At 37.0% G+C, this 144,179-nt stretch overlaps 1 protein-coding gene across 2 annotated transcripts; it reads left to right on the forward strand.

Moving 5' to 3' along the window:
• Positions 1–18,515: 18,515 nt before the first annotated feature.
• Positions 18,516–116,035, forward strand: MDFIC (MyoD family inhibitor domain containing). Of its 2 annotated transcripts, none has more exons than XM_063606355.1 (5): positions 18,516–18,647; positions 19,713–19,913; positions 39,088–39,210; positions 76,764–77,039; positions 112,992–116,035. In XM_063606355.1, the coding sequence occupies exons 2-5, from the start codon at positions 19,820–19,822 to the stop codon at positions 113,237–113,239; spliced, it is 741 nt and encodes a 246-aa protein (XP_063462425.1). In that variant the 5' UTR covers positions 18,516–18,647; positions 19,713–19,819; the 3' UTR covers positions 113,240–116,035. The 2 variants fall into 2 exon arrangements, with proteins under 2 accessions (XP_063462425.1, XP_054971304.1); XM_055115329.2 differs by lacking the exon at positions 18,516–18,647 and adding an exon at positions 19,292–19,421 and having other exon boundaries at positions 19,716–19,913.
• Positions 116,036–144,179: the final 28,144 nt, after the last annotated feature.

The following is a 144,179-nucleotide window of genomic DNA, read 5'->3' on the forward strand; positions in this document are numbered from 1 at the left end:
CATATAGCAAGAAATTGCATGAGGCCTGTAGTCAATAACTTATGAAAAACTGGCACCTTAGTCCAACTACGCATAAGAAAGCATTATGTCAACAATCTCATAGGTGAGTGTATTAGTCAGGATTCCCTGGAGGGACAGAACTAATAGGATATATATATCCTATTAGTATCTATCTATATATATATCCTATGCTTATATATATATATCCTATATCTATCTCTATATATATCCCCTATATATATATACATAAACTCCCATACATATATATATATATGTATATATGGATTAACTTACACAATCGCAAGTTTCCACAATAGGCTATCTGCAAGCTTGAAGAGCAAGGGGAGCCAGTTTGAGTCTTAAAACGGAAATACTTAGAGTCTGATGTTTCAGGGCATGAAGCATCCAGCATGAGAGAAAGATGTAGGCTGGGAGGCTAGGCCAGTCTAATCTTTTCATATTTCTGCCAGCTTTAAATTCGCTGGCAGCTGATCAGATTGTGCCCACAGGATGAAGGGTGGGTCTGCCTTCCCCAGCCCACTGACTCAAATGTTAATCTCCTTTGGCAACGACCTCAGAGACACACCCTAGGTCAATACTTTGCATACTTTAATCCAATCAAGTTGACATTCAGTATTAACCATCACAAGTCCACCCCTTTCTCTTTCTTTTTCTTTTTTTTTTTTTTGAGATGGTGTCTTGCTCTTGTCACCCAGGTTGGAGTGCAAATGGTGTGATCTTGGCTCACTGCAACCTCTGCCTCCCTGGTTCAAGTAATTCTCCTGCCTCAGCCTCCTGAGTAGCTAGGATTACAGGTGCCAGCCACCACACCCAGCTAATTTTTGTATTTTTAGCAGAGGCAGGGTTTCCCCACGTTGGCCAGGCTGGTCTCGAACTCTTGACCTCAGGTGATCCTTCCGCCTCGGCCTCCCAAAATGCTGGGATTACAAGCATGAGCCACTGTGCCCGGGCAAGTCCACCCCTTTTCAACTTGAACCCATACACATCTCCTGAGATCACATATAATCTTCAAATAAAGACAATAATGTCATAATTATGCCTAACATAATACAACTGTCCTTTGTACAACCAGAAATGGACCAATCCCCAACCCAAATGCTATTACATAAAGTTAACAATATTTAAGTGCTGATATGAAGTCAATAAATCTTATGTCACATGATAAAGGAAAAGAAAATAAAATGAAGATATCTTCTTAGTACAAATGTATACATGGACAAACATATTTTTAACAAAAGAAGGTGGAAATACTCATGACAGTTACAGTCCTCAGTTCTGCCGCTGGTCACGTGGTCATCGTTGGTATTGATGACTACCTTCTTTTACTACCCATTCTGTATTCCCTTTGCCTTTAGCAAGCACCTCAGCAGATCACGTTTTTTTTTTTCCTGGTGGAGTGACCCAAACCTTCAATCCTCAGGGATCTGGACCATTTGTAGTCCTTCCTCGATTGCGCTATTGTAGTTTCCCATTGACCTTAATCACAGGATATGGTAATACTAAGAGATGCCCTAATGGATCTCCTGTATTCCATGTGTACTCTTCCTTACCTCCGTTGTGGAGTAGTAGACTGATTTCATCTTGATAGTCCGGGTCAATCACCCCAGCCAACACTGTAACTCCCTTCTTAGTCTGTTGACTTAAACGTAGGAGGAGCCCAAAGTGTCCGGGTGGCCATCTTAACTTCCAGTTTAATGAAATCGTTGTTGTGTCTCTTGGTGGCAGCGTTCCTCCCTCTGGAGCTTAGACCTCTAGGCCAGCAGAACGTAATGTTGTGGGAATAGAAAGCAAAAATTTTGCTAGTGGATCACTAGGGACGATGGTGAGTGGTTCCACTTCCACTTCCACTCCTTAATTCCTAGATCCATTAATCCTGGCTATGAGAGAAACAGTACCATATATTGGATGCTGATTCAGAGCATACACGGCCTTCTGGAGAACTTTGCCCCAGCCCTGCAAAGTATTGTCACCTAGTTGGCATTATAATTGTGATTTCAAAAGGTCTTTCCTCTGTTCTACCAATCCAGCTGCTTCAGGATGATGGGGAACATGGTAAGACCAGTGAATTCCATAAGCATGAGCCCACTGCTGCACTTCTTTAGCCATAAAATGAGTGCCTTGGTCAGAGCCAGTGCTGTGTGGAATACCATGACTGTGGATAAGACATTCCATGAGTCCATGGATGGTAGTCTTGGCAGAAGCATTGCATTCAGGATAGGCAAACCCACATCCAGCGTAGTAAGTGTCTATTCAAGTGAGGACAAACTTCTGCCCTTTCCATGTTGGAAGAGGTCCAGTACAATCAACCTGCCACCAGGTAGCTGGCTGATCACCCTGAGGAATGGTGCCATATCGAGGGCTCAGTGTTGGTCTTTGCTGCTGACAAATTGGGCACTCAGCAGTGGCTGTAGCCAGGTCAGCCTTGGTGAGTGGAAGTCCATGTTGCTGAGCCCATGTGCAACCTCCATCCCTGCCATCATGGCCACTTTGTTCATGGGCCCACTGGGCAATGACAGGGGTGGCTAGGGAAACAGGCCGACTGGTGTCCACAGATCAGGCCATTCTATCCACTTGATTATTAAAATTCTCCTCTGCTGAGGCACTCGTTGGTGAGCACTCACATGGGATATAAATATCTTCACAGTTTTTGACCACTCAGAGAGGTCCATTCTTATACCTCTTCTCCAAATTTCTTTGTCACCACCTTGCGATTGTGTAAGTTAATACTTAATAAACTCCCATATATAGATATATAGATATAGATATATATGGGAGTTTATTATATAATATATATATAAATGCTGATACTCTGGCTACTGCTATCACTGTGATTAATAAACTCTTCTTTGTCTCTGACGGCAGTCTCTTGTCTTCTGCTAACGTCCATGCAACTATGACAGGTTATCTTGTTAGCTTGCAAGTAGGTAAAATCTCAGATGCTACATAGTTCCTGACAAACATACTTAGTAATAAATGCAAAAAAAAGTGCCTTGACATTCAAAATTGTAAACATTACTGACATTAAAGAAAACATAAATACATAGAGAGACATAAGATTATTATTGATCAAGAGACTCAGTATTAAGATGTTCATTCTTCCTATATTTATAGATTCAATGCAATCCTTTTCAAAATTCCAGCAGGCTGTTTTCAAGAAATACGTAATACACAAGATCATTCTAAAATTCTTATGAAAAGTTAGAGCATTTAAAACAGTTAAATCGATTTTGGAGAAAAAACATCGGGAGACTTGAACTATATGACTTTAATGCTTACAGTAAAACTAGAGATAGGGTGCGGTATTCATGTAATGTCAGAAAAATAAATGATGGAAGAGGCTAGAGTCCAGAAACAGACCCAAGGATTTATAGCTGAGGTTTGACAAAACTGGCAAACTCACTGGATGAGGGAAAGAAACGTATTTAACACATTTTGCTGGAACCACTGAATGTCTACATAAAAAAAAAGTTAATCGAGACCACTATCTCAATTAACATGCCCAGAAAGAACAATTGAGATAGATCATAGACCTAAATTTAAAAATCAGAACCATAAAGCTTCTCAAAGAAAATTCACAACCTCAAAGCTGACAAAGATTTCTTGGACAGGCTAAGATAAGCATAAACCATAACATTTAAAAAGAGATAACTAGACATTATCAAAACTTAACATTTTGGCTCATCAAAAGTCTCTGTCAAGAAATTAATAAACAAGCTACTATCTGGGAAAAATATTCACAGCATATACATCTAAATAAAAGACTTATATACTATATAATTATAATACTATATCTAATATTTCATATATAATACACACATACACATATGGCAATAAAACTCCAAGCAATTCAACATAAAAATCAGCAAGATACATATGAATCATCAATAAACACATGAAAAAATGCATAATCTCATTATCTATCAAAGAAATTCAAATTAATACCACAGCAAGACATCATTTTTACCTACTATGATGGCTAAGATAAACATGACTGAAAAGATGAAATGTTACCAAGGATGTCAAGCAACTGGAACTCTCCAGAATTTCTAATGGGGTTATGAAATGGAATAACTCTGACAGTTTTTCAAAAAGTTATCTATATGCTTGCAAAGAAATCCAGCCCCTAGGTACTTACCAAGCACAAATAAAAACATATATTTACACAAAGACTTGTACTCAAATATTTATAGTAGATTTATTCATAATAGGCAAAATTTTAAATAACCCAAATGCCCAACAGCAAATGAATGAATAAGCAAATAGTAGTATATCCACTTAAATGAAATAATCTCAGCAATAAAAAATGAAACTACGAATACATTCTGCAACATGAATAAATATAAAAATTATAATGTTCAGCTAAGTGATCCAGACACAAAACACTACACAGTGTGTTTAAATCCATTCATATAAAATCTACTTAAGGAAAAGCTAATATATGTTGAAAAAATCAGATAATTTAGAATTGGAGATTTGAGTGGGAAGAAATAGTGACAGAAAAAAATTCAAGAATAAATTTTCTAGGGTAATGGAAACATTCTATGGCTTTTTGGGTGGTGGCTAAATAGGTATATATAATTGTTCAAAACTTGTCAAACTAAACATTTATGCCCTGTTCATTTTCTTACATATTACTCACATCTCAGCTAAAATATCAGAATATGTTTTATGGAGGTAGAAAAATTCACTTATTTATTCATAGGTATGATGGAAAATATTCAGACTCTAGTAAAGTGGGTACACATTTATCATGAAATAGACTGAAAGAGAACTGCTGTGTTTATTTGGTTTGAGAAGTAAAGGAACAATAATCCTCTGCTTTGGCAATGTCAGCATAACTGCTGTGCAATAAGACAGTTGCCAAGGCTAAAGCTCTCTCCTTATAGTTCTAAATGGTGTTCTATTGTACACTGCAGATTTAGATAGAGACAAGTGGCTAAATGATTATATTGGTTATCTATCATTGCATTACCAATTACTCCAAAATTTAGTGGCTTAAAACGACACCCATTTGTTATTCCATAGTTTCAGTGGGTCTGGAATCTAGGCAAGGTTTAGCCAGGTTCTCTACTTCAGGGTTGCTCACGTGCCAAAATCAAGTTGTCAGCAGACTGTGGTCTCATTTGAAGGCTCAACTAGGGAAGGATTTTCTTCTAAACTTACTCATATGGTTTTCAACAGGATTCACTTCTTCAAGGGCTGTTGGCTGAAAGCCACCCTCAGTTCCTTGCTGTAAAGAAGACAGAGAGAATAAGTGCCAACATGAGGGGGAGAGAAATAAATAGATAGAGAGAGCAAGAGAGTGCAAGAGAGCAGAAGCATACAAGATGAAACTTTCAGGCTTTTGTAACCTAATCCTAGATGAAATATTTCATGATTTTTGCCTTATTGTACCCATTAGAAGCAAGTCACTGGGTTCAGCTACACAGGAGGTGAGGATCATTAAAGATTGTTTTAGAATGCTACCTGCCAAGATACTTAATAATGTGTCTAGGTAAGGAGATACTAAGCATAATATACTATTTTAAGGAAAATTATATTTTCTGGACTTCAGTATGCATGAGTTCTTTTACCTTAGTGTTGAGAAATTTGCATGATGCTATAGAGAAAATATAGCAATATTTAAATGTCTTCATATTATATAGTTGTTAAGATATATATATATATATCAGATAGTTGTATAATGTAAACATTGACTGATAGGGGAACAAAATTTTTCAGAGTCATAAATTATTAAACTTCCACTACAATTTGTAAAATTAAGTACTAAAGGGAATATGATCTACATAAAGTAATTTAACTTGATTTTGTTTTTACTTAAGAAGGCGTGCAGTGCATTTTATTTATTTAATTTTTAATTTTTGTGGATACATAGTGGGGGTATATATTCATGGAGTACCTGAAATATTCTGAAACAGGCATACAATGTGTAATAAGCACATCAGGATAAATGGGGTATTCATTACCTCAAGCATTTGTCCTTTCTTTGAGTTATAAACAAATCCAATTATACTCTTATTTATAAATGTGCAATAAATTATTGTTGACTGTAGTCACCTTACTGTGCAATCAAATATTAGATCTTATTCATTTTATCTTTGTTTTCATATCCATTAACCATGCTCTATCCCTTCACCCCATCCTCTGGTAACCTTCCCAGCCTCTGGTAACCATCCTTCTACTCTCTATCTTCATGAGTTCAATAGTTTTAATTTTTAGCTCCCACAAATAAGTGAATACATATGAAGCTTGCGTTTCTGTGCCTGACTTATTTCACTTAACATAATGCCCCCAGTTCCATCCATGTTGTTGCAAGTGACTGAATCTCATGTTCCTTATGGCTCAATAGTAGTCCATTTTGTATATGTACTATATTATTTTTTATCCATTTGTCTGTTGATGGACATTTAGATTGCTTTTAAATCTTGGCTATTGCAAATTAACTAGATTTTTTGAGTTGACTGTATCATTTTCAGAAATATAAATTTGTGTATTGTGTATTTTAATAGTTTGTGTAGATATAACTTGATTGTATGAAAAATTAATTACTTATTAGCTTGATAAGTCAATGAAAGAGCTCATCTCAAGTCACCAAAAAGAATTATTTAACTTAAAGTAGATTTTTAAAAAGTATTGATTTTTAAAGAATTTATTAATTACAATACTATTATGCGCTTAAAATATGTAGGATAACAAAATAATTTGAAAATCTTTCTAATATTAAAAAAGTATATCTTTTATACAATATTTGGAAATTTCCATTTGTCTTCTATTGAAATAGAAAACTACATGCTCATAGATAGGTAAACGTTTTTATTAATATATTAACTATATTAGTTAAGCTTTCATATTATCCATAATCCTGAAAGCAAGATTCTTTTAAGTAGAGGTTATCATTTTTTGGAAGAATTTTAAGAAATCAAAGAATGACGTTATGTTCACCAGAGACAAAAAGATGAATGTTGTTCATTTTGTCTCATTTAAATATGTGCTATTTTTCATATATCTGTTGCTTTGGGTCAAATGCCACTAAGGAAATATCTGAAACTGCTGATTGTTTTGCTATAATATTTCCGTTTACTCTTGGATTAAGGTTTAGGATTCTCTAATTAATCAAAAGTCTTCTCTTTCCCTGTTGCCCCATTGTCTATACTGAGTGGGGAGAGGGACTGGGAGAGGGATGTGGCTCCTTGATATAAAAACCATTGAGTCTTGGAAAGCATGACTTTAGCAAAGCTGAAGAAAGAAAGTGATTTATATTCCTTATGCTAAACTAAAAATCAGAATCACAATTTGAGTTAAAAATCCTTCCCGTCTCTACTAAAAATACAAAAAATTAGCCGGGCGTGGTGGTGTGCGCCTGTAGTCCCAGCTGCTCGGGAGGCTGAGGAAGGAGAATGGCGTGAACCCGGGAGGCGGAGCTTGCAGTGAGCCGAGATCGCGCCACTGCTCTCCAGCCTGGGTGACAGAGGGAGATTCCGTCTCAAAAAAAAAAAAAAAAAAAAAAAAAAAAATCTCCATAGCCTTGTTTTGAAGCCTTACTTTTGAAAATTACACTTAATTTTTTAAATGCCTTTACAAAAGTGATACTAAGAAAATTTCAGACCCTCTTCAAGGACTAATTTATCAGAAGGAAAAAATCTGGGTGGCTCTAAGAAGCTGCTTCTGTCTGGTGTTGAAAGCATCAGCTCCTTTGTATGAAAGAGACTTAGTGTCTGTAACACTGAGCAATCACAGACAATGTCCGTCAGTCAGTATCTAAGAGAAGAGTACTGTAGGTCTGAGTGCATACCAAATGAGATATTCTAGAGTCATTCCAACAATTGTAAATCGAATGGTTTCATTTTGTAATGGTTAGTTTCAACCTTACCTTTTTATAATCTTTGGCATTTATGTTTATGTTTTACATGGCTTATATATTTCTTTTGACATAGTTTAATAATTATATCTTTATAAGCACCACTCTCTTTCTTTTGTTTAAAAAATTATCTCTTACTCATTAGTGGGCTTTCAAAATACCAGCTTCTTGGTTACTGAGAGACCCAGAAGAGATTTGTCTGCTCTTCAGAAACTAAAAGATAAAAAAGAATATAGGATAAAAAGAGATGGACCAAGGGCCTCTAGCTGAGGTCACACTTTAACAACACTATGGAACCTATGAAGTGAAGCAACACTATTCTAATATTGGTGGTGCAGTTTATAATGTTAATGCAAGTGAGCCTTCTAAGAATACTGTTTTTTTTTTTTTTCTATCATGTGAATTTTTGCCAGCAACATGCAGCCAAGGGTATCTTGGACATACTTCAAATGGGTTTTTGTCTGATCACTTAAAGGGAAATTGCATGAACGGTCTCATTGTTAGGGAGTAAAGCCCTATAATAGAATACTGAGATGAACTAAAAACTTCTGGAATGTATAAATGCCCTATTTTGATACGCGTTTTAAGAAATACAACAGAGCAGCCATGAGATTTGTTCTCCGAATGTCTTGCTTCTGTCTTCTGTATCTTTGCACATGCTGCATTATTTTCCCTTCCTTTCCTTCTTTCCATGATTAACTCCTACTCAACCAGGGTGTCTTCTCCAAACCCATTTTACTTCTCAAATTCCTTTCTCTTCAGGTTGGGTTTCGTTCTGCCTCTTCCTTCCTTCCGCAGAACCTAACTCCTACCTCATAGTGTGAATCTTCCATGAAGATCTTTTTTAAGATGAAAATCTTATTTTAATCTTGTCTTTATATCTTAATCTTCTCTTTACTTGGCCCTTTCCCCTACTCTACTTTTAAGTTCTGTTACAGCAGGGACTTTGTCTCTTATTTATTTATTTATTTATTTATTTATTTATTTATTTTTGAGACAGAGTCTCATTCTTGCCCAGGTTGGAGTGCAGTGGTGCGATCTTGGCTCACTGCAACCTCTGCCTCCCAGGTTCAAGCGATTCTCCTGACTCTGCCTCTCGAGTAGCTGGGATTACAGGCACATGCCACCACACCTGGCTAATTTTTGTATTTTTAGTAGAGACGGGGTTTCACCATGTTGGCCAGGCTCATCTCAAACTCCCAACCCCAAGCGATCCATCCACCTCGGCCTCCCAAAGTGCTGGGATTACAGGCATGAGCTACAGCGCCCGGTCCTTTGTCTCTAATTCTATGTGCCTCCTACACACTCTCATAGCATTCCATCATTTTCATCACTAAACGCTATTTGTGCTTATATATTTGCATGTGTGATTACTTGATTAATGTCTATCTGCCTCATGACTAAACTTTATAGAGCCAGAACACATCAGCTTTCTTTCCCATTTTATTCCAGTGTTTGCAAAGCAATGAATCTCTGTTGTTGAACAAATGTATTGCTAGGACCTAACAGGAAGTCTGGTGTACAGCAAGCACTCAATATATATCTGATGAATAATTAGATGCGAATTTCAGTTAAAGTCCAAGCTTTTTAACTTATAGAGTGGAGATGACAATACATTTAATACCAGTTACACAGAGTTATCCCAATGATAAAATTGAGTGATGTGTGGTTAAAAAAAAGTGTACATTTTAAGGGACTCTGTATATGGGAGTGATTATAATGAATGCTAAGAGATGGACTGGAGCTGCAGAGGTATTGGGACAGACATATGTCATCCTCAAAAAAAGGTTTTTTTGATGAAAGAACTGAGTTCCTTCAGGAATTCAAGAGTAAGATTGCTTTTCTTCTTGATAGGGAAAGAACAGCAAAATTTGAATACTTAACGTTAGCACACTGAGCCTAAATCGTCTCAATTTCACTGTTCCTAAAGACAAGTTGTATTGGTTTCCTGTGGCCACTGTACCAAATTACCCCAAAATTTGTAGTTTAAAAGAACAAAATATTATTCTCCCAATCATAGAGACCAGAAGTCTGAAATTGAGGTGTTGAAAGGCCATCCTCCATCTGGAGGCCCTAGGGGAGAATCCACTCCATGACTCTTCTGATTTCTGATGGTGGGACAGCTTCTTCTGCTTGTGGCCATTTAACTCTAACCTCTGTGTCCATCTTTATATCACCTTCTCCTCTATGTCTGTCTTCTCCTCTGTGTGTTGCTTATAAGGATAGTTGCCATTGAAATTAGGGCCTACCTGGATAATCCAGGAGTATCTCTTCATCTCACAATATTTACCTTAATTACATCTGCAAAGACTCTTTACCCAAACAGGTAACATTCACGGGTTCTGAGTATTAGGACATGGACATATCTTTCAATGAGCCACCATTCAGCTCACTACAACAGTCTATACAGATTGAGTATCCCTTATTCAAAATGTTTGGGACCAAAAGGATTTTGAATTTTGGATTTTTTCAGATATTGGAATATTTGCATATACATCATGGATATCTTGGGGCTGGGACCTGAGTCTTAATATGAAATTCATTTATGTTTTATAAAGACCTCATACATGTAGCCTGAAGAGAATTTTATATAATAATTTTAATAATATATGTGACCTGTCACATGAGCTCAGGTGTGAAATTTTCCACTGTGGTGTTATGTCGGTTCTTTGGATTTTGGAGCATTTTGGATTTCAAATTTTTGGATTAGGGATGCTCAACCTGGGAGAGCTTAGGTAAAACAAACAAACAAACAAACAAAAACCTCACCTTTGTATAGATTTGCTGTTTCAACCAAAATTTTCCAGTGCTGCTGATCTTAAACACAGCCAAACTAAGTAGTCCCTTCTACCTAATTTTAGGTATTTTAGGGATATGTGTAAGGTACTCCTCCCCCAGTATATATCCCTACAACATCTTCATTTCTTCTGATAATTTTATTACATTGCCTGATAATCTAGCAATACAAATTCATGTAACACTTTTATGATGATGATGATTATTTTTGGCAGTGATGGTGGTAGCAGTAGTAGTAAAAGTTGTCATAATGATGGTCATAGTCATTATTTTGAAGCCCTAGAGCAGAGTTGAGTTAATCAGCACCTTGGTATATGGTACATTGTCTTCACTGGTCTGTGCAAGGCCTCCCTTTTTATGCCTATGTTTGTCTGCATGTATTTATTTGTTCTCCCTAATTCCCAGTCTCCATTCTCTTCTTTGTCTCCTCATAGGTTAGCATTCTCAGATGTTTATGTACATCCTTGTTTGTGTGTGTTCTTATAAAATGTGCTCTGTTTTCCCTGCACGTATTTTTAGTTATTAATTGGTTCTGAACAAAAATTACATTTTGCTTCTTACATGTTTCGCTAAGTATCATTTTTAGATCTATTTTGTTTCTACATGTGTTTATCATCTGCTCCTTCTAATAGCTACACAATACCCCATGCTCTTCGTCTACATAATCAACTTTCTGCTTTCCAAAGGATGGCTGCCTAGGTTGACTTCAACTCCCTGCTATACAAATAGTGTGGCAAGAAATAACCTGTCTATGTCTCCTTGTGGTCCTAAGTTCATTTTTGAGGGTCTGTGAAGATAGAGACGTAACTGTTGGGGGTAGAATTAAGAAGATCATGAGTTATTCATATACTTGTATTTAACATGTAAAATCAAATTTATTCCGTATAATGCTTGGCCCAGATTTGCACACTGTCTAAAGTTGAGAACCTATGGTAACAAGAAAAGAATATAGAGCTGCAAGTGCCGGGGTGACAGATGGGCTGTTCGAAGTAGGAGAGAGAAGAAGGATGGGAGGCGGAAGGATATTCAGGAAACCTTGACTTTTTCCCGGAGTTCATTATAGGTCCCATGCTTGGGTGAACAATATACAGTCATGCATAGCTTAATTGATGGGGGTATGTCCTGAGACATTTTCACTGGTTGATTTCATTGTTGTGTGAGCATCATAGAGTGTACTTCAACAAACCTAGATGATATAGCCTACTACACCCTTAGGTGGTATGGTATAGTCTACTGTTCCTAGGCTATAAACCTGTACAACAGGCCAGGCATGGTGGCTCACGCCTGTAATCCCAGCACTTTGGGAGGCTGAGGCAGGTGGATCAAGAGGTCAAGGGTTCAAGACCAGCCTGGCCAAGGTGGTGAAACCCCGTCTCTACTAAAAATACAAAAATTAGCTGGGCGTGGTGGCAGACATCTGTAATCTTCGCTACTTGGGAGGCTGAGGCAGGGAGTTGCTTGAATCTGGGAGGCAGAGGTTGCAGTGAGCCGAGATCATGCCACTGCACTCCAACCTGGGGGACTGAGCAAGACTCCATCAAAAAAAAAAAAAAAAAAAAAAGAAAAGAAAGAAAGAGAAAGAAAGAAACCTGTACAACATGCTACTCTACTGAGAACTGTGGGCTATTGTAACACAATGGTAAGTATCTGTATATCTAAACAACAAAAAAAGGTAGAGTAAAAATATGGCGTAAAAGATAAAAAAACGGTATGCCTGCATAAGGCAGCTCTGTTACAATCTTATGGGACCACTGTCATATATGCCATCCATTGTTGATTGAAACATTGTTATATTGCTCATGACTGTAGTTTTGTTGCAATCCTGCTTTTTAAATTTAGCATGTATTTCTTAATACAAAATTTGGAGAAATACGGGCACTGATTCAAATGTCACAGTTGATATTTTCTTTCTTTACCTGAGAATTTAAATGAGTTTAGGGGTTATAGTAACAAAAGAATCCTCATCTTCTACACCATTTTAAACATTTTTGTCATGATCATCATGCTAACATTATTTTCAACTGCAGTTTCAGGAGATCAGTCATTATTTTCAGGAGCTCCTTGTATTTAAAATTTTCCACAATTTTCATTCTCCTGGTATATCTAGGTTCAGTTTCTAAGTATGAAGCAAACGTCTACTTATTGTCTACTGCATATGTTATGGCCATTTTCATTTCTGTCTTCAGTCATGTTGCTTTTATCTGACAAGTACCACTGTATGCCTTAACATCTCCCTCCCTTCCTTTAAAACACAAGAAGGAAAGTACAGTGACAGCAAGGAGAGACCCTGAAGGCCAGTGCCCCAGGCCAGAGAAGTCAGCCAACTGAAAGGGACACTAACTGAGACCTCGGAGAGGACTAATTCAGCAACAAGAGATTTTATGCCTGGTTCTTTGGTTACCCATTCACAACAGAAAATCTTTGGAACTTCAAAATATAACAACAGGCATGATCTTACTTCGCCATCACTTAGAAATGATGGATTCATTTACATGCATTATCCAGATAGCTGGAGCAAGAAGCCTGGATGACAAGAAATTTAGGCTCCTAAGACTGGCTCTGTAATTAATCAACGAACTGACCTTTGCCAAGTCATTTAACTTCTCTGGGGCTTTCACATTTCTTTGTCTTTGTAAGTGTTATTTCCATCTGGAATTCCCTAACTTCTTTGACAGGCAAACTTACTCATCGACAATACTCAGTTTGGTATTATCTTCTTTCTGAAATGTACCCTGACTCTCCCCACCTACGCCTGAGCTGAGTTAGGTAAGTGCTACTTCCTTTTTGCTCCTGCAGTATGGTAAGTGTTTGTGACTGTTCTGCTGCTACATTGCTGCCTTCTTCTGCCTCTGGCCTTATAGACTATGAACTCCCAGAAGACTAAAACAGTATTTCTTCTATACTTGAAACTCTAGTGTCTGGCATGTGGTTTGACATGTAGTAAACGTTCAATATATGTTTGTTGAACCTAGTAAGTAAACTTTATGTCTTTGTATTTTTCTATATGTTAAATGAAGGAGTTGGGTAAGACTGGTGATTTTTAAACTTTTAAAAAGCGGAAGAACCAGTTGTTTCAGTTAAAATTTAAGAGAAGGACTAATACATTATGGAGAAAAGGAAGAAAGTGCTCTACTCTAAGAGCAGGGTTCCAGAAACCTGTGCACCTGACCTTCCCTGCACCTGATTGCACCTGACACAGTACTAGGAGGTGGAGGAATGCGATCCATACAGCTTGGCCTGGAATCGTGATTGCTAATTTCCCTTGCAGCTGTAAAATTGTCATTCTGTGGAATTTACTCTTTCAAGTAGCAACCTTTTTTTAAAGGAATTTTTGAACATGTTTGAAAGAGTTTTTTCTGGAATGTAAAAAGATTGACCTGACCCCCTAAAAACAGAATATAGCACTCACATAACTAACTGACTCTTTCCTTAATGACTCAGGCTCTCATTAGGAACATTGACTATTTCACGAAGCTGAATTCACAAAGGCGTTGTTACAACATGTTTATTTTCCTGTGTCTTCCTTGTCTGTCAGCCGTCATCTCTCCTGCTGTCAGTTTTTCTGACCTAATAGCTCCCTTAGCTAATCCCTTCCCCTCAATGTTCCTGCGCCCTAAGTTTTCTTCTTCTAAAACAATGTGAGCTGAAACAATAGAAAATAAAGTTTGATTAGAGGTGTGTATTCACAAAAGAACAAGTAGGATTTGAGAAGGATTATGTTTTTTGTGTTGGCAGTTTCTGAACATCATGAAGGTTATTTTAGGTATTTAGTATGTTGCTGTTATTTCCTGGTTTCTAGGTCATTGGGTTTGGGGATTGCCAAAGTGCTGCTTCTAACGTAAATTAGGTAAATATATTTTCCAGAAAAACTATCCTTGATATAATCTGGGAATGACTCCTTAAAGGATTCAAAGCATTTAAAAAGTTTTTTTTCTAAACAAAGAAACAAAGTATTTGAATGTGAACCTTTAATGTATGTTTACTTATAAATCATACCCAAGTACTTTTGTAAGAATGTGCAATACACTGTATAAAAACATACTCAAAAGTAGAAATTAAAAATTATAACATAAAAACATATATAAATGCTCACTCTGATATTTTCTGCCCACATTTCAGTAGATTGTCTTATGCATCCCTTGGAATGCCCTTACAATTACACACCCCAGTTGTAGACCTCTGGTTTAGATATCTGTGTAAGGGGATTAATTTTGACTTTACTAGGCAAATAAGCCTCTGCCCAAGTGAAAACTAATTTAGCTGCTTTTCAAGACATCAAATCAAATTTCTTTATCTCCAGAGCCTAATATGTGGCCTAGCATATAGTAGATGCACAATAAATGTTTGATGAATGTTTAATGAATGAATGATGAAGATTAAGTAGTCCATAAGGATGCTTTATAAACTCTTTTAATTAGTTCTTTATTTTATTTGCTTAGCTCATGTCAGACCTCTTTCACAATGTGTTCACATATTATTATATCATCATTAGTGTACACATCACTAGGCAGGAATGGTTGTAAGGCACACAAGAATTTCAAAGGCAAGGGGCTTTGATCCGGGGCTAGGGCATTGAGTTCCACCGGCAGGCTGATACCCCTGGAGAATTTCCACCCACGCAGATTAAGATAGCTTAAGACATGGCAAAATCTAGCTTAATAAAGACAACCCAGGGGGATCTGGGGTAGCAAGTGGGACACTGACAGTAGTAGTACTTAAACAGTAGTGGTTCTCCAAGCCAAGCTGATAATGGTATTATGTCACTGGGAAGGATGTGGAGAAAAGGAGAGAGGCCAGTAAGGATACATGTGGATTGAGTTCCAAGGCACAGCTGCGTCTCAGGGCTTCTGCTTTTACTCTGCACACTTGCCTTGGACATTCTTATAACCTGCTAGTCAGCAAAGTACCATGTATATGCTTATAATCCAGTCCCATGTCCAGCAGCCTATGCAGGACAGTTCCAATTAGTTGTCTCACACATGCTGCATCATTTGCATGATTAGCTCAGCAGCTTTCCCCAAAACTGGCCTCTCCTGAATGTTTTCATCTCTGTAGGTCATACCACTACCATCAACCTAGATGCAGAAAGCTGGCAGTTGCTCTCGATTCCTCTAGCTTCCTCATCCTTTATCCCTATCTACTTGGCTTCATTCTTTCTGCCAGCCATCAGCCCTGGCCTCCAAATTGGACTCCCTAGATCCACTCTCAGTCCTCCAAACAATTTTACGCATAATACCAGAGTGGCTTTTATAAACAGTAATTTAGAAAATATGTTTCCCCCTGCTATAGTCTGAATGTTTGTAGTCCCCCAACATTCATATGTTGAATCTTAATCACCAAGGTGATGGTATTAAAAGGTAGGGCCTTGGGAAACACTTGTGTGTCTTTTTTTTTTTTTTAAGAGACAGGGTCTTGCTCTGTTGCCGAAGCTGGAGTGCAGTGGCCCACAGAGCTCACAGTAACCTCCAACTCTTGGGATTAAGTGATCCTCCTGCTTCAGCCTCTAGAGTGGCTGGCTACAGGAGTATGCCACTATGCCCTGCTAATTTTTTAAAAACAATTTTGTAGAGATGGTGTCTTTCTATGTTGCCCAGGCTGGTCCTAGAGTGCTGGCCTCAAAAGATCTCCCTGCCTCAGTGTGAGCCACCACACCTGGCCTCCTGTGTCTTTTTGTAAGGACATTAATTCCATTCATGAGGGCTCCACTCTTATGACCTAACTACCTCCCAAAGGCCCCACTTACTAACACCATGACATTAGGGGCTAAGATTTTAGCATATGAATTTTGGGGAGACACAAACTTTCAGTTCGTGACACTGAGTGAAAGAATGAGAGATGAACGTACTGGAGTGCTTGTCAGTAAACAAATGAAGCAATCAGAACAAGCAAGTGCAGCCAGGGATGTGGGAAATGGGAGGCGTGAGGGACACTCAGGAGCCCACACTTAACTCCTGGCATATCAGACACCAGGTTAATGGCATTAAGACCACTTCTAGGTCCTCCAGAAGGAAGACCTGAGTTACCTAGGGATGCAGGATAGCCTAGAAGAGAGACAGACCTGAGTTCTAATCCTGAAGGTACAATCCTGGCAATTTACTTATAGGGCCGATGGAAGAATTCATTGAGATAATTTGCGTCAGGTGCATGGCATGACAACCTGGTATTTTGATATGACCCTTTTGATACAGTCATTATGCCATGCTCAGCTTTACCCATCAAGATGCTTCCGTGTATAATAGTAATAATAGTTGATACTTTTGAACACCTTTTCCCTTGAGAGTCTTCCAAATTCTATAGGAAAACTACCTTACTTAGTGCTCAAAAAGAAACTCTATGAAGAATTTCATTCTCATATTATGAGGCAACCAAGGTATAGAGTGGGTGACTAACTGTCCAAAGTCACACAGCTGAATGAGGTACAGTATTTGACAACCTTGGTGATGCTACCCTACAGCTTCTCGTTTGCTCCTAATGTTATTTTAATTTTATGTCTTCTCCATTAAAGAGAAAGATTTTAAAATTTAATTTAAGGAATATCTATGGAATCACCCACCACGTGTGCAATATTAAGGACTGTGTGAAATTAAATGAACAAATACTTATCATTGATTATGACTTTCTAGAAGAAAGCTGTAACTTCTTTATATTATTGGACTTTAACATCTTTGTGAGAGAATTTTAAAAATAGGGCAAGGAATGATACAGGGATAAAACAGAATTTTCCAGAGCAGGTAAACAACTCCTTTGAGTGCAGATGATGCTGCAGTGAACTCTGAGACGTCCTAAATGTTTGTTCTCTAGTGGTGATGAAGTCATCTTCAGAACTGATCTGCTTCCATCAGACAAATTCCAAACAGTGCAGGCTCCTAGATAAGTTTTCAAGAGAGGTAATGCACTTGATTTCATACCATTTCTGAAATCTCCAAATGAAAAAAAAAATGTTAGTTATGTGTAATGGGGCAAAATGTCATTTGTCTTTTTGGGGAGAATGGTCTGAATGACTGTCATCAGCAACTTTGAAGGCTGTTTTTTTTTTTTTTTTTTTAAATGGAGTCTTGCTCTTGTTGCCCAGGCTGGAGTGCAATGGCACAAATTCTTCTCACTGCAACTTTTGCCTCCTGGGTTCAAGCGATTCTCCTGCTTCAGCCTCCCAGTAGCTAGAATTACTGGCGCCCGCCACAATGCTCAGCTAATATTTGTATTTTTAGTAGAGATTGGGTTTCACCATGTTGGCCAGGCTGGTCTCGAACTCTTGACCTCAGGTGATCCACCTGCCTCGGCCTCCCAAAGTGCTGGGACTACAGGCGTCAGGCGTGAGCCACCGCTCCCGGCCGAAGGCTGGCTTTTTTACCATCATTGAAATCAAGTTAGAATGCACTGTCTCTTCATAGGTAACAAGTAAATCTTTGTAATCAATTGGAATAAATTCCAATGAGCTTTTTGAAAAAATGAAATTTCTGGGATATTATTAATGATGCACATAGAAAGACAGTGAATCCAATGTACATTTTCTTCAGTTTTGATAACGTTACTGTGATTCCTCGCTTGTCCAAAAGAATCGAAGAATGAGTTCGTTCTAGCTTTCTACAAATGAATTCTGCATTTCACTCAAAATGAAATAAAAGAGCAAAAGTTATCTGAGTATACCATTAAAGTACTATATATCTGTAAATTACTTTACACTTGCTATCCTCGGCTCATCAGATTAAGCTACAATCAGAATGTCTCATTTATAAACGGAAAGTTGATCAGCTTTTTACTTCCGACCACAAGTTTATCTCCCCTCAGATACCACTGATCCAGTGAGGCATTTAGCTTGCCATAGGCCAGGCTGGGGCCAGTACCACGGCATCCGCAAGGGTGCCAACCTTGTTTGTCTGGATGCCTCCAGCAGATTCGCGCAAACTGCAACTGGTTTTACCTGATCAGGAATACTGTTTGACCGAAGGGTAATTTAGGAGCCAGAGATGAAGTGAGTAAACGTTCAACCGAGGGGTCAAGGTTTCAAACGCACACGTTCTCTATCCCACCAGGAAAGTTCGATACTGTAACAGTGTTTTCGTTTTTCCTTGTCCACCCTAAAGGTTTTCCTCAGGGTATTCCCAAAGCCTCCGTCGGTCTGGGGGCAGGAGTAGGGAGAAGGGATGAGGTGACTTTTTGGGCGGGGTGGGGGGACGTCTGGGCAGCCAGGGACCTGCCCATTCACTCCCCTTTCCCAGCCCCGGGAGGGCGCAGCGCCCGGGTGGGGAGCCCGAGCCAGCCCAGGCCGGCTCTGGCCTCCTGACCCAGACAGCGCAGGGCGCGAGGGATCGCGCGGCCGAGCCCGGGTCGCGCCGCTCCCAGCATCGGGGCCGCTAGCCAAGAGTTCGAGGCCTTCCCGATCCGGATGTGATGAAAAAGAGCAACAGAGGGAGAAGTGTTTCAGGATTGTAGGAGTGGAAGGGGGGAAAGAGAGGCAGAGAGGGGGAAGGCCCCCTCGCAGGGGAGCCGGCTGGAGTGAGCTGGCTGGAAAGAGGGGGCGGAGTGCGCGGAGTCAGACCCGCCACCGCTGCCGCAGTTGCCGCCACTGCGGCGTCTGGGCTGAGCCGGAGGGAGGCGGGAGGACGCGCAGGGGCGGCCGCCGCCGTCGTCAGGCCACCGGGGCGAAAATGCGGCCGCTGCCGGAGGCTCGCTAACTTTCCGGGGCGGAAGAGGAGGAGGAGGAGGAGGAGGAAGGGGCTTGGAGCGACTAGGGGGGGATGCGGAGGTAGGTGGTGGTCTCCGGGCGGGGAAGAGGAGGGGTTTGATCCCCATCCCCGGGGTTCTCCCAAACCCGATCTCTCTTTCCAGCCCCTCCCCGCTGGGTCCACCTCGGACCCCCGGGACCCCGCCGCTGTCAACTTGCGCTGTAACAGTTTTCCTCGCAAGTTTCAAATCAAAACTTCCCCGGGGTGGAGTTTGAGGGAGGGAAGTGGAGGGGGAGGGAACGTCCCGCAGGGGTGGTGTGCTCTTCTCTAAAAACATTTTTTTTTAAAAATTTTGTATATTTTTCCGCCAGAAGCAGTCAGTTCCCTGCACCCAGCACCTCACAGCCCTTCCTCCGTGCGCCCTGCCGGGCGGCGAGCTAGGCGGCAGCGGCGCGGCGCGGGCTCGGCGGAGCGGCCCATGTCCGGCGCGGGCGAAGCCCTCGCTCCCGGGCCCGTGGGGCCGCAGCGCGTGGCCGAGGCGGGCGGCGGCCAGCTGGGCTCCACAGCCCAGGGTGAGTGCGCGCTTGCAAGTGGCAAGCTTCTTTGTCATTGTTGCATTTTTCAGTTTGCTCACAAGTGTACAGATAGGGGTGGGGGGAGTGCTGTGAGGAGGGGCTCCCACTCGTAGTTGAGAACTTTTGCACAGTTCGCGTTACTGAGGCAAGTTCTTCAGGATCCTTGCCCTAGATCAACAACCGGGTAAGAGGGCGGGAACCGTTGGTCCCTCCACTCCCCCTTCCTTTGGTTGCGAAGAAACAGGATGACAGGATTGCTTCTTTCTTAAGCATATGCATGTTTGGGCCTAAGACTCAATGTGTAGGTTCTGAAGCGCTTCTCCTCTAGGTCTCTTCAGCAGATCCAGGACTGCCGCAGCTCTCTGAACAAGCATGCACTTACTCCATTTCATCTTTCTGTTTCTTGTTGGCTCCTCTACCACCCAGTTGATAATTCAGGTTTCTGTGACCAGTAGCTTTGGAATGGCTTATGCTTGTTTTCAATAACTGGTTTGTTTTGAAATAAATAAACAAGGTTTATAAGAAACACTTTCCAAGAATGAATTTGCTTCTTTGTGTTCTTCCAAAGTGTAAACACACACAGCCTATAAAATACTCTTGTGTCTGGGAAACTTCCATAACAAGCTTCTAAACGAGTTGAACCTTTCTTCTCTTGAAGGCAATATACTTTAGGTTTCCATTGGTGACAGAGAGGAAGGTTCTTAAACTTCTAATGCATTTTACTCTAAGGATGGTTTTGAGCTAAAGAATTCTGTCACTGATATATCAGAACTAAGTAATTTTTCCAGTGCTCAAAAACCTAGCATATACTCCTGATTTTAGGCATAAACTGATAGCTTTATTTCCCACTTGTACTAATGTAGTGAATCTTAGGGATTTTTTTTAAGGCAGCAAAAATTGGGGAAGGAGTTAACTTTCAAGCTACAATAGGTAAAAGCAGAAAACATCTGTGGTTAAATTAAAATGTTCTGGCACCCAGGGCTGTTAAACTGAATTACATTTATCATTATTTTTTGCCTCTAAATGAGTGACTCAGCTTTCTAAACAGAAAATAAAAATGATTAACTGCAGAAAATCAGAGAACTAGAATGATAAACATATGTTTTCTGAGAAGCAGCCCGTGTTCTCCACCTTGTATTGTCAGCACAATCATTTTCCTGTCATTAGGCATGCCCTTAGTAGTCATATCGACTCATTGATGGGCTGTTTATGCTCACACTTGAGCTGCTAATCACAATTGTTAAACCAGGCTTATGTCAAAAATCAACATCAAACACCCAAGGAAAATAATTTGACCTGGAAATAGCTAATATCTACAATATCCAACTTTAATAGTTTGCATTTCTAAAATCATCTGGGAGAATGTGCAGTGGTACTTAATGTACCTGTGCATTAGGATGCTGGATGGTGTCATGTGATCTGAACTTAAGAACCCGAAAATCTAGAGTGGCCTGAAGTAGCACATTTGTTGGGTACAACACACGTTATCAGTGTAGAAACTCTTGGGTTATATTTTACCTGAAAATTGCCTTAGCTTTAGCAACATAGTTATACATTTTTATTATTATTAGTTTAACTTTGATCCAAAATTTTCTTTAAATAGGGATCAGTTTAATTTAAATATAAAGTTGATTTTTAAAAAGAGAGTCTGTAGAATCTTGTTAAAATATGATGTCTTAAACAGGCAGATGTCATAAGGTGTATTTAAAGAAAGAAATTCTTGGAGCAAATGGTTAGAGGAAAGCTTCAAGGGAAGCTTGGTTAGGTTGGTTTTATTGATAAAGACATTTGTGAAGAAGCTTTGCTCGAAGGCCACTCTACTCTTAAGCCTTTTCTCAAGTTCTTTTATCCTCTTGCTTCTGTCCTTGGATTCTTTATCATCCTTTCTGAAGAATAGCTTAATAATTCTACGGTAGGATATGGCTGCTTAGTTAACAGAAACCTAATTTTTAAATTCTTTATATTAAAGTCAGTAAGAAAAGTGGAATTTTAAATACAAATTAACAGAAAAAAATATTATTTCAGGAACATGAAGGATATGATCAAGTCTACCCCTGCAAAGTTAAATATATATATATATAGGTAAATAATGACATTACAAGCTCTACATTTATTACTGTACTATATTGTGATGAGCTATCCATACTGTTAACCAAAGGCATGGAACATTACAGTTGAAAGTAATTTTGGGGATTCTCTAATCTGAACTCCACATCAAGTCTAAAATTCAATTCTACATCCTTTTAGGTGTTTTGTTAAAAACCTGTAGTGAAGCCCATTCTAGTATTAGCATTAAGAATTAGAAAGGTTGTCCATATTAAGAGCATACTCTTCCTCCTTAAAGTTTCTACCTTTTTGTTGTGGTTCTGCAAGGCTTTCTATTGTTTTGAAAGCATTAAAAAGCATTACAAATCTTTCCCATGTGTTTTGAAAATAGTTACAGAGCAGGGACATAAGCTTACATGCTCCAGGCTGTAAGAGGGAACCAGGATAGGTGTCAGACAGTATGGAGCAATGGGGATTTTGGGGAACTGGAGAGCTCATGGGCCAGGAAACAACATTCCTCAGTTTTAGCTAATTGTTGCCATGTGGGTTAGTATCTTCAGATATTTCAAGTGATACTGGAAATCCAGATTTTTATGTATCATCTCTCCATTTTTAAGAGTTTGCAACTAATTAAACACAAATTTTGTGCAGGCCAAACAAAACAACCACAACTGTAGGCTGGATATGGCCTCTGAGCAGCTAATTTGTGATCTCTCATACAGAAAATAGAAAGTAAACATGTAATTTAAAGCTATATTCTTATTTGTTACTACCTTGTGAAATATTGATTTACTTTCTCATGCAAAGTACTTGTATACATGTCTTGATAGGTGAAAAGCCATTTCAGTTATACTTTATTTTAAGAGATAATGGATCTTGTTTGTGTGGTCCCTGTAATTGCCATTTGTCCTGGTTTGATTAAACATTTTAAAATTTGTGTTATGGAACCACATTGAAAATGTATGTATTTGCCTTTTGGTGCAATAGTTACTAGAACTCCTATAATCCAAAGAGCCTTTGAATTAAGTGCTTCTTTCATAAGTTTGGGATTTGTAACTAGAGGGGTCTTTAGAAATAATTTAATCCAACCTGCTCATTTTTTAGATAAGGGAAAGGATGTCCAAAGAATTTAAGTGACTCGCCCAAGGTCTCATACACAGTCAGTAGCAAGAAATCAGGGTAGAAGCACAAATTATAACATAAATTGTATGTCATTGTGATAAATGCAGTTGAAATAGAGAATCAGTTCAACTTTTTTATAGGGCTGGATGCATTGACAATAGGCTTGGGATATTGTGAATCACTTGAGCTTGTTCCCATCCCTGTATCTTTCCCCCAACCCCCCAAGACATTGCATTTGTCAAGACGTAGATCGTTGGACTCTGAGTGCTAGAATATACTTTAATGTGATAATGTGTGATTTAATGCACTCTTCTCTCTTGGGAGAGTCCTCTGAGACTATTAGGCGGACTTTTCTTAGCAGGATGCAAAATGCCAGTGAAGTTAATTAAAAATAATCTAAAATAGAAGCTGGGGAGAAAATCAAGTTGAAATTACATAAGAAGAGCTTTGATTTAGAAGCTTAGCTGAGTTGTCAGTAGTTTATAGAGGCTAATCAGATTTTCTTTTTGGGAAGCCAGTTTATTTCAATGTATATAATGTATACTTGTACATATCTGTATTCTTCTATTTTTATCATATTATTTTATCCTTTTGATTAAGGATGGCATTTCACAAAATGTGTCATCTTTGAACAGCTTCTAATCCTGGTTCTCTACTGGGGACAATTTTGCTCTTCAGGACACATTTGGCAATATCTACAGGCATGTTTGGTGGTCGTAATGGGGGTGCTACTAGCATCTAGTGAGTGGAGATCAGGGACACTCCTGAACATTCTGTAATGCATAGGATAGGACAACCTTTACAAGAAAGAATCACCAGTAATGTTGAGATTGAGAAACTCTGCTATCCTTGAGGCAACTGACGTTTTTGGTTTCATCCCAGACTTATAGAATTAGGATCTCTGGATGTAAGAGCCAAGAATCTGCATTTTAATCAAGCTCCAGGTGCTCCTTAACTCTAGTTAAGAATCATTGTTTTATGGGCTTTAATCTCTAAAAAGGATATGTTATAGTGATAGACTTTTAAAAACAGTCCTTTTTTTTTTTTGGAGGGAAAGACTTCAGAAAGCTTTTTAAAAGTTCACCTTTTCAAATTCCAAAATTTAAATTGTTATCACTCCATGTAAACTCTCTAATAATCCTCTCTAAGATTTTTTGTCATACGCTTCAATTCATCCTCAAAATACTGCTGCATAGTCATCCTCAAAAAAGCTTATTTATTTTCATAATTATATGCACTATAATACAAATATATTTTTAACAATATAAAAGAAATGCAAAAGTAAAAATTAATAAGGATGAGAGACTAAATAAATAGAATTTTAATACTTTATTTCACTATCTCAGTAGATATTCTTGCTACCCTACACTTTGGAGACTCCAACATATGGCAAAACAAGGAAAGAAATCTCCAGTTTTCACATGAGTTGTGTTCCATTGTAAATTGGACTTTTAGAGCCTGGATTCTACTTTCTCATAGAAATAGAGGGATAAATTATATTTAGTTCCCTAATAAATGTCAAAAGATTGTTAGAATTAAGTTTTATTAAATTTTGTGTGCTTTTAATGATAACTCACAGAAAACATACTATTATAAAACTGGCAGCAAATACAAATAACCAAGAATAAAATTAAACTGAATAGAAATTGGTTTAAAACACTTTTTGAATACAGATGCTTGAGGAAGTACAAGCTAAATTAGAAAAATATAGAAGGGCATGTAGATTTGAAAGAGGATTTGGGAACATTTTGAATTTAGAAAATGAATCTTAGAACTTATACTTCTAACTTTTTATGTCTAAAGGAACTAATGTACATTTTATGATTTTAGTTATACAAGTGGAGGGCTTATCAGCTGGGCATATTCATTTTCCCTTTGTTAAGAAAAAGAACCAAATGAGTAAGAGAAGAATGTAACTGGGAAAAAACTAAAAACAGAGGAAGGAAGTGGTTAAAGAAGATATATCTGTAAATTTAAGAAAGCATTTGGAGAGGTTGAACTGTTTAAGAACTGTGAAAAAAAAAGTTCTAAGGAATAGCATGGTACATGCTGAGCCTGTGGCTGGCATGTTAAGGAAATCAGTGCCATAGTAGAGGCACAAAGAAAGTGTGATGGCAGAACATGGGCGAGAGAAAATATCTCTAGTAGGGGATTTGGAAAAGCCTCAAGAAAAGTTTTGATTTGAGTTGGACCAGGAAGCATAGCATGGTTGTAGGACTCAGTTCTGTGGAGATAATGGTAGAAAACAAGGCTTGGGGGAGATGATTACAGAATATTGGGTACTTCACCAAGACCATTGTTGGGGCTGTATGAAGGATCGGAGAACAAGATAGCCTAAAGTCAGTTTCAGGAGGGCCCTGATTCTCTTGCTGAGGAGCTTGCATATCTCTTCTGTAGGAGTTGGTGACCACTGAAGTCTCTTAAGAAGAAAAGGACAAGAACCACTTGTGTTTTTAGGAAAACTGTTCTGGTGACAGTTCATAGAATGGTTTTGGAGGAAGAAGCAAGAGTGGAGGCAGTGATTATAATAGGCTGACAAAAGATTAGAGGACTTAGGGCAGCACCAGTAGGAGTAAAATTGAGGAAATTGATTTAAAAACAATAGCAAAAATAGGATAGAGCTTTACTCAGCTGTGAGAACCCCTGAGGGAATAGATTTTTACTTATTCATCTTTGAAACTCCTGAGACCAAGCACAGTGTCCACATTTTGATGAATTGATATGGTTGGGTAAAAAATATAGATATAGATCTATAGATAAATATATAGATCTATAGATAAATATCTATCTATCTATCTATCTATCTATCTATCTATCTATCATCTATCTATCTATATATTTTGAGATGGATTCTTACCCTGTTGCACAGGCTGGAGTGTAGTGGTATGATCTCGGCTCACTGCAACTTCCATCTCTCGGGTTCAAGCGATTCTTCTGCCTCAGCCTCCCGGGTAGCTGGGACTACAGGCGTGTGCCACCAAACCTGGCTAATTTTTTGTTTTTTAGTAGAGATGGGTTTCACCATATTGGCTAGGTTGGTCTCGAACTCTTGACCTTGTGATCCCCTGCCTTAGCCTCCCAAAGTTCTGGGATTACAGGCTTGAGCCACTGTGCCCAGCTTCCATTCCTTTTTATAATGGAGTTAATAGACTGCCAGTTAAGGGACCTGCTATAGATATGGTGTCTCTGGATTTTGGCAATCAGACAACATCTTTAATGATAGTTTTCTCGCCTAGCCGGTGGTTGGGTAAAATATTTTACATGGGAGATGGTGGAAAAGTAGAAATTTAAGGTAATCCATAAGTTTGCTTTGGAGCCTACGTGGCAACCTAGGAGGAGCTGTTGAGTCTTCTTAGTCACAGGAGCATTGGTTATTTGGTGGATACAAAAGATGAAAAGAGGTTTGGTTTGTTTAAGAGAAACAGGGTGCATGGAAGACTTCTCTTGCTTGGATGGGTGGATTGAATACACTCACTGTGCACTAATGAGAAGAAAGCCGGAAGATAGAGAGAAAATGAAGATGAAAGGAGATGGAGGAAGGAGGAAGTGGTGCAGTAGGTGTTTGTAAGGGAAAGATAAAAATTCTGGGATGGAATGGGATGAAGGGACCAGTCTTTGGAAAGTTGGGAATATTCCTCTTTGAGATGGAGGTGGGAGAAAAGGATAGGTGATAATCTAGAGAACATTTGATGTGAAAATGAATATTGAGGGCCTAGATCTCAGCAAAGTAAATGGTAACATTTTCTGAGAGCAAAGGAGGTTAGGATGAATCAAGAAGTTTGAGATGTCTGGAAATGATTTGGAAGAGGGAAGAATTAAAGAGATAGTCAATCTGGGGCAAATAAAATGCCTGCTGGGTAACACAAAGAAATTAACTGGGACTGAATGGCATGAATTCTTAGTGGAAGTGATCAGCATGGTTGATTGTCTTTCTCAGCCAGGGAGCATGCAGGAGCTTGGGAAGGGAAGCAGATAGAATGGATTTTGCAGTTAGCATAGGGTTGGAGGTTGGCAGGGTGGAAGTGATGAGAGGATGACAAGTGACAAGGGATGCGTATCACGCATGTGTGGGAAGTGTTTATGTTAACCGGTCTTGTATTCCAGGCTGGGAAGAGAATCCAGAGACCAGAAATGCAATTGACAGGCTAAGACCTCTGGCGAGAAAAAAAATTATGGCTGTTGCTTTGATTGGTCAGTTCACATATGAGGATTTAATATATATGATTGAGTGACCTTTACATGGCTATGAGGGAAGCTGTGGAATTTTTGGGTGTGTAAAGGCTTTTCCTGTTTCTTTGAACCTCGTTTCCTGGATCTTGTTGAGATGATTTCATGGAAAGAAGGCCTAATAACAGTGTGCAATTATTTTATTGGATTATGTTTCTATAATAATAAAAGGTTTGGGAGTAATGAGGAAACATCAATTGACACAATCTAAAGTTAGGCCATATGCAAATACAAAGTTATTTAGAACAACAACACATGAAACAGATAAAAAAAAATTCAACCAGATTATCTTTCTGAGACAATGTAAATGTTTTTCTGTACAAAGGCAGAGGATAAATCGTGATTTCTATGTTTCTACTTCTAAAAGCATTCAGTTTTTATTAAGAGAATACATTCTGTACTGACTAGATTCTAGATTTTGGACAATTTAACTTCAGTGATTCATTGGAGTAGATCAAAGAAAGTTGCTGCAGCCCTTCTGTCTTAATCAGTGCTATGTATATGCACCAGTATTTTGGATACTTGATCTCTCTCTCTCCCTCCGTCCCCTTTTCCTCCTCCCTCTCTCTCTCTCTTTGTCTTTCCAGTAACACTTTATTGAAGTTACTTAAACTTTTAATATCTACTTTTTACATTAGCCTACATGTCCTGAAGGAGGAAAGCTTTTTAACCCTAAGTTTTTGAAGTCTAGTTATATTTTATAGATTCTTCTTCTAATCACTTAGGGTTTGCTAAGTAGAAACTATGAGAAGAGTTATTTTAACATGAATTTAATTTCGTTTGTGGTTTTTACTTACAGTCTACTTCTGTTTTCAGATTCATACCCACATGATCTCAAGTGAGATGATTCATATACATGTGCTTTTATGCCCAATTTTTGGTAGTTTCAGGAATAAAGTCTGAAATTAATTTTTATGCTAGCACATATATTTTACTATGGAGAGATTTGAAGGGGAAAACCCTGCCCACAAATATTTTTCGGTGTGCCTACAAGGTCCTGTGAAAATTAAGAATGTATAGTTTTGCCCACAATGAATTTCTCAACAGGATGAGAAAGGATAAGACACAAATGTTTACCAAATTAAATTTCAGTCTCTTACTGAAATATCAATTCAAGATTAAAATAACAGCCATGTGACAGATTAATTTATGGCCAGATGCCAACTAACTGGTATCATCCTGGAGCAGGAAAATTTAAAGGTTGAGAGAGGATTTCAGGATGGCGAGAAGGAATCAGTTTTGTCTAAGTTGGACTGCTAGTGTCCATAGTTGAAGAATATACTGTTTGTAGGGTTTTTTTGGTGAGAATTATGCCGTGTTGAGCCTTGAAACTAAGGTATCTTGTGGTCGAGCAGGTGACAGGCTCTCTGAAACTAGGTGGCAGAGTATGAAGGAACCAGCTTCCTCTCTTTACTTTTGCCACTCCGAGGCATAGTCCTCCTACTCTTTTTCAAGGTGAATCCGCCCTGATCTTTCGGGTGTCTGTAAACGCAGATGCTGCTTTTGGGTCTCTATAAACATAGTCCTTATTTCTTTCATTACTCAGGCAATACATAAGATCTGAGGGGTTGTACTATTCATTTCTCATGGGGATACAAGATAAAATTATTAAGCGTGGGAAAGTATAGGAGTTTACAATATAAAATATTCTAAAATATCTATGTTCAAATAACTCTATCAGTTTTTCACCAATATGCAAAATGGATATAATTCATACTTCAGCTAAGGAGTAACATATTTGATCTTGGTGTTAGGAAAGTATTTTTGATTGGAGGGTAAAGAGACTGAGGCACTGGTAGTGGGTGTGGAAAAGAAACTATAGATTTGCGAGAAATTGGGGAGTTGTTACTAGCAGGATCTGGTAATTGATTATTTTGGAATAGGCGACATAAAAAGAAAATAAAGAGTTGAAGGTGATTCTGTAACTACTATTAGCTAAGACACAGACAACAGTTATAGAAACGGGCAGGAAGAGAAGAAAAGTGGTGATGAATTTTGGGAAATGTTGAGTCTGAGTTGCTAAAGATATATTTGTGTAGAGTTAAAACTTCAAATCTGTAGCTCAAGATAGGTGTCAGGGCTAGTAAAATGGATCTACAAGTTATCTCCCTGCAATTTACTGAAACTGTGGAAGTTGATGAGACTGCAAAGATGGTAGAGCCAAAAGAATATAGGTTGTGGTCTTAGAGGAGAATCCGAAGAACTCATTGCTCTACAGCAAGGGTGGGTAGGACCCAGAAATTGAGATGCTGAGTTAGTGAAGTTTATAAGTTCCTGATTTGGGCCTTTACAAAAATTGACAGATGACACACCTTCTGATTTCAATTCCATATCTACCATTCTGAAGTCCCAGAATTCAATTTCAGTAGACTTCAAATTCACTTACAATTATCTTATTTGTGCCTTCGCCACTATTTGAAAAGCTCTTCTCTGTCCTCTATTTATTTAATTCAATATCAGACTCAAAGCATAACTCTGAAATGCTCTTACAGATTAAACAACCCCCTTTGATTCAATTTTGATTTCCACTAGCCTTCATTCTTGTAATTGTGCCAAGTAAGGGTTCTTTGCTTAACTAGAGAGCTTGAGACTAAAAATGTTCTTCATAAAATAACTCTGTATAACTGAGAGGTAACAAAAAGGTTTTTAAAACTGTGGTGCATATGCAAATTATCATGCTGAAAGACTAAAGATGGGTGTGAATCATCATTTAAAAAGGGGAAGATGATAGAGTCTTCCATTCTTTTTTTTTTTTTTTTTTTTCCTTTTGAGACGGAGTCTCACTCTGTCATGCAGGCTGGAGTGCAATGGCGTGATCTCGGCTCACTGCAGCCTCCGCCTCCCAGGTTCAAGCGATTCTCCTGCCTCAGCCTCCTGAGTAGCTGGGATTACAGGCATGGGCCACCATGCCCAGCTAATTTTTGTATTTTTAGTAGAGAAGGGATTTCACCATGTTGGTCAGGCTGGTCTTGAATTCTGGACCTTGTGATCCACCTGCCTCGGCCTCTCAAAGTGCTGGGATTACAGGTGTGAGCCACTGTGCCCAGCCTCCATTCCTTTTTATAATGGAGTTAATAGACTGCCGGTTAAGGGACCTGCTATAGATATGGTGTCTCTGGATTTTGGCAATCAGACAACCTCTTTCATGATAGTTTTCTCGACAAGATTAAGAAGGCTATTGTGTCTATAAGAGTGATTAGAATGTGATGCCTCTGAAAAGCCACTGAATCAACTGAGCATATTTAGCCCAGAGAAGACAGAAGAACATGAGATACTTTCTAATATGGCACTGTCACATGGAGAGAAGATTAGACTTTGATTTTTTTACTTTGATTTTGCAAAAAGCAAAATGTGATGAATCAGTGAAAATTTTAGGGAAGTAGATTTTAGCCAAATGTGAGGATGGTCCGAATAATTAAAACTCTGAAAGTGGAATAAGCTATTTTCTGAGGCTGTTTCTCTATCCCTGTAAGTATTCATACCTACAGTCCTTGGCCTGTTCTTGGGAATGTTGGATGTCGAATGTTTTCATCTGAATTTATTTTATCAGCTTCTCAGAGGGACCTGTGAGAGCACATCTAACTCCAGATTTCATAAGCCTATGAATGTTTGGCTTTAGTATGAACATATTGTTTGGCTGAATAAACATAGCTGAAACTGTATGTGAGAAGGAAGGAGTTTGCTGTGCCTCAAGGTCAATCATCCTAAACATTTATTGTTGGGGTAAGGTACAGTAAGTTTAGATGAAAAAGGTGCAAGAGACTAAGATGACTAAGATGTGTCCTGGTTCCTCATATCAGATTGCTGTTATCCAAGCACTTATTTTCTTAAGTGGAAAGTACAGGATTCTTCCTTCTCCCTTCATGAATTTAGAGCCCTGATTTATTGAGATATATTTTAAATGATTGCTGCACTTTATACCTATTCCTTCGCATATTTATACTCAATTGGATTTTCATATAATTTTGTAATTTGTTTTCTAATTTGCTGTGTACATACTCCATTCCTTTCACCTATCCCAAACCTATAAAGTGATTGAGTCAGTTTCATTTTCCCACCATTCTTTTGGGTCTAAATATACCATAAGCTTCTAAATACATAAGAAGCCCTTCAAAGGAATATATTTTAGATCTTGCTCAGAAGTCTTATTATTTTTCAGAATACTGATAACAATGAATTAAATTACGTTGATTTTAGCATTTGATTTACTCAACAAACATTTATAGTGTATGATTATATAACTTCCTTGTGTTTGCACAATCTTGAAGTTTTATGCATATGTTCACTCATCTGTTTAAATGCTTTGGTTATCTTAATGTGTATTTTTGGACAATGCGTTTTTAATCCATTTTAGAATGTTAGGCAAAGTAGGTTGGTTTTGCAATGTTCCTTAAAGGTCATTAGGCTTGAGGGTTTTTTTGTTTTTTTTGTTTTTGGATCAGTGAAGAAGTAAAATTCCAGAGCCTCAGGTCTTCCTGAAAGCTGCCTTATCTTTGGTTTTTTAAAGGTTACAGTTGGGAAACATTAGCAGAATTTCCACATTATTCTGAACTGCTGGGAAAATACAGACCTAGTTTTTTTTGTTACTTTTCCCAGAGATTTTAGTCTCAGATTACTTGAAATTTCATAAACTAGAATACATATCGATCATCTGTAATAATGCTGGTTTTTTAATGGAAGAGTAAATATGAAATTGTTTAAAGCAAGTTTGTTATAGATAAGGGAGGTATGAATACAAATTGCGTATCACCAATAACAATATACATAATATGCAGATTATAAATGCTCTGTCATAGATTATTATCAAATATTTAATTGAAGGGTATGAGAGCTAACATGCAAAAGTCTCAAAATTTAAACACAAAGAGAACTAGTTATACTCCTTTTTATAAGACTATATTTTACACTGATTAAGTTTTATGAGGTTTTATAAAGATTCCTGCCAAGCAACATAATTTGTATTAGTCTTTCTTGAAGTAAGCAAATAAAGTATGGGTAACAAGTAGAAAATGTATTTTTCTTTTTGTTTTTTTTTTTGGCTTGTGAGTTTACACACACCTCTGCCTGGTTCAGTAGAATATTTGAGGTGGCTTATAAGAATACTTTTTAAAAAGGATTAAAACAGAATAATGGTAAATATAAGTAGACTAGGAAACCCAAGTCCAGGGAAATCAGAATATATAGGTATAGGCTGTGGGGTCAAACACAGTTATTCAATTTTGAATGTAGATGTGCGTTCAAAAGAAAACTTTTGGGGGATATACTTTTCGTTGTCTATAAGGAAAAAAATAACATACAGCTACTCAGAAGAAACAATACTTTTCCTTGTATTCAGTCTAGAAACATACTTATTGTCTGGTTTTTCATATAGAGATCACTGAAAGGATACTGCCCTCACCAGCCTCCTTATGATTTATTTATAGCATGTTTTAAAAAGGTGCTTATTGCAATAACACTTAATGTAATAATAATTGCCAGTGTGAATGAGCTCTTATTCTGTATCAGACACTGTGCTTTCTTGGCTTGATTTCATTTATTTCCACATCCACCTTACGAGGTAGAGACTGTTGTTATTCCCATTTAAAGTTGAAGAATCTGACAAAGATTAACTTGCCCAGGATCCACATCATTAGTGGCGGACCCAGGCACCCTGATTTTAGATCCTTTGCTTTTAAACGCTTCTGTAGTGCAGAGTAAAATTTGGTGAGAGTACTTCTGTCCCAGAGACACTAATGAGAATCATTTTATTCGTCAGGAAGGCTTCAAGTATTTGGACTTTTAAGTGGCAATATTGCCCCCAATATTTTTGGAAACCTGTGGCATGTACAGAAATTTGAAGCAACATTCTCAGGTTCTTTTGTTACTATAATATTATTTGTTAAAAGCATTCAGTTATGGAGATAATATTATTGCTTGATTGTAAATTATTGGAAAAATATCCCTCTTCAATAGTTTGAACAGTTGTCTTATGGAAAAGGTAAAGCGTACATTTCTACTTACAAAGGGCAGAACTAAGAGTAGTTATAAATGACTTGATAGCAGATTTATGTTTAAAAAAAAAAGAATAACTTGTTAATGCACCAACCTGACCAAGAATAAAAGTTGTTCCCTTGTGAAGTAGCAATCCTTGAAATTTTGGAGAAAGGCTGAGTATTGCGATAGACGTTTCTACACTGGGTGGGATGTGAAACTAGCTGAGCTGCAGAGGATTTTATCATCCTGTTTCCAACTGAATATCTATCTCTGAGACTGTTTTCTCATCAGTAAAACTGAGCTAAGTTTTTTTCTTTATTGCATTGTTGATGGTTCTGAAGATCAAATAAATATTATATATTTAAGTCCTTTGAAAACCATTAATATTGTAATTGTGAACATTGATTAATTTATTCTTTCAACAAAGAAAATTTTTATTTTTTAAAAACTTATGTAACAAACATATTAGTTGAGTGGCTATTATATGGCATATATCATATTTTATATGTTATTATCTAATTTATTATTAATGCTCTTAGATTTTTCTCTCTTGCTAATCACCATCTTAATATTTTATTCCCCAACTGTTGGAGACAAGTAAAACTACCAAGTTTTAAATTTAGATAATTCCAACTAGGTAAAATATTATAGAATTTTAAATTAAATGGAAATTCTATTTACCTGAATATTTTTCATTCTCCTTTACCAGGAAGAATTGAGATTGGAGAAGATTGTTTCTTACCATTCATACCCTTCTTTAGAAACAGGAAAATAAAGGGTATTGATTCTGTAAGATAGATAGTCATTTCTGAGTAGGACATATTGTATTTAAATTGATCATTTGGAACCCTTAGTTTTTCCATTTTCTCTTGCTTGATTCATGTTTGTCACTTTCTTTGAGAATTAATTCAAATCCAATGCCCTACAATGGCTTTTCTATGATTTCCTCTACTCCATTCTAAACACTCTTCCTTGTGTATATGAGAGTTTGGCTCTATTGTTTAGCTCTTGTGAAGAATCAGTTTTGCAGAATTTTTGAGCCAGAAAGGCCTCTTCATTCATCCAGTTCAACGCTCTCATTTCCTGATGAAGAGGATGAAGACAATGAGTCTCAGTCACACAGATGGTCAGCCTTTGAGCCAGAATTGTGACGGAGCAGTTGTCACTACCTTCTGTTTTGCGGTTGCTTGATTGTTTATGTGTGTGTGTTTGGTCTTCCCAGTGAGAGGATTTGTTGCCAGGGACCTCGCCTTTTTCCTCATCCAAAGGAAAGTAGTTCTTCCTCACTTCTTTGTCCAGAGTAAACATACTAGGATGCTCGGGAGCTAGCCTTTGGAAGTAGATGCCAGTGGTGTTCAACTATCCTTTGATCTAGTACTATTTTTAATGCATCTTAAATTTTTATTTTGATATCTAAAACATATTTCTTTTATCCCATTATTAGTAGAATTGATTAGCATTATATATAATTCAGATTTCATATATATATATATTTTTTTTTAAATGGGGTTTCGCTCTTGTTGCCCAGGCTGGAGTGCAGTGGCGTGATCTTGGCTCACTGCAACCTCTGTCATCCCGGATTCAAGCAATTCTCCTGCCTCAGCCTCCCAAGTGGCTGAGATTGCAGGAATGTGCCACCATGCCCAGCTAATTTTTTGTATTTAGTAGAGATGGGGTTTTACCATGTTGGTCAGGCTGGTCTCGAACTCCTGACCTCAGGTGATCCACCCACCTCGGCCTTCCCAAGTGCTGGGATTACAGGCGTGAGCCACCATGCCCAGCCAGATTTTGTATTCTTAATAGTTATCCTTACATGGAGAAAGAAATAAATACCTCTATATTAATTAGATGATTAGATACAAATCTGTTTTCTAGTACTTGGAATACTGTGACAAGGGGATGAGTAGCAAAGTCTGTATCTCAATATTTGATATACCTAAGTTTTTTTTTTAATATAAATAGTTGTGTAGTACAAGATAAGAGTTCACTTAGAATAGTGCCCCTCAAGTCTGGCCATATATCATGATGACATCACTGCCCCAGCCCCATACACACTTGAGTTGAAATCTCTTAGGTTGGGCCTGTGCATCTTCATGTTTCAAGAGCTGCACAGCGGTTCTAACCCTGAGCCAAAGTAGAGGACCATTGGCTTAGAAAGACAGCATTGTTGAGATAATGAAGGCCCCCTTTTAAGAGAAAATTGCTACTTTGGGTTGGGGGGCATGTATGCCTGTTGGACATGTAAATAGAAATCTTATAGAAAGGTACAGACTGATTTCATATGTGACTGAAATCAACTGATTGTCTATGGGTTGTCTTTCAGGTCTACCTACTAGTTGAGTTGCAACTACAAACCTCCATTATCCAGAGTGAAATTTATTAAACCAGGGCTGAGTTCTTTGTTTCTCATTTCAGAAATAACACAAAAAACCTACTCTGATAATAGAAATTGGTTACTGGAAACTTCCATTTTGTTATTGTAATGAGTAGTGGCTGACTCAACCAATTGAAAGCTTTAGTAAGGTTGGTTTCATGTTTGGATATCATGATCCCCATCTTACAATTATCTATCAATAAATCCTGCTCCCTCTTCAGAGCATTTCTTCAGTGTTATATGTAACTGCCCACCATTTATGAGACTGCCATATGGGTAGCTCATTGAAATGAGTAAATAGTAAGACTATATTAATAAAATAACATGCATATATTAGAAAGTCACAGAACAGTCAAGTGGTCACAGAAGTTTTGTTTATACAAGTGGAGAATTGGCAAAAGTCAATTTAAATTGTTTTATTGGGAACCTTTTCTGAATCTTGCTTTGGGCTGGGTGCTGCGGATCACAGCAAAACCCTGAGACCAGCTTTTAAGCCAAGACATTTAGTTTTCAAGAGAAGCAAAGTTGAATAGACTGAGGATAGTGAATTAATAGTAATTGCATATTATTTACTATTCATTGACTATAATCATACAGAGAATGATAGTTTTTTTCTTTTTTGACCTGAGATGGACACTGGGAATCACCTAATTCTAGAATTTTGCAGATAAGGAAACTTTCTTAAAAATGTGATAAATTGTCCATTAATAACAATTTAGAGCAGGAAGAACTTTATTTTTTGCCTAGAGTGGGTTATATAGTTGTGCATCTATGTGTATATGGTCCACATGGCATTTTCATTTATTCAATGGAGAGTTGAGAGGGTCTGTGTTTAGCACTCGAATATTGGACATGATTCAAATATGAGTCAAGTGTGTCTAGAGGCTTTATTCATACCTATTTTCTTTTAGTCAGCAATGCTTCATAATGCCTTGGTTTCACGAATTAATTTTAATGGAATTAAATTTGAACAGCTCAAAATTATATAATTAATTTCATTCAGCTTCAATTAAAGTTACTAATTGAATCAAGCCTACTAGCATGACACCTGGCGGCAGTCAGCTACATAACAATGGCAGCAAGTATGTAGGACTCTGCTGATGAGCTAGTTCTTGTCCACTAGTGAGTTTCCATGAAAAATCTCTTTTATTGATAATCTCAGAATGACCTTGAGTTGACTGTAGCAGTAGAAAGATTTCTGGAGTTGTTTAAAACAGTAAAGATTTTAATTGAAACTAACATATCTCATGAAGATTACATTTCTCTATGATAATGCTGAGTAAATGTTACATAAATCTAGAACATATTGGTTTAGCATATTTTCAATTTATATTTTACTGCTATTTGAATATGGTTTTGTTTATAAAAATCCTTGGAAGTTAAGACCCCATTTGGTTCAGAGACCTTAGCCTCTGGACTCGGTCCCAAGTGGGTGTCTCTCTATTTTTATGTGTTGAAATTTGTTTCATGGCAGAACTTTTTAATTGTTGTGAAATCCCCATGGTACATGAAAAATTTTTGCATGTGCAGAAATTTTTTCCTTCCACTGGAAATGTTAACACAGTTGACTAACAACTTCTGTTTGAATCTCTTTCCTTTCTTTGCTTCCATGGCTTGACATCATGCAGTTTTTCTTACTTCTCTAACTCCTTCCTAATTGTACGGACTCTTCTTGGTACTTGGTACTCTTCTTGATATTTCTTAATATATTCACTCTTTCAGTGAGCTCATTAATTTGAATGGCTTTGGAAATCAAGTTTAGAAAGATGACTATTTCTAGCTATAACCTTTTTTCTGACTTGCAAATTCAATTGTCCAATACTTAATTCATCCACTAGACTGTAAACTCCAAGAAGGCCTGGGCAGCATTTCATAAGTCATTGTATCCTCATCACCTAGCACAATGCCTAAACATCTACTATGCAAAAATATATATTATTGAAAGAATAAATTGGTCTCATGATTTTTAGGCTTTCCCAGTCAAATCCAAACTGAGAACTTGGTCATATCCAACCCCATCTTCCTTGATAATCTTTACAAACCTCTAGTTAGTTTCTCACATTTACTCCCTATTCCATCTTGTTATCCAGTTAATTAAACTCTTATCAACTTCAATATGGGCTTTGCTAGGTCTCTCTTTTAGTTTCCCTTACTGTATTCTCCCTCTTAGATGTATCCATACTCCATTGGAATCATCTGAGTTCAACCTCTTCTCCCTCAGTTGAAATACAATCTTTGATTCTGGTATCCAGAAATATGTTTTTTGTTTGTTTGTTTGTTTTTTAGTTCTAAAAATACTTACAAGAAAAAAAAAAGCTCACCAAGTGAATTAAAGTGAAGCCAGAACTGAGAATCACAAGTGTGCACAAATTTATTAATCTTCCTAAGGCGTGGTTCTGATAAGGCATTTCATAAGGCTTCAGTGGCTAGTTTGACTTATTTTTCTTGCTTTTGAATTTCATCCAGATTTCTCACCTTAGCATTCTAATATCCACACAATGTCTCTAATCAAACCTTCGCAGTCTTCTGTCCTAATTTGCCACTCATAGTACTTCGCAGTCCAGAGAGTTGGAACCTTTGCCCAAACGTCTGCTTTTGGAATTTGCCCGTGCTGTTCTTCCACCTTTCTCCCATCTGGACTTTTGGAAATCCAACTAATCTTTTGAAGACCATCCAACATGTATCATTTTCTTCAGTGCTTTTCTTGATCTCTGAATCCTGATGAGTATTTTTTCTTCCTTTGAACCTTTTTAGTGCTCTGGACCTCTCATAGCATGCATTATACCTTGTTGCCAGTTTGCTTTTGGCTTGACTTAAGTGCCCCAAAGACTTTATGTTTCCTTACATGTTGGCTTTCTCCCTGAGAACCCATAAACCCACTTGCGAATCTCTCGTCCTAAATACCCCCTTCTCAGAGGATGCATTACACAGTCCTTGACTTTTTCTTCATGTTCTAGAGAGAGAATGCTGTACTTGTTTTCTATACCTCCTCACTACTCAGTCACTCCTCATTCAGCTGCAGGCCGACTTTCGTCTCTACCACTCATCAGAGCTTCTTCTCTTTCACCCCTTTCCCTGCTGCTCAACCCCCTACATGCATGGACTCACTCACTTTCATGCTTCCTGTAACCTTTTCACATTTCTCTATCATGGCACATCACTTGCTGTGTTAAAATTACTTGTTTACTGTAAACTTAACAGATTATTTTTACCATGGACATCTCTGGTTCTTTAATGCCAGGCTGATAGTAGGTGCTCAGTAAATACCTGTTACTGAGCCAATAAAATAGGCAGCAGGCAATAGAGGTATACCTGTTCTATTTCCTTAAATTATGGCAGACTTGGAAGCATTTAGAAAAATGTATATACTAAAAAAGGAGAGAAAAATATATAAAATCAATTATATTAAATGTATCTTTTTTAATTCAGGAAAATGTGATAAAGACAATACTGAGAAAGATATAACTCAAGCTACCAATAGCCACTTCACACATGGAGAGATGCAAGACCAGTCCATTTGGGGAAATCCTTCGGATGGTGAACTCATTAGAAGTAAGTATTTTTAGAAAAAACTTTGAGTGATTTTGAGATATGACTATGGTAATATATTCTTCGTTAATTGCCCCAGATACTTCTGCTACAAATCCGTAAATCAACAGCGTTTATCTAAAAGTGGTTTCATTTGTATTTTAAATTACAGAGCTAAAGCTAGGATATACATAATGCTGTCAGTGTTGCCTTTCTTCAGAAATGAAGAATTGACACGTAAATATTGAACTCTTCTCAGAGAGATTTAGTCAAAATTCAGTTCCTTTTTGAGTAACAACTAAGTGGAAGTCAAACAACTCTAAGTATATGTGGATGGAGAAACTAAAAAGAGAAAGATGGAGCTAAAAGATTAATGCTACTATGGTCTCTGTTCTTCTAGTTAACTGACTCCAAATTTTTTTTATGATTAATATTTTATCACTGTTTGTTAAAAAAATTTTTTGTGATATTCTTCTTCCTAAAATTGCATACAAAAGCTTCGGTCTATTTTCATGTTATTCTTTGAATGCCCTGCAATACCTTGTCTTTTGGGTGCTGATCAGAATGCTGAGTCCATGTGGGGTTCTGCTCTCGAGCTCCTGGAGTTTACGTTCTGGTCACTAAGTTCCCCTAGGTGTGTTCAAGATGAATTTGCCATACAATGAATTATTCGACATAGCAAACACATAGGTGTAAAGATTGCTGCTAAGCCACACCTGGAAGAGCATAGGGAGTAAATCTTTTGATATTCCCCTTTAGAGTAACCAAAATACCATGTTTCCTTCTCAGTTTTTCAGAGTGGATGGAGGAGAATTTACTTCTGGGATCAAATGTTTATTTTATGTTTAAAAACTTATTTCTTTAGTTTAAGTAACTTCATACTATAGATCCTTTACAGTCTTCCACATTACACTTACTTTGAAACTTAGAACATTTCTTTCCTCTCTAGAATGCCACTACCTGTCTCTAACTGAAAACTAAACAAAATAAATTAGAAAAAAAAAGGAAGAGGGTCCAACTTAGGAGAAAATAAACAACAACAATAAAAACACTATTGAAGGAAATTTCCAGGTTTCAAACAAAAGCTCTAAAAATGAGTGTTTTAGGTTAATTTTAGGGCCATTTTGGTTTTTATACACTTTGGTCTTGGAGAAGGGAGTAGGAAGGAAGGAAATGAGACTCAGAAATTAGTGAGGAGGAATATTTATATAGCTTTATCCAAAGAATCATATAAACATTATTTCAAGTAAATATTTATCTCAAAAACATACATTGATTAGCATTTATCTAATATTGACTCTGCTATTGTGAAACACATGATTTTGTGGAATAACTGGCCTATGTTATCTCTGACTTCCTAGCAACCAGAGTTAGTGAGCACTAGAAGAAGTTCTAGAGACAATTTTACCTTTATCTGTTGGGAAGCAAAATGGTTTTCTCACTTTTTTTTCGGTGGTAACAATTTTAAGTGTGTGCTTCATTTAATTGGTTTATTTCCTTAATCTCTTTTCCTAGGGCCCACAATAGGAAAATGTGAATAAGATTTCTTAGAACAACAGCAACAAAAAAGACAAACACTATTAAATAAGAATATGGAGAGTCATGCTAATGTGTTAAATTTGTTTATATTATTTGGTGAAGCTCATATTAGTCATAGAATCCATACCATTAAAAAGAATGAATTAAAATGATTTACTCTACGGTTTCATGGTTAAGTGGGTACGAATCTAATATATTGTAAATTGCATGAGTTTCTTTATTGAGATAATGATGTACCCTGTGCCATGGGACTTTGGAACATTAGGAAACCACTGTCTAGTTTCTTACTAATATTCACTGAAGGAATGAACAGATACAGAAATTTACACCCCCCTCTGAAAGGGCTGCTGGGGAAACTGACAGTTGAATGGATTTACAAAAGATACTGGCCAAAGATAGCAATGCCACTCCTTTCTGAAACATAAGCTGGCAAATATTTCCAAATATTTGTGGGTGAAATCTGACTCTGAATTTTGATTATAAATTTCAAAAACTCCATTTTTGTTATTTTCCCAGTCACACTTTTCTAGACAAAGTCTACTTTGTTGGATCAACAGAAAAAATTTGATATCTGGATTTTGCAGAAGTGGAACATTTTATATCATCTTTAAAACTGACTCAATTCTGGATAGCATTTGAAAGTTTTGTATTGTGGTAGCTTCTGCTATTCCAACTCCTTTGATATTAAACTCTCAGAGCTGCCTGACTTTCCTTCTTTGGCCTTCCCCACAGAGTCATTGGCCATCTCTGTGTAATTTAGTCTGTCTGTCTTAACTCTGAAGTTAGGAAGATGTGTATTTTCCTCTTGCTTAAGCATCTCGCACATTTTGGGGGCCCAGAAACTCTTTTGTAATAACAATAGGCCCTGGAAAAGGAGACTCTGGCTCAGAGCTTCATGGGAGGAGGGGAACATCTGTGTTGAGTCAGGCCCGGGCTGGCTCCCATTCCAGGAGTCCTGTGTGGCTCTCTGAGCACCGTGGAAGAAGCGGACAGCTGGCTCTCACGGAATTGATGTTAGTGTTCCCACTGTAGCGCGAGTTTGGCTGAATGGAGGGATCATCAGAAAAATGAGGCTGGCTGGGGTGTGGGAACATTTTCAAATGCACAACCCACTCTTTTTCCAAACTTCCATGGGGCAGCTCAGCTGCATACGCAAGAAGTGAAGGAGACAGACGCGGTCGAATGTGACTTCTTTTTCTTTATTCTTGAAAGTGGTTAGTGAGGGCTTGGCAGCTCGTGTCTCCGTTGTGCCGGATGGCTGCTGCCTTCTTTGCCGGACACTCAAGGCATAATTTATAGGGGACTGTTAGCTGTCAGTGTAATGAGGCTGTTTTTACTTTTCTTTGCTGAGAATAACTGAGCTCTGGAAAGTCAGGGAGTGGCTGCTTTGGAAATTGTATTCTAATTAAAGGGTGTATTCTCAGGCCTCATAAGGGATATTCACGCTGAGAATAATTTCCAAATTATTCTATGAACTTTAACCCTGACCTTAGCGGACTACCTGCTTGAACTCATACTTGGTTCATGCTCTACACAGAAGTTTGTACTTAGTCTGCTTTCCCTGGTCCACGTAGAAAACATTGCAGGTGGAAGACCTGGGGTATTATGGTTTTTCAGGGTGCGGATTTCAAATTGGTTGCCCTTGAATTGCTAACATATTACAGAGAATACATTCTGGAAGTAATACATAAAAAGAAGAAACTCATATGGAATCAAACATTTCGAATAAATAGGCCACACAGAATCTGGTCAGAGAACGCACATTTTGGTTCTCTTTCCTTTGAAATTTAACTTTAAAAAGACAATTCCAACCACTTAAATTTGTTTAAAAATTTCTAAATCAAATTAGTAAAGAATTAAAACAATGGAGGTTTTATGAAAAAAGTTTATAATTGGAAATTCTCTTTTTTTATTTTATGACTTTTTATCCTTTTTACATTTCAAAAGGCTTTTATACTCTTAGAACATATTTTGGTGTATAATTTAATTTCTGGAAGGTGGCTTAAATTTTGGAATTTATAAGAGCACCAACTAAGCCTTTAGCTTTTCCCCTCAGATTAGCGTATGTGGTATCGTATATAATTGAAGCTATGCCCTGTTTTAATTGTCACTGTTCCTCTGACTTAGTAAAATAAATGTTACAGTGAAGCGACACCATCAATTAATATTAATTTTTCTATTTAACCCGTAATATGCATAAACTGATAACAGGCAATAGGCAACATTTCATGTTTTAATTAGACAAGAAAAGGAACAGAAGCAACAGAAGCAACATTTTGATCTCAGTCTTTGGGGGGATTTCTAAGGTAGGAAGAAGAGTGTGTGTGTGTGTGTGTGTGTGTGTGTGTGTGTTACTGTGCTTACACTCAGGCATGTGTAATATTTTCCTTTAATTTAGGTCAAATTCTACTATTCTAATTATTTCCTATAGAGAGTTTACATTTTTCTTTGTTCCTCTTTATAAAGTGCCTCAGGTCTCTATCTCAGGTTTTTCTAGGTCTTTCTGAAAATTCTTATTACTTAACTTTATCCTTGGACATTGCTTTTACATAAACGTCTGCTAATTCTAAATGTCATTACTTAACTCCAGAAATTTTCCTTAGCTTCTCTTGTGAAATAAATTTCCCATTAAATTAAACTATTTTGTTCAGCTAATTCTCTCCTTTGTGATTTTATAGAATTCCCCTGATCTGAAGCAAAGTTAAAATGCTCTACTTAAATGGTAATCCCCATTCTATTTAACCCATTTATTCATTTTGAAGAGTTTTTAGCTCTCATAATAGTAAGCACTTAATTGGCAGTAGAACGCAAGCTCTTCTCCGGCTCACACTTGCTCACCCTTATGGAGCTGCCGTATCATGCCTTTTCACTCATCATGCTACTTGAAACCTTTCTCATGGCATCATCTGCAATTCCTCTCAACATCAACAGGCTCTGTTATTTGGAGCTCTATTATTTCTTTTCCTAGCCTTTGCCAACTTAATGCGGATCACCCCTTAATGCATACCATTTCATCACTTTAGGGAATGCCTCCTTTATGTAAAATACTGAAAGAAAAGCAGATACTCAGGTGTGCTATTTATATACTTAGAACATTTTTACTTTGTTGGTAAGGAAAGAGCATTAAGAGGTTTGTATTAAGTTTATTTCACAGCTCTCATTTGATGGCACATTTCAGTAAGTGTTAATTTGGATTTCTTTAGAATTCACTTTATATGGAAAAGGCCATCAACCAGCCCCTAGATAACTATGACCTAGTTAAGACTGGAAGATATAGCTATCATATTATGTTTCTTGGGTCATCTAGGAGTTTTTTCCTTAATATTTCATGCTCATTCATTTTTGGGAGCACATATTGGAAGCAAATAATTCTGACTTTTGCCTTGCTCAATGTCTTTTCCTCCTCCATTTGGCTCTCAGAAAAATTCTCTTTTTATTCAATATGTTGGACGTTATGTGGCTGTAGTACACATGCTTTGATTATTGTTTTAGAGGAGGATCTTTATGGTCAGTTATTCCAAAATCAAACCAATCGTTTGGGTTCAAGATTGGGTGGATAATCCTAAATCATTTTTGATGGGCTCCTGTATTTATCTCATTGGTCAATGGCAGCCATCAGGTTGTATTCTAGAATGGAGGTCAAGTTACCTGACACACTTCTTCTCAGGCTCCATTATTTCATCCTCATCTGGCTTCTGCCCAGAAGCTGGGGAGAACCATTTCATTTTGAGCCGATTTTTGTTTGGAGCATTTAATGTTCTGGGGCTAAGAGGTCAATGGAAACTGACTTCCAGGAGTCAGACCGTGCTGCATCATTACTGCTAATGCTGGGCCAGTTACCTACCTCTCTGAGCTCTAACTTCTCATTTTTAAAAGGGAGGTGCTAACATTTTATGCCCCATTATCATTTTGATGATTATACAAGAAAATGCGTATTGTATGCTTCCTTAGCACAAAGCCAAATGAGTAAGCACACACTGAATTTATTGGTTTTCATTGTTATTATCCTTGAGCCCAGCTATTAGTTCTAAGGTTTGTTTTGTTTTGTTTTTTAAGTTCATCATAGCTGCATTGAGTTACATGTCCAGACAGACTGGATCCAAAAGGTCATGTCTTTCTGAGACCTTTGATATTGTCTACAACAATAACCAGCACATTGATTGCTGCATGGTTTATGCTTAATAAATGCATGATGACTTAAGTGTATTGAATTAATAAGGGGGAGGGAAGAGATGCTTTACCTACCTTGCCTCTATTATTTCAGACGTTAAGGTCCTGAGATGAAGGTTCTAAATCACTACAGTATTCCATTTATTCTTTTTAACTCCCTTCTTACTCCCAGGCTGCACATGGTTTATTCATGTCAAGTTTGAAGTATGTATAGATGACTTTTATGATATTAAAGCAATCAAGTTCTAAATTTGACTATCATTTACTGATAAGGCTACTTTGAAGAGTTTTCAGTGAAGTTCTTATGGTAGTGCTCTGTATAACATTCATTTTCTGAGGAGGTGAATAGGAATGGCACTTTATTTATGGCCTTTTTTGCATCCGATGTTCCTTATTTTTCTTGCCTACCCATAAGAAAAAAAATTCGAGACGACCTTACTTCCCTCCCTGCCTTTTGCATCCCTCCCTCCAGCTTGGATGGACTTTCCTTCCATCCTTCCTTCTCTCCCTCCCATTCTTTTGTCCTCCTTTTCTTCCTCTTTTCTTTTTTTCCTCTTTTCTTCTTCTTTCTCATATTATTCTCTGCCTTTCTAACAGATGTGTGTAATCCTACTGCATATATAGATATTGTTCATCAGTATAAAGGTATATATAATGAAATCCATTACTATTTAAAGATTGTATTGGAACCAACCCAAATGTCCAACAATGATAGACTGGATTAAGAAAATGTGGCACATATACACCATGGAATACTATGCAGCCATAAAAAATGATGAGTTCATATCCTTTGTAGGGACATGGATGAAATTGGAAACCATCATTCTCAGTAAACTATCACAAGAACAAAAAACCAAACACCGCATATTCTCACTCATAGGTGGGAATTGAACAATGAGATCACATGGACACAGGAAGGGGAATATCATACTCTGGGGACTGTGGTGGGGAGGGGGGAGGGGGAGGGATAGCATTGGGAGATATACCTAGTGCTGGATGACGAGTTAGTGGGTGCAGCGCACCGGCATGGCACATGTATACATATGTAACTAACCTGCACAATGTGCACATGTACCCTAAAACTTAAAGTATAATAAAAAAAAATAATAATTAAAGATTGTAATTGGTAATAAATTCCTTCTCATATTTACCTCTAGTTCTCTGGAATTGTAAATTGGAATTTGCTCATGGATTTTAATGAGTTGTGAAATGACAAGTTATATACAAACGAATTTGCAGAGTGTAAGAAAAAAAGAGACTGCTTTACAATTTATGGAAGTAGATGTTTCTATGTATACTTCTCTGTGTTTCCCCCAAACAAAGCTTCTTTTTGTGTTTTTCTAGATACTTTCCATTGTGCTTAAGTGATCAGATTTGTTTTCGTGAAGATTGGATAAGAATATTTTTAAAGTGCTTTGTATACCATAAAGCACAATGTGTGTTGTTATTATTGTCTTATTATTATCATTAATATCATTATTCTAATTTATTACTTTACCTTTCACTTTTATTATATTCTATGACATTTGATTTGTAATCTATATCCTACTTCTTTCGTTAAAGGTTTTTAATCTCTTCCTGTTATTCCTAAATTATTTGGGTCATTATTGGGGGAAATGAGATGGCATTAAAGTGTAAGTGGTGGACAAGGGCTCAGTGAGGAGGTAGATTTATTCCTCTCCTATTGGAGAGTGTTTCTGAGCCTCAGGAAGGCGCTGAGGCTTGGGAACTGGCTTAGAGATCATCCCAAAAATGCTAACCACTGAAGAAATAAATAACATTTAATGATCAAGACCACAAATACTGTGGTCTAGATAATTTTAGTTCTCAAACCTCAAACTTCCTGGATCTGAACACTCTGTGAACTTACACGTAAATTATGTTTTTGCAGATCATGTTGTTATATTGAAATTTGTGAATTAGGAATTAAAGAGTAATTTTAAAAACAAAATTAAAAATTGATTACATGAAGACTGAATGCTTACAGTTTACCAACTGAGTTATGTTGGAGATAACAGTGACGGGTGTGGGGTCTGCATTCAAAGTTTACAGTCTTGTGGGAGACACAATTTATTGTGATATGATAATGTGTATTATGAGTGCTCCAGTGGGGAAGTGCAGGCTGTAGTAGGTTCTCATGGGATAATACAAACCCTAATGTGGGGAGGGGGCCAGAGGGAGCTTTCCAGTGGAGGTGTTGTCTGTGATACCTAAAGGGAGTCCACCAACTGAAGCCGTTCGTGGGAGGGACTGAAGCTGGGGTGTTCCAAGCCCAAAGCACAGCACACCTACAGTTCTAGAGGTAAGAGAGGACATGGCCATTTTGAGGGGAGCTGGGGAAGTTTTGTGTAATCTGGGATGTGAATGTTAGATGAGGCGTGGTGAGAGATGAGAAAGAATCTGTTAAAGACTAAGGGAAGATAGAAAGTATTGAAGGGAGTAGTGACTTAATCAACATTGTGTTTTAGTTGGGCTATATTTTAGGATGATGACTCTGGAAATAGTGAGAAAATAAATAGGAATGGGAAGGACTGAAGGCATTAAGAGATCAACTGGAAGACTGTTATGTAATGCCTCTGAGAAAGGAAGGTGTCTTGGACTGGGGTAAAGACAGATAGGATTACAAGGAGGAGATGGATTCAGCTTTCTATGGGATGTAGCCAGTAAGACATATAGGATTAAAGGAATGACAGGTGCTGAGAATGAAGCCCAAGGTTTTAGTTTGGACAAGTGATAGTTGTGATGAAATGACGGTGGAGCAAATGATTTGTGGATATTGTCCAAAGAGGGTGTGAAGTGATGAGCTACGGCTATAAAATGGGTAGGGAAGGAAATAAAGACAAGAAGGACATCATAAATAAGTAAAAACATCAGAGGGGTTAATAGTCCATAAGTTTCCTGTTCTTTCAGAAATAAAACAGGTATAGATATAGTAAATGAATGGAAAATATGGGAAGAGAAGATGTAGTATGAGAATGAGAAATATGAATTTAGGATTTCTGAGTTGGAATAGTCTCAGGGGAGGTAAAGCCTCAAGGTATAGTCATAAGGAAGATGGGTGACTGAAATAGTTTCTCCTAAACTAAAAGTGCTATAATCAGAAAAGGCTGCATAAAAATTGCCATATATAACAGCTGGGGAAGAGGAGATCTAGAGGTTTGTTTTAATCAAATATATCCAACAATAGGTAAAGCTGGGTTTTTATCAATGTTTCTGGAATTTCAGATGCCTCATTGAAACTTAAAGGGTCAGGAGGGGCCAAGCGCAGTAGCTCACACCTGTAATCCCAGCACTTCAGGAAGCCAAGGCATGAGGATTGCTTGATTTCAGGAGTTTGAGACAAGCCAGGGCAATATAGTGAAACCCTGACTCCATAAAACAAAACAAACACAAAAAAATCATTAGCCAGGCATGGTGGTGCCTGCCTGTAGTCCCAGTTACTTGGGAGGCTGAGGTGGGAAGATAGCTTGAGCCTAGGAGGTTGGGACTGCAATGAACTGTGATTGCATCACTGCATTCCAGCATGGGTGACAGAGGGAGACCCTGTCTAAAAAAGAAAAAGAAAAGAAAGACAAATGGTTTAGGAAGAATAGCCAGTTGATCTGGTCATCTCTGGTTCTTTGCTGCTTCGGCCTAAGGTCGGTCACCTGTTGGGGATGAATGGAATAGTAGTTTGATATTCTCTAAGGTGAGGTCCCTGAAATGAATGGAAAAAAAAAATACAGACTTTTTGGAACCAGTCTTCATTACTGTAAGATTCCAAAGAGTCTTCTCCATTTAGTCTAGTAGATATACAAAATGATAATTAAAAAAAAGACATATGTCAGTGTCTGTGTATATATAGATACATATGTATATGAAGGAAAGATTAATATCAAATTATACATGTGTGTTTATTTTTTTCTTAATGCAAGATATAGGTCAATTTCCTCACAATAGTTACCTTTAGGGAGTTATATGAAGTTGAGTGAAAGCATATGGGTGAAGAGGACTCCCACTTAATATTCTGTATTCTCTTTTCTGTGTTTTTTTTTCCCATGAAGTGAATTATTTTATTAAATTAAAACAAAAATATTTTAAAAAGAAAATTATCACATGATATGGCAAAATATCAGGGTGGGGTACCACCTCTTTAAAGTAGCATTAGAGCTTAGTCACCTGTAGAAGATACTTCAGGTTATAGGTGGACCAGGACATTCAGCTTCCTTCAGGTTCTGTAGGAGATAGAACCAGCTACATGATTCAGAAAATGGAGGGCAGTGCAGAATGAGAATGCAGGGTCTCTTGTTAAAATATTATTATGAATTTCAAGAGAACAACAGCAAAGCATTAAGCCAGGCACGGGGGTCCTTCTAAGTACTGGGCTTGCCGCAACCGCGTAGTTTCGCACCCATGATGCTGGGCCTGGCTGCAAGCATTGAAGGAGTGGGACTCCATTTCTGGTAAACATAAAGTAATATTCTATACCTATTTTTATAATTGTTTTATCAGCAAATTCCAAGAATTCAGGAAAGAAGGAGTTTTTCTGGGCTTGGGCAAATCAGTTGCTATTCTACTCACAAACATGAGAATCTTGTATAGCTATGTGAAACAATCGCCATGGGCAAGCTCCAGAAGGCAGTGGTTCTCAGCTCTTAGCTGGCCACAGCCAGCAGAAAGCAGGAAGACCTGCTTCCAGTTTTATCCAAGGCTCAGTACAGCATGTAGGGGTCTGTCAGAGTGAGAGGGGCTGGTGGAAATCCCTCTCTAGCAAGCTGAGAATCAGTACCTGATTTGCTCCATTTTTTTTTTTTTCAACTAGTCTTTAAGGAGTTAGTGACAAATCCATGCTCCACAGTTTTCCACCAAAAGCTGGATTTTTTCCAGGTCCCTGAGTTCTGCAGCAAGATACACAAAAATCAAGGGAAATCTCTTCTAAAACACACAGATGCTGTCTTAGAGGGTGAAAATTACATTAAAGTGAACCATAGAAGAGAGTGGGTGGAGAAATTTGTTCTGCTTTGGAACATTCTTTAATTAAGTATATTTTCCATGGTTCATGAGAACTTGTGAGAACTCCGATTAGAAAATTTAAGGAAAAAAAGATTCCCACCATCTCAAATTGTCGTGAATAATTGATTCATGCCAGTGTGATCATAATAAGATCATACTTCGGATGCTGCCCATCATTCCCTGTCTTTATGAAAAAGATATTAATGTATCATTTATGTGTAGGCCTGTCTTTGCAGGTTATCTTCACGATATTCCTTCAGCATTGCAAAGGCGCTGTCATAATTACAAAGGAGACTGATAATGTAGGCAGCAGTGGCAACAACACCACACCCAACGAATGGTGTGATTATTAATAATTACCATTTTCTTCTTATTCTTTGTGAGTTGGGTTCTTATTATTACGTTTCTCCCATATTCAGTAGATTTTTAATCTTACCAAATGGTTTTGTGTAAAAATATTTACTACAGAACATGGAAGATTAAACCCATATTCCTACATATTTAAGTTTTCAGTATTTTAGCCAATTTGTGATAGTTGATTTTTAGTCTAGCTTTACATCTTTTAAATAACAAGAACAAGTCATTCAGCATTTTTAATTCAAATACATGTAACTTGTTTTTTGATTTCTAAATAAAAGGTTGTCTTTTAAATTTATTAAATTCAAATATTTTACCCCAATGAAACAAAAAAATAGGTATATATCATAAAAATCTTTTTTAAAAAGAGGATTGGAATAATATTGATTTTTGCCATAAAGGCTACATGTGTTTGGACTAATTCAAAGTAGATGGAACAATTTCAGGCTACAAGAACTTCTGATTATTTCAACATTAAATTTGAAGCTAGTTACCAATCTGGTCCTGGATAGTTGATGTGAAGGGATGTTGATATTATGTTAATTCCCAGGTGTCACAGAAAATCAGATAGCAGTACCTGAAATTAGTCAATCGGTCATTGTGTGAAACAGTGTTGAGTGTGATATGGCTGTGACTATTTATGCCTTCTGCTCCACTTTCTAGCTATGTGATCTCTACTACAGTTGTCCCTTCGGTATCCATGAAGGTTTGGTTCCAGGGCCCCTGAGCATACCCTAATATTCGGATGCTCAGATGCCTTATATAAAATGGCATGGTATTTGCATATAACCTATGCATATCTTCTAATATACTTTAAATTGTCTCTACATTACTTATAATACCTAATACAATGTAAATGCTATGTAAATAGTTGTTATACTATATTGTCTAGGGAATAATTAAAGAAAAAAAGTTTGCACATGGTCCAGAAGTTACAACCACCTTTCTCCCCCTGCTGGATATTTTTGATTTGTGATTGACTGAATCCACTGATTTGGAACGCATAGACAGAGGGAGCTGATTTTAGTGTCTTATTTGCCCTTCTAGGTCAGGATTTCCCAGTCTCAGACTGATGTAAAGCTTCTTTTCATTTCTTTGAAATCACATTGATTCTTTAAGTCTAACAGCCGTACCTGTTTCACTCATTCCACCCTGCACAACATATTGATATACCTTGGACTTTTTTATTATGGAGATCTGCTCCATTCTAAGGTTTTGAAACCAGAAATTCACATTCTCATTTCTCCCTGTCCTTTTCCTTAATGATAATTGTGCCTAATCTGCTAATTACGTTCTTTTCCTTTGTAGTATCTTATCCGCTTCTTGTCTTCACCTGACTGTTTTCATGGTCAACTGGAATCTGCAAATGATCTTTCATGATCTCCCTAAATTCCATAATCTTATGGCATTTCTGCCATGCTTATGCTGAAACTATGGTAACAGACCACACATCGGTCGATCTTCTCACTTCAGGTTCCCAGACTGTGGGGCATAGAGGAAGAGTGTTATGTAATGGAAGGATTAATTATAGAATAAATATGTGTTCTCTAATCTCAGTTGAAATGTCTCTGCTTCTCAGTTTTTAGTTGGTTTCCATTTTGGGTTCATTATTGCCTTTTGATTTTATAACACTTACTGTTCTGTAAGGATTCAGATTATATTCTAGTCCTCTCATTACTGGGTCATTGTAGTTTATATTTAAGCACAGCTCCTGGTAGTCAAATCCAGTTCTGGTCTACATGCCTGATACCTTAAGCCATCTTGGTCTATGTCCTGGAAGAATTAGTAAATACTACTACAGTAGTGTTTTGAGACTGATAGGTCGTGTTTCTCATTTAGTGCAGTGGGCTCTTCTCAGTCCTTATTCTATCTGTAGCATTTGACAGGACATGTTTTCTGCTTGAAACTCCCTCCCTATCCTGCCACTCCCCTCACCACTTTCTGCCTCTATAGTTCATGTTGACTCCCTTTCGGTCTCTCAGATGCCACTGGGTTCCTTTCTGCCTCTCGTCGGTCTTTTGCATACCAGATCTTCCTTCAGGCTTGTCCCTTCAGAAAGGCCTTCCCAGACCCCCATCTACAATGGCTTTTCCTATTTCTCACAACACCCTTTCCTTTTTAGCTGTTGCCACAATTTGTAATTTATTTGTGCAATTCACATGTCTAATGTCTGCTGGCTCTAAGTTGTACCCCAAGCAATCAGCATAATTCCAGGACCACAGTAAACTTTCATTAAGCAAATTTGGATGATTGATTTTCAAAATTGAAATAAATTGATTTTTTTCTCTACTACTTCCTTTCATGAACTTTCGCCATAGCCAAAATATGTTATTTGCACCTCTGTCCACTTGTCTAGTATTTTCCTTTTCCCAGGCTTCACTCATGTTACCCGTCTCTCCACGTCTCCCGCCCAACAAGCAAGGCTCGTGTGATTTCTGCCTCATCTGGGACTGGGAGTGTTTAACTGTATCTCTCCTAAAGGACTCATTAATTTCAAAATTGTAATACAGGTGTTTATGACCCTCGTCTCCATTACTGGACTGAAGGTTCCTTAAGGGTAAGATTGGTGTCTCATTCAGCTCTGTAGACCTCACATCCCTCAGCCCAGGGCCATGCACATAGTTTCCCCCAAATACATTTATGTTAATTGTTGAATAAATGAAAGTCTTTACCTTTTGACTACATTTAGCGTCTCTGTAGGAGACTGACAGCTTTCAATTAGTTAAGCTGTGGTAATTTGTTTAAAAATGTGGATTGACTATCTTTGCTTCTCTTAAGGAGCTAATTTTCTCAGTCCGCAGTTCATGCATATTAAAGGATGTTTTTATTAGTAATATTAACAATGTTATTACCATAGCTTTTTACAGTTAATGAAGTTTTTCATATATTGATCTAACCTGGGCTATCAGCAGCTCAAGCATATGGGATGAGTATCACTATTATTTATCTATAAGACTGAGCTCAGAAAAGTCAAGCAACTGACCTGGGGCCATGCAGCTAATATCTTGATTTTTCAGCATACACCCTTAACCCTAGAGTGATTCTCAAATGGAGAGTGGGGTAGAGATAAGGGTAGGGAAGGGACTTTGTGATATATGTGGTCCTCTAGAGAGTGTTAGAATCATAGGAGAGGAGACAGTTTTTCCAAGTTATAACCTTATTCCAAGCTCCCAATTCTAGTCCACTTTCCTAGTTGAAAATTACTGCTCTTTTACCACTAGTATTAATAAGACTGCATTCTGCCCTTGTGTTGGCAAGAGAAAAGTTGGAAAAATTGCAGTATACTATACTCCTTCAGAACTTCATCTTTGTTGTGCTAAATTCAAAACAGTTCTTGGGCTTAATACATAAATATTATATATATATATACACACACACATATATATATACACACACATATATATACACACATATATATACATTTGACATCTTAGAAAAAAGGCATTTTTATTCTTTAATACCATTTACTTATTGCCTCCTGGAGAACTTGGTCTCATTCCAATGGATAGGTAGAGAATCAGCATATGCCATTTTTAATGTGCGGTAAATATGCATTTTCCTTCTGCAGCAAGACAAAATCTTGATAACTGAAACCGATGATGTGAGGTGGGGAAGGCATTATGATTCTATAGTCATATCCTTTTGTGTGAAATAATGGTTCTCATCTCTTTATCTTGGCTTAAAATATGTACTGATGTGCAGAACCCACCCCAGACCAATGAATTTAGAATCATTAGGGGTAGGGCTTGGGCATTTGTGAGCCCCCAGGTAATTCTGAAGTGCAGCACAGATTGAGTATTAAGGTTTTTGATTGAAAATATTGCCCTGAAACAAAGCTAGTAAAATAAGTTGAATATTAGTCACTTATCTGAATACTTAAAGACCTTGTTTCAGAAAGTGGTTTCTTACAGTTATGACTGATGGCCCACAGGAACTGATAGGTATGGCTCTCTGTTTGGGATAGTGTGTGTTTTGGCTCCTTGGCTTAACCCTTAGCTCTTTTTGGAAGTTGCTTTTTCAAGAGATGTCATCATTGTTCAGAATGTGTTTCTTACTTTTAGTTTTACTCTGTAACACTTTTACCTAAGTTTTATAATATTACAAAAGAATGATTATAATTTGCACAGGTAGTCTGGCTAAATGGTACAGTGAAAGCACTTCAAAATCTTTCAGATGTAATCATAAGAAATTATTTGATTATCTTAGGATTCTTGATATATTACATCGAAATCAAGGTTTATGTTATATTTGAGTAAAGTTTTCAAGGATGAAAACTATTTTGCCTATTTTTTTCTGAAGAATTACAAACACCTGCTTCTTTCATCTTCCTTTGACACTCTGTTCCTGAATTGGAGTAAGCTGTGTTTTTTAGTTAAAAATTTCTGGAATAAGCAGTCTTCCAATCAAGTGTTTGTAGATATATTGGAAATAATGTCTCCTTAACTATTATAGCTAGAGTTTGTGCTTGGCATAAAGCAAAGTCTCTTATAATAGCGATACAGTTTACCTAAGAGTCATATTAATAAGTAAAAAAAAGATCAGCTTTTTGAATAATATATAAATTCTTATGGTATCAGTGGTATCTAGGCATTTGGGACAATACATAATTAGTTTCAGTTCCCTTTGAGAGGGAGATGTGGATGTTAAAATAAATTGCTGATGAAGCATATACTTTGGAGAACAGTGTATTTCAAAACTGTGCAATATCAGCTTTTTCTTTCAATGGTATGGAAATATAGCATAAGACTAAGAAGATTTATTAGGGGCAGCTTTAAGCCATTCTTACTGTATAAAAGTTCATAGTTTGCTCATTTAGGAGTAGTTACCAAAACAAAGATAATAGCAAATATTTATAGGCCTGCTAGGAAAACATTGCATCTATACAACTTTTGGCACCATTATGGTCAATAAGCCAATAATAATTATTTGCTTGTGTAAGAATAATCTGTATCACAATATTTAAGCATTTAATAGGGTTTGGTCATTTAATTATTAAAAGTTACTCTTTTATTAAAAAATGAGTCATGGACTTACTCCAGAAAAACTAGCACTCACAAAGTAGGAAAACTTATCATTGTGAAATAAATATGTGCTGAGAAAGAGTAGAAGGAGCATAGCTTGTAATAAGTTGATTTTATTAAGTAAAAGTGAAGAAACTGCCTCTGTGGAAGGAACTATTTAGCTACCAGGAATAAATATTATAAACTAAACTGTTCTTGCAGAGCATAATTCTAATCACTCTCACATTGAGGGAGTTCCTTCAATGGCTTTAGTGTTTCTGTGGAAACTAATTAGGATACCACATACACAGTCCATGTAGTATAAGACCATATGTAAGCACAGTTTACCATATACTCTGGATTTTTTGGAGACACACAAACAAAATACGCTCTCTTCTTATTTTTTGCATAATTTAGTGAAGTCTTTACTCTGAAATTGATGAAGGTTATCACCGTTACCTTAAATATGTTTGAAACTATTTTCCCGGCTGGGCGAGGTGGCTCACGCCTGTAATCCCAGCACTTTGGGAGGCAGAGGCAGGCGGATCACCTGAGGTCAGGAGTTCGAGACCAGCCTGGCCAATGTTGTGAAACCCCATCTCTAGTAATAATACAAAAATTAGCCGGGCCTGGTGGTGCATGCCTGTAATCCCAGCTACTTGGGAGGCTGAAGCAGGAAAATTGCTTGAACCCAGGAGGCAGAAGTTGCAGTGAGCTGAGATCGCACCATTGCACTCTAGCCTGGGTGACAAGTGTGAAACTCCATCTCAAGAAAAAAACAACAACAAAATAACAAACAAACAAACAAATGATTTTCCCTAAAATATGCAGCCCATTACTTAGCTAAGGATTCGCCACTCCTCATTTATTATCTTCCTCCGGTTTGCTTATTTTGATAAACATTGGGTTCACAATCAGTTCCTTGTCCTCATTAAGCCTAGAGGAAATGAGGGGTTTGTTGTAACACTCACTGGGAAGAAGTCTTCAATTTTGTTTGTTTGTGTTATGACATCTACAGTGTTAAAGTAAAAATATTTAAATGATACAGTTCACAGAGTACATACTTAATGTGCCAAAAGCACAAATGTGTGGGAGTGTTCATTTTCTGAATTTTTCTTTTTACTAAAAATGAACAAACACAAGACCAACTATTACTTCTTGAGCCTAAAAAACAAAATTAGATAACTAAGCTCTCAGAGTCAGAATCTACAGCTCTGGTATGACTGAGTAGGTTTGATCATAGCCTGGTCAGTAATAATGACAGATTTTAGTGTCCATTTTAGTGTATGAAACACTAAATTACAGTAAATTGAAAAATGGGTGGTTTATAGTCCTAGAATAGTATTTCTCAGAGAGCAAATAAGACATTAAATCATTTGTGGATGGTTTTATTCTTCCTCTTAATTGAAGGTGTAGTGTCATTTTCACATCTTTGTTCATTAGTACAAATATGAAAATATTTGTGAAAGTTCTCTTGGAAGACAGGCTCATTATCATGTGCATCTCCAGTTTGGACATATCTGCATGATATTGTTTTGGCATACAACATTAAAACTTAGTCTTCTGGAAAATGCCATAAAGAAGTTTCATTATTCAGATAACTTAATTTCAACTCAGAGAGTTTCCAGTTAGTCAGGCCTATTGCAGTCCACTCTAGTGTGCCTTGGGAAATAACTGCTGAAATTTCACACACATAATGATTATGTAGGAAGACTTTGGAATAAGTGGAGGCGTCAGTGACTATAGATACAAACGTAGAATGGTGCTTTAAAAAAAATAATGGAAGATACACCTGTGGTAAGCCAATTATCTTGACTCCCACATTCTAAATAGACTAATAATAATAATAATAATAATAATGCGACTGGAGGAAAAGTGAAAATAAAAGAATGGCTAAAAGTGTACCTTTCTCGTCAGCCACTTCCTATTTAATAGGAGTGAGGTGCTTAGTTAGACATTGTAAAGGTGCAGGCAGCACATAACACCAGTGTATAGTGAAAGACTATATGCACCTAGAGAAGGTGAGGTGTGGAGCTCTGTGATTCGGATACTAATCCTCACTAAAACTCATTCACTGTGGGACACTGGGTGAGTCACTTTGTCTTTTAGCTTTAACTTTTGCATCTTTGAAATGTACTTGGAGAAAATCCCTTTCCTGACTACCTCACGGGGTTGGTGAAGGGTCAAATATGAAAATCGAAATGGAAATATTTTGTTAAGTCTCAAAGTCTCTAGATGGATATGAGTCACACAGAGTGATGAGAATAACCAGCACTTGGTTAAAGGAAGAAGTACAGGGCCATTGTGAGTTATGCCATGGAAAGCATAGAACCTCTTCCTTACTGCGTTTTCAGGCTGATCCAGAGATGCTAAGCAGAGAACCAGGGAGAAAAGTAGAGCTTGACCCCTGGATCCTCTCACTGATTATCCAAGAGTAAGTGGGAAAGAGTCCAGTAGGTGTACCATGGCCTTTTTTTAATATAGTCTTAAAAAACCCTGCAAACACATATCAAAAGGGATTTCTACATATGAGGAAATGAGCCACTGCACTGAATAGACCCCTTTTATTTCAAAATTAATTTTCACTTTTAAATATAATGAAAGATCTCAATCAGAAAAATATGCACAAGAATATTATAAGTACCAATGTCCCAGACACTCAGATTTAATAAGTGTTAACATTTTTCCAAATTTTCTGGAGTTTTTTGTTTGCCTCTCAGGAAATAAAACATATTTTGTTCAACATGCAGATTCAATATGTATATTCTATGATTTTTGAAATCCCACTTAAATGATAGTAAATTAATAATACATTTTAAAAAGGTACACATTTAAAGAGAGGCACAGACAAGGAAACAATAGTGGATCAAATATGTGAAGACATTTCTTCAAGACGGCAAGTAGATGGAGAAATAATAACTAATTTTATGGTTCTGAAAATCTGGAACCTAAATGTCAGTATGACACAAAACACAGTACTACCCCAAAAGGCTCAAGATTTGGAGGACCCAAGGCTCTTGGAAGATGGGATGAAATTTAGACCTGAGAAGAAGAGTGTGCAAGATTTAGAATATCAGGCTTCCTCCGCACCACCCCTGCCTGCTCTGGGCACTAGGCATAGCAGAGCAAGCATGGGAGTGTCATACTAAACACCGGGTGCTCAGTGAAATTGACTGCCTAAAGGATGAGACACAATCCTTTCCCCCCACAACACATGAACACTCCTAACCTCTTTCTCTCTTGATCAATGATGGCCATGAACCAGAGATTACGAATTAGAGAACATGTTAGTTTTCATATTCTCTTTTATTCCCTAGTTCTTTAACTCAAAGCAAAGAAAGGAAGAGATTTAATCTTACCTCCTCCTGGTTGCCATTGTCACTAGTAGCAGCCCTGAGCTCCTGACACCAGGCTGAAAGCAGAGGGGATTATGACACTAGTATAGTTAATAATTGTTGGCTGTAGGTAGACAGAAAAGTGCTCAATCACTTTTCTCATATACTTTACTCATATACTCCTTATATGAGTCCATTCTTACACTGCTATAAGAAAATACCTGAACCTGGGTAATTTATAAAGAGAAGAGGTATAGTTTTCTCATGCATATGCATGCTGTACAGAAAGCACGGCTGGGGAGGCCTCAGAAAACTCACAATCATGGTGGAAGGTGAAGGGGAAACAGGCACATATTACATGGCCAGAGCATGAGGAAGAGAGCAAAGGAGGAGGTGCTACACACTTTTAAACAAGGAGATCTCATGAGAACTCACTATCATGAGAATAGCAAGGGGGAAATTTGCCCCCATGATCCTATCACCTCCCATTAGACCCCCTCCTACAACACTGGAGATTACAACTTGACATGAGATTTGGGCAGGGACACAAATCCAAACCATGTCACTCCTGCAGGTTAATTTCACTCTAACTGAATGTTTCTATTGAAGATATCATACCTTCCACCCTCTCTTACTTGTTTCTCTAGAAAAAGAAGAACATTTTAATAATGATGTTGATAAATATTATTTAGATGACTTAGATTCTGAATTGCAAGGCATAATGAAGTGGGTTCTTACATAGATTCTTTCCAGATTTTTTTCTAGATATCATGTCATATACACATTGTTTTTCTACATGTTGACAATAAATCAGGGATCTATACTCTTGTAATTTAAAGATAGCGAAGGTGATCAGAGATCAGTGTGTTGAACCTCTGTGTTTCTCAATGGACAAATTGAAGCAGAGAAGTAAGTAGTTTGCCCCAGAATACTCAGATAGTGGCAGAACCGGAGCTGCAACTTTTGAAAATGATCTTTGATAATCAATGAGAATATGTAGTAACCACTTGCAATTTGTAAACCATGATATGGGATTTGAAAGGCTATATTAATAGAAAATAATTACTTGAAATTAATGGGAGTTTTTAAGTTCCCAGATATATAGACATTTAATTCACTGTCAAGTTGCCTGTTTTGTTCTCCCATAAGGGTTTGCCTTTATGATAAAAACTGCCCTTGGTCATCATTCTAACCATCCATGTTTCCAGTATTAGAATTATGATTCTCCAGTGAAGTGCATAAGGCAGGAGACATAAGAATCTCTGGAGGAGGAGTCTGTTTTTTTTTGAACCACACGGGATATTACTAGAGGATGTGCAGTGCTCAGATAAACTCTGTGGAGTTGGAAAAAGGTTGAGAACTACTGCTAGAGAATTATGTGTTTTAACCGAGTAAAGGAACCAGATTTATGAAATTAGACAAAAATATGAAGTTAGACACAAATCAGAGTGATAGTGTCATTTCTAAAATCTGAGCAGATTCATAAGAATGGCAACATGATTCCCTCACAACTATTCATTTCATTATTAAAGAGCATCAAATCATTCATACTATTCTTTCTAGCCTAAGAACAATTTTCACTCAATTTCAATATAAATAAGTTTGTATATTTCAGAGAAATGAAAGTATGTGTTTCTTTCTTGGAAAGTAATTAAAGTATAAAATTTCTGAAAGTGTTTTCTAATACTCCAAATTGTGATTGTATTTTACATTTATATACAGTTGATGGCCCCTTTATGTAACTTCAAAGAACCTTTTATTGGGAGTGTCTCAGTTTGCAGTAAATATTTAAGCCAATTTCTGGTCAGTTATACTGAGAGTGGTCTTATAAATGAATAATTTATAATGGTAATGGCATATATGGTAAATAAGCACAATATTTGGAAGACTATTGCTGGGAATGGTTTATGGAAGTACATTCTGTGATTTTTCTAATATATTTGTTAATGTTTATAATTTGAATTAGGTAATAAATATACATCCAGAGGACAGTGTGTGTATTATCTAGCCACACTGGCTTTCCATCAGGTCAGCAAATGTGCTGAGCCTTGTTCGGCTTCAGGGCTTTGCAGGTGTTGTTAGTCTGCTCTGAGACTCTGTTGCTCCTTGTCTTTGTGAGGGCCCTTCCCCTTCAGATCTTTGTTGAAATGCCATTCCTTGCTATCCAAACTAAAAAATTTCCCTTGATATTCTCTCTGCCAGTAGTACTTTTATACTAGTTGCCATAATTTAAAATTGTGCATCTATTATTTGTTTGTTTGTTTTTGAGGCAAGATGTGTCAGCCTGTCACCCAGGCTGGAGTTCAGTGGCACAATCATAGCTCACTGCAGCCTCAACCTCCTGGGTTCCAGCCATCTACCAGCCTCAGCTGGTACTCCTAAGTAGCTAAGAGTACAGGCACGTGCCACCATGCCTGGATAATTTTATTGTTTTTGTAGAGATGGGATCTTGTTATGTTGCCCAAGCTGGTCTTGAATTCATGGCCTCAACTGATCCTCCCGCCTTGGCCTTCCAAAGTGCTGGGATTACAGGTGTGAGCCACTGTGCTGGGCTTTGTTTACTTAGATGTTTAGTGTATTTTTGTTTACCTTTATTTAACTCATCTTAGCACTGTGTCTGGTACTTTCTAGATAAATGTCCGGTAAAAGAATGCATAATATAAATAAAACATAATTTTATATATAATGGGTATTTCAACTTCCTGTTTTTCTTCAAGTGCTGAAATCTTTTTATTGTTCTATTTTTTTATTAGCTCCATGTATTATTCATGGTTTTTGTCTACTATTGGAATACAGAATTATATTTTTCTAACTATTGATGACATTAATGTGAGGTCTATGGTGATGAATACATTTGACATTGTCATTTTTCCAACTAATTTGAATTAGAAATAGTCATTGGTCTTATGAATTATGTGCATGGGATGGTTTATAGGGGTTTGAAAGAGGCAGACACTTGCTACAGGTTTTAAAAATCATCAGGGTTAAGTAGAAGAAGCATTATATCTGGGAAGTACAGGGAAAGGCAATTGCATTATTTTTCTTAATTTGCTTTTCTAGGTAAGCAATATGTACTTATTAAGATTTTATTTAAACAATTGAAATGGGGAGCTGCAGAAGAACATTATTGTTTCTTTCTATTCTTCCTTGATGCCCTCCCCTCCCCTTCCTTTCCCTTCCCTTTCCTTCCCTTCACTTCCCTTCCCTTCCCTTGCCTTCCCTTCCCTTCCCTTCGCTTCCCTCCCCTTCCGACAGAACATCACTCTGTTGCCCAGGCTGGAGTGCCATGGCACGATCTTGGCTCACTGCAACCTCCGCCTCCTGGGTTCAAGCGATTCTCGTGCCTCAGCCTCCTGAGTAGTTGGGATTACAGGCACCCACCACCACACCCAGCTAGTTTTTGTATTTTTAGTAGAAACAGGGTTTTCCTGTATTGGCCAGGCTGGTCTCGAACTCGTGACCTCATGATCAGCCTGCCTCGGCCTCCCAAAGTGCTGGGATTACAGGCGTTAGCCACCATGCCCGGCCCCTTGACGTCATTTTTCTATGTGGTCACTGTTCTCAGTGCTGGATCAGAAGAATAGCACTGTATGTATGTGGGCTTCCATGTGTCATTTAATAAATGTTGAGTGACTATATGAATGAAGGAGTGGAATGTTTCTTGTTATGGAAAAGCATACAGTTTGGTGGAGAGGACAGATCTTTAAACAAATTTTGCTCTAGAGGCAGAGGAGGGAGCCACAAGGTTCCCAGCGGAACAATTTAGCAAAGGCAGATAGTAGATGACATTTCACCTAGGTGTTGATGTAAGAGTAAGAGGTAGTGAAGGGCATTCCAAGGAGAGGAGTAGTAGGTACAAGGCCTAGAGGCATGAAAAGATTGTGGTAAGTTTGGGAATCAGGAGAAATTCAGTGTAGCTAGAGTGTGGGAAAATAAGAGAAAACAATGGCATAGGGGTTTGGAGCAATACTGTGAAGGGTTTGGAAGAGGCTACTGAGTTGTGATTTTATCCTGGAGATGGGTAAATACTGGAGCTTTCATCTAGGACATTAATGTAAACACATTTTGTTTTTGGTTTTATTTTTTAGAAATGTATTTTTGGTAGTGAAATGGAAGATGGGCCGGAAGAGAAAATCTGGACTCCCAGAGTTCAGGTTAGGAGACCAAGATAACCTAGATAAGAGATGATGAGGACTTAAACTGATGTTGACCAGGAAGACGGAGGGGAAAGGATGGATTATGGAACACAGTTGACATTTGAGAGATACTTGTGTGCAAGGCACACAGCAAAGGTTACTGATTCAGTTAGTGACAGGTGGTGGGGGATGAGCAGGGACGGGCCAGTTTTGTAATCTGGGAGAGTTTTCGAGATGTATTCCCTCTCTGACCTCTATTAACTGGCACAGAGTCTTCTGGATATTATTAGGTGCTCAATAAAAGTTTATTGTATGAGAATAAGCAATATTTTCTTTATCTCTCATTTGGTTGTATCTTTCCCTACTTTGTTATTTCATTTTTTCTTACATTTTATCCTTGTATTCTGACACTATTTCTTAGTTTTGCTTCTGTTTTCCCCAGAAGAGTACTTTGGTTAAAATTTATCACTTGCAAAATAGAATAACACACCGCCATATAGTGTTGCTTCAGGTTATAATTTTCCATATATGTACAGTATGCCAAAAGGATGCTGCTTCTAGAGAGAATGTTTAAAACTCACTTCTCTAGATTTCTTTAAAGTTACTTTAGTGTTTCACATGTTTGCCAGATATCATTGTCATTGAAGATAAGCATTGATTAAATTTCAGAATTTTATTAATGAAAGCAATCTTTTGAGCAAATTTAGAAAATAAATTTAGTTTTGGTAGGGTATATTATTTATTTTTTGTAGCAAAATTATTTCTTCATAATGTCAAAGATAATAGTCAGTGTTTTACATTATCAAAGTAAATTCCCAAAGGTAAAGAATGATTTGTGAGTGCCACTGGGCTTGGCTGTGCTGAAATTGTGAGCCTGTTGTTACTTCTGATTTATGACTGGGAAAGTCTGTGTTCATTGTGCTCACTCTGATGTCCTAGTCAGGAAACAAAAACAAAAAAAAAAAAGGAAAAAACACCACCAAACTTGGAGATGTCATTTTAATATGGTTATTTTTTCTATCTTCAAGACAAAATCACCAAGATAACATTTTTGAAGCACCAACCTGCACTTCGGGCTGATGAGTACTAGTGGAAGGCGTCATCTTGGAATTTTACAACCCACAGTCACATGACTACAGCTCCCACCAACAATATATCAAAAAGAACAGGTTGTTTGTGTCACTAAACACTATAATAAAAGAACAAAATAATATTTACAGAATAACAGTTTATACTAGAGCAATAGTTTAAAATCTGGTTGTATATCAGGATTACCTGAAAGCTTTTTTCAAATATTGTTTCTGGGTTCCACCGTCTGGAAGATTTTGATGCCACAGGGCAGGGTTAGGCCCGTAGAGCATATGTAGAAGTTGTATCTGGGAAGCATGGTTAGTAGCAATAGGACAATATGGAGGACAGACTATTCTAGGAGATTGTTAATGGACAGAGTTTAGCTTCTTAGTGATGTTAAGGGATGAAGGTGCTAATATTCAGTCATTCAAAAAGGTGTATTGGATTTTTTTTTAAATCTATCTACTTAGAGCAAATATGTAAAAAGTTCAAATTTTAAAAATTCTGGTAAATTTCTGGGTGCTATATATTATTCTCAATACTTTTCTTTGTTTAAATTTTTAAAAAAGTGTCGATGCAGTTGAAATTGCTTGTTGCTCTCTGAACATTTGCGTCTTTCTTAAGAGATTACAGATTTTGTTCAGATGCACAAAAGTCAGGTGGAAAGATTCTGATTAGTTTCAGCCAGTCATGGTCATCCTGTTCCCCTTGCAAGTGATTGGTTTGGAGGTCAGCCTGTGACTCAGTGCTGGCCAATGAGATGTGAGAGGACATCTCCTGGAGGGTTTCTGGAAAAGGGTTTTTAAATATTTTTAGAAAAAGACATTAAGGGAGAATGCCCCCATTTTTCAAGGCTTGATGTCATTCTTTGATGAAATGCCTGAAGCTGCATCATAGACTCATAATTATGAGGGCAACAGTCAGATGAGAAAGTTGACATGCTGGAGATGACTGTAAACATATGGAATCTTTGTCTTTCATGATATAAAGCTGTGAAATCAATAATAGTAGAGCTGCGCTATTTTTGGATTTTCTGTTATATGAGATGATAAATATTTGTAAGTTATATGAGGGCCAGGTCTTTATACATTTATTCTTTGTAATATCCCTTATTCCAAGAATGGTGCCTGGCACCATAGTATATAAAAAAAAATTTTATAATAATGTATTTAAGTCGGTTTGCAGCCAATGTTACCTTGAGAGATTTTGTGGGTTTTGATGGCACAATTAGAGGAAAAACATCTGTGTAAATGGTCTCAATCATGTTAATCTTTTATTTCTTTTTTTCTTTCTTTTCTTTTTTTTTTTTATTTTTATTTTGATGGAGTCTCTCTTTGTTGGCCAGGCTGGAGTGGTACAATCTCAGCTTACTGTAGCCTAGACCTCCCAGTCTCAAGTGATTCTAACAGCTTAGCCCCTCAAGTAGCTGATACCACAGGCACATGCCACCACACCCAGTTTTTTTAAAAGACAGGGTCTCACTATGTTGCCCAGGCTGGTGAAAAACTTGTGGGCTCAAGGGATCCTCCTGTCTCAGCCTCCCAATGTGCTGGGATTACAGGCATGAGCCACTGTGCCCAGCCTCAATCGTGTTAATCTTGAAATGTGGTTAATGAGTTTGTCTCTCTGTGCCATTTGCAGATGCTTATATGTTAAGTAACATTTTATTCCCAAGGAGTTTAAAATTATCTTGCTACTTTGATGAAGACAAAATCTAAAATTAATACCCCCCAAATCATGCTCCAAAAAATTAAAACATGGGCAAGATTTTAATCTCAGGAGAAAGCAAATGAGAATGAGAAAATAATGTCATTTTTACTTATTCATTTATGTGCTAGAAATTTCCATTGTGTTTAAGCTGTCTTTCACATATAAAAAAGAATTAAAAAATTAGTATATGTGAATCTACTTCTGCAAGTGTGGAAACTTTTGTTGCACGATTTATCTGAATATTGTTGTTCGATTATGTGGGATAAGCAGCTTGTTCATTACTTCCTTATGGAAGAAACTCACCAGGATTTTCTATATGGGTTGGACAAGATAATTAGCACCATCCCAGTTTTTTCCTAAGTTAATTCTTAGAACTTCGCTTGCAGTCCTAAATTATCAAATTATGTCAGACAGAGGGTCATCTATAATGAGAACTGTTATTAGAATTAAAGCACAAAGATTTCCTTTTCTCAATGTATTTTAAGGGAATTTATGGAAGTCCTCCTAGTAACAACTACTCACCAAAGAACTTTGAGGGCTATGAGCACTACTATTAAAGTTTTGGAAATGTATAATAATAGAATTGATTTTCTTCTGATTTACCTTGTGTAAACTACCAGAAATAAATTTAATTTTGTAAATGTTCGGTTAGCAATCTGTATGTTCGTCTACGTAATTCCATATCTCATAACTGGAACTTCATTTGCATTCCCACTGCCCTAATCTCAAGGAGATACCAGTTTCACTTGTATATTAAGTTGGGTTTGCTTTTATTACAAGGAGGAAAAAACTTTCAGTTACGAAATTTGACTTTGACTTTTCTGACGCTGTTTTCAAAAAGGTTACTTAACTAGTATTTTAGATGCATTTCTCTACACATAGTATGATATCTGTAACTGAATCTTTAATTCCCTAGTTACAACAGAGTGAATTTCTTGAATCCTTGCTACACTTCCGCCATCCTCATATTATGCTTTTACAGCAATTCCCTAGACTCGTGAAGGTGAAGGATGAAGTTTATAATGGTATTGAATACCAAACTGTTGCTTGATTTATTCAGGAAGGTTGTTATATGCTGGGATCAAGTGACAGCTTAAAAGCTAGTATAATTCATCATCATCAGTTAATTTTCACTTGGTGTCCACTGGGTGCTGAACATCGTACAAGGCTCTTTGTCAGCATATATGTGTCTGATACGGTTGATGGAATTCTAAGAATATAGGATCTTATACTGAAGGAACTCTATATAATCAAGGCAAGTCAGCAAATGCCCAGTATTGTCAAACTCTGTGTACAAAATATATTCTATTAAAAATACTTTATTTTTGTGAAGGGTTCATGTCAGTAAATTGAGGTCCCAGACGCAGTATCTATACTGCTACCAGAAGAAAGGGGTGAATTGGATAGACCAAAAGCAGTTATCTACTATGGTCTTGTTTTTGGCTGATCAGCACACACTTATGTGTGTATAAACATGCAGATAATGTCACAATGTTTCTACTTAATGAGATCCAATGATCCCTCACACAAACGTATATGTACTTCTCTCCCTAATGAGAAACAAATCAAAGTAACATCCAGATGAAGCATCTAGAGCTAGTGTCATGTTATTCCACAGACCTCTAGGTGATGTTTGTTCCTCTTCTGAAGTAATTCAGAAATCTGTCCTAAATCAAATTTGGAAGTAGCCCTTCATGATCCTGCAACATATGGCTTAAAACACCTCTGGATAGGCAGAACGTAGGATAGCCACAGTGTAAACTCTGAAGTACAGTGCTGGTCTAGGGAATGCATCATTTTTCCCTGGTTAGGGCTGGTACAGAAGATAATATGGCCAGGGACTATCATAAGCATCTTGTTGTTGAGTTTCTTCCCTGACCTTGGTCTGGGTTCTGTCCCAGTGGATTTGTTACTGAAGGATTATCTGTTAAGAAGATTCCCCTTGTTTGGGGACCTTCATAGCCATCTCTGAGAAGGGGTTCAGGGAGGATTCCCTTGCAGGGGCCTTAGCAGTTCTTTCTTTGTTGGCAACAAGGACTTGGATTCAGATTCCCTTAGGGTGGAACAGTCATAAGCATTTATTTGCTAGGCTGGGGATGTTTCTAGCAATACAGTTTCTTTATTATTTTTGTTGATTGCTTATCTATCTTATTTTTTTGTAGGTGGCAGTAGAGGATTTCATTTTCTGGTCACTGGCTCCAAATTTGTGTCAAATAATGATCTTTGACTCTGGTCCCTTGCTTTACCACTTTCATTTTTGGGCTCTGGGCTATCCATATCACCTTTTGTATCAATTTAATAGCTTTCTGTCACCAGCTGTACTTCTGCAAGTGGTGAGGCTTGACCTGGGTTGCTGCGCCTTCCCCAGGATTTACTCCTTGTGAGTGAATGATCTGAATGACTTAAAGGCAGTGAGTGGGGAAGGCACTTGGATGAGCCTGGAGTTTCAGTCTTCAATAGTTCAATCTCCTCCCTAATATTTCCAGCACTTTAGTCAGCATACTAAACTCAAACAAGTAACTTGGCTGCTGAAATTCAGCTAACATGTATATGATTATCATGACTTTAGTGGTCCCAGATCCCTGGCTACCAAGGCTGTTCCTTAGTTTGTACATGTGTGAATTGCATAAAGGCAAGTGGGGGCTGAACTTCAGTTCTTCCTCTACTCACCAGCGCTTGAACCACAGCAAGCATGACTTTTTGAAATGTGTCTCTACAGAGGAGAGGACCTTTTTGAGTTTACACAATAAGAAATTTATTTGCACATTGCTGGCTATGGCTGTATCACCTGTAGGTAAAAAACAGCTTTTAATAAAGCTGTCTACTTTTTCTAGTTGGCTTTTACTTCAACTAGTTAGAATGAAGTGTATTGTTTTGTTGTAGGAACTTCTGAAGGCCATAAAAAGTCTAACATACAAATATATGGACAGTTTTCTGCAGAGTACCATGAAGATCCAGTCTTAGTATACACATTTCAAGAACTGATGAGCTGCTCTTTAATATTAACTGCTGATTTTTCAGGTTAGGATGGAGTGATCTCATTGTTCCCATTCTTTCCTTTACTTAGCTAACTTCACATTTCAACAATCTACTTCTGATACAGGTGTTTATATTAGGTCGGAATTCTTGGTTTCAAACTTTTTAATATATATCCTTGTTTTATCAGAGAGCCTGAATCACACAGAGGGGAGTAAAGGGATCCAAAAGCAGGGCTGGGTCTGGGACCTCTATCGGAAAAGCATTCTGCATCTATCTAAGTTTGTCAATATATTCATTGAGTTGAAACCTGAGAGTGCTGCATGCTTCTTAATGGGAAGTCTTCTTGCATGCTTTGTGGCCTGTATTGCTTGCTTTTGTGCTTTTATCCTCAAATGAATGACAAATTTGGCTTTACATCAGGCTAGCTTTTGTACATCATAATTTCTTGTTAATTTCTCTGGATAATAAGCATTAGAGAAAAGCTATACTTGGATAAAATATAGTGGATTTTTTTTTCTTCATTGGTTTACTATCTGGGGATGTTTTAGTAATACATGCAGATCTTAAAAGAAAATGCTGATTATTCCCTTTAAAACTCTTATATTTGGATTTACTTTTCTATCACATCATCGTTTTTCTGAAAAGTGAAAGAAAATGTTTGTATATTAACTTGAAAATGTTTATTTGCAAAAAGGTTTTGGGCTGATTTACAGAAAAAAAAGTTAATAACACAGAATAAAAAAACAAAAGACAAATAGTAATTCAGGAATAAATGGGGAAAAATTATGTAGAGGAGGATAAGGAAATGGAAAAACAAGGGTTAGAGGCTGGGAAGCTAGGCCTCCCGTACATAGGAGGATCTGTCATTTCTCTCATTTGCATATGAAGTCCTAATGTGGGGGAGGGAGGGAATGTTTAGGGTAAGGGGTGAAGTAACTTTTGTAAGACCACAGAAATGGGAAATACTGACTCTAGCATTCAAACCCTGGTTTGTCTTGTTCAAAATCTACAGGCTTACCACTATTTATTTTTGCCAATATCTTGTTTGAGGAAAGCTGTTAGCAGTTACACATACATTACTCCTGATACAAAGGTGATCAACTCATCCCAGATTGCCGGGGACAGACCTGGCTTAAAACTAAAAATTCTTCATCCCAGGAAGCCCCACCCCACTCCACCACCCCCTTAGACCTGAGTAAACTGGGATTGTTGGGTCACCCATCTGATATCCTCCTAGTCATGATTAGGATGGAAATTTGAGGAAATTTTACATAATGGTCTTCAAATGGCAAAGTAAGATGGGATGGATACTTTTTCTGCAAAACTACATGATATCATTATTATACCTCATTAATAATTAGACCCTGCGTTGTAAAGATTGTCAACTTTCTTTTTCTCTCTTTTTTTTCTTTCTTTCTTGAGACAGGATCTCCATCTGTCACTCAGGCTGGAGTGCAGTGGCCTGATCATGGTTCACTATAACCTTGCCCTCCTGGGCTCAAGCCATCCTCCCACTGTAGCCTCCCGTGTACAGGCATGTGCCATCACACCTGGTTAATTTTTTATTTTTTGTAGAAACAGAGTTTCACTATGTTGCTCTGGCTGGTCTCAAACTCCTGGGCTCAAGTGATCCTCCGACCTCAGCCTCTCAAAGCGCTAGGCTCTGCACCTGGCTCAGATTGTCTACTTTCTAAGGTCCACTGTAGCTGTGGATTTAGTAGCATTCTTTCTACTACTATTAAGAGATTGTTTATATGTTATTAATAGATTGTTTATATTTTTAGCCGATCATCATTTAAACATTTCCTTCTTGTGAAATTTGGCATATTTTAAGTCATTTGGGCTAAAGGCAGTTTATGTATCGTGTGTGTATATATATATATATATATATATATGAATATATGTGTATATATGTATATATTCACAGTACATAGTTGTTAATAGGCCTTGATAGAAGCTATTAATGTTTTATAGAGTCTCAGCATTAATTCTATAGTTTAAATAGGATAAAAGTTAATTCCCTATGGAACAGTAGGAAATGAGCATTCCAGGTCAGTGAGAGGCTCCCCTCCCTGCTGCCATACAGATTCCTTTTGTTTGGTCTCTGGAACATCTCTTAAGATATTTCACTCAGCTGTGGTCAAAACTGGTTTGCTGCCAACTGCAAAAAAGAAAGTATAGAGAGGGCACACCCGGGTTTTAAGGCCCAATCCTAAAAGTGGCAGAAATAATTCCTGCTCTCATTCCTTTAGAGAGAACGTAGATACATACCTGAACCTAACTACAAGGGAAAGCTGAGAAATGGGACTAGCCACGTACTCAGGACAATTGGGAAAATTAATTTGGAGAAGAATCTCTTACTCCAGGCATTATTTAAATCTAAGTACTCTCTAAATGTTCTTAATGAAATGCAGAAAAATTATTGCCTCTCTAAACACAACTTCTAAAGTTTTATCCTTTCTTTGGGGATGGGGGTAGTTGTACTTCCTGTTGTCGTCTGGAGATTTATTTTGCAATCATTAAAACTGAACTAATGTTAAAAATTCTGTAAGATGTGATATAATCATAAAACAATTGCCTCCTTTGCGAGTTCCCAGCCAGGTAGTTACAGAATTTGACTGGGATCCTTAAATTGATCAATGTTCCAAAAAATGTCAGAATTCCAAAATGTATTTCAGTATGTTAAATATATACATCAAATAAAATAAAGATGGAAAATATGATGTCATAAAAGAGTCCAGAAGCTCAAGAGGCAAATAAAAAAAAGATTAGAAGGCCCTTGCCGGGGAACTAAAGAAACAGATACAGAAAGTGCCAGAAGCTTCTAGACTATGTCAGTATTGGGATATAGGGTCCATGTAGGGTCTCCATATTGAGGAAGATTTGGATCAAGTTGATGAAAAGAGTTGGGTATTAGGATGTTTATTTTAGTTGATTTTAGCCTAAATTCACATTATATAGCAATAAAAATGTAAGATAGTTTTTATCATGTTAGTTCATATTGAGATAACTTTTCATCTTCCTTTTAAAGCTGTTGTATATATGCAAATAATTGCATATATATGCATATTATATATATATATATCTTCTACTATCTGTGTATGTATTTGTCCCATTGTGACCATGGAGTAGCAAAGTCCTGGGCACCACCAGTAAAAGCTTTGTTGCCATCCCGGGGAAAAGTCATTTAGATTTACACCAAGTCATTTTCCCCCTCCGTATTCTACATTGATCGTTTTGTTACTGACAATTTTACATCCTGAGCATTTAATTTTGATTTTTTATGTGTACAACAACAATTTAAACTGAATAGCATGAGAATTCTTTTGTAATTTTATTAAATCTGACTTGTGTAAAGAGACCAGTGGCTGAAGATGATTTGCACATGCTAATAGATTATACGCTATAGCAAAATGTTGCTTTATATTGCTACTCCAGCAGCTGTGGTTTCAAGTATAGTTATTACTAGCTACAATATCACCAGTTTTTTAAAAAAATTGTCAAAAGAAGTTCATGCTATTGACTCATTTACTCCCATATTTATTATTCTTATTGAAAATCACTAGACCTAATTCTGTTGGTTTCCTTCCTGATTGAAAACATTTGAACCTAGAAAGCGCAGTATTTCTTAAGTCATTTGTAACTATTCATCGTGGATATTAAAATTACAATCATGCTGTATTGTGTCAGCAATGATTTTTTTTTAATCTTTACACATATGCTAAGCCAGTGACCAATGCTATCCAGGTTTGAAGATGCTGAATGTTCTTATAAGTGGTATTTGAAATTTTGATGTGTATTGCATTCATTACTGAATATCAAGAATACTTTTTTTTGCTAGTATTATGGAGTAAATTTAAAATGGGGTCTTTTGTAGAAGCACCCATCCTGTTTAGAATGATATAACAGATGCTGAATGTTCACATATCAAACAAAATGCCAGCTTTCTGTAGAAAAGAGGTGTCAAAAAGTTTCTTTGTACCTTTAACGCATGTGATTATGTAGTACAAAATGCAGAGTTTGTAAAATTTCTTGAATATACAGGCAAAAAAAATGAATAATTCAAAACAACTCATAAGTCTACATTCTATTGTCCCTTTATAATGCAGGCAGAAGATAGCAGTGCGCTCCCAATAGAGCTGAATTTGCACAAGTTACACCTCTGAAAAATGCCAGATGGTCTATGGTCTACTTTTGAGAGCTGTCACATATGTAAAGATTTGAAAAAAGAAAGACAGCTGAATGAGAGCAGTGGATCATTAAAGGGAGAGTGAGGGTCCCTAGGCATCACTTGTGTTTTAAGAAGCATTGTGTCTTTTCCATATTAGCATGCTTTTTTTTTTAAAGCCATACACAACTTTGACACAATAAGGAAGGAAATCTGTTTAAAGCCAAGTTGTTGTGGTTTAATCCGTCAGGTGTTTTTGTTCTTCATTTGAAAATAAAATCATGTTTCCTACTTGGTTTTAACTCTAATTTTACCATAAGATTCAAGTCATACCCATAAATAATTATCAATAAAGTTAAATTTAATTTCTGTTGAGATAGCTAATGTATTTAAGGCTTATCCAGTTTTGATTTGACTTACATAATACACACATCTGGCAAAATCATTCAACTAAGAAATATTTTAATGTTAAAAAAAACTAGAGTAAAGGGATAATACTTGGTTATCTGATCATAATCCAAACTATAGTGAAAATAATTAGGTGACAGTGAAACAAAAATAATGTACTATTATTTATCTGCCAACAGAAATGGATATCATTTTAAAGATTGAAATGTAGATAAACCATTAAGGATGCGTGAGAATATCACTCCAGCCATACCTAGTAATTTGCAAATAGTCAATTTTGATAGCAGAAAAAGGTCAAATATGTCAATTTTAGAATTTGGTAGCCAGGATACAAGTGTCTTTTACCACTCTTATTTTTATTTACTAAAAATATTTATTACATAGTAATTCTAAATTTATTTTGAATTATGAAATATGACAAGACGTTTTTGATTGACAAGGAGTCTCCCCAGCTTTGGTCAATGACATTTCAACTCAATCAAGCTCTCAGATTGCTTGAATTATTCTTTCCAGAGGAAAAAGTGGCTTTCCAGAGGAAAAACCAAATTAGGTTTAACTGTCTTTTTTGGCATCTTTTTAAATATGTATGCATAACTAGCTTTATGTTCAATAGCGGTCATTAGAATGTCATTCTAGTTGATACAAGAAGTTACAGAAGCAGCAAATTCATTTCTAAATCAAACCATTGCACACCCGTAAGAAATAGATCTCCTTTTACAGATGCTTTGTAGATTTTAGTTATGAAAAGGGCATATATAACTGCTAAACAGATGTTTACTTTTAGACTATTATTCCTCTTTATCACTAAAGAACTGAAAAACTGTAACAGGATGTTCTATATTAGTTTTTATAAATCAGATATTAATGCTAATAGACTTGGTGTGAAAGTGTACATTTAAGTAAAAAATCCATCATTTTTCTTAAAATATGCTAATAAATGAGTAGAATATTTTGATATGTTAAGATGTTTTTCTTCACAATACATAGGATGTATGAACAAGAACTGAAGTAAACAATGGCTTACTAAAGACTTACTCAGATGCAAACTGTCTTTTTTTTTTCTGAAAAATGCTTGAAGTCTTATGTAGTCACCAAAGATAATAAGTCCTCTTTAGCACATTTATCAACCCCATGTATAACTGTTACAACCTTAAATGTAATACTTTTCCAAGTGGAACAGTTCTTCATAGTCTTATGTAATTTACATTTCATAATTGCTTATAATCATGAACAGAAAAAAAGACTAATTAAAACAGTAAGTTTTAGATTTTGAAATTCCAGGAAAGTATAGCACAGTAAAATTTTCACAATGAATGTTTTTTGTTGTTGCTGGTGATTTTGCTGAAAAGCTGTGATATATAGCTTTGCTTAAAATGTACATGATGAAGATAATGATGATTTTAATACTTAATCAATGTAAACAGATAACTTTTGGGGGGCATCAAGGCTTTTAGCTGCAAATATCTTGGCTAATTTAAATAGAAAATAAATTTATTAGCAGCACATAGATGCTCCCAGAGTTATACAGACAAGGATCATGTCCATCCATTCAGTAGGGCTTTTCTGTTGAAAACCCCACTGCTGTAGCACTGGGCCACTGTTTTGCTAGGAGGTGAGGGACACCATAAGTTGTCCCTCACTGCTAAAATCAACAAATACCTCTTCACTCCCTGTGTTGAGAGGCTCCACCACCCTGGTGTGGCTAACAGCTTGCATTGATCACTTCCAAATGCAAGCCATACTTCTGTTCTGGCAGAACTTAGGTCACATCCTTGTCCTCTAGCTCCAGAGTAGCCTAGGGATGTCGTAGAGGAATTTACCTAACTCCATGAGTGTGACCAGAATGCTGGACAACACAACACAACAGGTGAATATTCACATTTGTTTTATGATTCATTGTCTAAAAAATCATATTTGTTTGTGCTTATGCTATTAAAACAGTCTCCTCTATTTACACTTTAAATAAAAAGTTTTGTTTTTTATATATAGGCATTTAATACATTTGGAATTTACATGTACTAATTATATTAAGTATACTATACCCAAATATTAATTGTATAAATATTAACATTTATATAATTAATTATATTTTATTTATATATTTTATATATCATATAAATATTATATATGTATTATATAATATTTACATAATCAACATAATTATATTAGATTATATTGATATAACCATTAATATTTATATTAATATTATTATATTAATTGGTGTAATAAAATAATTATGCATATTATTTATATTGTACCCAAATATGTAGGTGTGTGCATGTCTACCTTATATTAATATATGAGTCCCATATTTGGGGCTCAATAATTTCATAAGCTTCATTGGCTTGTAGGTCTATGCCTGGTCCAATGCTGTACTGCTTTAGGTGCTGTGATAGAAATATCTCCTACATCAAATCCTACAACCCTCTTTTTCTTCTAAAAATTTCCTTGGTCTTTCTTGATTACTCTTCCATATACATTTTTGGATCAGCTTGTCAAGTTCCATAAACAAGCCTGTTGGAAATGTTATGGAAATGGCATTAAATAATAAATCGAGAGAATTAACATAATTAACATATTTATACTCTCTCCACTTATTTGGAGAGAGTACCACACTTTTTTCTATGCCTTTCAGTAGTGTTTTGTAATTTTTGCCATAAAACCTCTGCCCATTTTTTTCTAGTTTAATTCCAAAATACGTATAGCATCGTTTGTTTGTTTGTTGGCTTGTTCTTTCTTTTTTTGCTATTGTGAAGAGTTATTTTTCTTGTTTATTTGTTAATTGGTTATACTCTTTGCTTACAGGAGCATTGTTGATTTTATATGGTTGTGTATCAATCTTGCTACATATTTAGACTTTCAGTTTTTATAGTCTTAAACTTAGATTATATATATACTATATATTTGAATGTTCCCCAGAACATCCAAATCTGTGCACATCTCAAAAATTTTGTTCATTCCTGTCTAGAAGTCAGACCTATTACATTTCTTTGTCTTGTTTATTGCTTGTACTATGATCTCCTGCACAATATTGCATAAGTAACGTAAGGGTGGGCATTTGACATACTTCTAAAGTCCTGACATTTAAATTTGGTAGATATGTTTTATTAAAGAAATTATCTTGTATTCCTAATTTTTCATAACTTGTTTATTTAAAAATCAAATTAAAGAATAAATATAGAAAAGATTTTCTCCTGCAGGATTCACAATGGGATTTTTTTAAAAAACACTGTATTTTTCTTTGTATTGTCTGGCTTTGAATACCAGAACTTATCATTTCTTTCCTTTTATTTGAAAAAACAATTGAGTAGTTTGTTATTAGTAGTAGTATTGAGATAACACTGTTGTGTTTATGCACAAAGAGGGCTCAGCATATAGAAAATAATCAACATTCTCTGAATGAGTCTTAAATTACCTTTTCAGATTTCTAACTTAAATTTTCTTTAAAACCGCCCAAAACAGTATTTCTATGGTCTACTTTTTATATCCTTGTACAAACCCACTTTTGATGACCCCATTCCCATTTTCCATTTTAGTAAATTATACTTTCTGTATGTCTATGTTAGCATTTTTCTTTCTTTTCTTTGTTGCCTCTTCAGTGTTAGTATTATGGGTAAAACCCCAAATCTCTGTTACTGAATGTATTTTCATTATTTTAAAATATTAATTTCCTTTTCTTTAACTGGCTGACTTTTTCCTGTTTTTAATTTAGCCCAACCTCAGCGCTTGCCTCAGCTTCAGACTTCAGCACAGGTGCCGAGTGGTGAGGAAATAGGCAAGATAAAGAACGGCCACACAGGTCTGAGCAATGGAAATGGAATTCACCATGGGGCCAAACACGGATCCGCAGATAATCGCAAACTTTCAGCACCTGTTTCTCAAAAAATGCATAGAAAAATTCAGTCCAGCTTGTCTGTAAACAGCGATATCAGTAAGAAGAGCAAAGTAAATGCTGTCTTTTCCCAAAAGACAGGCTCTTCACCTGAAGGTAAGTTTGAGATATATGTAGATTTTATTTGACCAGATGTAAAATAATATTTCCTGGTAATTATTTGATCAAGCAAATATAATTGAAGAATCTTGCTTATCCTTCAGACAAACAGGAATTTTGGTAAAATGCAGATTAACTTTCCCAAAGGAAAGCACAAGATAGAAAAGGAAGCAGTGGCAGCTGACATCCTGCTTTTAGATAATCGTCTTCTAGAGTGAATAGTCATTACTTTAAATATAACTGCTATACTTCTTTTTTTAATGCCACATTTAAAAATATAAATACAACATTTTGATGGCATACATGAGTGTGTGTGTGTATTTTTATCCCTCCCTGATGCAATATGTTATTCTATAGTTCAGAGATAAGATTACCTGCTTGTATTTTTGTCTTGCAAATCGGTTCTTAAATAGACAAAGCTAAAATGAGAGAAAGATTAGGTAATTTTCATGCTCTTGCCAGGGAATAGGCCAGGTGATTTCTGTTGCTTGACTGACCAGCATCTTTCAGCCGCCACGTTGGCCAGCACCCGCAACCATCTCCACTCCCATCCCATTTCAGCCTCACTGTGGTCTGGTCTTCACCTCCTCCTTTAGAGACACTTGGCTGTGTTCTCTGTCCCCTGGAGAACTAGTTATTACCTCTTCAGTTCTATCTCATCCTGCCCTTGGCTGGGTTAAAAGCAGGTTAAATACTATGAACCTGAGAAAGTTCTTTATTAATCAAACAAATTGCACATGGTGACAATTAAAACAGACTCCCTTTACATGATTCGTTGTATTATATTTCAAAAATAAAAATCTCCCATATTTAAGGATCCAAATTTCTTTCCATGTATCCATGGTTCTCTGGTTTTCCTCCTTTCGCCTTTTAGCAGTTATTGGATGTCTAAAGTCTTGAATCTGTTATATGTATCTGATATACATATATTTCTCCTTATTCCCCTTTCCTTTCTATTTTGCTATGAAATCTTAAGTAAGAGAAATTTTGTGGAATGCCTCTGTGAAGTTGGTCATGCTTATTCATAGAGACAAATTGAGTTGTAAATAGGAAATTGTATTGAGAATTACCAGTAATGAGTGGGAGAAAGGATATTGCATTTTGGCTACAGGTGTCTCAAACTCAACTGAGATAAAGTGTTAGGTTGATCAAATGATATGATAATAAATGGTCTGCATAGTTCCAGGTCAGTGACACTACTTTCCAAACTAATTAGATTGAAAGGGACTTGATTGACACTTTAAAATGAGTTTGACATGTAAGCTGCATGGTCATCTCTGAAGCATAGGTAGGCTGTTAACTAAACTGGCTCTCCAAGGAGTTGGGAAAGCAATGCAATTTTCTTTAGAGGATCTTCGCTTCTAGGTGATTGGGTGAAATAATTGAATGCAATTGAAATGTACTTGTTTTATACATTTGAATTCACTTATTACGTCCCTAACCTCTTATTTTCCATTTGATATTTACTTATTTTTGTATTAAAGAATGGTAATATTCGCATATCAGTCCTAACTTGAAATAGCTTATGGAATGTTTATAAATTTTTTATTATTGCTTGCCTTTAATACCATGTCTGAATTTATTTGTAATGTAGGAATGCAGCTTCATAAGTAACATATGAAGGAGGAAGAAAATCACCGGTATATGAATGAGATACAGTTTTACTCTTCCTCTTTCTCTCCCTTCTCCTTTATTCTCCCCCTTCCCTCCCTCTTTTACTTTTTCTTTCTCTTCTCTCATGCTCACATTCACACTTATGGCCTACCACAGAGCTCTGGATAAGGGAAGTCCCTTGTAATCTGTGTAATCTGCTTTTATCACAAAATATGTTCCAGATTGGGTTGGAGACATGAGGAGCATAAAATACAAATTTAAATGTATAAACACATTTTGCAAAGTCTTATCCATATCTTCATTGTAAGACTATAGAATTTAGACAATTGTAGGTTTGTTTTATTGTGATTACTTGAATCTAGATTAAAATTTGATTGTCCATATTTTTCTCAAAGTTCGATATCTTCATGATTTGTTAGTATTTAAGGTTGTGCCCTAAAATTTTGTGTTTCTTCTGACTTTCAGTTTTGAAGTTATGTTTGTTCTCTGGCAATGTGCTGTAATAAAAACTAAAACCAAAACAAAACAAAAAATCCGTTGAACTGGTAGATGGCAAATTAAAAGGAAAAACATTCTCAATTCTGCCACCAGCTTGCTGGGGTACTTGAGTTTCTATGGGCCTGCTTTTTCTGTGGAATGAAGGGTTTGGATTAGATAATTTTAAAAATTAAGTTCAGTTCCAAGATTCTGTGAGTCTCTTTTTACAGCACCTACTTGACTCTCAGGATAGATCTCTTGCTCTATAGAATATGTGATCTCTTGTTGAGGAAACACCTAAAACCTGATGTGCAGAATGGGGCAGGGGCAGAAACAGTTGTGGTGAACAGAAATAGCACCTGAATTTCAGGAGGCCCATATGTCAGAACAGTAGGCCTTGAATAGGCAGCATGATTTATTGTGCAAATAAAAATGGATGGAAATGATTTTTTATAAAGCAATAAGAATGGGGAGATTTAGTGGCTAGGTGTCTTAGTCTATTTGTGCTGCTATAACAAAATACCTGAGACTAAAGTTTGGTCAGGTTGGCTCATATCTATAATCCCAGCAGTTTGAGAGGGCCACTGGGGAGGATCGCTTGAGACCAGGAGTTCAAGACCAGCCTGGGCTACATAGCAAGATCTCATCTCTACAAAAAAGAAAAAAAAATCTACCTGGGCACAGTGGCATGCACCTGTAGTCTTAACTACTCAGGAGGCTGAGGTGGGAGGACCATCTGAGCCCAGGAGTTTGAGGTTACAGTGAGCTATGATTGTGCCACTATATTCCAGCCTGGGTGACAGAGTGAGACCCTGTCTCTAAAATAAATAAATAAATAAAACACCTGAGACTGGGTATTTGATAAAGATCAGAAGTTTATTTTCTCTCAGTTCTGGAGGCTGGGAAGAGCAAGATCAAGGTGCTGGCAGGTTAGGTTGTCTGGAGATGACCATTTTCTGCTTCTAAGATGATGCCTTGTTGCTGCATCCTTGGAAAGGGAGGAGCGTGTGTTCTCACATGGCGGAAAGCAGAAGGGCAAGAGATCAAAAACTGCATGAAGCCTCTTTTATAATGGCCTTAATCTCATTAATGAGGGAGAAGCCCTCATGGCCAAATCACCTCTTGAAGGACTTACCTCTTAATATCATCACATTGTCCATGACGTTTCAACATCTGAGTTTTGGAGAGGTGACATTCAAACCATACTACAAGGCTTTTCTCAGTTTTATGACTGTTCTGCTTCACATTTTTGTTAAATCATCATCTTCTATGCCTGTTCTTCCAAAGGCAAATGAGCAAACAAGTAGCAAAATAATCTTAACTAAAATTCTCAAAGCAGCTAATCATGCCCACTTTGACAATGTTTTGTATGTCTGGGTACATGGTGCTTGTGGTTGTGATTTTTGTACCACATATAAATTTTATCAACAACTGGAATAACATTTTTTTTGGTTCAGATAATGGAATAAAATATTTACAAATTTTCTAGTGTTTGATTAAGAACTCTAAGGGCGTCTTTTCTAACCAGGATAGCAAAAACACTGCTAAGACATGATCCGTTGCTTATACAGAGGTAAGGTTTGAACCAGCCATAAATGAGTCTGTGGGTTGGCAAGATGTTTTAACATGTCTTTAACTGTGAGTGTCTGAAGAACTGAGAACAAAGAAGCCTGCACTTCATCAGGTACTTTTTTTTTTTTTTTTTTTTTGAGGTCGTGTCTCACTCTGTTGCCCAGGCTGGAGTGCAATGGTGCGATCTCGGCTCAATGCAACCTCTGCCGCCCGAATTCAAGCGATTCGCCTGCCTCAGCCTCCTGAGTAGGTGGAATTACAGGCGCCCACCACCACGCCCGGCTAATTTTTTTGTATTTTTAGTAGAGATGGGGTTTCACCACGTTGGCCAGGCTGGTCTTGAACTCCTGACCTCAGGTGATCCGCCCACCTCAGCATCCCCATCAGGTACTTTTTAAGTGATGTTGATTCATATAATTAGAGTGCCTTATATATGCTACTTGCTTCTCTCACATGAACTCATTTAGTCCTCCCAACAACGCTGCAATTCTATGAATTATATGAAATTATCTAATTATAAATGAGGAAACTGAGGCACAGAGAAGTTAAAGGAAGCAACCAAAGGCAACAGGTGCATGGTAAAATTGAGACTCAAACTCAGACATTCTGGTTCCACAATCCATGTTCCTAACCTCTGTGCTATTTTGTGTGACTAAAGTTTTCTGAAAAAAAGGTAATTTATCAGACATTTCAACATGATATAGGATGTTAATGGTGTTACAGCTGTGGGCCAAGCAGGGATCTTCTTCTTAGTATACATTTGCCTCTTAAAGCCCTTCTTACCACAGTTTTAAAAACAACTCTCACACCTGTGCTCTCTGTTTTCCTTTTCCTACTAGACTGTGAATTCCTGAAAAGGCTGGACTGAATCTAAGTCAATTTTTTTTTTTATCGTACAGTGGTGCCCAGCATAAAAAAGTTTCTCATGAGTTAACACGTGATACAATGCTCTATTCCAAATCATTTTATCCTACCCTTCCTTGAAACCAGCCCTGGAAAATAAAATGTGTGCTCATATTCACCAAAAAAAATGTTCTTTTAAAAAGTTCCATTTTTGCAATGAAGGAAAAAAAACCCATGTGGGAAAAAAATTGCACATTTTATTTAAAGGTTATTAAATTTGTAGATTTCTACTTGTTTTGTATAATTAAATATTTTCATACATTAATTTTCTGATTGCATCACCCAGGTGGAGAGTTTTAAGACTAAATGTTTAAGATTCTTGACCTTTGAAATAATTATAGTATAATTTAGTATCATATAATATTCAAATTGCCAAGGGTTTTCATTAGACTCAAAGACACTTTTCTTATAGGAATGGTAAATCTTAGTATGTTTTACATGTGCCAGTTACATCTATATATTTTTGTAAAAATTAAGTTCTAACAAAATGCTTTTAAAGAAATTTTATACTTTTTAGGAATTTTTGCATTAGTTTACACCCCATACTTGATATTCTGCATTTAGTATGCATAGAGAAATACATATCCAGTCCTAGTATATCATTGAACATAAATGCTGAACAAGACAGTGAAGAGCGTTATGTAGATGGAAGTAACTACAATCATCTCATTTTTAATCACATAGAAGCAGTGTGGTATAGTAATTAGAGCACAGACTCTGAAACTAGCCTGGTTGGGATCAAATATTGGCTTTGCTACTCACCAGTGATGTGTCTTTGGGCAGGTTACTTAGCCTCTTTTTGCATCAGCGTCTCATCTCTAAAATGGTGATATTATTAGTACCTACTTCATAGGATCGTTATGAAGAAGACTTGAATTGGTACTGCTTAGTGCTTAGAATACAGACTGGCTCAGATGAAGTGTTCGATATGTGTTAGCTGCTGTTATGATCATTAGTATTAAGGTTCATAGAGGGGTCAGGAATGTTAGCTTCTTGGAAAAGTCAATGCCTGGATGGGGACCTGAAAGACAAGACAAAGATAGTTTAGGGAGTTGAGAATAGAGGGAGGCATTCGAGGCCAAAGGATTTTGTTTTTCTTTTTTCTTTTCTCTGTGTGTGTGTGTGTGTGTGTGTGTGTGTGTGCTCTTCTTTTTGTTTGTTTGATAAGTAAAGTTTGTTAGATAAGTAAACATGTGTCATGGGGGTTTGTTGTACAGATTATTTCATCCCCCAGGTATTAAGCCTAGTGCCTACTGGTTATTTTTTTCTGATCCTCTCCCATCTCTCACCACCTCCCTCTCTGAAAGTTCCCAGTGTGTGTTGCTACCCTCTATGTAAATTCATGAATTCATATGTTTTATTCAGAGAACTACAAACAGTTTGCTGTTGTTGAAAAGCTAAATTAGTAGAGAAGATACTAGATGAGTAGGAATGAACCAGTCTATGGAGCCTGGGATGGCCCGTTCTTCTGAAGCTATTAATATTACACAGGTCTATATGATTTATCTAAAGGACATCATATCCCATATATACTTTTTTTGAAAAATTGTGTTTTCTTTTCTCTCTGTAATACAAAAATTCCATGGTTGGAATTATATAGAATCAGGGTGCTTTCTCACCTGTAGCCAATACTGCTATGTATTAACCTCCCCTACCATCTGCACCGTGATTACCTTTGCAGTTTTTTTTTTGTACATTAATAATGAACTGTTATCGAAAAGAAAATGATGAATTGGTTTTAGCCATGTTGAGCTTGGGATGCTAATGAGCTCTACAGGAGACATTTGGACCTATGGGAGGACTGAAACCCAGTTTATATTGTACAGGCTTTTTCTGCTTTCTTTTTTTAAAACTATTTTTTGGTTTCTGAGGTCTATGACCTTTCTTTGTTTTCTTTTTAGGCTTCGCTTCTTTGTCTTTTTGGTGCATTTTCTCTTGCATTTATAACAGAGGAGTTTTTCAGAATATACCAGAGGGATAATGCATACTCCCCACCAGTAGGAGTACAGCCAAGATTCTCCAGGAGACAGTCTGGGTAGCGCACACAGCTTTAAAAAGGGATTAAGCAGAATTGGGCAAGGCAATTAGAAAAGTCCATAAAGTGATTTCCCCTCCTTCCTTGTGAATCACTGGTAAAATGGTAAAAATATCTTTCCTTGACCTTACTATTTCCCCTTCCTTTCACCATCTGCAAACTCCAGGTCTAACTCCTTGCACTTGGAATTTTGCCTCCACTGTAATGCATAGACATTTCTGTACACATGGTCAGGTGAAACACTGCTGAATGCCTTTGTTTCTTCTCTCCCCTCAGCCTGGTATGTTCTCATAACTCTCTTTGCATTCTTAATCTCTACACATTTTTTTAGAACTCATCTTAGTCATCATCTCCTGATGCCCCATTTTGGGCGAATTGCCCCTTTTTTGGGTCTCCCACAGCAGGCTTGGTTGATCTATTAATCTATTAATCTATTGATCTGTTAATCTGCCTTTCTGTATTAAAATGTAATCTCACTGAAAGCAGATTCTGTCTTACTCATCTTTTAATGTTTAGCCTACAGCCTAGTGCCTGGCTTATACAAGTTCAGAAAAAAGTGAGTTAGGAGTGTCAACTGGAGAACTAGACTTGTTCTTTATTACTCCATAGACATTGTGGTTGAAAGGGCAGGAATGGCTGAAATTCTTAAGGGAGAGAATGTGAAGGAATAAAAGGAAGGGCAAATATTTGAGCTAAAAGAAAGCAAAAAGAGACCCAGCAGAGGGAGGACAGTTACTCAGAGATCCTACTTCCCAGCCCCATCAAGTTTTCTCACTATTCCATATGGGTTTCAAACAGCTACATATTGTTGAATCCTGAAGGTGGGAAAAGAAATTAGAAAGGTAAAATTGAAATTGAGTTGTTTGCTGTTAGTTTCAACAGTATTGTAAAATCTTATATTCATTTTTTCCCATAAAAAGCTTTTCCATTTTGCCTGTAATTGTAGAAGTACTACAGTAGTATTTTAGTGGAAAGATAATAATAGGAGCTCATGATATGACCATAAAGTTATAATCAGAGGTTCCAGAAACAAATTTTCTGTGACTTTGGCAGGATATGTCACTGCATTCCTCAAAATACTTAATTTGCTTGGATGATGTTTTGTTTTGTTATGTTCTGTTTTCTCAGGCGCAGTGCCTTCCATCCCATGTTACAATAATGGTGTGGGCGAAAGGTTTAGAATTCTGCTTTCCAATGCAATATTTGCTAGTTCTTTGGAAAATAGGACTTCAAGAAATGTCACTGCTCAGCCAACACATTAAATTGAAAAATAGTAATACAATGAGGAGTGTGTGTATGGATAGTAGGCATGATCAGAGTTGACTATATCAAAGTATAAATCATTCTGCACATATAAATCATTAATTTTTGTTTACTTGAAATATTTAAATTAGCTGTCTTTTTAAAAAAAATAAAGCAATTATCCATCAGAAGTATTTATAAATAGTAAGTGTTTCTGTAGGGCCAAAAGTAAACATTTAAGTACCTTATCTTAAAGTTTAGGAAAATAAGTTAACTATGTAGTTTGTTCTCATACCTATGTATTTGGTGAGGAGCAAAGAAACTATTTTACAAGGTTCTGAAAAATATTTAACTTAATATTGAAACATAGAGATAACTCAAAATATGCCTCAAGCCTCAGAGCTCTTCTTTTGTAATAACCAATAATTTATAGGCCATCTTAAAGAAGAGATAGAAGCTATCAGCTATGTATGGACTTCACCGTTGTTTTTTTGTGTTTGTAGACAAGCTATCTTAGGTCACTGCTTTAGCAAATTAAATTAGCTCAGCATTCACTCAGGAGATGGGTGGGGAGGAAATAAAACAATGGAGATACAGATAGATTGGCCAGGAAGCTTTAGGGTGTGGGGTAGTTGGATGCAGAAGCTATTTAGAAACCAGGCTTCAGAATAATGGAAAGAATTGAATAAATCCTATGACTCTACTAATGCACCAAAGTTTTGTTTTGTTTTGTTTTTTAGTACAGTGATGAAATGTTAGGTGATTTTTTTAGGTCAAACATAATATGTAGGCACAGCAGCCAGGCTGGAGATGAAAGTTTGTTCGTGAGGGATTCAACCTCAAGAGCTCTGTCAAGTGCTGGTAATAGAGGAATTGAAGATTTACTTTAGAGTTTCAGGATTAAATGAGGTCCAGAGCTAAATCTGGGTAGATTTGGAAGAGCAGTCAGATATGTATTATTCTGAGCAGGACTGTCATTAACATTTTAGTTCAATTAGTTTGGAAATTGAATAGAAATTAGGAAATTAGGAGGAATAGCTGAATGTAGTTTGGAGATGATCATGAGTTGAGTTTTAGACCTGTTCAGTTTTGTATGATTATACGTAATTCAAGAGGAGAATTCCAAAATGCATTTGGAAATATACAACTGGAGCTGGAGAGAAGGAGTTAGAGGCAAATATACTTATTCATATTTGTTCTCATAGAGGAGACACTTCACTATAAATCTGGATGAGATTTTAAAGTAGAGATTTCAGAGAAAAGGTCAGATGGCTGAGAACTGAGTGACTCAGCAATCACTGGAGGCCAGCCAGTTTGGTGGGATGGGATTGTGGGTTCAGCTTGCGTGCTTGGGAGACAATCCCAAGGAAAGTTCAGATTTTTCTCCAGAGGTAATATCAGATAGACAGTAAGTCAGAGTAAGGCCATACTGATAAAATAGCCTAGAGGAGAGGTCACAGTGCAAAGAAAAGAGGACGATTATCTGGCTGAGAGGAAACAAGAAATGTGAGGGGGAGACAGACTGGAGATAATGATATCATGAGGCAGGGAAAGAATGTTTTAAAAAGAGGAAGAGAACTATATCAAGGTGCACCAGATATTGATGACAGGTTCAGTAAAATGAGCACTGAAATATTTCTGTTGGTTGTGACAACATGGACATCATTTAGTGACCTTATTAAGAGTTGTTTTCATGTAGAAGCCACAGTGATGTGGGTTGTAGAATGTGTAAACAGTTCTAGAAAGGCCAAAATTCAGGGCAGAAGTGCAAGTCCAGAAGGGTTGTTTTCTTGGTGTGTATTATTTTGTTTTAAGATAGGAACAATTTCAGTATGTTTACATTCAGCTGGAAAAGATCCAGGAGAGAAGGAACATTTGAAGATATGAGAAGGCAATAATGATACCTTCTTGACAAACCAGCATATAGTGTATTTAGACTTTAGATCTATAGTTTAATCCACTGAACTAAATGAATGCATTGACATTGTCAAAGCAAGAGAATTGAGCAACCAGAGAAGTATTTACCGAATTGTTAACCTCAATGGCTCTGCTCTGTAAGGGTTATGTGGTTGACTAATTTTAGAAGACTTCTCAGTAACTTCTATGGAATGATTTGGTACAAGGACACGTAACCTTTGGTGATTAAAAAGCCTTTCTCAAATCCCTACTCCTACCTCATTCCATGAGCATTCATTGAGTTTGAATGGAGGGGATTGATAGGGCCTTAGGATTCTGAGTTCCAAGTCTCTGACTTGTGTTTTGGATCACAAATTGATTAAAATCGATAGCATCTTATATTTTATGTTCATAAGGCCCTTAATTGAATTTAATCATAGCTTTTACACATAGTATAGTATAAGAAGTAAAAACAAACATAGTTAAGCAAACAGCTAAAGAGAAGAAAATATAAGTAAAGAAACCACTGCATAATGCAGACAAATGGGAAACAGTAGGTTAATTTCAAAATATATTTAAAGTAAATTTATGCTTTAGTATGCTCTACTCATCATTGAATTACTATCACAAACAAAGGCTTGAAAAGGTTAAAGCTTAATCTATAATAAAAAGGAGTTTTGATTAATTGTGATAATCTTTTACACAGTGATTCTGATCATTTTTGATCACATGGGCTTCTTTGAGAATCTGACAAGAGTTATTATTTCCCCCCGCAAAGTTTTAAAGACAGACAACAAGATCCTGTTAGCACTGTGTTATTCTTTTTTTTTTTTCTTTATGCTTTAAGTTCTAGGATACATGTGCACAACGTGCAGGTTTGTTACATATGTCTACATGTGCCATGTTGGTGTGCTGCTCCCATTAACTCATCATTTACTTTAGGTATATCTCCTAATGCTATCCCTCCCCTCCACCTGCCCCACGACAGGCCCCAGTGTGTGATGTTTCCCTTCCTGTGTCCAAGTGTTCTCATTGTTCAATTCCCACCTATGAGTGAGAACATGCAGTGTTTGGTTTTTTGTCCTTGCAATAGTTTGCTGAAAGTGATGGTTTCCAGATTCATCCATGTCCATACAAAGGACATGAACTCATCCTTTTTTATGGCTGCATAGTATTCCATGGTGTATATGTGCCACATTTTCTTAATCCAGTCTATCACTGATGGGCATTTGGGTTGGTTCCAAGTCTTTGCTATTGTGAATAGTGCCCCAATAAACATACATGTGCATGTGTCTTTATAGCAGCATGATTTATAATCCTTTGGGTATCTACCCAGTAATGGGATGGCTGGGTCAAATGGTATTTCTAGTACTAGATCCTTGAGGAATCGCCACACTGTCTTCCACAATGGTTGAACTAGTTTACAGTCCCACCAACAGTGTAAAAGTGTTCCTATTTCTCCACATCCTCTCCAGCACCTGTTGTTTCCTGACTTTTTAATGATCAGCATTCTAACTGGTGTGAGATGGTATCTCATTGTGGTTTTGATTTGCATTTCTCTGATGGCCAGTGATGATGAGCATTTTTTCATGTGTCTGTTGGCTGCATAAATGTCTTGTTTTGAGAAGTGTCTGTTCATCTCCTTCGCCCACTTTGTGATGGGGTTTTTTGTTTTTTTCTTGTAAATTTGTTTGGGTTCTTTGTAGATACTGGATATTAGTCCTTTGTCAGATGAGTAGATTGTAAAAATTTTCTCTGATTCTGTAGGTTGCCTGTTCACTCTGATGATAGTTTCTTTTGCTGTGCAGAAGCTCTTTAGTTTAATTAGATCCCATTTGTCAATTTTGGCTTTTCTTGCCATTGCTTTTGGTGTTTTAGACATGAAGTCCTTGCCCATGCCTATGTCCTGAATGGTATTGCCTAGGTTTTCTTTTAGGGTTTTTATGGTTTTAGGTCTGACATTTGAGTCTTTGATCCATCTTGAGTTAATTTTTGTATAAGGTGTAAGGAAGGAATCTAGTTTCAGCTTTCTACATGTGGCTAGCCAGTATTCCCAGCACCATTTATTAAATAGGGAATCCTTTCCCCATTTCTTGTTTTTGTCAGGTTTGTCAAAGATCACATGGTTGTAGATGTGTGGTATTATTTCTGAGGGCTCTGTTCAGTTCCATTGGTCTATATCTCTGTTTTGGTACCAGTACCATGCTGTTTTGGTTACTGTAGCCTTGTAGTATAGTTTGAAGTCAGGTAGCGTGATGCCTCCAGCTTTGTTCTTTTGGCTTAGGATTGTCTTGGCAATGTGGGCTCCTTTTTGGTTCCATATGAACTTTAAAGTAGTTTTTTTCAATTCTGTGAAGAAAGTCATTGGTAGCTTGATGGGGATGGCATTGAATCTATAAGTTACCTTAGGCAGTATGGCCATTTTCACAATATTGATTCTTCCTGTGCATGAGCATGAAATGTTCTTCCATTTGTTTGTGTCCTCTTTTATTTCGTTGAGCAGTGGTTTGTAGTTCTCCTTGAAGAAGTCCTTCACATCCCTTGTAAGTCAGATTCCTAGGTATTTTATTCTCTTTGAAGCAATTGTGAATGGGAGTTCACTCATGATTTGGCTCTCTGTTTGTCTATTATTGGTGTATAAGAATGCTTGTGATTTTTGCACATTGATTTTTATCCTGAGACTTTGCTGAAGTTGCTTATCAGCTTAAGGAGATTTTGGGCTGAGACGATGGGGTTTTCTAAATATACAATTACGTCATCTGCAAACAGGGACAATTTGACTTCCTCTTTTCCTAGTTGAATACCCTTTATTTCTTTCTCCTGCCTGATTGCCCTGGCCAGAACTTCCAACACTATGTTGAATAGGAGTGGTGAGATAGGGCATCCCTGTCTTGTGCCAGTTTTCCAAGGGAATGCTTCCAGTTTTTGCCCATTCAGTATGTTATTGGCTGTGGGTTTGTCATAAATAGCTCTTATTATTTTGAGATATGTCCCAGCAATACCGAATTTATTGAGAGTTTTTAGTATGAAGGGCTGTTGAATTTTTCAAAGGCCTTTTCTGCATCTTTTGAGATAATCATGTGGTTTTTGTCTTTGGTTCTGTTTATATGCTGGATTATGTTTATTGATTTGTGTATGTTGAACCAGCCTTGCATCCCAGGGATGAAGCCCACTTGATCATGGTGGATAAGCTTTTTGATGTGCTACTGGATTCGGTTTGCCAGTATTTTACTGAGGATTTTTGCATGAATGTTCATCAGGGATATTGGTCTAAAATTCTCTTTTTTCGTTGTATTTCTGCCGGGCTTTGGCATCAGGATAATGCTGGCCTCATAAAATGAGTTAGGGAGGATACCCTCTTTTTCTGTTGATTGGAATAGTTTCAGAAGGAATGGCAGCAGCTCCTCCTTGTGCCTCTAGTAGAGGGTAGAGCTGTGAATCTGTCTGGTCCTGGACTTTTTTTGGCTGGTAGGCTATTAATTATTGCCCCAATTTCAGAGCCTGTTATTGGTCTATTCAGGGATTCAATTTCTTCCTGGTTTAGTCTTGGGAGTGTGTATGTGTCCAGGAATTTATCCGTTTCTTCTAGATTTTCTAGTTTATTTGTGTAGAGGTGTTTATAGTATTCTCTGATGGTAGTTTGTATTTCTGTGGGATCAGTGGTGATATCCCCTTTATCATTTTTTATTGTGTCTATTTGATTTTTCTCTCTTTTCTTCTTTATTAGTCTTGGTAGCGGTCTATCAATTTTGTTGATCTTTTCAAAAAACCAGCTCCTGGATTCATTGATTTTTTGAAGAGTTTTTTGTGCCTCTATCTCCTTCAGTTCTGATCTGATCTTAGTTATTTCTTGCCTTCTGCTGGCTTTTGAATGTGTTTGCTCTTGCTTCTCTAGTTCTTTTAATTGTGATGTTAGGGTGTCAATTTAAATCTTTCCTGCTTTCTCTTGTGGGCATTTAGTGCTATAAATTTCCCTTTACACACTGCTTTAAATGTGTCCCAGAGATTCTGGTATGTTGTGTCTTTGTTCTCATTGGTTTCATAGAACATCTTTCTGCCTTCATTTAACAAGATGTACCCAGTAGTCATTCAGGAGCAGATTGTTCAGTTTCCATGTAGTTGAGCGGTTTTGAGTGAGTTTCTTAATCCTGAGTTCTAGTTTGATTGCATTGTGGTCTGAGAGACAGTTTGTTATAATTTCTGTTATTTTATATTTGCTGAGGAGTGCTTTACTTCCAACTATTTGGTCAGTTTTGGAATAAGTGCGATATGGTGCTGAGAAGAATGTATATTCTGTTGATTTGGGGTGGAGAGTTCTGTAGATGTCTATTAGGTCCGTTTGGTGCAGAGCTGAGTTCAATTCCTGGGTATCCTTGTTAACTTTCTGTCTCGTTGATCTGTCTAATGTTGACACTGGGGTGTTAAGGTCTCCCATTATTATTGTGTGGGAGTCTGAGTCTCTTTGTAGGTCTCTAAGGACTTGCTTTATGAATCTGGGTGCTCCTGTATTGGGTGCATATATATTTAGGATAGTTAGCTCTTCTTGTTGAATTGATCCCTTTACCATTATGTAATGGCCTTCTTTGTCTCTTTTGGTCTTTGTTGGTTTAAAGTCTGTTTTGTCAGAGATTAGGTGTGCAACCCCTGCCTTTTTTTGTTTTCTATTTGCTTGGTAGATCTTCCTCCATCCCTTAATTTTGAGCCTATGTCTGTCTCTGCATGTGCGTTGGGTCTCCTGAATACAACACACTGTTGGGTCTTGACTCTTTATCCAATTTGCCAGTCTGTGTCTTTTAATTGGAGCATTTAGCCCATTTACATTTAAGGTTAATATTGTTATGTGTGAATTTGATCCTGTCATTATGACATTAGCTGGTTATTTTGCTCGTTAGTTGATGCAGTTTCTTCCTACCATCGATGGTCTTTTACAATTTGGCATGTTTTTGCAGTGGCTGGTACCAGTTGTTCCTTTCCATGTTTAGTGCTTCCTTCAGGAGCTCTTTTAGGGCAGGCCTGGTGGTGACAAAATCTCTCAGCATTTGCTTATCTGTAAAGGATTTTATTTCTCCTTCACTTATGAAGCTTAATTTGTCTGTATATGAAATTCTGGTTTGAAAATTCTTTTCTTTAAGAATGTTGAACATTGCCCCCCACTCTCTTCTGGCTTGTAAAGTTTCTGCGGAGAGATCAGCTTTTAGTCTGATGGGCTTCCCTTTGTGGGTAACCAGACCTTTCTCTCTGGCTGCCCTTAACATTTTTTCCTTCATTTCCTCTTTGGTGAATCTGACAATTATGTCTTGGAGTTGCTCTTCTTGAGGAGTATCTTTGTGGCATTCTCTGTATTTCCTGAATTTGAATGTTGGCCTGCCTTGCTAGGTTGTGGATGTTCTCCTGGATAATATCCTGCAGAGTGTTTTCCAGCTTGGTTCCATTCTCCCCGTCACTTTCAGGCACACCAATCAGACGTAGATTTGGTCTTTTCACATAGTCCCATATTTCTTGGAGGCTTTGTTCGTTTCTTTTACTCTTTTTTCTCTAAACTTCTCTTCTCACTTCATTTCATTCATTTGATCTTCAATCACTGATACCCTTTCTTCCAGTTGATCGAATCGGCTACTGAAGCTTGTGCATTCATCATGTAGTTCTTGTGCCACAGTATTCAGCTCCATCAGGTCATTTAAGGACTTCTCCATGCTGGTTATTCTAGTTAGCCATTTGTCTAATCTTTTTTCAAGGTTTTTATCTTCTTTATGATGGGTTCGAAATTCCCCCTTTAGCTTGGAGAAGTTTGATCATCTGAAGCCTTCTTCTCTCAACTCATCAAAGTCATTCTCCATCCAGCTTTCTTCCATTGCTGGCAAGGAGCTGTGTTCCTTTGGAGGGGGAGAGGCACTCTGATTTTTAGAATTTTGTTTTTCTGCTCTGTTTTTTCCCCCATCTTTGTGGTTTTATCTACCTTTGGTCTTTGATGATGGTAATGTGCAGATGGGGTTTTGGTGTGGTTGTCCTTTCTTTTTGTTAGTTTTCCTTCTAACAGTCAGGACCCTCAGCTGCAGGTCTGTTGGAGTTTGCTGGAGGTCCACTCCAGACCCTGTTTTCCTGGGTATCAGCAGCGGAGGCTGCAGAACAGCAAATATTGCTGAACAGCAAATGTTGCTGCCTGATCGTTCCTCTGGAAGCTTCATCTCAGAGGGGTACTCAGCCATGTGAGGTGTCAGTCTGCCCCTACTGGGGGGTGCCTCCCAGTTAGGCTACTTGGGGATCAGGGACCCCCTTGAGGAGGCAGTCTGTCCGTTCTCAGATCTCAAACTCCATGCTGGGAGAACCACTACTTTCTTCAAAGCTCAGTTGGAAATGCAGAAATCACCTGTCTTCTGCGTCACTCATGCTGGGAGCTGTAGACTGCAGCTGTTCCTATTCGGCCATCTTGGAACCACCCAGCATTGTGTTATTCTTGAAGGTAACTGAAGAGATTGGATAACTTCAGATCTAAAATCAAACATCTCTAAGAACTGACCAGATAATTAGGTGCCTACTGAGCCATTGTAATGTTTTTGATTTTGAGGTAGGAAAACTGCGTCAGGCTATGGCAGATGGCTGACATGATCTGACTTACTATTTTTAAACATCACTTTGCCTTTTGTGCTGATAGTGGACTACAGGTACACAAGGTCCCAAAAAGGGAGACCTGCCATGACACCATTGCTGTGATTCATGTGGGAGGTAATAGGATTGGATCGGGGTGACAGTGATGGAGGTGATGAGATGTTGTTGCATTTGGGTGTATTTTGAAGGCAGAACAAGATTTGCTGAAGAATGAGATTTTGGTGTGAAAGACGGGGATTAAGGATGACTCCAAGTTTCTGGGCCTGAGCAGTTGAAAGTAAGGAATGGCCATTAACTGAGATGAGAAGACTATAGGAAGAATGGGGTTTGGTTCATGGAGGAAGGTCATGTTTGGTTTGGAATATATTGAATTTGAGATACCCATTATCTGTACAAGTGGTGATGTGGAGGCAGTGTTTGGATAAGGGAGTTGGGAGTTCAAAGGAAAGGTCTGCAGCTTGAGATATGTTTTGTGAGTTTTCAAGGTGCAGAATGTACAGTGGATGAGGTCACTGGCAACTGGGGTTCTCAACCCTGGCCTCTGGATATTTGGAGAAAGATCTTTAGGGCAAAGGGAATAGGAAATAAAATACAAATCAGTGATTATGATTCATTTGGAATGGAGTGGGTCCAAGGTATCAGCATCCTTTAGAAGCTCCCTATATGATTCTAATTTGAATGCAGGATTAAGAACTCTTGCCCAGAACATAGATAAAGTGCAAAAGTACTCCAAAAACTAAGCCCTGGGCCATTATGCCACTGTAGAAAATGAAGAGAAACTATCAAAAAAGTGAGGATGAGTTGCTAGTAATGGAGAAGGGATAAAGAGGGGCAGCTTGGAAACCAAATGAAGGAAGTATTTTAAAACAGAGGGAGTGATCATGTGTCAAAAGCAACTGAGAAATCCAGTAAGATGAATGAGAAGTGACCATTGAAATTGTCACGTAGAAGTCACTGGTGACCTTCACACTTTTGGTGTTGTGATCGGGCTAGAGTGTGATTGAGATGGATTCCAGAGAAAATGAGAAAAGAAAAATTGCAAATTGCAAATCTGGATTACTCTACCAAGGAGTTTTCCGAAAGGAGAATAAGTAAAAAGGTTGGGATATAAAGGTGAATGTTTTTAGAAATGGGGTACATGGTTGAGTGCTATTGGTAATGAACTAGTAGAGGAGACACTGATGATGCAGGAGCATGATGTTTTTGAGAAGGTGAGAGGGGAGGAGATTCATTACAAAGTACCCTGTGGTGTTGTAGGGGAGTGTATGTGCATGCGTGCATGTGTGTGTGTGTGTGTGTGTGTGCACGCGTGTGTTTTATCTCTCTCAGATTTTAAAGAAAGGGTCACCTGGGGCAGTGGCTTACATCTGTAATCCTGGCACTTTGGGAGGCCAAGGCAGGAGAATGGCTTGAGGTTAGGAATTTGAGACCAGTCTGGACCTCATCTCTACAGGAAAAAAAAAAAAAAAAATTAACCAGGCGTGGTGCTGCATGCCTGTGGTCCTAGCTACTTTACTTAGGAGGCTGAGACAGGAGCATCACTTGAATTCAGGAGCCTGAGGCTGTGGTGAGCTATGGTTGTGCCACTGCACTCCAGGCTGGGCAACAGAGTGTGAAAGCATGACCCTGCATCTAAACAGAAAAAAGAAAAAAAGAAAAGAAAAGAAAGAAAAAGAAAGAAAGAGAAAGAAAGAAAGAAAAGAAAAGAAAAGAGAAAGAGAAAAGAAAGGGCCCACGCCTGCAGAGCACTATTTTTTACAGTGACTTCTTTAGTTCTGTGTCTTACACATATGAGGCACTTTCAGTTTGTTCAAATGGAGCTCTTTCAAATGACTGGTAGGATATGGCATCGTAGATTTACAAGTTTTGGAGACTTTCTACCTAAGAAAATATTTTATCATTTGGGACGATGAAAAATACACTAAAAGTTTCCATTGATTTTAGAACCATTTCAAAAAATTATTTCTTAGTTACAATAATAGCACTAGACACTGCATAATACTACAATTCAGAGGAGGAAGTTTTGGGGAAAAATACAGATTGTGCAGGATGTTTGAATTTTCTGACAAAAACTGTGTAATGACTCATGAGTGTCTTGTAGTTTATAAAGGGTATACATAGAGAAAAATAGTATCAAAGTGTTATTCATTGAATATAGCTTTCAACTTCAGTTATTTGAGATAACCACCTATAGTAAAACCTTATCTCAGATGCTCATGTTAAATAAAAATATTTTCTTTATATTTTGCATTAGCCTAAACTTTACTTTAGCTAAAATATTTTACCTTTTTGAGAAATGAGTTGCATTGTTGAGGGTGGAAGAGTGAGTATATTTAAATCAGCTGGACTAAAGAAACATACTGATGTGTAATACATGCCTTAATTCATGTCCAAATGCCACATGATTTACCTTTTGGAAATCTGGAGAATGGAGAGCATTCTAAATTTTAAGCTTAGATGGATTATATTTATATTCTTTGTCATTAACTGAAAGTACTTCTTATGATACTATATTTTATATTTTTTATTATTGCCTTTGGTGCCTTTATAAATTACCTGTTTTCCCCCCAATGTTTTGTTACTATATTCTTTCCATTTCTTTTTGTGTGCTTCCATCTCTGTATATACTTAAAAGATCTGTTGTTTGCCTGGCTGAATTGACACCAAAATGTTTAAGAACAGAGTATGTTAATATTGGGGGAAAATTAATTTCGGACATGAAGTTTTTAAAAAGAAGATTTCGAAGGAATAGGAACAAAAGGGTACCACTTACGTCGAGGGGTGTGACTGTTTTATGCTGTAGTAGGAGGAGCATCTATCTTTGCAGATCAAGCCTGCCACCTCCAGAGTTTTGGTTATCTTATTTTGGTTGTTACTCCAAAGTACACCTTCCATATCTCTGTCTGACTGTCTCTGTTCCCCATGTCTCTTCCTCATCTCTCCTTCCTCTCTTCTCTCATTTCTCTATTTCATACTTTCTCTCCCTCCCCTCCCCTTACCTGTTTCATTTGCAAATTTTACATGATTTCATTTAATTATTGACTACCATTTATAGAAACCCAATGGCAGTGATTAATGACACTTTCCACAATAATATTTTAATACTTTTTCAGATACTTTTATTCTTAGCTTATATGTTTGTGAGTTATGGGTACATAGCTTAAAAGAAATAGCTCCAAAAATCTCCACCAAACACCCGGAACTTTTCAACAATGATTTTTTTTTTCTAGATTGAATTAGATTCTCATGGTATTTGAATTGATTATTATTCTTTCAAAATACATACTTGTTTAGCTATTTGCTGTTTTTTTTTTAAATTACATTCCAAGATGACCCACTCTGACTCCCAAAACTAACTGAAGCAACATAGAAATACTAATTTCTCTTAGAAATGCTTTTATTTTTTAAATTACTTACATATAGTGTTAAACTATTGTGGTTTTGAGAATATTTTATAATTAATATATATAATTCTCAACTAGTATTTTGTAAAATAGTTTGGAAGGAACCTCATAGTTTAAAGTTGACATATTTCTTAAAAACTCTTGTAAGGGGAATTTTTAAAAATATAGATGGTTTAAGTTGAATATACCAGGAAGGTATTAGGAAGATTCACTTATGAACCTCCAGCTCAGGGGTCCTTAGCATTGGGGGAGGGTCCAATGTAAGTCTGAGAAAAGATAACCAAATTAATTTCACTAATTTCTAAACTTTAAATTAAATTTGTTATTTCTCTCAATTATACATATAGGCGATAAACTTCAGTGGCATTAGTAGTACCTGTGTCTTTGTTGATGACATTTTCATATATTAAAGTTGTTGCAGAAATCATAAAGTATTATATATACTAATCACTACTTTTAAAATAGTATTTATCAGATCGCCACTAGAACTTGTTATTAATGTCTTTAAAAAGAAGCACATATTTATTCTACCTCAACTTTAATATTATCAACTATAGTCATAGGGCCACATAACATTTCATTCAACTATGAACGACATATAGAATGGTGGTCCCATAAAATAAGAACACTGTATTTTTACTGTACCTTTTCTATGTTTACATATACAAATACTTACCATTGTGTTGCAGGTACCTACAGTACTCAGTACAGTAACATGCTGAACCACTTTGTAGCCTAAGAGTGATAGGCCATACCATATAGCCTAAGTATGTCATTGACTATACCATCCAGATTTGTGTAAGTGCACTCTCTGATGTTCATACGAGGAAATCACCTAATGACCCCTTCCTCAGAATGTGTCCCTGTATTTAAACATAATTGGTTTCCTTCAAAATCCTGGGTATTCTATGTTATGGATTTAAAAATACTTTATCTCCATGGCACACCACAGAAAACTAAAAATGCCTGCTCTTGTCCCTCGGAATCCAAAGCATTCTTTATAGTAAAAGTAATTTATTTTGTACCATACATGTTTTATAAATTTGCATTTCTGTATGTAATTTTCATAATGCAGAGAACACAGATTTTTTTTTGAACAGCTTCTTTTTGCTTACATTAAATTGAAATGATAAAAAAGGACATATTCAATTTCTCACCTTAAAAAACTATGTTAAATATTAAATTCCTAAGTAACTTGTTTTCATGTTTGCATTTTAATGTCATGCTTTTACCAGTGCATAGTCAGCAATGCCAGGTTGCAGAAGAATGGAGAAAATGAACTTCTTGGGTTTTATATGCCACAATTTAGATAGTCTTAATTTAAATTTCCATAAATAAGTGCAGGAGAAAACAGAGGAAGTGCTTCGAAGTCAACAACCTGGTGACACATATTTTTCAGGGTTTTCAGGCAAATCTTCCCATGGGATTTTAATTGATATGCAACATAGTGTGGCCTCAGGCCCCCTTCCAAGCACAGGACTCTGGTAATTTGTACAAGCTTTCCTTCCTCCTCTATACTTGACTGAAGGGAAAAATGGAAGATGGTAGACATCCTCTCAAGTGGATGTAGGAGGTAATTAGAAGAATAAAATTGAATAATTATTAAGTAGTTTGCTCAAGGATATTAATCATTCTGCCCATTTTGAAGGAGAAAAAATATCCCTACAAATAAATAGTAGTTGTCTCTTAGAAGACTGAGAAATCCAGGAGTTTGGGGGAAATGTGACTATAATTGAAAGAAAAGAGCAAAATGGATTAATATACTAGTTTTCCAAAGAAATATTAAACCTGCCTAAATTTCCACTATAACTTCTCTTGGGAAATCAAACTGGAGGAACTGGACCTCTTGGGAATACTATCACCATAACATAACATAATTTGAAGTTGACACTAGAAGTTGAAGTTTATTTTTTTCCTAATAATTATGCTCAGGGAAGGATGCAGAAATTGCATTTTGGAATGACAGAAGAGTAGTTATTTCAGAAGGAACATTTTAACATCTATGGTAGATATCTCCTAGAAAATGTGTTCTGTGGAGTGACAGGAGAAGCTAAAACCAAAAGCCATCATTACCTTAGGCCATAAAACTGAATTGCATGGAGTCAACAGGTGTTTATTAAGGGTCTGCTGTATGCCCAGGCCAGTGTGCTGGAGTTTGTAGAGAAGTCCTGTTTTATTTTTTAATCAAGTGCCTTTGATTTTTTGTTCCTGTTGCTTTTAAAAATTACACCCTTAGTTAGAAATAAGTATGCACCTACTGGCTCTTGAACTCTAATTAACCATGAAAAAAATATATATGTATGTGTATAAATATGTTTAAAACTGGCCTCCCCGCCCGGCACACTGACTTACAACTGTAATCCCAGCACTTTGGGAGGCCAACGGGGGCAGATCACCTGATGTCAGGAGTTTGAGCCCAGCCTGGCCAACATGGCTAAACCCTGTCTGTACTAAAAATACAAAAATTAGCCAGGTGTGGTGGTACATGCCTGTAATCCTAGCTACTTGGGAGACTGAGGCAGGAGAATTGCTTGAGCCCAGGAGGCAGAGGTTGCAGTGTGCCGAGATTGTGCCACTGCACTCCAGCCTGGATGACAGAGCAAGCCTCTGTCTCAAAAAACAAACAAACAAACAAAAAAACCAAAAGAAACTGGCTTCCCATTATCCAGAATTGAATTTCCTGTTGAAACATTGAACTTACTTGTGACTCTGTCATTCTGGCATACTATCCTTTCAGAACCAAAAATCTGGATTCTCTGTCTTTTCAACTCCCCTGTCTATACTAGGGAGCTAAACACTCCTGAAGAAACCTTGATGACCATAAAAATCACTGTCACTATGCATGTGTGGTCTCAGGTCTCAACCAGAGCCTCAGAATCCCTCCACAGAACTTCAATATGTCCCAAATTCCTGCAACAAATCATTCTTGAGCGCTTACTCTGTGGCAGATAAGTGCCACACTCTTCTAGGTACAGTCTGGGGACACAGCAGTGAACTACAAAGACAAGCAGACCTGCCCTCTCCCATTTTCCACAGTGGCCATCTCATTTTGGTGCTGTTCTTTTTAAAGAAGCACTTGGCAACTTTCCCTCCCCCTCAGGGGAAGAAGAGGCCATCCAGCTTTTCCTCAGGGTCTCTCCACCCTGGGCCCTACCTACAAACTTACCTGATTCTGAGCCTGTTTTTACCTTCCATTCAAAGGAGGAGATACAGCTCTTCCTGTTGCAGCACACACCCCATCACTGCCCATCTTTTCATACACTCACTCCATTGAGTAGCCCTTTTTGCATTCGGTTTGAAGTTTCTTCTGGAGAACAGTGAACATATGTCAGTCTTTCCTGTCTAAAAATATATGTGTAGTGAGTGTGTGTAGGTGGGAGTATATCTCTTCATGGACTTTGCATCCTCAGTTTTCTCCTTCTGTTTACAAATAGATGTCTTGGAAAGATAGCTGCATGTGCGGTCCCTGTTCCCTCACTTTTCAGTCACTCCTCACGTCACTGCTATGCATTTCTAGCCCTAACACATCGCTAAAATTTCTCTGGCCAAACAGAGTATCTGACACAACCTCCTTGAAATATTGTTATCTCTCACTTCCATGGGATCTCCCTTTCCTAGAGTTTCTACTTCCATGTTTACTCCTCTGTCTCCTCTGCCAGCTCCTCCCTTCCTTAAATGCTTTTGTTACCTTGAATCCCTTGTCACTGAGTACATTCTTCCTGGGTGGTTGAATAAGCCCATTCACTATGACAGTTTCAGCCACCTTTCACCCCCCAGCCCCAGACTAACTACCCCGCAAACTCCAGATCATGGTCTGCAGCTTCCTTTTGAACATTTTCATTTGAGTATCCCCAGACTTAGCAAGGCTCACACTCAACATATTTTAAACCAAACTGTTTTTCCTCCTGGATTTCTTCCTTAGTAAATGGCTTCAGAAACCAGGGAGTCACGCTTGATTCTTCTCATCACTGCTTCATCCCAGGTCTTATCAACTCATGCTAATCCTACTTTCTTGATATTTCCTCAAAGTCATCCTGTCTGACCCCACTGGCACTATATTATCACTGCATGTCATTCCTGCTTCCTCATTTCTGACACGGAAAATTGAAGATGTTTTACCTGGTTTCTTTAGATCCAACAAAAATATGGAGCCACTGGCATCTCTAAAACTGTCTGCTTGCCTCTGTGTCTTTGCATAACTTCCCCACTGGCTGGAACAATCTTTGCTTTTATTTCATCTAACATATGCTTCTTCAACTCAGGAATCACCCTTACTTTCTCCTTCTACCCTATGCTCTCTCCTCTTCCCTTTCAGAGCTCCATCTTACAAATCTGAATTGGATATTGGATATTCCATCCATTTGTGCCTCCGTTTTTCATCTGTAAAATGAGGTTAATAATAGCATTTATCTCATACAATTATTCTAAGAGTTTAGTGAGTAAATATTTATAAACTACTTACAGCAGTGCCTGGCCTTTAGTAAGCACTATATAAAAGGTTGCTAAATAAAAATTTAAAAAATACAATAAAATATGGAAACACTATATACTGGTGATGAGAACAGCCTTTGGAATCACATAGATCTAAATTTGAATCCCAGACCTCCCCTTAGTAGCTTTGCACCTCAAGCCACTATATAAAGGTTTTGAACCTCAGGTTCCTCATCTATAAAATGAGCCACATGTTCACCTTATGAGATTGTCTGTCATGCAGAGTTAATGCCTGCGAGGCACTTACTATGTAACACTCCTTGATCATTATTTACTCCAGTTGGGCATGGTGGCTCATGCCTATACTCCTAGTAGCTCATGCCTGTAATCCCAGCACTTAGGGTGGCAGAGGCGAAAGGATAGCCTGAACCCAAGGAGTTGAAGACCTGCCTGGGCAATATAGTGAGAAGCTGTTCTCCACAAAGAGAAAAGAAAAAAAGGACAAAAAACAAAACAATTGAACTCATTACTTACTCTACCAGCACGATGTGTTTGTCCAAATCACAACAGTTACGGCACTGTATTGTAACTATATTTTTATTTACCTACATTTTACGTTCCTTGATCTTTGTCTCTGAAGTTTGGGCAGAATCTGACATGTAGTCAAATGCTCAATGAAGACTTGTTGAATGAACATTTAACCATGAAGGCATTGTCTCCAGGCTCCTATGCTGGTTAGGAATGAAGACTGTATTTATTCCATTTTTTTTCCACTTCCTATGCACTCACTGCTCTCAGAGAGTCTTTTGTGGCTAATTCCATGTGCCTCTAATGTCTTTAATGGACCAGAGTACACAGTTTACACTTTGACCGTTGGCCATTATTTATATGAAGCCTACTTTCCAGGCCCACATTCAGCATCTACGACAAGGCAGGCAAGGCCCTGTCTTTGTGGGGTTTCTGTACAGTATGGCTATTTGCTCCTGGGGCTTAGCCAACTTACAGTCAACTTGTATTCCGCATTAATTAACTTTCCATTTGGTTTTGAATATTGCATTAAACCCAGTAATGGTCCTGTTCAAGGCCAAGAAAATACCCTGTGCTGGATTTAACTATCTATTAGTTATAGAAAATAGATTATATCTTCCTAGAACTTCAGAGCTTGAAACAAACTTAGCATTTTCCCTTTCCTTGTATGTGTATCGACACCAAATGAAATGACCTGTTCAAGATACTCACTCAGCCAAGTAGTGACAGAGCCAAGACCAGAAAGCTGGTTTTAAGTTTCCAGCATCACAGTCCTTATACATATGCTAATACTTGGCTGTCTTTGCCACTTATGAAGATGGAAGGGTGATCATTAATTGAAATACCTTTGTTTGTGTGCCCCCACTATGTTGTGTCCCTGTTGCTAATAGCCTTATTTAAACCAAACAAACAGCTGTAACAACCACAGACACTTACAACCCTTTCTTTTTGTAGTTCTGGCATTAGCTTGCCCAAATGGTAATAGGAGGTAATGAGCTGTGACAGTAATAACTCAGTTGGGGAGTGACTCAGACGAAACACAGGGAATTGGGAAGCACGTCAGGAAGACGGTTTTAATTTTACCTTATTTTCCCCAATTTAAAGTAATAATACACTAGGCTACAAAATTTTTATTGCATAAGAAAACTAGGTTTATCTGTTTTCAGCAATTTTAGAGTATACTTGCAAACAACATGTTCATAGATCGTTTTTGGCTCTGGAATTGTTTGTACACTAAATTAAGGCGGAGGTATTTATACCTTATAATTTCAATGTCATGCTGTCCTATTCATCTGCGGCTTGCAATAGTGCCTTAAAATAATCAAATGGTATTAATAGATAACCTGGGTGGAGAGGGAGGAATGTGGAAAGAGTAACAATGCCATCATTGATTCACAAATTAATTCCATAAATAATAGGATTTACCTCCTGTGCACTGCTTTGAAACGTGCTTTGGTGTCTCATTTCGCTGTAACATTTCACTCTACTTGCTTCGCTTCATCTTGCCTGGCCTGTCTGTTAGACCGCTGTGCTTCTTTGGTTGGGGCCTGTCTCTTCTGTCAGGGCTGGGGAGTGCATCCTGGGTCTTCTCAGGCGAGGCTCCTCCTGCCTGTGTGAGGTCTGCACCTCCTGCTAGGGATGCTGCCCTTGCCTCCAGGGGTCCTACAGGAACAGTCACTGTTGGGGACCTCTCAGCCCTTTGGATTGCAAAAGTGCCCTTTGGACTCTTGCTGAGCCCTGGCTGGTCAAGTGCCTGGAGAATTGTTGTGTATGATCCCAGTCCTGTGAATATTGTCAGTATCAGTCAGCCTTCTTTTAGTGTGTTTGTTTCCTCCCATGCTGCCATAAAGACCTTATGTCCTAGGTGACCTGGCCAACCCTGTGCATCTCTGCAGTAGGCTAATATCAGTGACTGAAAACACTGGATGTGACCAAGGTGTTATTTTACTCATCATCATCATCATCATCATCATCATCATCATCATCTTTTACAGAATCACCCAGTGGGTACATTATGGTTTAAGTTTTGTTAGCAAGACAAAACTGATTTATTTTCATTTGTTTCTTGCACAATGTATAAGCCAAGGACAAATGAAAAGAGATGAAGCTGAAATGTGAATTGTGAAATAAACACAGTTGGGAAAATAAAATTAGAAAATATATTAAGCATTTGGGAGAGATTTTTTGGATTATTTTTACCCCAATATGAATTTTCATTAAAACTAGAGGATTTACTTGCATGTATTTTTGTCCTAGCCATAAATGGTATTGTTACCAACTTGAGTGAACTGTTGCACATTGATCCTTTCTGGGAAAATGTGTTTAAGATCTAAAGTAGATTTTATTATCCAGAAATTATATTCAACTTTGTTATTATTTAAACTTCTTATATTAGAAATATTTCAACTGGCCAACTGAAAATAGCCAGCACTGAATAGGTTCAAGTAAAGTATAGTTTTACTGTTTTTGCTTTCTAGCTTCTGGAGAAAATAAATAGATAATAATTGAAATATGGAAAAAATAGGTTATTATTTTTAAATCTTCTGCTGTAGCCAAACACAAGGTTACTAATTCTCTCTGGGCAGACTTATGCTTCACTCCTCTGCAAATTCTGTTTCTTAGAGTTGCCTTCTTGGTTCATTCTTTCAAGTGTTTGGGCTGTGGTCAGAGCCTTTTACAAACCTCCTTAGGTTAAAATAGAATGGCCCGATGTCCGTGTGGTAATCAGAGTAAATGGAACATAGGTAGGTGGAGAGGTGTGGTTTTCCTAGAATAAATATTTTGCTATCATCTTCACTGCTGTCACAGTAATAATATTTAGTAAGCACTTGCATGTTAAATCCTTTATTAAGTACTTAATGTGCATTATCTCTTTTAATCTTCATCATAACCCTATGAGGACAGTAATGTTATTACCAGCTATTAAAGCTTGTGATCTTAAAATGTAGAGATTCAGTAAGTGAATGTAAATATTATTTGCACCATTGATATTTTCTAGCCTTTCTTTCCCTCCTTTCTGCCCAAAAACTGACTTTCTGGGTAAAAAATTTTAAATAAGCACTTCAAATAACTAAACTTTTACCCCTCTTCAGATTTCTGTGTTAAGCTTCTAAAAATCAAAATATTTTCTGAGATCTATCTATCTATCTAGTGTGCGTGTGTGTGTGTGTGTGTGTGTGTGTGTATATATATATATATGTATATATATATTTCCTGGAATTTGTTTTGTTTTGCTTTTGGTATAGAGTCTCACCCTGACACCCAGGCTGGAGTGCAGTGGCATGATTATGGCTCACTATAGCCTCGAACTTCTGGGGCTCAGGTGATCTTCCCAGCTTAGCACCCCCACCCCCCAACCCCCTCCCCAAAATAGCTGGGACTACAGATACTCACCACCATACTCAGCTAATTTTTTTTTTTTTTGGTAGAAACAGAGTTTTGTCATGTTGCCCAGGGTAGTCAAACTCCTGGGCTCAAGGGATCCGCCCACCTTGGGATTCTGCCTGCCTCGGGATTCCAGGAATGAACTACCGCACCCCAGCCTAACTTCCTAGACTTTGTAAAATGCATCTCTTTAGAAGGGACTACTTGACCAGTGCTAGAGTTAAGTCATGACCAACAATTACTGGATTCGATGTCTCTGAGAATTTGGAATATTTAATGAATCAACCACAGATCAGGCAACGGGGTAAACAAATAGAAGGAAAAAATCTATGCTATCCACTCGCTGTCATTTAAAATATAAAAGCAACTCCCATAGGATGGAGATGGATTCTAGGATTTGCACCTGTAGTAGGAAACTTACTGAGGAGTCACTTTGTGGGGTGTGGGAGGGCAGTGCTGTTTTTTTTTTTTTTTCCTAGGTTCTTTTGACTTTGTTGAGAGGAAAGATAATAGTAAAGATTATTGTTCAGTTTCCCAAAGTATGGTGTTCTTTGTCCTGCAGTGGAAAATGTAGCTTTTCTCTAACTTTCTTTTTACCTCCTGACCCATCTCACTTTGTTCCCCACTAGGAAAATGTTGACTGGATTCTGGCTAAGATGTGTGGCCTCTTGGGAGAGTCTTGTGCCAGAGTGTTCTGTGTAGGAGGCTCACTTTAGGCCAATTTATTCAGGCAGCAGGTCAGGCTAGGGCTGTTGGCCAGAAGTGCTGTGCGTCCTCTGTCTTGGAGACATGGAGCTACTTGGAGCTGAGCTACCGTGTGGTATTAGTAAACATTTCCCGCCCCCACACACACTTGAGGAGCAGAACTCCCCAGAGATGTCTGTGTCTGGTCCCTCACAGCTGGGTTTTCACAGAGGCTAGATGCTCACTTAGCCATCTCGGCTGTGATTCAGGATAACCACAGCCTGCTTCTAGCTTGCTTTTTGATTTTCCTATTGGGAAAGAACAGTCGCAGTAAAGCAGTATCTAGGAAGAGGAAAGCCTTCACCCAGTCAGACTTCTGCACAGAGTCCTGTTATACCGCCACTGGGCAGGTGATAGTCATAGCAGCTAAAGAATGGGGAACAACTGGGGGTGCTCTGTGGCGTTGATGTTAAAGCTACAGAGTCAGGTTTGACCTCAAAGCAATTTCCTAAATTACTAAATACACATAACTCTTATTGTTCATGCTTTAATCCATGGTCTTTGGCATATTATTGGCCTGTTAAATGCTAATAAACCTTTGTTTCTCAGCATGTAGTTTACATGATGGGGACTTGATTAAGAAAGTACTTTCAAGCATCTTATTTCATAGGAAACTTTATTAGAGATAAGATAAGACCCATTCAAATATGCATTCTCTTAAAAATGGGTTGTGAGTTATTCTCAGAATTCTCTGCTGTCTGTCCTTTCCTGTACTCCACTTTAGCTGTTTGGTATCTCTGTTCCAAGAAATTCAGAGCACCTGCCATACCACATCTTAAAAGGAGGAAATGAAAGAGATAAAAGAGGCTCGTTTAGAGGAGAGCTGAGTTTATTGTGTAAATAGTTTTCTGATGGCTCAATCAGGGTTCCTTTCACTTTAATAAACTGCATTCCTCATATTCCCTAGTGTAATTTGGCCACATACTGATCAGGTATCCGTATCAATTGGGATAATTTCATTATAAACTTGTTTTTACAAAGCTAATCTTCACTCTCATTTTAAGCAGCACAGAGTTCCTGGGATCAGTCACAGACATTTTCACCAGACTTCTAAGATGCTGTTTAATTCAGTTCCAATTGTTACTTTAATGCTGTTGAGATGCTAGAAGCTCTCCACGTAATAGGCCAGCTGCCTAAGCGTAACACTGGTGACCTTTCGTGGGACTCAAAGATTTTGTTTGGGATTGTGTCTTCAGTAATTCATAACAGGTTTTGTTGCTTTTTAAATCAAACATAGTAAAGATTTCCTTTTATGCTCTCCTTTTAGCTACTTGGCTTCTGGAGTGTTACTCTGTTTTCCTAAATTTACAGTAGCTGCCAGTCTTGTGCTGAGTTCTCCTCCAAGTACACTGAATTGTGCAATTCTTGCTTGGCCCAGTTTTGGACAGGCATCTTTCCCAGAACCCAGTGGTCTTCTCAGAGGTTAAACAGTTTTGGCAAAAACTGTAAATAATGACTGAATAAAACCATAAAAACTGAAATCTTAAGAACAGGGGAAAAAGATGATTCCTGACTGCAAGCCACATGGATGCAGAGGACCCATTTTTTAAAAAAAAGTTTGTTTCTCTATTCAAGCCTTCTTAAGTTTGATCATTCTTATGATCTTCTCTTTGCCTCAAATAAAACCACCATTATCGTGCCTTTTATGACTCTTGATTCCTGTTGGCAGTGGTAGGAATAGGAACTATTAACTACTGTTTCTTCTTAGTTTATTTTAACCTTTTCATTACCCTGAGTCACAGTCAAACTATGACTTAGAAATAGAAGGTTACAAATAGAAGGGTTTTATAAAAAGACCCACCAAAAAAAAAATTCATTTTTGACAAGGAATAACAATCAGATCATTTAAAGATCTGGTAGAATTTAAGGAAGCTTTCTTGGCTAATTTTTTGTTGTAATTTCTAGATATTTCTCTATTTAAAAAAATACAGAATATGAATGTGTTTCTGGTAGATACTTCTGTAGATACATGTTGTTTAATAGCTCTATGATCTTGTAAATGCATTTTGGTTTGTGGCTTCTCTAGATGCCTGTTAATAGATTTGGTTTTTCAGAGTAACCCAAAGTGCTTTTCTAGTAAATTATAGAGGACTTTGTTTTAAAACAATGTCTCCATTTTGTAAGTTTTAATATTTACATAAATAGCTCCTGCATATGGAGCTCTTGATCATGTAACTGCAGTCCTTAACGTTTATGTTTTAAATTTATAGATTTGTTTCTTTTGATTGAGACATCATCTCCTTCCACACTGCCTTCTCTCTTATGTCTATTTTAACAATGCAACTGGCAGTTTATTAATTCTTCAACTTAGTGATGACTTGTTCTTACATATTGAAGGGTAACATTTATTTTCAACTTTTTATTAAAATGAAAATTCAGAATAATTTTTTAAAAAGAAAAGGAACACAAACCAAGGCTAAAAACAGATAGATGAACAAAACAAATCAGCAGAAAGTTTTGGATTTGTAACTGACCTTCCTCCAAGGAACATCAACCCAGTGTTAGAAGTGACCCACTCCTGTAGCAGCAGCATAGCTTGCTGACTGAGAGCATGGTCTCAGGAGGTTAACTGCCTGGGTCCTGATCCTGTTTCTGCTACTCACTCCCTCTATGACCTTGGGAAAATTTCCTAAATTTTCTGTGAATGAGTCTCTGCATTGGTAAAATAGGCATAATACCGGTATGACTTCTTAGGAGTATTATTAGAATAAAATTAATCAATATTTATAAAGACCTTACAAGAGAGTTTAGTACAAAGTAAGTTTCTAATTTTTTTCAAAAATGAAAAATTGATGAAAACGTCTCTACTTTTAAGATAATATGTTTCTCAATTTTGAAAACAGCAAATAAATACTTTTCCTGCATTGAAGCTAGAGCTCCCATTCTAGTAAAGCAACCACTTACACCAATTAGATATAGAAAACAGGTTTTGTTGAAGAAGATAAGTTAGCAAAGGAGTGTTTGATCTATTTAGACCTAAGAACTTAAAAATAATTCTTTGTCTACTAAAAATAAAATGATATTTTAACAGGCAAATTAATTTGTAAATCTTGTTTACTAAAGTAGGAGTTATGAGAGATTCATTTCTTGGCTTAAGGCTTTTAAAATCTTAATGACATGTGTCATTGTAGTCTAAGATCTGGAAGAAATATTAATTCTCAAATGAATATATCCTATGGGAGGCAACTAGTGGTTTAGTTTGGAATGTCACTCCCATCTCTCTTCATCCTCAGGGCTATTGATCTCACACCAATCACATCCAATCTCTCTCTCCTAATTGCTTATTGGTTTCTTCCGCCTTTCTGTCATCGGCATAGCTGAGTTCCTTGGTTTGAATCAGACACTAAAACTTTTTTATTTCATTCTGCTATCAAATCTTATTAACACCTCTTCTTCTTTTTGCTGACTAATTATCAGATTTTTCTATCTGTCACTTAACTTCCTCAGCCATGTAATCCCATATCCAGTGTTATCAAACAAGATTTAATTTGGCTTTCCCTTCCTCACCTTAAACTCTCTGAGTTCAAAAGTTAACTTATCTCCCTTCTGTTAGTTTATTTTAATTAAGACAAGTCACATTCTGAGAGAAGGCAATCATTTAACAAAGGACCAGTATCTCGAATATCTGAAAAACCTTTACAAATTAATAAGAAAAAGGAGGCAACCCAATATAAAAGTTAGGGAAAAACATGAACATGCTGAACACTCCCTTCAAAGAAGAGAAAACATGAATGGCCAATGAACATGAAAAAATGTCCAAACCTATAAGGAAACAAGGAAAGGCAAAATAAAACCACCATGAGATGCCATTTCACACACAACTTGCACATGTTAAATTGTGACAGTTTCAAAGATTGGTGAGAATGTGGAGTAATGAGCACTCTCATACTTGGTTTGTGGGAGTAAATTTTGGAGCAACAATCTTGGGAACAAATTTGGCATTATCTAATAAGATTAAAGATGAGCAAGCCTGTGACCCAACCATCCTACTGCTGGTTACTTAGCATGTATGTTAGGAGACTTGGATAAGATTGTTTCAAACTGCAATGTCAAGAACAGTGACGTTAGGAGCACCAAAAACACTGGTGATGACCAAAATATCCATAAATAGTAGAATGAGGCTGGGCACAATGGCTCAGACCCGTAATCCCAGCACTTCAGGAGGCCAAGGCAGGTGGGTCACCTGAGGTCAGGAGTCCGAGACCAGCTTGTCCAACATGGTAAAACCTCATCTCTACTAAAAATACAAAAAATTAACCAGGCATGGTGGCCAGCACCTGTAGTCCCAGCTACTGGGGAGGCTGAGGCAGGAAAATCGCTTGAACCCAGGAGGCGGAGGTTGCAATGAGCCAAGATCGCGCCACTGCACTCCAGCCTGGGTGACAGAGTAAGACTCTGTCTCAAAAAATAAAAATAAAAAATAGTAGAATGGATAAATCAATCATTGTATGTTAATTCAATGGAATACTAAGCACCTGGAAAATGAGTGAACTACAGCTACACGAATCAACCTAGATAAATCTCAAATACAGGATGTTGAGCTGAAGATGCTACTCACAGCAATTTGTGGAGTATAGTTTCCATTCTGATATATTTTTTAGGGGTGTGTACACATGTACTGCTGTGAAAAATACAATAAAAAACAAGGGAAAGATCATTTAATATTTAATACTTAAGACAGTGGTTACTTCTATGGAGAGGAAGATGGATTCAGGAAAGGACCAAAGGAGGCTTCAAAAATATTGTAACCGTCTATTTCTAAGGCTGGACGAGACATTCTTTCCCCTTTAAAATGGATAGATCCATTATATATAGTTCTATGTCTGATAAATTTTACGACTAGTATATAAATAATTTACATAATCAATAACTACTCTTAGGCTTTTAAAAATATTCAGTTAAAGGTTCTTCAATGTCAAGTGGGTTTTTGTAGAGTCCCTCTCTCAATCTTGATATTTAAGCATTGCATAGTGGAATAGAAAGTTAAGGTTTCAGTGAGGTATTGTTGGAATTATATAATATGGATATTCACTTGAAGGTACATTGAATAAAACTGGCTTGCTGCCAGTTAAACACTATCTTCTAAGTAATAATGAAGCTAGCTGTTTATAACATTACAAATATTTTACAAATCATGACGATAATGTAATTCTGGAAAAACTCAACTGAATAGAGTCATATAAGACAGATGCTGAGAAGAAAGTATGGAAACAGTGTTGATAGAGGGAAACCACGGACACTGTCTAGAAATCCAGAACGTTGTAAGGTCATGGGCCTTTATTCATGTAGGTGGATTTTAGAGATCCCCTGAAATGATTGGTTACTACCAGAAATCAATATTAGGGGAATACGGAGAGACCTGAAAACTCTCACAACTCTGTTTTTGTTTTTGTTTTTCCAATCGCTGCATGGACCATCATATGTAAAAGTGGGCTTGGCACTAAAAAGAAAGGAAAGAACAGTGTGTCCTTCTACAAACACAACTCTGGAATTTCCCTTTTGAGTACTCTCTGACCCTTCCTCCTTTTCACCATCTGCCAGGTGGAGTGTATGACTTTGTGTTTCCACATTTTCTCCTTTCATCCTCTGAATTCTCTACAAAGTTAGAGACTGCAGAGAAACAGAGGGGTGTTCAAGGAGTTAGGGAGTTTAGGATGGGATGCTTAGGGATAGGCCTGTAGAGTTAAGAGACTGCTGTAGGTACCCTGGTGTTTGTTTTTCTTTACCTGAAGCATCTGTAGCCAAGGAATTTATAGTAGAGGGATTCTGTCAATTCACATCTACTTGCAGTTATATGGCATTCTATAGAGAAGCGCATGATTTTTTATTATAGCGTGGCTGCCAAGCAACAAGTTGGTTTTCTTTCCTACATCTTTGGTTTTCACAGTTTGCTGACACTCCATCGAGGTCACTTAATTTTAATGCCAAATACAGAAACACAAAGGACATGTGACAATGGGAAGAGGGTGGGGTTGTTGTGTCTTATCGCTATTGTAGGTTGTGGAATCTTCTTATTAAAACTTACATTATACAAAATACAAAAACAAAAAAACAAGGAACCCACACAAAACAACCCAGAATTAATTCTGGTAAAAATTCACAACTATTTCTGATATGAGGCAAATGTCTTATAACATTGGTTTTAAATGATGTTATTACATGTGTTAAAGTTATCTAGAAATAGAAATTTCCTTCCATTACTCCTCTCACTTGCCCCAGAATTATAAAGGAATGGACATTAGAACATTAGAATCTGAATTTATTAAATTATAATTTGTTTGATTTCTCAACTTTTTAAATCAGTTTTTGAAGTTTAATGAACATTGTTGTTTAGAGAGGCATTACATTATTAGAGATGTGTCAGGAGATAACAGAGATGTTAAAGTTCTTTGCCACCAAAGGAAGTGGGAAAGCAATGTTACTGTGTCATTATTCACATTTGCTAAGGTACAAATTCCTTTGTTAGAAGTAGGCAGAAGAACCGTTCTAGAAACGATAGTTGGACCCAACCAGAGAGTCTCACTGTTTTTATTTAATATTTGCAAAATAAAAAGCCTAAAACCATGAAATTGAATCATTTGTATTGGAAAGTGAAGTCTTAATGGATTCTGGTTTAACTATTGAATTAATTTTTCAATAATACATAAAATATTTCTTATTTAAGTTTGTTCTTTTCCAATTTTAGAGCAGGTGGGTGGAGCAATTGAAGGAAATTTCTATTTCTGAAGGACTTTAATAACTATAATGCAGTTGTTTTAGCCCAGTGTTATAAAGAGCAATAGGATATAGAAAGATGAGTAAGAAGGATAGAGAAATGGTATCTAGGACCAAGGGTCATTGCACAGTTTGTGAGAGTAATAATCTAATACATGTGAACACATGTGCGTACACACAATACTTTTTTTTTTTTCGAACTAAGTATCTACTTCTAAAGATCACTCATCTAGAGTTTAACTTAAGCTCCTTTTTGAGCTTCCAGCTCACAAAGCAAACTTCATTTGGGTTGTGGATTACTTAACTATTTTGCTCAATTCTTATTGAGTCAATTGATAACACGTATTTTGTGTTCCTCCTTTTTCTCACTATATGGTCTCCTCATCACTGAAAATGAAGATTGTTGTGTCCACTGTATCCTGGCTTGCTTGTTCTGCGAATTCCTGACCCTTTGCAATATTGTCCTGGGACAAGCGTCATGTGGCATCTGCACCTCAGAAGCCTGCTGCTGTTGCTGTGGTGACGAGATGGGGGATGACTGTAACTGCCCTTGTGATATGGACTGTGGCATCATGGATGCCTGTTGTGAATCATCAGACTGCTTGGAAATCTGTATGGAATGCTGTGGAATTTGTTTTCCTTCATAAATATTTATCTTTTGTTTGTGTTAAAACTGGAGAGTGTTTAAAAATTTCCTTTTGGGGGGAAGAAAAGCACATTGTAAGATTCTCATGAAACAACATGGAATTTGCACTGTTAACTCATTATTGTAAGTAATCTCTGAAAGCCTTTTTACTTTAACCAAATCTACATGGTTTAATATGTGAAATTTTAACTACTTTAACTAGTTTTATAAATTTCTTAATATGTTACAATAACTTAGGGACATTTTGACACCCCCCTTCCCAAATGTTAAATGCCTTCTCCTTTTTACCGGTATTTCTGTTTCTTCTAACCGTTCTCAGGAGCACTTTGCTCCAAATATATTATTTTTCAGTGTGTATTTAAACGAGGCAGTTTATTTTGATATGTATCTATTCATGATTGAAAGGAAGCAGTCTTGGCCAGGCACGGTGGCTTACACCTGTAACCCTGGCATTTTGGGAGGCCAAGGTGGGCAGATTGCCTGAGCTCAGGAGTTCGAGACCAGCTAGGGCAACATGGTGAAACCCCATCTCTACTAAAATACAAAAAGTTAGCTGGGCTTGGCGGTGTGCGCCTGTAGTCCCAGCTACTCAGGAGGCTGAGGCAGGAGAATTGCTTGAACCCGAGAGGCGGAAGTTGCAGTGAGCCGAGATTGTGCCACTGAACTCCAACCTGCACTCCAGCCTGGGCAACAGAGCGAGACTCCATCTCTAAATAAATAAATAAATAAATACATAAATAAATAAACCAGTCTTTATTTTAAAAGAAACTTTAGGAAACAAGCCCACATAATAGTTGGGAACCAGTGTTGATCTCTCTCCCTTACCTTCTCCACTTGTTCAACAGACTCTGAATGCCTACTGTGTGGACTCTCTTCCTCAGACTGTGGGGACAGATACAATTCCACTCCTGTCCACAGGAACATGAGATTTAGCAGACTAAGGAGATCTGTAAAGAATGAACCATACCACAAGGCATACTGAAGTGAGGATTATAAGAGAAATAAACTCAAAATGCTGTCGGAATATGCAGAGAATTGCTACCAGAATATTCAGTAAGGCTTCAGGGAGAATGTGGCATTTGAGGACTCTCTTAGAATGAGTGATTCATCTGCTATTTAAATGAATTATTTAGATTTTTGACAAAGATTTAGGTGGACACCCTAAACTGTGTGTGCCTTTAACCAGTTAAAAGAACAGTGCCTTCAGCATACTTTTTTATTAGTTGTAGGAATACAGCTTTTTGAAAAAGCTATAAAGTTTAAATTAACTAAAAATATGCATTTTCTTACACATAATTTAAATGTTATCATACTTTTTTGATGAAAACATAATGCCTTAGTAAAATAGCTCTATTTAATAAAGAAGATTGAGTACTCTGACACATTTCATTTAAATTAGGAAATTTTTAATATTAAAATCCCAGTGTTCTGAGTTATTGAAAGGCTTTCTTTTATTTTGAGAGCTTTAGGTCTTTTTGGGATGAGAACATTTTAGTTGTTTAGTTTGTTTCTTAAGCAGTGCTATTTTTTGTAAACACAGATAAATGGAAACCATTCTTTTCAATGCAGAAGAAATCTAGATATCCACTACTGTGACCAAATTTCTGTATTACGATTTTATGTTAAATTAAACTAATATGGCAGGTTATAATGATCCTTAAGTGTAAAGAAATCAGTCAATTACAACAGTAATTATATAGTTATTGAGACCTATAGTGTGTGGCTTAGATGAAAGGGAGAGTAAATTTTCATACCATGCTCTCTCCTACTCAGTTTGATCTCTCTAAAATTGTAGTTTGGTTTGATTTAATGTAATTCTTAGTAGAAATTTTGAAAGTATGCTTTGGGATTAATAATTATTTTTAATTTTTCTGGCTGAATATCAAATTGATAGTAACAACAGAAGCATAATTTTAGGAAGGCTTTCGCAAACCTAGCCTTTTAAGAGAGGTTTTTAACCTGAAGCATGAGAATATATCACCTGTGGTTTTTCCTTTGAGATGAAACCTAGTTTCTAGTTATATCATTACTTAAAGGGCTTAAAAAGAAAAACTTAGCAAACTTTTGAATCTTTCTTTTATTGCTATTTACACATACATACACACATACAAAACCTTTAAATTTTGGGATCTGAATATAATTCTGGTAAACAGCTGCCTTCATTTTTCTCCTCTAAAGAACTTAATTCATTTGTTACATAAAATATAAGGAAATCTTTGTACTATTTTACAGTAACCACAATCTAAATATTTACATATACCCAAAATTAACTTATGCTCATATATTAGGATGTGAGAATATCATCTGTTTATGGACACATGAAACCTCCTAATGACCTGGAATTGTTAGAATATTTGACTTTTTATATGCAAAGTTTTTCAACCAAGTGGTTTGTCTAATATTTAAACATGTACTGGCACAATTTGTGATGAAAATATTAGCACATTTGAAATAATGTTTCTCCATAACAGAGAATGTTAATGGATACCAGAATTTTATTTTTGTATTTATGTTCATAGTACTTTTCCTCTTGTCTACTCCAGACAGTTATTCCATAAAGCATTTGTATAATTAAAAGGAAAACAGAAAAAGGAAAAGTAGGCAAATGTGAAACTAGTTTCAATATATCTTATGATTTCTTAATGTAAAATGTTTTGTTGAAGTATATGGCTATCATGACTAAGTGCTAGAATTTATAGTTATAGGCGGTGTCCTTTTAAATGTGGAAAGGCTTTTAAAATATTTTAAAACTGGACCTGTATTATCCTGAATACACTATTTTGAAAATTTTTAAAAATGACTTCTTTATTTTGCTTTACCGTATGTTTATATCTAATTGACATATTGACTAATATTTGAAAGAATTCAACCATAAGTTAAAATCTGGAGGTTATCTTTATCATGTTTCATCCCTGTCTGAAGATTTCCTAGTCTTCTTATGTAAATCACATGACTCATGTCCGTAAATGAACTATGAAAGATATCGATCAGTTTATGATCATTGACATGTGATTTCAAAACACAGTGTTCTTTTAAAAATCTATAATATGTCAAAATACAAGTTTTTTTTTACATCGTTTTAGTAAGTTAATTTCATTTATTTACTTTGGAGCTATATTTCCACTTAGAAAAACTAAGGTAATTTTACAATATATGCTGAGATTAAAAACCAAGGTAAAAACGATCAAACATATATGAAATTGAGTCTTAGATTTAATGAATTTCACTCGAAAATAAATGATCAGAAGAATTTTCATCTAAGGCATAGAGTGGCGAAATTTTTGTAAATGCTCGCAGTTAGCATCTAACTAAAATACAGTATGACTTTATTTAGGAGAAGGCTTTTTATTTAGAAAATTATTTTTTCATTTTTACAGTGTATCAACTGTATCCATTTTCCTCACCTGGATAGTCAATGTTATCTGAGCAGTTCAAGGAGTAACCAAGGCAACCTTATGTAATAACTTTCCATTCTTTATCCATACAAACTCTTTCAGTGCCCTAGATTCTAATGTTATAAACGTCAAACATCACTGCCCAACATAAATAAGACTCGAGACTTATTAACATAAATAAGTATCTTGCCTTCTTGAATGCTAGTTAAATGCTTAGATTTACCTAACTGCCTAATGAATCAGGTTATTTGTTAATAAGATTATTTTTCAAATTATTTAAGACCTTTATGCCCCTTCCAATTACTTGTGATTTGTAGGCCTGTAGGATTGTTGCATCTAATCTGACTGGCAACAGAAAATGTCATCAAATACTATAATATCCATTTTGTTTTCTTTTGCACTAATACAACAGAACATATCATTTTTGTTTTAAACAATGGTTAATATATTAATAGGGTTTGTTCCACACTTACTATTTATAGTTTTTATAATCAAGCATTGGGTATTAAAAGAGAATCCTTTCAACCCTTCATCTTCGTATGCTTATACAATAAATTGCAGTGAGTGTTTTCTTTGTGCTTGGATTGATACTAGACACCTCAAGAAAGTCACATAACCCTCAAGAAGTTTCAACCCAGGGAATAAGTTTGGCACCTCCCATGAGAAAACAGTTTCAACGGTGAACCTGCCAGTATTTACTTCCTTATTTAAGATTGCTTTTAGAGTTTGTTTAAAATAGAAGAAGTTGTGGAGAGGGGATACTATTGTAATGCAGCCCTAACATGGAGGGTGGGTGTTGCAAAAACTGTCATTGGTGACTAAATCTTCTACATACATTGCAAAATTCTCAGTGGACAATGACTGCCCCTTTTAAAACACTGTAACTCAAAATATCATATTTATGACCAAATTTTTATGAAGACAATAGACAATCTGGAAATGAAATAAAGCCGCAGCGGAGTCCCACCTGGAAAGCAATGTCTCTATGCAAACAGAATCTGCACCACCCATTCTTCACCAAGCTGTCATAATAGCATGACACTTTCCACTAGAGCCTCAGCTATAACTCTTAAGCAGCTAGATGTCAAGTTAAGTAGCTTCCTGCCTTCTGACTGAACTGTGGCTAGTAGTTCTGCTTCCATTGTTTGTTTGTTTGTCTGCTTATGCCCTCAATTCCTTACCACATTCCATTTAGTGCTCACTGAAAAGGAAGCATTAATTTAGTTGTGAGGTGACCATGAAGAAATCATTTCAGATAACCATCCTTTGACACATTACCAACATGGGGTATAGATATATGTGTTAAAGACAAAGTATAGCTCTGCAATTAGGTGTTCACTTCCAGGCAGGTCTTTGTGTGAGGTTTAGTTGAGAATGTAATTATTAGGAAAATGGTGAAAAGCAAATTCAAACAAATTCTAAGTTTAGCTTGAAAAATGGAAAAGGTTCTTAAGTTCTGTCTGATGCATAAAGGGGTAGAAGCAAAGGAATTATGCTCCAAAGCCAAGAAAGAGGGTGTACAAAAGCAGCTGATCCACTTGACATAGTTCATAGCCTTTTGCAAAGGAATAAAAGCCTGTTGAGCAGGGAACCAAAAGATCTCATTATAGGATGAAGCCAAGCCATATTAAAGCTTGTGCACTAGTAACTATGTCTAAAAACAGCCTGCTGTTTTATATTGAACCAATACATTTCTTAACTTGGTAGGTTGCAGTGTAAAGATGTACAGAGCCTGTCTGCTGGATGCTATGCCAATTACAGATGTGGCAGAGTGGTGTCAAACACCTACAAACAGTTAGATCGCAAGCAATCTTAGAGTGAAACAAAAGAAGTTTTAAAATGTCACCTCAAAACCTAGTTAATCGTGTGTATTTGACTTTTAGAGTCTTGAAATCACCTTTATTATATAATTTCATGTGGACGTCATATGCTCCCTCAATCAGAATGCACAATTCTTTCAAGGACATGAATAGTGCCTGAGAGATAAGGAGAATATCTTTTAAAAGTAACATCTTTAGATGACAAGGTGTCTCTGATCAGCTCTGCAGAAACTGTGTTTTATTGGTGCTGAGGTGAAGGAGGAGTAAAATACTCATGAATACCTATTATATTAGATTTTGTTAGATCATCAAAAAGAATAATTGGGCATATTTACACAATTACATTTTAGTAAACTGTTATGCCAGCCTAACTATAATACATATTCTGGTAAAAGTACATTAAATCGCAATCCAAAAGCAATTTAGCAGCTGAGGACATTATTTTTTATCTAATTATTCACAAATTAATGAATAAAATTAAATTCCAATCACTGAAGAAAATGAAGCAATGGCGAGAATCAGAAGTACAGATTAGTTAAAGCAAAGATATGCAATGCATAACAGAATTAAAGCATTTCTTTTATTCAAACTCAGTGCTTAAAAAAGAACAAATCCATCATCTTGAAATTTGACTTGTAGCTTGACATTAAAAATAGTATGAGTAGAATTTTCAGTGGGGTAAGCACAAAACTAGTTCAAGTTGTGTCACTCTCAATTACTGTACTCAGGTGGTGTACCCATTAAAATTCCCACTTGTGGGTTCCGCTTGCTATGCAAATGGGGTCATTACCTGGAGAATTTAATTGGTTATGACACCGGGAGTAGGACTTTTCCTTTCAAAATAAACCTACTTACACACATTTTTGCTAGAAATTTGATTGTTATATGTAGTTTGCATTGTTTTGCTCTATAAATATTTACAACAATTAGACTGCCCTTACTTATTTTTTACAAATAATTAAAAATGGGTCCAAATTAATCTGATATGGTTTATTTGTCTGTAAGACTAGTTAAAATGAATCTTTTATAAGTCATATTGCTTATCAAAACATTATTTTAAAAAGCCTTTGTATCTTCCCAACCATACATCAGATGTGGGTACATTTCCAGCAATGTTTTTCATCATTTGATAGTAACATTTTCTCTTTTATAGTAGTTCTAAATATTTAATTTGAAAGGTTTCTTCTATTTTTCTCCTTTTTTGTCACTTTAAAAAATATGCAGCTAAAGAGTTAACCTACCCTTAGATTATATATAAAACATATAATATGTAATATTGCTGAGGAGCCATGTCTATAACATTTCCAAGGTCTTTATATTCACTGATAGCACTGGATGGAGGCGTTATGTTGTCAGAGTCAGTCCTAGAGACGCTTCCACTGTTAGCCATGAGACTACAAAATTTAAAGCAAAAAAACACCAAATTGGTGTGAAAAGCACAGGGCTCCATACAATTTTAATTTATTGTGGCGACTTCAACTAGAGAACGCTAAGTTTATTAGCCATCTATCAAAAATCTTGATAATGGCCTGAATTGACAAGGAACACTGAAATTACAGTGTGGTTTAATGGATATGATATTAAAATGAACATCCAAGAATTGAGTTCTTGGACACTGACTCTAAGAGCAGTTCCCAGAGTGAACCTGAAGTAGGAACAGAGTTGCTGTAAGTATTAATGGGATAATCTCAGGAAAGCACTAACAGTTTCTTGAAAGAGAGGGGTTACACAGTCTAAATTTTTATTACTACATCAAGCTGTACAACAAGCCAAGGTTTTATCACTAGTTTATCTGGACCTAAAGGGAATATGTTTCCTTTAATGTAAAAAGGAAATCAGAGAAAAAATAATTCCAAGGATATAGAAAAGGAAATACTATAAATTTATAACTGGACCATTGGGCAGGATTTTTAACATCTGTAACTATGGGGAATTTCCCATAGAATATCAAATATGGATCCAAGTCTCTGACATTCATTTTTCTATGATATTTCTAATTGTGCCTGGAGGATAAGAAAGAGTTGGCGCATCCAATAAATATAATCATTTACATGCACGGAGCTCCCTTTGAAGTTAATAGGACCTATGGAAAGGGGAGTTATGCACCACGAAAACGAAGTTCAACGTGAATCTAGTTCTTTCTTTTTAACATGCAGTGGTATTGCCAATGCATTTGGATTTTCTTGCTGCTTATCTTTCCTTTGTGTGTGATGTTTAAGTTGGAGTTGAGGGAAGTGCTCCATGTGTAGAGGAAAGATAGCCCAAAAAAGAGGATGTGGTGATTGGCAGCTTACACTCAGGGACAGCTTTAGGAGATAGCAAAAGTGATAGGGCTGACATTTGTAGAGCTTGTTTAACTTTTCAGAAGAAAATCGTATCCGTTTTCTCATTTGATCTTCACAAAACTGTGATTCTTCTAGGATAGACGTTTTAACTTCCATTTTACAGATGAAAAAACTGGGACAGATTGCTTAAGTTTACTTTTTAAAGTAACATTGTTAGTTACCAATAGACCTAGGAAACCTAATTTCTATTTCTGGATCTTTCCATCAGATGGGTATATTTCTTATGTAATTTTACATATTACCAAATATAATAAATAGATTCAATCAAAACAGCTTGGCTTGAAGCTGGGATGGAAACACGCGGATCTGAAGTCTTGCCTGTCTTGTTTCTTGTCTCCCATCTTTCCTACCTTGAGTGGGTATCATGACTTGGGCTCTAAGGGCGAATAAAATTTATAGCTACTGTACTACTTATCTTTCATGGCATGCATTGACCCAAAAGTCAATGAACTCACAATGTGTTACTGTTCTGTGCCTACTTATCAATGATGTCCATTGTTTTTGGGTGGATGAAGAATCAAGAATTAGATGTTCTTCATAAGATTAGGTGTCATTCATTTTCCATTTACCACCCTCAGATCAGTTTTCTCTTTCTGCCTGATTTTGTGCCAGGGTGTCTTGCTTTCTGATTTCCAGTTGGCTTTGGCTGATGGTAGGCAATGGTGGGAAATCAAAAGATGGGAGAGAAGTCAAGGTATTAATTCCCACCCCACCCTTGCCCCTGTTCCTTCCAGACAGTGTTTGATAGTAGCTCTGTTCCTCCACATTAGGGGTTCCTGTGCAACGGCCCCTCTCCCATAGCTACAGCTCTCTCCTGGTACCTCTTCAGGCTTGGAGAAGCAGAGGTTTTCCAATGTTGTTAGTTCCTGGAACTTTAAACTCCTTTGCTGGTCTTCTTACAACTGATTGTTTCTCTGCTAACAGTCCCTTTTATTAATCTCCCTTCAATTAAACCCTTTGAGGGAGCCATCTGTTTCCTGTCAGTACTTTGAATAATGAGGTAGTGAGAAAAAGTGATCTTGTTTGTGTGCAGACGCACATGTCTGAGTTCAATCTTGTTATCATGTATTTCTAAGATTTATGAAAATATAAATCCTGGGGTATCTTATATATTTGTGTCGTTTAACATTGACAGTTATTCAAATATAATAATACAATAATACAAGAACTACACTAGACACTCCAGAAACTTAATAGTTTTAGTTCAATGCCTAAATATCCTCCTTGTTAACATTTGACAATGTAACAATCTGGGGGTGGGGGACAGGGAAAGAAAGAGGGTGTCAATACCATGGGTGATACAAAGCTTATGGTCGAGTTACAAGGCTTCAGGATCCCCAAAGGTGATGAAATTTTCCTTTATTTCCCACAACCTAAAATGACTCAGTATCACTATCAACATAAATATACCCATAGAGAAATCTTAGCTTAGAGCTTACAGATCCACCCAGAAATGCCATATTTGGGGATTCTATATAAATGTACCCAATTGTTAAAAGTTAACACGGCATCTATATGCCTTTGGCACCAAACATTTCTAAACTAAGGTGGGTCTGTTATCAGATCTTTTTATTATTATTATTATTATTATTATTATACTTTAAGTTTTAGGGTACATGTGCACATTGTGCAGGTAAGTTACCTATGTATACATGTGCCATGCTGGTGCACTGCACCCACTAACTTGTCATCTAGCATTAGGTATATCTCCCAATGCTATCCCTCCCCCCTCCCCCCACGACCGCAACAGTCCCCAGACTGTGATATTCCCCTTCCTGTGTCCACGTGATCTCATTGTTCAATTCCCACCTATGAGTGAGAATATGCGGTTTGGTTTTTTGTTCTTGTGATAGTTTACCGAGAATGATGATTTCCAATTTCATCCATGTCCCTAAAAAGGACATGAACTCATCATTTTTTATGGCTGCATAGTATTCCATGGTGTATATGTGCCACATTTTCTTAATCCAGTCTATCATTGTTGGACATTTGGGTTGGTTCCAAGTCTTTGCTATTGTGAATAATGCTGCAATAAACATACGTGTGCATGTGTCTTTATAGCAGCATGATTTATAATCCTTTGGGTATATACCCAGTAATGGGATGGCTGGGTCAAATGGTATTTCCAGTTCTAGATCCCTGAGGAATCACCACACTGACTTCCACAATGGTTAAACTAGTTTACAGTCCCATCAACAGTGTAAAAGTGTTCCTATTTCTCCACATCCTCTCCAGCACCTGTTGTTTCCTGACTTTTTAATGATTGCCATTCTAAATGTTGTGGATGGTATCTCATTGTGGTTTTGATTTGCATTTCTCTGATGGCCAGTGATGATGAGCATTTTTTCATGTGTTTTTTGGCTGGATAAATGTCTTCTTTTGAGAAGTGTCTGTTCATGTCCTTCGCCCACTTTTTGATGGGGTTGTTTGTTTTTTTCTTGTAAATTTGTTTGAGTTCATTGTAGATTCTGGATATTAGCCCTTTGTCAGATGAGTAGGTTGCAAAAATTTTCTCCCATTTTGTAGGTTGCCTGTTCACTCTGATGGTAGTTTCTTTTGCTGTGCAGAAGCTCTTTAGTTTAATTAGATCCCATTTGTCAATTTTGTCTTTTGTTGCCATTGCTTTTGGTGTTTTGGACATGAAGTCCTTGCCCATGTCTATGTCCTGAATGGTAATGCCTAGGTTTTCTTTTAGGGTTTTTATGGTTTTAGGTCTAACATTTAAGTCTTTAATCCATCTTGAATTGATTTTTGTATAAGGTGTAAGGAAGGGATCCAGTTTCAGCTTTCTACATATGGCTAGCCAGTTTTCCCAGCACCATTTATTAAATAGGGAATCCTTTCCCCATTGCTTGTTTTTCGCAGGTTTGTCAAAGATCAGATAGTTGTAGATATGCGGTGTTATTTCTGAGGGCTCTGTTCTGTTCCATTGATCTATATCTCTGTTTTGGTACCAGTACCATGCTGTTTTGGTTACTGTAGCCTTGTAGTATAGTTTGAAGTCAGGTAGTGTGATGCCTCCAGCTTTGTTCTTTTGGCTTAGGATTGACTTGGTGATGCGGCCTCTTTTTTGGTTCCATATGAACTTTAAAGTAGTTTTTTCCAATTCTGTGAAGAAAGTCCTTTGTAGCTTGATGGGGATGGCATTGAATCTATAAATTATGTTGGGCAGTACGGCCATTTTCACGATATTGATTCTTCCTACCCGTGACCATGGAATGTTCTTCCATTTGTTTGTATCCTCTTTTATTTCCTTGAGCAGTGGTTTGTAGTTCTCCTTGAAGAGGTCCTTCACATCCCTTGTAAGTTGGAGTCCTAGGTATTTTATTCTCTTTGAAGCAATTGTGAATGGGAGTTCACTCATGATTTGGCTCTCTGTTTGTCTGTTTTTGGTGTATAAGAATGCTTGTGATTTTTGTACATTGATTTTGTATCCTGAGACTTTGCTGAAGTTGCTTATCAGCTTAAGGAGATTTTGGGCTGAGACAATGGGGTTTTCTAGATACACAATCATGTCGTCTGCAAACAGGGACAATTTGACTTCCTCTTTTCCTAATTGAATACCCTTTATTTCCTTCTCCTGCCTAATTGCGCTGGCCAGAACTTCCAACACTATGTTGAATAGGAGTGGTGAGAGAGGGCATCCCTGTCTTGTGCCAGTTTTCAAAGGGAATGCTTCCAGTTTTTGCCCATTCAGTATGATATTGGCTGTGGGTTTGTCATAGATAGCTCTTATTATTTTGAAATACGTCCCATCAATACCTAATCTATTGAGAGTTTTTAGCATGAAGGGTTGTTGAATTTTGTCAAAGGCTTTTTCTGCATCTATTGAGATAATCATGTGGTTTTTGTCTTTGGTTCTGTTTATATGCTGGATTACACTTATTGATTTCTGTATATTGAACCAGCCTTGCATCCCAGGGATGAAGCCCACTTGATCATGGTGGATAAGCTTTTTGATGTGCTGCTGGATTCGTTTTGCCAGTATTTTATTGAGGATTTTTGCATTAATTTTCATCAAGGATATTGGTCTAAAATTCTCTTTTTTGTGTGTGTCTCTGCCTGGCTTTGGTATCAGAATGATGCTGGCCTCATAAAATGAGTTAGGGAGGATTCCCTCTTTTTCTACTGATTGGAATAGTTTCAGAAGGAATGGTACCAGTTCCTCCTTGTACCTCTGGTAGAATTCGGCTGTGAATCCATCTGGTCCTGGACTCTTTTTGGTTGGTAAGCTATTGATTATAGCCACAATTTCAGATCCTGTTATTGGTCTATTCAGAGATTCAACTTCTTCCTGGTTTAGTCTTGGGAGAGTATATGTGTCGAGGAATTTATCCATTTCTTCTAGATTTTCTAGTTTATTTGTGTAGAAGTGTTTGTAGTATTCTCTGATGGTAGTTTGTATTTCTGTGGGATCGGTGGTGATATCCCCTTTATCATTTTTTATTGCGTCTATTTGATTCTTCTGTCTTTTTTTCTTTATTAGTCTTGTTAGCAGTCTATCAATTTTGTTGATCCTTTCAAAAAACCAGCTCCTGGATTCATTAATTTTTTGAAGGGTTTTTTGTGTCTCTATTTCCTTCAGTTCTGCTCTGATTTTAGTTATTTCTTGCCTTCTGCTAGCTTCTGAATGTGTTTGCTCTTGCTTTTCTAGTTCTTTTAATTCTGATGTTAGGGTTTCAATTTTGGATCTTCCCTGCTTTCTCTTGTGGGCATTTAGTGCTATAAATTTCCCTCTCAACACTGCTTTGAATGCCTCCCAGAGATTCTGGTATGTTGTGTCTTTGTTCTCGTTGGTTTCAAAGAACATCTTTATTTCTGCCTTCATTTCGTTATGTACCCAGTAGTCATTCAGGAGCAGGTTGTTCAGTTTCCATGTAGTTGAGCAGTTTTGAGTGAGATTCTTAATCCTGACTTCTAGTTTGATTGCACTGTGGTCTGAGAGATAGTTTGTTATAATTTCTGTTCTTTTACATTTGCTGAGGAGAGCTTTACTTCCAAGTATGTGGTCAATTTTGGAATAGGTGTGGTGTGGTGCTGAAAAAAATGTGTATTCTGTTGATTTGGGGTGGAGAGTTCTGTAGATGTCTATTAGGTCTGCTTGGTGCAGAGCTGAGTTCAATTCCTGGGTATCCTTGTTGACTTTCTGTCTCGTTGATCTGTCTAATGTTGACAGTGGGGTGTTAAAGTCTCCCATTATTAATGTGTGGGAGTCTAAGTCTCTTTGTAGGTCACTCAGGACTTGCTTTATGAATCTGGGTGCTCCTGTATTGGGTGCATATATATTTAGGATAGTTAGCTCTTCTTGTTGAATTGATCCCTTTACCATTATGTAATGGCCTTCTTTGTCTCTTTTAGTCTTTGTTGGTTTAAAGTCTGTTTTACCAGAGACTAGGATTGCAACCCCTGCCTTTTTTTGTTTTCCATTTGCTTGGTAGATCTTCCTCCATCCTTTTATTTTGAGCCTATGTGTGTCTCTGCACATGAGATGGGTTTCCTGAATACAGCACACTGATGGGTCTTGACTCTTTATCCAATTTGCCAGTCTGTGTCTTTTAATTGGAGCATTTAGTCCATTTACATTTAAGATTAATATTGTTATGTGTGAATTTGATCCTGTCATTATGATGTTAGCTGGTTATTTTGCTCGTTAGTTGATGCAGTTTCTTCCTAGTCTCGATGGTCTTTACATTTTGGCATGATTTTGCAGCGGCTGGTACTGGTTGTTCCTTTCCATGTTTAGCGCTTCCTTCAGGAGCTCTTTTAGGGCAGGCCTGGTGGTGACAAAATCTCTCAGCATTTGCTTATCTGTAAAGTATTTTATTTCTCCTTCACTTATGAAGCTTAGTTTGGCTGGATATGAAATTCTGGGTTGAAAATTTTTTTCTTTAAGAATGTTGAATATTGGCCCCCACTCTCTTCTGGCTTGTAGGGTTTCTGCCGAGAGATCCGCTGTTAGTCTGATGGGCTTCCCTTTGAGGGTAACCCGACCTTTCTCTCTGGCTGCCCTTAACATTTTTTCCTTCATTTCAACTTTGGTGAATCTGACAATTATGTGTCTTGGAGTTGCTCTTCTTGAGGAGTATCTTTGTGGTGTTCTCTGTATTTCCTGAATCTGAACGTTGGCCTGCCTTGCTAGATTGGGGAAGTTCTCCTGGATAATATCCTGCAGAGTGTTTTCCAACTTGGTTCCATTCTCCCCATCACTTTCAGGTACACCAATCAGACGTAGATTTGGTCTTTTCACATAGTCCCATATTTCTTGGAGGCTTTGCTCATTTCTTTTTATTCTTTTTTCTCTAAACTTCCCTTCTCGCCTCATTTCATTCATTTCATCTTCCATTTCTGATACCCTTTCTTCCATTTGATCACATCGGCTCCTAAGGCTTCTGTATTCTTCACGTAGTTCTCGAGCCTTGGTTTTCAGCTCCATCAGCTCCTTTAAGCACTTCTCTGTATTGCTTATTCTAGTTATACATTCTTCTAAATTTTTTTCAAAGTTTTCAACTTCTTTCACTTTGGTTTGAATGTCCTCCCATAGCTCAGAGTAATTGGATCGTCTGAAGCCTTCTTCTCTCAGCTCGTCAAAGTCATTCTCCATCCAGCTTTGTTCCGTTGCTAGTGAGGAACTGAGTTCCTTTGGAGGAGGAGAGGCGCTCTGCTTTTTAGAGTTTCCAGTTTTTCTGTTCTGTTTTTTCCCCATCTTTGTGGTTTTATCTACTTTTGGTCTTTGATGATGGTGATGTACAGATGGGTTTTTGGTGTGGATGTCCTTTCTGTTTGTTAGTTTTCCTTCTAACAGACAGGACCCTCAGCTGCAGGTCTGTTGGAATACCCTGCTGTGTGAGGTGTCAGTGTGCCCCTGCTGGGGGATGCCTCCCAGTTAGGCTGCTCGGGGGTCAGGGGTCAGGGACCCACTTGAGTAGGCAGTCTGCCCATTCTCAGATCTCCAGCTGCGTGCTGGGAGAACCACTGCTCTCTTCAAAGCTGTCAAACAGGGACATTTAAGTCTGCAGAGGTTACTGCTGTCTTTTTGTTTGTCTGTGCCCTGCCCCCATAGGTGGAGCCTACAGAGGCAGGCAGGCCTCCTTGAGCTGTGGTGGGCTCCACCCAGTTTGAGCTTCCCGGCCGCTTTATTTACCTAATCAAGCCTGGGCAATAGCGGGCGCCCCTCCCCCAGCCTCGCTGCCGCCTTGCAGTTTGATCTCAGACTGCTGTGCTAGCAATCAGCGAAGACTTTGTGGGCGTAGGACCCTCCGAGCCAGGTGCGCAATATAATCTCGTGGTGCGCCGTTTTTCAAGCCTGTCGGAAAAGCGCAGTATTCCGGTGGGAGTGACCCGATTTTCCAGGTGCGTCCGTCACCCCTTTCTTTGACTGGGAAAGGGAACTCCCTGACCCCTTGCGCTTCCCGAGTGAGGCAATGCCTCGCCCTGCTTCGGCTCGTGCACGGTGCACTGCACCCACTGACCTGCGCCCACTGTCTGGCACTCCCTAGTGAGATGAACCCGGTATCTCAGATGGAAATGCAGAAATCACCCATCTTCTGCGTGGCTCACGCTGGGAGCTGTAGACTGGAGCTGTTCCTATTCGGCCATCTTGGCTCCTCCCTCCCTGTTATCAGATCTTAAACACATAGTTCAATCCTAAGTTAGAAAACTCACTACTTTTTTTTTTTTTTTTTTTTTTTTTTGAGACGGAGTCTTGCTCTGTCACCCAGGCTGGAGTGCAATGGTGCAATCTCAGCTCACTGCAGCCTCCACCTCCAGGGTTCAAGCAATTCTCCTGCCTCAGCCTCCTGGGTAGCTGGAATTACAGGTGTGTGCCACCACATCAGCTATTTTTTGTATTTTTAGTAGAGACAGGGTTTCAGTATGTTGGCCAGACTGGTTTCGAACCCCTGACCTCAAGTGATCCACCCACCTCGACCTCCCGAAGTGCTGGGATTACAGGTGTGAGCCACTACGCCTGGCCTAAAGGGACAGAATGCACATTAATTCAATAACATTAAATGGTTGGAATAGAAACAAGTATAATTGCAATGAGAGTTGAGAAGTGAGAGTGACTAAGCCTCCCTAGGAGAATCAGGAAATTTTCTCAGAAGAGGAAGCATTCAAACTTGGATTTGGAGAAGTTTTCATCCATGCGTTATTTATACATGCATTGTGTATTTACAGTTATGTTGCGGCAGGATGGAGAGTAGGGAGCGATGGGAAAAAGCAGAATTGAGTCCAGTGAGGCAGCACCTTAAACACCTTGCTGAAGGTTCCCAATTTTGTCTTGTAGGTGATACGAAGCCTTCTGAAGATTTGAATCAAGGAAATGGTGAGATCAAATTTATATTTTGATCACATTTTTATGGGGGCAGCAGTATGGATGACGAACTCGAGGAGATGAAGAATGAACTTGGATAGGCAGTTGAAAGGTTTTCCATTCATTTACAAACACAAAAGATGGTGAGGACCTGATTTAACACATTGGCTGTAGGAACAGACGGGTGAGAGGGAACTGAAGTAATACCTTTCTGGAAGGATATTGAAAGACTATCCTAGGTGAATGAACAGATTAAATGTGCCCAGTGTTTGCATACAAACTGACTGTCTGAATGTTAAATAAAAGTCAAGTTCGTAGAAGTTATGAAGTATATTCATGTTTCAGGTCACAAATGTTGTATTTTCCTTAAGCAATGCAATGGATTTGAAAGTGATTCACAGGCAGTTTCACTAACATTAGGACCTTTCATCATAATTCCTATTAGGGTATACATGATGACAGTGGTAGTATATGTGGTGCTTAGGTGGATGAACTAGTAAGATAAATACCAGAGTAAAATCTTCCGGTATCCTAGTATGCCAATGTTGCATGTTAGCCAGAGGGTGCAGTAAGCAGAAGTGAGAGAAACACAAGGAGCCAAGGAGAGATGGACAAGGCATATCCAGAGTGCCTGGTATGTAAGAGATGTTCAATTATATATTTGTTGGTTTTTAAGTGAATGAATGGGTAAATATATATGCATATTATAGTATGAATAACCTAAATAATGTGAACAATTGGATATGTAGTCCTAAGATGCATACTGCATGACAATTGCAAGCATAATAATTGAAAGAGAGAAAAAATTTCCACCAACCTATATGCACACACTGACTTGACCATTTTTAACTAAATCAACTGATTGCTAATTGATTTTTAACTTGCTTAATGAAGAAGTTCAGTTCCATCGTAAGTCTTAGGTACTGTATGATCCAAATCTCTTTGGTTGGCCTCCAGCAGCTCTGCAATTAGTGAGTAAATTTTCCAAAATTATATTTTTGCCAGCCTTTGTCTTTTTACACAACCTGATTCAAATTCTCAGTTGGGCATGTTCCAAATTTTGTGTCAGTCTGGGAGGGTGTTTACTGGCCCCAAGAGATTGCCTAATTTGTCATAAATTATGTGCATCACACATTTTGTTTTCTTAGGCCAAATAAAATGATCCAAACATGCTTTAACAGTTTTATTTTCACAATAAATTACAAAAGGGTCATGGAATGAAAATTTGTTTTTTTTTTTGAATAATTATGCTAAAATGTAAATATTTAAATTTGCATTGGGAATACAAGTGAAATTTAAAGGTCTTTAAAATATGGTGCTTACTAAGAAAAATAAGAGAGAAGAGGAGCCACCAGGGCAAAAGCAAGCCACATGGATTATTTCTGTCTCTAGTGGTAGAGGATGATACTTAAAGGAAATCACAAGGCAGCTTCCCAGGCAGATGTTCAATTTGCATCTGGCAACTAGATCATCAAATAGGAATAAAGAGATTTCATCTGTTCTTGCAAATATTTATTTTGAAATAATTGTTGAAAGCATGGGAGACAAGGCAATGGGAATCCAAACCATAATATAAAATCTTAAATTTACCAGAATCTTGAAAGGTTTTATATTCTGATTCCATGAGTGTTTTTGTGTTGAGTGAATGCCATAGACTAAAAGGAATAATGGCTGAGGCTTTCCATTTGTAGTGAAGTCAAAAGGTTGCCATTCATTTGGATTACATTTTCTCTCAAGCAAATATTTTTAGGCTGTTAGTCCTAAAATATGATGAATTGTACTAAATACATAGATAATGCAGATATTTAGGCAGAGGTTATCACAAAATCTATTTTTAAAATATTTCAATACTCAGTGCTAGCATTTTAATTATTTCTTCTTCAAAGAAGAGCATCCATCTCTGACAAATAACCATTTCCATGGGGACCAAAGTTAATATTTAATAAGAGAAAACATTTCACTTTTATGCTCTCTTAAATTTCAACAAATATATAATTTTGAAAAGTATCAAAATGCCAGAATATCTTTGTGATAAAAAAATTATATCCTTTCTATATTCATTTAAAAATTCCCATTATTTATAAGTTGTCAGACTGTCTTCAAGAAGTTTTTTCTAAATGAAAAAAATATGGCACGATAACATATTGCATAATTACATTCCAGGTTTGCATTAATAAAGTATTATACTTGTAAGTTTTACAAGTAGAAGTAACACTGTGGTTGTCATATATTACAGTACACAAAATTTGATTGTTATGGAGTAGACATCTGCCAGAAACATTTCAGTTTAGCAGGATGAATTTACCTTAGCCCTGTCAAGAATCACATTACAATGCCAAAGTATTGCTTTGAATATATGTTGAAAAACAGAAATAAATTTGTTGAGGTAGGGTTTCAAATCCCCTCAGAATCATGTCATTACTGGTATTGTGGCTAGGCACATGTGAGCTCGAGTTACTCTGTGGGGGATTTACCAATAGTGAATGTCACTCATTTAATCAGGACAGCTAAAGAAAAGATATTGTTCACTGTGGTTGATGCAAGGAGTTTATCAGCATCACAGCAAGGATTCTAGCATACTCAATTTACATAAAAGTATAAGGATATTTAAAACATAATCCCTTTCCAAGCCACTTAAACATATTTGCATGGGAAGTTGCTTACCTGTAGCCCATTTTTCTGCTAATGGTATACTCCTCTGAAATAATTAGCCTAATAACTAATAAAGGCTATATTTACCTCAAAATACTGAATTATAGCCTTTTTTGTTGTTGTTCAAATAGTGGAAGGTATACTTTCCTTGTGTGTGAAGTACAAGGTTATTACAAGGGAGACAGCAGGAGAGGCAAACAACAGGCAGATTGTTCCAAACTCACGCAGGAACTAGTAACACATTGAATTCCAGTGTCTCTGGGAGCCTTGCTAGATCACTGTCTCCTCTACAGTGCACTGTGGCAATGCCAGATGAAATTTTACTCTAATTTCTTGAAACACCTGTGAATTCTATCAAGAATTTGCTGCACACTTTGGAAAGATTTTACGGTGTAGACATGACCACATGATAGGCTTCTTATATCCATAGCAACTTTTAAAGTCTAAGATGCAGAATAAAGACTACTGCCTTAATAATACCTAAGGGCCACATCCACATAGGCAAGATTGTGAGCAAGCTTCACAGTTTAACTACCATAAAATTTAGCTGCCGCTTTCATTTGAGAAATGTGGCAGATAAAAGCAGTTTCAATATTGCACCATTGCATTAATGTAGATGTCTCGCAGATATATTAAATTTTTTCCTCTCAACACCATGCTCTAAGAAAGTAGTAAAAGTATTATGTTTGCATGATACTGATTTGACATGTAGTCTGAGAAATATATGAAATGTATTTTTAAAGGACTTGGCTTATGAAAAGTCATATCTGAGGGAGTGTGGAATCAATTCTCAGGGATAGTTTATGGTCCAGGAACTCTTACAAGGTAATGGGAGAAACTGGTGTATATATGTACGTAAAAAACTCTAGCAAAAGAAAAACTAATATCCTACATTGAACCTCATCAAAGGAGAATAATAAAAATCCTACAATCACTTTTTATGTTTATATATGCAACATGTCAACAACATTCCCTTAGTTTAAAAATTATGTTGATGTCATTTTCCAGTTTGCATTTTGTATCTTCTGGTTGCTTCCAACTCAGCTAGAAGTACAGATTTTTATTATATTCTGGTGAGCTAAGTATAAAGAGATTCCACAAAATAATAAACTGTTAATGGTGTACTGATACAAAGACATACACACACACGTAATTAGGATATAGGAGATCTATCTATCTATCTATCTATCTACCTATCTATCTATCAATCATCTATCTATCTATCTATCTATCTATCTATCTATCTATCTATCTATCATCTATCTATCTCATCTCCTTGTTTGATGTAACCACCTATATCCTGGAAGAACATTCTGAATATCTGATACGGAGGAAGTTCGCTGACACTCCTGTAGCAAAATCTGAATATAATATAGTCATGAGGAATATAGTTGTCTCCTACCAAGAGGGGGAACCCATGGAAAAATAGCTCAGATTAACAGAAAACATGGACAGGTAGAGAACAGATAAATACAATTATAATATACTAAGAAAACATTAACAGAAACCATTGACAGTGTTTAAGCCAAAGGATTTGTAGAACATCGAATTGTGACACAATAGACTATCACATCACTGCAGAACAACAGAAAAGGATCAGTGCACTGTTGGGAAAATATTATTTTTATTAGAACTCTGGAAAATCCTTTTTCATATGAATTCAGAATGTAGGGACATCATAATAAATTTGGCATCTTTCCAACATATCTTCTATATTGAAATCAAAAAAAGATTTCAAATCTTATCTATTTGCATAGTACAGTCTGGGGAGGGGAATTAACACTATACATCAAAACGATTTCTTCTAAAGTTACTTATATGATAAAGCATGTTGAGTTTTTTATTTGTGAAAGTTTCAGAGACTTTTTTCAGCCTAATACCACTATTCCTGGGGTTCTACCTCTGGCTTTTAAATAAGGCAAAATATGAGAAACTCAGAAACGGATGCTCAACATTCTTTCTGACACACAAGCCTGGAGCACCAAGTTTCCTAAGAGAGAAATTGCAATTTATAAAACCTTTCAAAATAGGAAATAACATTCCAATAACTTAATATTATTGCACACATAATGCCTTTGTGTGCACAATAATTTTTAAAGAATAATTTGAAATATTAAGCTAAATTAACCCTAAGAATATAGCAGTTTGTATAAATAGCAGCAATACTTTGGAAATTTAGCATTAATCACCAGCAGGACAAGTTTTGTTTTTAAATTACGGCTACATCTCTGGACCTGAGCATTTGTCTGTGCCATGTGTATTACTCTTCTCTTTGCATTCTGGATGTGGACATTTTTCTTACGACTTCTGACTTTCCTTTTATATTTGAGCTCCGTTTTCATTCACCACTCTTTACTTCTCCCAAATTGTCTGTTTATAAATAAGTTCTCCTCAGTTGATCATTCTTTCCCTGTGCCTTTCTTCAATATCTACTTCCCTCTTGACATTCTCTGTACCTTTCAATTGAGTTTGGCACATAGTTTTTAAGCAGCCACTTTTTTCTAGGCACTGGGAAGACAAGATAAATCAACATTGCAGCATTTATGGAGCACACAGTAGACTCAGGGAAATAACAAAGTGAACAAATGTTAAAATACATTGTGAGAAGACAGAGAAATGTGAAAATCATACGGGATTGCAGAAGACCAAAGCTTGGGAGGAGCAAGAATTATGATGGAAATGTTATTTGAGTTAGTTCTTGAAAAATGATTTCAGGCAGACACGAGAGAGGATTGTTCAGGCAGAAGGAATAGCATCTACTACAAATACATGAAGTGGTGAAGAGCACAAACTTGTTTTAAGACCAGGGGATGTTCAATGTGGCTGAAAAACAACTTCTACAATAAGGACAAAGTGGAAGATGAAACTGAAAATAAACTGTGGCTACATTGTGAAGGTTTTTAAAATTTTTATACCATGCCAAGTAACTCATATTTTGTTCTCTCTGGAATAATTTAAAGCCAGAAGTGCAGTTTCAGATTTGTGTTTTAGAGAGATCATTAGGCAAATAGAGTGGAAGATACTGGAAATGAGGGAGAGGCAAGGGAGAAAGTGAGACCAGATTATGAGGCTGTTAGTATAGAGAGGTAAGTGATTGTCTCGAACTCAAGGCTAAGGCTAGGGCAGTGGGGAAAGGAGGAGGGTGGGTGAAATGAGACATATGGGAGATAACTGATGGTCAAAGAGAATGAGAAAGAGTCAAGGACAATACCAAAGGTTTTTTTGTTTTTTGTTTTGTTTTGTTTTGTTTTTAATCTTGAAGAACTTCCTTATAATGATGTCACTAACCAAGATAAGGGACATTAGATGAATGGAATGTGCTAAGAATGAAGGCCCCATACAACATGAAAGTTAAATTATTCATGCAGTTTGACATGCTGGATGGTACCTTAAAAGAGAGGTCAGTAGTAGAAAAGTGAATTTGAGAGTTGTTTTAGCTTGGATGGGGTTGGTCTGAAAGAGGAGTCTGAAGCAAGAATTCACATTTAGTTTATTTGGGAAGTGATCTCGAGAGCAGGAATGAGGGAGCAGGAAGAGGGAGACAGATAAGGAGGAAAAGCCAGGTTGAGTGTCATTGAGGTTGTCACTGTGGGTAGTGGGGCTCCACCACTGAGAAGACACACGATATTTTGCACCTAAAGGATAGGAAGTAGGGACATTAATCCGGAAACTCCTACTCCATTGCCTGACATTGCTCCCAGTGGTAAGATCCCACATTGCTAAGCTGCACTTACTCTGGCCAAACTGGATTCCCCGGTGGTCTGAGCTAGAACTCTTGATGCAGAACATTAGTAAGGGGTTACTTGATGCTAGATTTTATCGGCAAGCCCTCAGGGGACTATCAATGCTATCCACAGCTGAGACAGAGGTAGCACTCTTAGAGCGCTAAGAGGTGTGTCAGGGCATTAGATGCGTTTGCTATAAAAGGCAACCACAAACAGGTGCTTGTTGAAGCTACTAGACTTGATGAGATCACTAGAGTAAACACATAGACCGGCACCTCTTTTCATGGCCAGATTTCACTGTAAAGTCATAGAAAGTATGAAATGGGTTTGTATTTATTTCTATATGCACTTTTCTGGGAAATAAGTCCATCATTTTCTTCAAGCTTTCAAAGTGGCTGTTGATCCAGAATGGCTTAAGAATACAAATTTGGAGCAGGCATAGAAGTGTAAGAAAAGAAATTTTGGGAAAACATTTAAGAGTCAGAGAGAAAATGAGGAAAGAAGTAAGTGCCCAGGCTTTGGAATCATAAAGGATTGGGTTTGATCTGGGCTCTATAATGCACTGTCTGTGTGAATTTGAGCACATGACTGCATTCTCTGAGCCTCATTATGCTCCTCTGAAAGAGGGATAAAATGGAAATAATAACACATATTATGGGGGTGTTGTGAGCATAAAATACGAAATACGTGCTAAATACCAAGGATAAAGTAAATGCTCATTAGGCCCGGCGCGGTGGCTCACATCTGTAATCCCAGCTCTTTGGGAGGCCGAGGCGGGTGGATCATGAGGTCAGAAGATTGAGACCATCCTGGCTAACACGGTGAAACCCTGTCTCTACTAAAAATACAAAACATTAGCCGGGCTTGGTGGCGGGCGCCTGTAGTCCCAGCTACTTGGGAGGCTGAGGCAGGAGAATGGCATGAACCTGGGAGGCGGAGCTTGCAGTAAGCCAAGATCGCGCCACTGCACTCCCGCCTGGGAGACAGAGCGAGACTCCTTCTCAAAAAAAAAAAAAAAAAAAAGTAAATGATCGTGCTCATTAAATGTAGAGTTGTTAGAAGGTGGAATAATACCCATAAAGAAACAGTATCATAGAATCCAAGAAAAAATTGCAAATATAGTTTTAATTAGGCAAATATATAGAATGTACTGAAAAGGGCTTATTGTATTTTTGATGACTTTGTCAAGAATAATCAAAATGTATGGGTTGTGTAGAGGTGGTCAGGGAAGTAGTGTGTTGGTTAATGTAGTATTGAATTATCAAAGCAGTCTCACACTAATCCGACATCACACCCAGTATTAAGCTTTACAAATAATGTTAAAGTTATCCTCAATCTAGAAGCACAGATAAAGCAGAAAGTTCTGGGACTTCTGTGTGGCTCCTTGGGTCCTTCTTTTTAGATTGCGCATATTGTCTTTGGCCCAGAGTCATATGAGGCTTCCAAGTAAGGTCGTGCAGGGTCACTTGATACAGTCAGAAGCATTTAAATGATATGACATTTCCTTTTTTTTTTTTTTTAACCCAAGAAAGTTCTACAATTTATGGGACATTCTCCTAGAAGTCATGCCTCATAAATCCATAGATTTATTTGGATGTATTTATTATATATGGATATATTTATTATAAATAATCCCTTCCTCAGGGACATCCTGCTAAGAGAGTTCTGTGAATAAGGTCTCTTATTCCTAGCTAATATTATTAGTCTATTTGCATGGAAATCCAGCTGACAAGGAGATTAGATCAAATTACTTCTCCTTATTTTCTTGAAACCAGAGGTCCTCTCCATTGGCAAAGAGATTGAACGTATCCTGAGCCAACTGCTTGAACTCTGTTCTCTTCAATATCTGATTCATTGCCCCACTCATCTCCAACCCAAATGCCCATTCACGTTTCTCTTCTGGTAGATAAATAATCATCTGTAATTATTTGGTGCACATTCTTCCGGAAATTTCTTTTAATATTTACATACTTATTTGTGTGCGTTGAGTTCAAGAATGGGTTTATAGTGTGTGTATATTCATATGTGCTCATGCATATATATGTACATATGATTATATATATATATATAACATGTGTATGTATTCATATATGCATATGTAGTTTTGAGATTTTTTTCCCTTAGCAATATGTCTTGGAGATCTTTCCACATCGTTTCATGGAGACTTATCTCAATCTTTTAACAATGCCTACAACTGTGAAGAGTCTGAGAGCTTACTATATCTGCAAGTTAAAAGTCAGCCTGCCACAGTTTCATAGATGCGGTCAGAAGACACAAGATTCCTGGGCTACAGACAAAGAACATAATTACTAACAGAAGTAGCAATATCCAGAATAACATCATTTGCACCAGGTCTATGAGCTCCAATTCCCACAGGATAAAACAAAGAGGGATAAGCAATGCCTGTACATGCAAGAGACTGGGTTACCCCAGCTTAGATAACTCACATATTTTCTAATCTGCAGCAAGCAAATGTGTTCCACTTTTGTCCTGGAGGAATATATTTATTACACTGAAGAATAAGCAAACATGATGAGGGCTTCAGAAAGAGATGCTATCTCTATCTCCCAAGGATGTTCATTTTACAAACATTCTTGTTATTCATGCAGAAATGTGAGACACCCAGTATCTGAGTTGGATTTTGGGTTTGCTTCAAGTCTGAATGCCCTTCTTCCTGCCTCTCAAAACATATGTTATCCTATGAACTATGATCCCAAGTAATTTAAAGCACCTATTTTCATACTCTTTTCAAAGAACAGTGGGAGCCGAAGGCAGGGAACAGGAAACAACTTCCCAGATACTTGTGTCAAGAACTAAGCTTGATGTAGGTTCCCCAGATTGTGTGGGATCTTCATTACATCACAGTAAAAGAACTTTCTGCTATCTTGACCTGTGTGTGGGTACAGACCTCAGTGGGGCCACAGCCTCAGCTTCGTTTATCACTTCATGTACCTGTTTCAGTCTATTCTACAGATCCACCATCTAGCTTGTTTTGAGATAAAATCTCTCTCTCTCTCTTCCTATATATAGAATCTATCCATCTATATATATATAGATATAGCTATTATATATCTATACAGATATTTGGAGAGTAATTTCACAGTTTTGTTGAAACTATTGATTTTATTTCCAATCTCAGAACTTTCTTTCTGTGCTAATAATTTGATGACTTTAAAACACTTATGTATTTGCCATATATTAAATATTACTGTCAGGTCTACCAAGTTATAATTACCCAGAATCCAGACACAGGTCTCCTGGGAGTCAGAGACAGAAGAGGATATCAGCACAGGAGTAATGAGGAATTAATATGCTCAGTTTTAAAATATATAAGGTTTGTCAATATTAAAAAGTGGACACTACTTTTTGGGCCAATGATAACCAACTTTGTATCTCAAATCTAAGAAATCCAAAAGTAAGAAATAACATTTGAATATAGCTCAGAATTCAATGAAACTTTTTTATCATTTAGAATTCTATAAATGTAGAAAGAAAACCATTTGTCTTTTAAGAAATACGGTAACTCAAAATAAAACAGTGTAGCGTTTAATTTTCTGCTGTTATTTATAAATGGTGTGAAACATAATTTTTAAAAAGGTTTCAAAGTTTGAATAAATTGCTAGGCACAATTAGTGAAGGACAACGCAATCAGACCTTGAAGGACTTTCTTTTCTAATATTGTGTACTTTTTACTTAGATTGTCACTTATCTAGTAATATGAATTAAAATAAGGTGTGTGTGTGTGTATATATATATATATATATATACACATACATAACAGCATACCTACATATTCATATTCAGTGGGGAAAAATTAGGTAAATATCAAAAACACATCCTTCAACTAAATCTTTATCTTAGAAAAAAGACCTAAATCATTTCCCAGTTCATTTTTGTGTTACACACAGAGTTAAAAATAATACCCTTCGGAAGATAAGATTTATTAGTGGTTTTTCTACCTGAAATTTTTTAGAGAAGTTACCAGATTTATAAGATTTTAGAAGATATAATATTTATGTTGCTATTCTGTACTAGTAATATTTAAATTAACAATGGTGGCCATTAAAATGTTGCCTCATTCGGATATTCAGTCTATATTTCCCCCTGAATCTCCCTAGAGCCTTATAGTATGCAGAAATTTAAAATCAAACTTTCGGATGTCTTAGACCAGTAACAATTCCAGAAACAGTTTTAAGAATAAACAGGATTTTCAATTATTTTGTTTTGCTACGAAAATACAATGTTTTAAAAAAACTGCTAATTTTAGTTCATATCATCAAAAGACTTTTTAAACACACATAAAATTAGTCAGAGATCTAATGCTGGAATAAGACATCATGTTGAAGTAAACTCCCTGCCTTCAAAAGATTGCACTTCAGGAAGAAGAGACAATAAACAATATATGTTAGCTGGTGATGTTATATCAGATTGAGAAAAATAAAGCAGAGTAAATGGAATAAGGAATGACAAAGGTGGTTATTATATTATATAGAATAGATGAAGGAGAGCTCTCCAATAAGGTGAAATTTGTACAGAGGCCTCCATTATCTGGGAGAAGAATGTTCCTGGCACTGGGAAAAGCAAGAGCAAAGTCCCTGAGGCAGACATGTGCTTGAGATGTTAGAGGAACTGCCCAGCGTCCTGCATGGCTGGAGCAAAGTGAGCTAGGGAAAGACCACCTAAGAAAAATACTAGAAAGTGGGTGGGTGGCCAGATTATACAGGGATTTTAAGCACTTTGACTCTAACTTTGTACAAAATAGTTAGCAAATGAATTTTGAGCTCTGTGTGTGGGTCCTTGATCTGCCTTAAGATTTTTATCCCTCAAAAACTTATTGTTTTTAAATTTTAGAAGAATCTTTGGATTCATTGAACAGTTGCAAAGACAGCAATGAGAGTTTCTGTATTGTTGTCATCCAGTTTCCCCCATTAGTAATACCTTACATCATATTTTTCAAAATTAATAACCAACATTGCTACATTACTATTAACCACATTTCAGACTTCATTTAGATTTAATCAGTTTCTCCATTAATATCCTTGATGTGTTGTACAGTTCTGTCCAGGGTGTTGCATTGCTTTAAGTTGGCTTGGCTCCCCTGTCTCCTCTGGTCTGTCACAGTTTCTCAGGCTTTCCTTACTTTTTATGACCTTGGCAATCTTGGGTAGTAGTGGACAGGTTATTCAGTAGTGGTGGCTGGCTGGGGATGGGAGGAGGATATTTGCCAATTTGATTTTTAAAGATTCTTTGGATTAATGTTATATGTTAAATAAAACAAACTATTATTCTAACAATGAGCAATAGGACTGGATAAATCACAGGCCTTCCCCAGGAATCTTGTCAGAAAAATTATCTAAAGTAGAGGTTCTCAAAATGTAGTCCACATACTCCTGGGAGCCCATGAGAACCTTGCAGTGGGTCTTCAAGATTAAAACTATTTTCATAGTAACAGGAAGACACTATTTTACGTTTTTCATCATGTCAATATTTGTATACTTATGGTGCAAAAGCATTGGTGAGTAAAACTGATCTTTAACACAAAGCATGACATTGGTACCAAGCTGCAAAATTAATCATTGTCTCCTGTGTCAGCACAAGCTGATATTAAAAGAAACTGCCATTTTCCCTTAAGAATATCTTTGATGAAGCAATAATACCTACTAGTTGCATGCAATCTTGACCCTTAGGCACGAGGTTTTCTAAATATTCAGCTTGATAAAATTGGAAGAACACTTCTGCATGCTGTAATAAAATGACTGTATTGAGGAAAAACACTTGTGTGTTCCAATCATGAGCTAAACAAGTCACTTTCATGGTGAATTGTTTTTACTTGAAACAATTACTAATAGACAACCTACGGTTTTTCAGGCTGGTACGGTATTTGGCAGACTTATCTCTAAAATGGATGAAGTAAATCTGTCACCTCAAGGGAAACAATGGTCAGCATTTATTGTGAATAATAAAATTTGAACTTTCAAGTGAAAATTTGAATTTTTGAAAATGTGTATCCATTACTCAGAATCTTTTTTAAAATAAAATCAATGATAATAACAATAAGTGCAATTTGAAAACATTTTATAATGAAACATAATGAAAGATGTTAGTATTTGGCAGCTCTGCATAACTAAGGGAACCAAATTTCCCAAAGATAAATGAATGATGTTATAGGATTGTGTAAGGGTAAAAGACCATTCAAAGTGCAAGATAGGTCAATAGATTTTAATGCAACAGTACAAAAAGTTTATTGACGTGGTTCCAGATTTCTAGTTGCAATTAACCTGTAAAAGACTAGTGTGTGCGCAATTATATATGCAATATTTTGTGTGTAAGGACCATCAAAGAAGAATATCGACAACTATTTTAAAAGACTATCATAATAGTCTTTCTTTTTCTATCAACATATCTGTGTAAAGCTGGAGTTTTCTTCCCCTAATTTAAGCAAAGCACCATATTGCAATAGACTGAGTACAAAAACAGATATTAGACTCCAGCTCTTGTCTATTAAGGCAGACATGAAAGAGTTTTGCAAGTGTGTAAAAACAATGAAACTTTTCTTCCTAAATATTTTCATTTTGGAAAATATTGTTATTTTTCACAAAAACATGATATTTGTATAGAATGTATTTAAAAATATAGTTTCACAAAATATCTTTGTTTTAATTTCTAATATGGAAACTATGGACAGATATAACCCAGCATAATGGGAATCTGAAATTAAATGTTTGAAAATTGCTGCCCCAAAAAACTGCTCTGATCAAACCACCAGTATCTTTTATATAAATATTTAGTGACTTTTTAGGTTTGAAAGCAATGGGGAAAAGACATAATGTTGAAACAAAGTCCCTGATTCCAAAAGATTACACTTCAGGAAGAGGATTCACTTCATGAATTTACAAAAAATTAAATAACCAACTTCAAAACACAGAAACAAAATTATTAGGCAAAATGGCTAACTGGGAACATTGTTACTACAAACCTTAAGAGACAAGGTATTGATATCCTTTATGTAAGAATACAGCGCTTTTTTTTTTTTAAAAAAAGTAAATTCCTAATTTCATAAAATTTTCTCTGTAGCACTTTCACTCTTTTAGAAAAATACGCTAATACTTAATAGTGGTTGCCTCTAATTGGTGAGATTTGAATACTTTTAGTGATTTTTGTTCTTCTTTTTGTGATCTGTGTTTCCCAAATTTCTAAACAGCATGCCAGGAAAAAAATAAATTGCTAAGACCAAGTATTTCAGACATTTAAAAAATTATTATTAAATTGATAATTTATCTATATTAGTATTCTTTACTACGCAAAACCAAAAATCAGTCATTCTGAAACTTCGTAATTATTTGAATAAAACAGTTAAGAGTGCTTAAATGCATTTATATATGGTTTCCTTATGGATATTAATAATTAATAGATATTTTTGATGCTTCCTCCAAGCATTTTGTACTGTTTCAAAAATAAAGTACATTATATATAACTTAACGCAGAGCCCCAGTTGTTAGTGTATTAATAAGTGTCTTTGATTATTTGCAATTCTGATTTTTAAAATAAGAAATATTTGATGAGATAAAAGAAAAAAATATTAGTTTAAATAGGTTTGGGTAATAAATATTGATTTAAATTATTCTTGCCTTACCAGTACCCTATTATTAAGATAAATCAAGAATTGTTAATATCTGATCACACATGATTTTAGGGATTGGCCAAAAAAATTTGAATTGTGGAAGAATTAGTATTTAACTTATTGTGTTTTTATTTCCTCACTTTTATTTCACTGTGAGATAATAAATGAGAAGGGAACATTTAAATTAATGTAAAATTCTATCTTATTTACATGATAGCATTTCAGCATTTCCATATATTTAAAAATTTTAAAATATGCTAAAATGAAACAATAAAAAATTAAAATTCTACTTTGTATTTTCTCTACAGTAAAGTCAGATTGCAATATCTTTGCTCTATGAACCATCAAATCTGTCAGCAGAACTTGTGATAGTTTAAAAATGTCTGTTCATGTACATTTTTTATTTCTTTTGGTTTTCCTAGAAAAACAATACCTAGCCATATCAACCGAATGGAGCCAAATTCAACCTCTCTTCCCCAAAAAGCTTATAGGTATTTTTAAAAATGTACTTTTAGAGAACTTAAAGTGAATGGTTTGCCGCTGATCTCTGCCATTTTTGAGTACTCTGGTGCTCTTCGAGACATCAAATGGTGAGTTTACTAACAGGACCCTCAATTCTGAATTTCTCTTACCCGCTCGAAATTCTGAAAACGGTTGTGCTTCTAGTGATTGTGCTATGAACTCACTTTATGAGAATTGTCTTTAGAAAGTTTTGTTTACATTATATTCAAAATCCAACAGGATACTCTTCTAGGCGATTAAATGTACAATAATTATAATTGCTTTTCTTTGTGAATTACCTAATAACTTATGTTTCCACATGTTTTTACTAGGCAGAAAGGGATTCCATTATTAGTTATAGTCATCTATAGCTATGAACCAGAAGAAATTTTTATCCATTAGGAGTTCTGTTAATACGAAAATCCAGCTCAGCTCCAATTTCGTCCCTTTGTTTCCCATTGTTCTTCCATTTCTCACTTGCTTTTTGATTTCTTTCACTTGGTTTGCACCAGTATTCATCTCTTCATCTGAGAGGGCTGCCTCAGATTGCCATTAGGTCAGAAGTCACAAG

This window comes from Pan paniscus, chromosome 6 (genome assembly GCF_029289425.2).
Source record: "Pan paniscus chromosome 6, NHGRI_mPanPan1-v2.0_pri, whole genome shotgun sequence".
Lineage (NCBI taxonomy): Eukaryota > Metazoa > Chordata > Mammalia > Primates > Hominidae > Pan > Pan paniscus.

Excerpts from the sequence above, each read along its gene's own strand:
- MDFIC (XM_063606355.1), top strand. The coding sequence starts at position 19,820 with ATGTCCGGCGCGGGCGAAGCCCTCGCTCCCGGGCCCGTGGGGCCGCAG. Across the intron at positions 19,914-39,087 it reads GCTGGGCTCCACAGCCCAGG|GAAAATGTGATAAAGACAAT; the intron begins GTGAGTGCGCGC and ends TTTTTAATTCAG. Across the intron at positions 39,211-76,763 it reads GGATGGTGAACTCATTAGAA|CCCAACCTCAGCGCTTGCCT; the intron begins GTAAGTATTTTT and ends TTTTTAATTTAG.